Here is a 121,896-nt window from a genome sequence, read left to right as displayed (position 1 = left end):
CTCATTCTGATTGCTGGTAACTTCACCCAGGTAACTGTGGGTGGAACAGACTTCTAACGGTATGTTTGTTCTGTGGACACAGCAAGCTGGTCCTGCTGTATTCACGTGTTAATGCCTTTAAATGTAAACCTGTAGCACATCAGGACAGGCCTGACCATCTTACTGCCACCTACAAGTCTGTTACCAACAACAGCAGCTCTTAATTTTTTACATATATAGTCATTTTCTTTTCTTGAACTTCTTTAAGTGTATCTAAATAATACAGAGGTACTCCATTTGAGCCCTTGAATATAAATGTGACAGGCGGGAGGTTGGCATTTGTGCTTTTTTCTTTATGGATTTTTTGATACTGTTTGCCATTGTCCAATACTGCTCACCCTTGACTTGCAGTATATTGTATTAGAAACTTTTGTGTCTCCATTTTGCATAAAAAGAAGAGATTGATAATTCATAATGCCATCGCTACAGACTACTTGGGGTAAGAAACATAATATACTATTTTTGGATGCAGAAATCCTTCAACAAAAGAAAAATTATCACAAGCCATTAAAGTGCACATCTGAATCCTAGACTTGGGCATAAAGATCTTCTACATAAATCAGTGTCATGGTTTTGTAATAATAAAATTGAGTCTTTTTAACTGCATGTTTTGTTGTGTTTATTCAAACATTGCTCAACTCAAGTGCTACAGTTTACACCCGTTTTATATTCATTAGCCTTCTACAACTCAGATTGTGTTTTTGTGTCCTCTTAAAAGAAAGAAAAAGAATCGTCAAAGTGAAATAGCGCCAGAGCCTCTTCAGCTGTATCAGCCCATTCTAAGCACACAGTGTGAAATACACGTTTCTAGGAGGTCTTCTGTGAGGTTTTCTTTGTGAACAAATTTGCCATCGACAAAGCACGCTTCTTTGGTCCTGTTAAGAAAAAGAAAAAAAAGTGTTAGAATATGAAATGTTAAGAGTTTCAAAAAAACAGCTCAGCTTTTACACGTTAGGCTTAATGGGCAGCCTCACTTTTTAAAATAGCTATATCAGAATAGAGCTACCTACAGCAGTCCTTTGTGTCCTTACGTTCCGATTGGGTTCCTTAAGAGGGCCAAGTCTGCAGTTTAGGCTATCTGACCACATCAAACAGCGATAAGGTCACTGCTGTCCCATCTCCCACCATTTAATGCACTTTCTCTATTTCCTTCCCACTCTGGTGGTCTTAAAAACACTTTTCTAGCCCTTTGTGGTCTCATTTTGACCCAAAAAATGTTTCAGTCATCTTTAGCGCCCGGATGGAGTGGTGGCTCCGAGGCTATAGATCTACGCCGGTAATTGGAAGGTTGCCAGTTGCTGTAAATGCCAGAAGTGATTCCACTCTGTTGGGCCCTTGAGTACAGGCCCTTAACCTGTAATTGCTGCATTCTGGGTATGACGTTAACCAACCTGTAGAAAGAACTTGGAGGGGGGTTGGTGGTAGGATTGGCACTCCAGCCACTGTAAAAAAAAAACCTTGCACTGTTCCATTCAAACTAGTGTGGTGCTGAATGAAGTATCACCCATTGCATTGCTGTACTCGGGTCCTAATCTGGGATCCTGAGGTGGTTCGTCATTTATTGAGTGTGACAACACGCTGTATCAGTGCCTGCTCCCAGCCTCTCTCTTTAGCCTTCTTCCTTGAGCACAAGTATGATAATCGGCTGCTCCTACTAGCACATTTTCTCTTTCTACTAAGAACTTGTTCCACTCTTTTCTACCATTCAGTTTGCAAGCTTGTAATGCAGAGATTTCTGACAACCTTTAAAAGGTCTGACTTGGTGGTAGATCGGACTTTAGTGCTGTTACTAAAACTGTTCCAAAGCAAATGACAGATAACTCCAGCCTCCCTGGTGTGCCATGCGTTTATGTCGCATCACTTCCCTATCGATAGCCATGAAGTCCAGGTCCTGGGGGAGAGGAATGGGAGGTTGGACAGTTTTATGCCCTGTAAATTCCCGATTGTGTTAAAGCATGTAGCTTTATTTTGTGACATCTAAGAAAGTTTTTTCACAACCGCAATAGCGAGCGTTTGGTTCAGGGAAGAGGGGCAGTGGATTGAAAGGAAAGCTGAGATTTACTTCTGGTACCAAAATTCCAGTACTGTGCAGTTTTAACATTTCCGTTTTTTTTTTGGTACTTTTCCAGCCCCGGGGTTTGTTTCCTGCCTTGTGCCCTGTGTTAGCTGGGATTGGCTCCAGCAGACCCCTGTGACCCTGTAGTTAGGATATACCGGGTTGGATAATTGATAGATGGGTACTTTTCCAGCACTGGTATACCACGCAAGACTAATTTGAATACTTTAGTACTGTACAGGAAAATGTTCATAATATTTATTATACTGACAAAACTGCAAAAGACTGGCAAATAAGCTGCCCCTTCCTTTCTTGCTCATTGAACTCATGCACAATACAAATGTACTGTACATCAAAACACAAAACAGTACATTATGCTGACATTTTATCCAGATTTTAACTATTTAATCTTTCTTCATAATAGAAAATTCAGAAATCTTTAAATCACTCAAGGCTCTGAAAACATTCATTAAGACTTATTTTAATTGATGTAACACAATAGGTCCAGGCACATACATGTCCAATCTAGAAAATACCCTGTTTTACATACCCTTTAAACAATTCTCTCCAGATTTGCTGCTGGTTGCAGACCTGCGACTATACGCTGCTTTCATTTTCTGGATATTTTTTTTGCTTACAGTATCGTGATCCACAATGGGTTTTGGGTAATCCTTCCCAATAATGCAGCCTGCTCGCTCTTGAATGCTCTTGGGTGCCTTCCATGGCTCGTAAATATAATCCGCGGGGAATTTCCTCAGAATTGGGATGTACTTCCTTTTCAAAAAGTCAAGAATAAATATGCAAGGTTAAAAAATACAATTTATACAAAAAGAGGACAGTAATTCTTACACAAAGAGATGTAAATCTATAAATCCAACTGCATAACAGTCTAATTTAGTGTAACATTTTTAAACCTTAGCTTGATTTTTTTTTAAAACAATATATGTTATGATTTAGGGTAACTGATTTATATAATAATAACACATTCTGACACCTCATTAATCCAATCCAGGGTCACAGAGGACAGAACTTATCTTGGGGGGCAACAAGTGCACTGTGTAGACAGCGTGTTTCTGTAGACTTCAGCGGCCAATCTAACGCTACAACCACAACTTTTATCATCTGTAAAAGGTGAATAAGCCCGTTCCTGAAGTGCCCGTACACATACCCAATCTGTGCTACTACTTTCACAAAGTGGTATGTTTTGAAACATTAGTGGTTTGCTACTTTCTCCATTGTTTCACCAGGGCATTAGATTCATGTCTCATTTTTAAACCTCTTATCTCAGATCAAAATGTATTTTAAAAAGGTACAGAGATGAGCAAGCAGAGTTCTGTTTTAGTGCTCCTGAATCATAAAGTTGTTGCAGAAACCTTAACAACAATAAAGATGTATTTGTAGGAATTATTGGGGCAGCTTAGCTACTTATTAGCCAAACAACTCAGCTTGATGGACTGCATTTGTCAAATTTCTTGTGTTCTTATGTATTTTGCAAGGTGCTGTTAATCTGCCGCCAAAATATTCTTCAAACACATTGTAATTTTTCTTCCCTGAACAGTGCAATTTATTGGAAATTATAACAAAAAAAGTGTTTCAAAGTTATTCTTCACATTTGTTTTTGGAATCAACAGCTATAACATGTTTCCTCTTGGCCAGATTTTTGATTAGCAAATTGTATGTACACCACTGTTAGTTTAGTTTGTTTTTCCAGGATATTCCATGTTATTGATTTTGGGGACATGTAAACAATTGTAAGTTGCCCTTACAATAATCCGGGTCACGGGGGGTGTCTGCTGAAGCCAATCCCAGCCAACACAGGGCACAAGGCAGGAAACAAACCCCGGGCAGGACACCAGCCCACTGCAGGGTGTGCGCACACACACACCAAGCACACACTGGGGACAATTTAGAATCGCCAATCCACCTAACCTGCATGTGGGAGGAAACCCACACAGACACGGGGAGAACATGCAAACTCCACGCAGGGAGGACCTGGGAAGCGAACCCAGGTCTCGTAACTGTGAGGCAGCAGCGCTTCCTTACAATAATACCTAAACAAAGCATATTGCCATGCAATGTTGCAGAAATTGCCAAGTGAAATAGGGTTAAAAAAAAATATATAGACATCAAAGACAATGTACAGTACATGAAACAGAACACAGAACTGTTCCGCTCTGACGTCACCTTTAACGAACTGCGTGTGCTATCAAGCTACAACCTGGGCCAGGCACCTATTGTGTATCTTCTATAGTGGATGCAACATCCTTTTATTTACAGACACTGGTGTGCACAGATAATTTATTTCTAAAATTTACTGAAATGCCAAAGAAGTTTGGTAAATCTTTTGAATCCTTTCCACATAATTCTGAGCTTAGTTCAGTTTTGAATTTTAGAACAAGAAGATGGAGATGTGAATGAAGAGTGAAACTTTATAACTAAACAAATATTCTTCCATTGCAGAAGCTCCAATGCTTAAAACCAGTATTTCACAATTAGTTATCTTTCACTTTCATTTCAGTTTTCTCTGATCTGCATTACCTATTACATATTGCTCTTTTCTCCAGCCTACGCCCATATTCATTTATATCTGCACCATCATACAACATCTTTACTTTCACCCACCTGCCTCTATTTCCGTTACAGATCTTTACATTAAAAGCATGCGATGTGATTTCGTTACTGTTTTAGATGCTCTGTTTTTTACTTGTGGTGGCCCTTTTCATACTACATTTCCTCTTGCTCTCTGTTTATTCTCTATATTATTCTCAACACAGACTATTGTATACTGTTCATGCCCTTATTACTTAATTCATTACTTTTTCCTAGCAGTTAGTGTTGTATCCTTCCATTGCTATATCAGACAATTCCACAGTTTGTCTTTTTTAACTTTCATTTTTTTTTTTTACTGTTTTTCCTGACTTTTTATGTCTAGAATTTCCTTTTACACTACACTAAAATCCTATGCTGTGCTAATACAGGTAACCGCTTCTTGCTGCCCTCACTCCTTTGCTTACACTTTGCAGTCTTTGCAAATTTGGCTTTGTGCTTGGTTAGGTGTATAGCAAAAACACTTCCTGCACACCCAACCATCTTTATGTTTATCACATAACACGTCTTCGATACCGGTCTCCATATCCTATCAAGAGTTCCCCCTGTTATAATACTAATACTAATTACTGCTACTAATTCACAACATTGGTATGTGTTCCTGTACAGATTTTATTACATTTTTCAGTTTGCTTGTATTTCTTTCTTATGATCTCCCCATCTGTACATTTTGTAACCTACTTAAAATACTCCTGGCACTTAAAATAGCATTTGTATAATATTTTTGTTCACAGACTAATCAATGTGTATCTCACCATAATTGCTGCCTTTCCATCTTCGCTAATCATCAAATTTTAATACAACTTAAATACTAATATCTGATACAAATGTATCATTTTTTGCAACCATATTCTTTCATTTTCATTATCACATTCCACCCAGCTATATCAGATTTAAAACCTTTTCTTGAGATCTTTCTTGACAACTGCTCCACTGCTGCAAACAACATTGCCAGTGGAAATATATTAGCAATACAGTATTACCATTGCATTGTATCCATTAGTTCCCGATTTGCCACATTCTAATGTTTTGCCTAATCTCCTTCAGCGGTTTTCAGGACAGCAGCTGGGTGTATACCATGAAGTAGAACAAGCCATGTTATACTCATATAAACCATTTCCTTAACAGTGCCCTAAAATTATGAAAAAAATGCCAATTGTGTTTTAAAAATTCATTCAGTAATTATATGGAGGTTCAATACCTGATATAATCACCATTCTTGTCAGTTTTCTTTCCAAAGGCAACTGGAGAGTAGATTCTGTAAAACTGGTAGAAGAATGCACTGGCAGACAACCACTGCCAATTTCCAGCATTTAAAGACCAATCAGCATCTAAGAGAAATTCCTCAAATACCTGTACAAAACAATTGTTAACAAGTTGTAGTAGAGATATTTGAATACTTTCAGGATATCGAAACCACTGACCTTTTTTTCTCTCCCTATGCAGTGTTCAATTTTATCTAAAACAGTGGACTTCTTTTCAAGCCATCTTAATTGTGAATAGGTAGCCGACTCTGGCTCAGAACAAAACTATGTATAAGCCTGGTACAGTATTTGTGTATCTGACCTTCTGACCCTCTTCCCAGCTGATCCAAAGATCTCCTCGAGTCAAAAAGCAGGCCACTGCATGCCGGGCAAGATGATGTATCCATCCCTCTGTGCGTAACTGTGTCATGATAGCATCGATAAAAGGATATCCAGTACGACCCTACCGAAAGTAAAAGGCATAAATACGAGCTCACAGTTCATTTACATGGGTGCTTCCTATTTCTTACATGAATTACCTCTCTCCAGGCAGCCAGGTATTCCTCATTTGAATCCCAATCAACCTGCAGACAGACAGAATTCCCTTCCATGTGATCAAAATTTGGAATTCCTACTCCTGCAGTGTAAAAGAATTCTCTCCACAGTAGCTGTCCATGTAGAGAGACTGGGGGTGAAGAGTGTTTTTTCTGAAACCAATAAATTGAACAATACAATTTGTAAGGAGGGCCTGTTCTCAGTAAAATTGCTACAAAGCAGCAGGTCAATGCTGCACCTACATCACTGAAAAAGTATTTTATAAAAGGAAACTGGTTATCATAAGGAGATACTGCTTAAGGTTAAATTACTTATACAAAGTATATTATATAAATACTATAACATAAAAAACAAAAAAAAAACTCCAAAATCTTAAAAATGCATTGATGGACTTGATTGAAATTTGGTGATTTATAGAAAAAAGTAAATTAGTTGACACATTTTTTTTTTTATTTCTCTAGATTTGTCTTTAATAAAGTTGTAGTGAGTAGGAAGTTCTTAGGCAACACATTTTTTTTGCCTCAATTGTGATGACGTAGAAAAATGAGGCATACAGTTTATTCAAATGAATGCAGCACACAGAACGGTGTCGCAATGCATGCTGTGGCTATAATTCTGCAGAGAAATGAGGCTAGCGGAGGGCAAGGAAAGGCAGCTGCCCTACACAGGGAAAAACAGACAAGGTAGCGAGCTCATTGGAAAATGAAATGTGCAACGGATGAAGAAGATCAGGTTAACAATGGCCTCCTCAGGTACACATAGCACTCCCTATTCTGCTGGCTTCTTCTTACTCCATATGATGCCATAAACAGACATAAAACCAATCCAGCTTGAATTTACGAGTGCTGTTATACAAATACATTTTAAAAGACCAGAAACTGGGTGGGCTGCATGGTTTTGGTTGTTAACTACATAGAATATTGTGGGTAACTAAACATGTACCAGTACCAGTATGCTGGGAGCGAAGCATGCTTTGGTCAGTTTAAACATTTGAACAGCTCAGTAAAGTGGTCTGCCAGGGACAGAATATAAAGGAGGTGGACATTCTGCATAGTCCATCCATCCATTATCCAACCCGCTATATCCTAACTACAGGGTCACGGGAGTCTGCTGGAGCCAATCCCAGCCAACACAGGGCGCAAGGCAGGAAATAAACCCTAAGCAGGGCACCAATGCAACGCAGGGTGCCCACACGCACACACACACACACTAAGGATAATTTAGAATCACCAATGCACCTAACCTGCATGTCTTTGGACTGTGGGAGGAAACCCACGCAGACGCGGGGAGAACATGCAAACTCCACGCAGGGAGGACCTGGGAAGCTAACCCGGGTCTCCTTACTGCGAGGCAGCAGCGCTACCCACTACACCACCGTGCCGCCCATTCTACATAGTTCATGATATTATTTCTTTTCACATGTTCTTTACTGTACTATACTTAAAACATTCAGTTCATTACATGGGCCAAGTACATATTCAGTCTGTAAATTTTCAACGTGTTTGTGATAGTTTAAAGTGTATATCGCTTTTGATTTAAAACCCCCAGTATGAGATTACAGATGAAAATGTTTAATTCAAATATGACTGAAGTTACCTTTTCACAGCGTCTGTTACAGAATGAAGTTATATTTACAGGTATACTTAAAATTCCCAATATTTCTATAAATTACCTTTTCAATTTCCTCTAAAATTGTGGTTTACAAGTACCAGCAAGAAAAGCCAAGTGACTAGGAAAAGCAAGAATGAATTGATCTACAGTAGGAATATTTTACTCATGTACAAATTGTATGTAGCATGTTCAAGAGTAAGGATCTCCAGTGAACTAATGTTAATAAGCCCTGGGTGAAAAAAAAAAAACAAAAACGCAACAAATATTGTATACAGAAAAGTACCCATTTACTTGCACAGGATGTCTGATGCATCCAATAACCCGTTGGCACTATAACTGAGGCAGATTGTCTTAGGAGATTTCCCAGGTAACACAGCTAATTATTTATAAATGATTTTTGAAAAAGATTTACTGGTTTCCACAATGTAACATCTTTTCAAATAAGTACCAAAACATTCATGAAACCGTGAAAATATAATGTCATACACCTCCTTTTTAAGTGGCGTAGATAAAAACCTGTATTTTTCAGAATCTGAATTATACTGATGGTGAAAACAGCCTTCATCAGCTCTTACATACTGTAACTGAAATGAATGCACAAGAAAACGGTTCACTCTTGGAATGTGCTCAAAGTACAGTTCTTCCTCCATGGATTACAAAACATGACAACAATCGTAGGTTTTAAAAAACAGCACTTTGGTGTTATTTTAAATACTGGTGAAAATCGACTGAAGGTAATATTTAACATTTATTTGATTAAATAAACTTTATTAATTCCAAATGGAAATTTAGATACATACAATATCTCCATTTAAAAAAAAAAGCAAATGTTTAACAAGATTCATGAGAGCACAATTCACAGATTATATCCAAATTATAAGATTTCTAACTTTTCATCCCCTGACTGTAGCAAGATTTAAGAGTGATGAACTGCTCATGTATTTTTCAAATGCATGTCCTTTATAAATACTGTAATTCATATTAACAACCTTTCTTTCAGGAATCCATATTCCAGTCAGTTGACTTTAAGCAAACAATATTCCGGACACCACAGTGTTGCTGGTTTGACTCCAATCAGTTTATTAATGAGATGTTCATTACTGGACTTACAGTACGGTGTGTCAATCTTACAGTTTTCATTCATGTTTATTGTTTTTAGATTTATAACATCAAACCAGAAATACCCTTTTCATTTTAATTTTCTAAGAAATTCAGTAAATAGTTAAATGAGGCATACACTGAGATTTTATATTTACTAAATAAGTAATATTTCTCTTATTTGAAATATAAATCCCTTCCTTGTAGTTATTTAAAGTGGATATAACAAAGATCATTGCTTATAGACCAAATATTATCAGCTTTACATGGTAAGGAAAAGGAATTACTCATATAAAAGTCAGTAGTGAAAAATGAATTGGACTGCTATATTTGCACAAGATGGTGGCATTAATTTCTGCTCTATGAACACTAGAACAATAACGCCCGTTAAATGAGCCCATGCATTTAACTACAAACTAGGAGCGCCACCCTATCTGACATCAATGTACAACTACTACAAACAAGGCAAATGTTCTTTGTTGAATCTGTTTGCAGAGGCACGCTACTAATACAAAATGTATTCAAGTCAGTTTTACATAGTACACTGCCCATGAACAAACTCGGCCAGTGTGCGACACTTTGACATAAATGTTAATTATGCAGCACAGACCTAAAACAAAATAGCAGTAAATAAACAAATACATTTGTGTTTTTCGGGTAAGAAAATGCTCTTAATTGAAATTTTAAAGCACTTTTCATTCAGTTGTCAACCAATCAAATGTATTTTAACCAAATTGAAAAATGACAGAGATGCTTTGTCATATATAAGTTGTCAATAAAGTGGAAGATATTCTCTGTATCAGACAAATAGCAGCAAAGTTGAGGAAATCTACTTTAATATAAAATATAGTAAATTACACTTTATAAAATGATTCAGACCAACAAAAAGCATAAAACAAATATAATTCCACAACAAGTTTAAAATTAAAACCAGCACTTTACTGAAGCTTTCTCAGGTAAACTATCTGAAATAGTAAGAGGACCCATGTTAATGGTGATAAAATATGACCTGAAAACCAAATACTTTGAGAAGAGCTGCAGTATGCTGCTTTAATAAAGCAAGATTTAACGTATAGGCTTCAATAAATGGCCATTCTGTTACCGACCAGAATTTCTATTTGAAATATTTCTATACTGGGTCCAGACAAGTGCTCTTTCTTAGAATGGTTTGATGCGATTGTATTGTCGTCCGAGTTTACCATTAAGAAAGAGTAAAAAAACAAACAGCGAGGAGGCACAAAAATTAATTCAAAAAAGACCCGATACGTTTTTAAATTTGGGTGAAACAATTTAAAAATGTTGCTTAAAGATAACTGCCTCACACAGGTAAACTGAGGAAGAATTAAAATTATATGATGGGTGACACAGTTCTACAGGCATTTACATTGACACAACATTCTCATTGTCTAGACAATGAACAGAAAAAGAATGAAAAAGTCAAATAAACTGCTGTGAATCAAAGAATGTTCCGTGTCTCAATTACTGTAAAGACATACAGCAGCAGCTATAGAGGCACTGCAGATAAGAGCAGCCTAGTATGTCTTCAAAATACTAAAAGCACTGGTAAACCCGGGACGATAGAATTTTTACAGGTAAACATGTGCTTGAGAACACTATTAGAAATTACGAGGAACTGCTTTAATCCTGGAAGCTAGGGCATAAAGAGTTGTGGGAATCTGTAACAAAATACCAAGTCATATAAATTAAATAAGAAACTTTAATAACAGAAGAAAAAGTTATCTGAATGAGATGGCGAGGCAGCTTAGCTTTTTGCCAACCAAACAAACTTTAAGATCAAATAGCATCATACTTTTTTGATTAAAAAAAGGGTAAAAGTACAGTATATCTTACCCCATGATAAACCTCTGCAATTTTCCACCAGAAGGTCCGTACTGAAAGGCAGCCAAACTTGACATAGGGACTTAGCACAGTAGTACTAGGAGTCAGAGAATTTGGTTCAGTTTCTGGCTTTTTGAAGTTGCACACCCAGACCTTTGGAGAGTTTTATGTTAAAATGTAAATGACAGAAAACCTTTTTAACTTATATATCTTAATGGAGATTAACATAAACAAAATATTCTGAGTCTAAGAATAACTAACATTATTAATTCTGTATGTATTATACTGCAAAAAGTACCCACCCACATGGGAAGTGAATTGCATTTAACAACGCGGAATAACAGTATTGGCTTTTCTTACATTGATCAGTAAAAAAAAAAAAAAGACTCTTTGTTGTCAATGCAAAAACAGGTCTCTACAAAGTGGTCTAAATTAATTACAGATACAAAATACAAAACGGCAAGCAATAGAGCAACTCGCCCTATAATTTAAATCAGTACTCATAGTTGAAAGGACACTGAAAAACACGAGAAACTGCAGAATATTTTCACTGTTTCTTGAATAAGACAATTTTAGTTGTCTATTCTAATAGATGACAGCAATGTGTTCTTGTTAGATTCCTACAAAAATTTCAAAATATTTTTTCTGATCATGACATTACACACCTTGAAGTATTCATTGTGTTTTAAATTACTGCAGAGACCATAGTTTTTATTTTCTCCATTTTCAGCAAAATACTATACTTACAGATTTCTGCATATATTCATCCAATCTACGAATAGCCTCAGTTTCTCCCCCTGGGTACAAATGGGGTCCAGCAGCTGCAGGGTCTAATCCTAGTTCTTCCAGAGTAGGTATTCCAAATTCTGTATCATGATAATCCGTGTAAGGTGTATGAATGCCTGTAGGTGAAGAAATACTTCATTAAATTCATCCCAAACTTATATAATTTTTACTAATACCATTGATTCAATTAGAATGAGAAACATATTACCAGTTTTATCAATATTTCAGCCTATCACTGTAAGATATCTATTATTATAATCCTTGGGATTCAATAAAACTAATTTAGAAACAAGAGTATCATAGTTGTAGAATGGCTATAACTGCTGCTTCACAGCCCTTGAGATCTGATCCTCAGCTGATTACTGCTTATGTGGAGTTTGTCTGGAGAGGTTTCCTCTAGATGCACTTGCCTGTTCCCATATTCCAAAGGTATGTATAGAAGGTTAATTGCAGAGCCCAAATATGCCCAATATAATGGATGGAACTGCCTCTCCAATACACCAAATGCTGCTAAAACAGGCTGGTGCTCCCCACAATACACTGGTAAAAATGGTAGTTGGCATGGAATAATGTACCCATAGCTTGTCTTATAAACAAATATGAATTATTTCTAACCTTACATGTTCAGATTCTTTTTTGTCATGCGTGAATCCATTTAGATTCAAATGACAAAAACAAAATGCTATGGTCCACTGAATGATGCATTTTTTGTCATGCTTCTCCTCTTAGCTAATGGGCTTGTTAAAATAATTATTAAAACTCTTAGAATATACATCTTTGAAGGACATAAATAAATTGGTCCAGGGAAACTTACAAAGAAAAAGTTATTACAACAACTTTTTATAAGGGATAAGAAAAGTATAGTATACAGTGCAGGTAATACAATAACACATATTGACAGGAGGAATAACCCAATAAAAGATGCCTTAGCACAGAAAAACACAAGGGATGAATGCTGCGAGGCAGTTATACTGCTCATCTTGTATTAGCTGGCCTTTCATAGACAAAGCATGGTACATATCATTCATAATATGATTCATATACAGTGGGATGCAAAAGTTTGGGCAACCTTGTTAATAGTCATTATTTTCCTGTATAAATCGTTGGTTGTTACGATAAAAAATGTCAGTTAAATATATCATATAGGAGACACACACAGTGATATTTGAGAAGTGAAATGAAGTTTATTGGATTTACAGAAAGTGTGCAATAATTGTTCAAACAAAATCAGGCAGGTGCACAAATTTGAGCACCGTTGTCATTTTATTGATTCCAAAACTTTTAGAACTAATTATTGGAACTGAAATTGGCTTGGTAAGCTCAGTGACCCCTGACCTACATACACAGGTGAATCCTATAATGAGAAAGAGTATTTAAGGGGGTCAATTGTAAGTTTAATTTTCTCTGAAGAGTAGCAACATGGGGGTCACAAAACAACTCTCAAATGACCTGAAGACAAAGATTGTTCACCATCATGGTTTAGGGAAGGATACAGAAAGCTGTCCCAGAGATTTAAGCTGTCTGTTTCCACAGTTAGGAACATATTGAGGAAATGGAAGACCACAGGCTCAGTTCAAGTTAAGGCTCGAAGTGGCAGACCAAGAAAGACTTCGGATAGACAGAAGCGACGGATGGTGAGAACAGTCAGTCAACCCACAGACCAGCACCAAAGACCTACAACATCATCTTGCAGCAGATGGAGTCACTGTGCATCGTTCAACCATTCGGCGCACTTTACACAAGGAGATGCTGTATGCGAGAGTGATGCAGAGGAAGCCTTTTCTCCACCCACAGCACAAACAAAGCCGCTAGAGGTCTGCTCAAGCACATTTGGACAAGCCAGCTTCATTTTGGAATAAGGTGCTGTGGACTGATGAAACTAAAATTGAGTTATTTGGGCATAAGGGGTGTTATGCATGGAGGAAAAAAGAACACAGCATTCCAAGAAAAACACCTGCTACCTACAGTAAAATATGGTGGTGGTTCCATCATGCTGTGTGGCCAGTGCAGGGACTGGGAATCTTGTCAAAGTTGAGGAAGGCATGGATTCCACTCAGTATCAGCAGATTCTGGAGACCAATGTCCAGGAATCGGTGACAAAGCTGAAGCTGCGCCAGGGCTGGATCTTTCAACAAGACAACGACCCGAAACACTGCTCAAAATCCACTAAGGCATTCATGCAGAGGAACAAGTACAACGTTCTGGAATGGCCATCTCAGTCCCCAGACCTGAATATAATTGAAAATCTGTGGTGTGAGTTAAAGAGAGCTGTCCATGCTCGGAAGCCATCAAACCTGAATGAACTAGAGATGTTTTGTAAAGAGGAATGGTCCAAAATACCTTCAACCACAATCCAGACTCTCATTGGAACCTACAGGAAGCGTTTAGAGGCTGTAACTTCTGCAAAAGGCGGATCTACTAAATATTGATTTTATTTCTTTTTTTGTGGTGCCCAAATTTATGCACCTGCCTGATTTTGTTTGAAAAATTATTGCACACTTTCTGTAAATCCAATAAACTTCATTTCACTTCTCAAATATCACTGTGTGTGTCTCCTATATGATATATTTAACTGACATTTTTTATCGTAACAACCAACGATTTATACAGGAAAATAATGACTATTAACAAGGTTGCCCAAACTTTTGCATCCCACTGTATATATATATATATATATATATATATATTTAGAGTTGCACCGATACTAGAAGAACATCCACCCTAATGGCAAAAACTGTACTTGCAATCTCCTCACATTACCATTCAGATTAAGTATTTGCTAAAAGAGGTGTGTTTATTACAAACTTCTAATTTTTGAGCTAAGATTGAAGAAAAAACTATACACTTTTTTGTATAATGGATCCATCCCTGATTTTTTGGTTATGCCAGCTTAATATTTTAACATGCAGATGAAAGCAAGTTAGCCCAATGGAAACGCTCAAAGGTAAAAAAATTAAAGATATATAGTGGTCCAGTCATATGTATACTACTAAGTGATATATACAGTATCTTGAGCCCAATTACATGTGATACTACATAGTCATTCAATTCAATTCCAACATCTTACCTTTGAGATCTTCACCTTTAAGAGAAGGTGCAGGCTTCTTAGGAGGACCTAATCTAGATAAGAGGCCCTGAAGCTTCACATAGGTAAGTGGAGGCTTTCCATTGTTCTCCAGAATAATCCTGATGAAAATAAAAAGGTATCAGCTAGAAATGTTTGTCAGCATAAAACACTATTTAAAAATATATACTTAGGGAGCACACAAAGTGTAGTATAAATGGATATAAGCTATTCAGAAAACAGAGACAATATGAAAAACCTTGGATACCACCAAATACAACAGAGAGAATTTAAATATCTGACTACTTCATATGGATGATAACTAATATTTCTACATATTTAGGTTTGAAAAGAAAGACGCTAGTATAGAGGCAAAACGTTAAATGTGTGTTATATAACTTCATAAACATCAAAATAAGTAATATTTTACTTTAACCAAAAAGCAGTTTTAGATATAAATAATAATCAATTTTAATACATAAAAATTGTTTAGAATGTAGCACACAACAGCAACAGCAGGCACGCGTAATCGTTGTAAATTGTAGCATTTAGCTTAGTTTATCAAGGTAGAATTGGTTGCTGATGGCTATCTTGACTTAATAATCAGAACAGAATTCAGAAGTTGTAGAATCATGGCTATTTACTTGGAGTGGAGATGGCTGAGCAGAGGAATTGGATATTGCAATGCTTTTCATTGATTTACTGTATAATGAGGAAAAATGTTGATATGTTTGTGCCATGTTCAGGCATTTTACCAAGGCTATATAGTGCCTTCTGTGGGAATGAAGAAGTGGTGTATTTCATTCATAATAGCACAAAAAATACATACTCCACATTTCCTATAACCAAGTATTAAACTCATTGAACCTTTCATGGTGTTACAGATAAAGTGTTCAGTACAATCTGCAAGAACTGTCATATTAAAAAAAATATAAAAAACAAAAACACACACACACCATACTGCAGCACAATACAAACCAGAAAGTTCTCATCAGTTCTTAATGATAGAAGTGCTCAAAGGCTGAATTACACTAATTTTAAGCAAGAACCTTCAGCTGAAAGTGCATGTTATATCTGGCTACAGTGCTACAGTCCTAACCAGCCAAATTTTCTTTCTGCCCGAGTTACATGAAAGCTGAACAAGTTGAAGAAAAAGAGTCTAATGTTCATATAATAAACAAGTGTTGCAAAAATCAGAGTATGTTTTTATTTTTACCCATGATTAATTAATATGTTTAATCAGCATTTGTGTATTACAGTTTAACAAATTATTGTTGTACATTTACCTCATAATCCAAATATATTTATGTAGCCCCAAAATAAAAAACAAAAAAAAGATTTTCATCCATGTGTATATTTACTATGTACCATAACAGAGTGTTTTTTCTTTCTTAAGATTTTAAGATTAAGTGGGGTGAATTGAGTCAAAGAGTTCGTGTTATTAGGTGTAATGGACTGACACATTTTTGCTTTGAAAAAATTTGATTTCAAATGTAATTTATTCAAAATAGAAAAGTAAACATCAACTGTAATTTATTACAAAATGGGGTCACAATATTATTTTAAAATATAAAAATAAACTAGGTGGCATGGTGGCGCAGTGGGTAGCGCTGCTGCCTCGCTGTTAGGAGACCCGGGTCCTCCCTGCGTGGAGTTTGCATGTTCTCCCCGTGTCTGCGTGGGTTTCCTCCCACAGTTCAAAGACATGCAGGTTAGGTGGATTGGCGATCCTAAATTGTCCCTAGTGTGTGCTTGGTGTGTGAGTGTGTGTGCCCTGCGGTGGGCTGGCGCCCTGCCCGGGGTTTGTTTCTGTGTTGGCTGGGATTGGCTCCAGCAGACCCCCCGTGACCCTGTAGTTAGGATATAACGGGTTCGATAATGGATGGATGGAAAATAAACTATTGTGATATTACTGTAAAGTGACACAAGTCTGCTTTGTCATTATCAACAACCAGTCAGTGTAAAAAGCCATTAAAAGGCTACTGATTTTTTTTTTTTTTTTATATCAGCTCCTTAACAAAAACAAAAAATAAACAAACACACACACAGTACAAATGGTAGCTGGTTAATGGTAATTTTTCAGAAGGGTTATAAAGTGTTCCCCTTCCTAGTGTTTGAATGCCTTGGGGGCCTTAAAATCTTAACTCTGTGATATTCTGGAGACATTGACTAAATAGGCTAAATGACCTGTTCTGAACAAATATTATATAATTTAACTTACTGATGAAAAAGTAACTATATAACATTTCATTGCAAAAAAAAAAAAAAATTACAAGCATACAATATGGTCAAAGATGCATTGTTCATAGTAAGTCCCCTACCTTTCTGTGTCATAAAGTGTATTGGAGACTTTTTGGATAACCTCGACACCGTGTTCTTTTGCAATCTCCACAACCTGAGAATCCCTCAGCTGGGCATAGGGTTCAGTGTCAATTTCAAATGTTAGCCTAGTCACTCTCCATTCTTTAAACAGGCGTGGGAATACTTCCACAGGCTTACCACGCACAAGGAAAAGTCTAGAAAAAAAGAATTACACATAAAACTTAAAGATCCAAAGATGTAAAGTATTCATTCTTTTTTCTATAGGTGATATGGATGCCCGAGTGTTCCCCGTGAGACGGATGTCATTGGTTTCAAAGTCGATTTCTATCTTGAGCTCACTGCTGCCAGGATAGGTTCTTGTTAGCTGAGGCTGAAAAATCGAGTTTAAAAAAAAAAAAATGAAAGGGTGGATGGTTAGTCCATTGATAATATAGACACTAGTCAAGAAAGCTTCCAAAGCATCAGACAGACTCCAGAGTTTAATAAAGTGAACAGCTGAAACTATTTCATAGCAACCGACTTGCTAGGGATACCTAAGAAAACTATCTTGGCATGAGGTTCACTTTTCACAGAGAGCGGATTCTAATCAACGGATGTCCTATTATTAGTTATTGTTTGTGGAGGATCTGTGTTTAACTGTTGTTCAAATGTTTTAATTATGTAATATTTTTGAAAGAAGAACTGAATGGAAAGTTAAAATCTCTGTTGAAAGCTCAAGGTAAAATTGATGGTTGCTTCAGTGCACAATGGAGAGCAGGACTGGAGCTTTACTGATTAATTATAGTGCAAGAGAACTATTAAATCATTACAGTGTGCAGAAAATGTAACCGAGAGGTTGTCTTTATTGTAATGGAAATAAGTTTGTTCACTCTGTGCACACAGATTAAGCCTTACATAATTCCTTTCCTTTTACAGTCAGTCACTGTCCAACCCGCTATATCCTAACTACAGGGTCACGGGGGTCTGCTGGAGCCAATCCCAGCCAACACAGGGCGCAAGGCAGGAACAAACCCCGGGCAGGTTGCCAGCCCACTGCAGGGCACACACACACACCAAGTACACACTAGAGACAATTTAGGATCATCAATGCACCTAACCTGCATGTCTTTGGACTGTGGGAGGAAACCCACGCAGACACGGGGAGAACCTGCAAACTCCCCGCAGGGAGGACCTGGGAAGTGAACCCACGTTTCATTACTGTGAGGCAGCAGCGCTACCACTGCACCAACGTGCTGCCTTCCTTTTACATTCATTATTTCTATATTAGAGATATTTTGCTTTTTTAACCTTTATGGTTAATTTACCCCAAGCAGCAGGAGAAGCGAGTTGGTGGAGCATCGGCTTGCACACGGATGCCTCCCCTGGCTTTTGGCTTAACTTGTATTGGGGATCCACTTTGCTATCAGGAGCGGTTGTTGGATGAGCAAAAGTGGAAAATATACAACATATTCAAGTAGAAGTAACCTCCCTCAATGAAAACATGAAACAGTAAACTAATCTGTAACTGAAGATTCTACAAATGTTTCTCTGTTTTTAAGACAGATGAGTTTGCAAATTCGCCAGCGATATCCAATGGGAGATTTTAAAATTTCAGACATTTGTGCAGTATGGTCTATTTGAAATACCTCGATGAAAATTGTACTTCTCAACGCAATTCCTTAAAGAATAAGTTTAGTAAATGTCAATACCAATACACATACACTGGTTTATATATCTCAAAGAAAAAAACAAAGACAATCACTAGTTATCTGTCACTGCGGTGGGCTGGCACCCTGCCCGGAGTTTGTTTCCTGCCTTGCGCCCTGTGTTGGCTGGGTTTGGCTCCAGCAGACCCCCGTGACCCTGTGGTTAGGATATAGCAGGTTGGATGATGGATGGATGGATAGTTATCTGTCAAATGAGGTGACTTTACTTTCTCATTTTCCAAAACAAAATAACGCACTATATGTTTCAATATCTTTAGCATCCTACTTAACCTACCAGTGAGTCTTCACCTCCAAGTCTATACCCTATCTTATCTGATAGGAGGAGATTGTTTTACCCAGAGTTCACTTTTGTCAATGTCTTTTTCTCATTCTGTCAGGGTTGAATTTTCCATGTCTCAGAACCTTCAGTTCAGGTGGATTTCTGTCAGTTCCCAACACACAACCATTAAGTAATACAGTGTATAGATTAGAGGGTTAAAAGAGTAAATTATAAAATGAAAGGCCTCAGAGGAAGCCAACAAGGAAATGTTTTTACATTGTAATTTTAAAAAAATTGTTTTAGGTTAGCTTGTGATTCAAAATTAGAAAGGTATGAATGAGTTCAGGTGTGTGTTACGGTGCATTGTGATTTAACAGCATCCCATCAATGATCACTTCCTCTCATATGTTGGATGCTTCCAGGATTTACTGTAGCACCCCTCAGTCCCTCAACGAATGAAATGGATAGACAGCACCTATTTTCCTGTGCCTCACATCTCACTGCCTACTAGGAATCCTGTAACAGAATGTACTGTACGTTGTGCGATACTCACCTAGAGTTCATCTTTCTCAAGCTGCAATCCAAATCTTTGAGAGACTCGATCAAAAACCTCCAGCGGTTAATGCCCACCTTCATGTTTTTTGGAAACCAGGGATCCAGGATGAAGATTGGTCTTATCTCTGCACAATCTTTAAGTGCTGCCAGCAATGCGGGGTTGTCATGAAGACGAAGCCCTTTGCGGAACCAGTGTATTGAGTTATGCTTCATGACTGTAATGATTCAATAAGAGAAAAATGAAGTACACAAAACTCAACTCAACTTGCTGTTTTAATTATTACTTCAAGTTAGTACTCTTACAGTTACACTGCTATCTGCAGACCTTTGATCCGTAAATTATTTGAAATAAAGGCTTCTACTAGATAAATAGAAGAAAAACTGTACGGTTTGCAGTTTTAATCATGACGTGCTTCCGTGTGTTACTCAATCCTGCTCCAGGGCAGATTCGGGTTTTTTGGTTTTTTTTTTGCATCAAAGGAGGCACGTTCATAAAAAAAACAGCGAATTCTACGTCTCCAGAAACGGTGGGTTGATGCTTACTTACCTCACTTAGCTGATTTGTTTTTTCTTTTTCAAAAAAGAATTCGTGAGCGTATACAACAACAGTGAGAAGTTAAAATTATTCACGTCGCATTGCCAGTTTCTGTTATGAAAGATGTGAACTCCGACATCTAGCCAATTAAAAGAACGCATTTGGGTGAGCTCACGATCCAGCCAATTGGTAGATCGCTACGTCGGGTGGTGTTAATTACGCGAAGCAGGGAAGGAAAAGCAAAATTTAGCATTAAGATGTTTTTTAACATGCGGTTACGTTTAGATTATGATTTGATGGAAAGTTATGGATTACATATATTTTAATTTTTTTTTAGCTTTTCATAGCAACAGCATTTTTAAGTAACGATTTTGATTTTAGCCCACGTTGCATTATTTTCAAATTTGCATCATCGCTCTCGCTTGCGTGACAATTGGGAGATGTGGTGAAAGTTTTTAAAGTATTTTCTAATAGCTTGATTTTAGAAAAAATTGAGTAAAAAATGTGTGCAAGAAAAAACACAAGAACCGGGGAACCTAACTGCTGTGGAGTTGTGTTTGAACAAGTTACCTAACAGGTCAGTGGGAAGGAAATTCCGTACCAAGGGACAGAGAAGAAGTTTTTGCAATATGTGGCACCCGCGTCAGTAGTCAATTTAAGACTTGCTGCGCCTGCTCGCCTGGCACTGAAGAGGATCTGCAATACAACGGCATAAAAAGAAAAAAGAAATCAGAATTCAACCAAACTCAGCAACGCCGCCTGATTCGCAGATTGGGCGCATTTCCGAAAAAGTAATAGCTTCAACTTTTGTTCGCGAGCATACATTTTGTGTGGAATGTAAAAGTTTTCTGTGTATTTCGGTGAGTCCAAAACAAGTAGTTAAATTCTCAGGTGGGTTATGGTCACATTGTTGTTCTTGTGCCACTATATTGTTACTTCAGGGTTTGATTATTATTAAGTACAGTATTTGTTTTCGGACTGGAGAAAGCCACATTATAGCATTTCCTAGGAATATATCCCTCACAACTTTCTTTCAGCCCTTTAATCTCTACAGCATAATTAGGACAGTATCGTATATAATAATTTGAAATTTAAGCATTAATCTCAGTTTTACCATCTTCTGACTTCTTTTTTTCAAAAACGTAACTGGTCCAAAATGATGATTTCAGGTAGTCTCCGGACTGAACGAAAAATAGTTGGTTGATAGGTGTCTGGGTGATCCTGTTGAGTTTTAATTTTTTATCTAGATTCCACTTTACTAATTGTTACTGTTTTACAGGATCAGATATAAATGAGCTTCCATCCCTTAATCTGAATTCTCCATGACCACTGCGTAATAAGTAAAATGATATCGACCACAGTATTAGCCTCCTAAAGGTCCTAGAATAAAGCTACTGTATATTGTGTACACTGTGATAGTATATCTATCTATCTATCTATCTATCTATCTATCTATCTATCTATCTATCTATCTAATAAATTGCTACTGGTTGTTTGTGTGTGTGCATGTGTGTAGTCCCTCCAATCTGATTGATCAGTTTGGCTTTTTGTGGCTCAGTGGTAGGGATGATGATTTCAGGTGAAGTTCAATTTTTGATTTGACAATTTTAATTAATTTTTTTTTTTTTTTGACAGTGCGCCGTTAAATACTAATGAGGTGCAACCTGAGTTGCCTTCAAAAGCAGAAAGTATTCACAAGAATACCAATGATGTTTTCACAGCAGGTAATGGGGGGCCTTCTACAGTTATTAGTAGTCAAAAAGCAGATAGGAAGTGAGAAAAGTGTCTTGAAATGACACTCTGAGAAGCAGGCTTTACTGGAAAGTGATTGAGGAAAGAAGCAACAGGTAAGAGAGGTTGAGGCATTCAAGGAAACGAAGGGCAGGTGCATGAGGAACACTGGGGGTACACGTAAGGCAAGAGGTATCAGGTATCAGATTTTTAAAACGTATTCAGTTACCTTCTTTAACAGGTAAGCGTAGCTAGTATAAAGTAAAGGGTGGCTTTATTTCAATGGTTCTGAGCATGTGCACAGTTGTGAGGTGTTAACATAAATTTGAAAGCAGGGAACCAGAAAGATACATGCATTATGGTGTATTCAAAAATGTTATCCATTGATCCATTTCATAACCTATTTATCCAGTTCAGAGTTGCAATAAGGCAGTGTTTATCCTGGCAGTGCTGGGTGCAAGATGAGCGCAAGCTGTCAGTCCATTGCAAATGTTGTTTAGTTTCTGGGTATAACCTGCTTATTTTGTTAGTGCACAGAAATATTCTTGTTTTTGTATTCTTAAACTGAATGAAAATTAAAAAAAAAATGTTACTAATTAAATTTTTATTTTTCTGTACTTTCTATATTGTGTCCAGGTCCATTTTTGAAATCTGAAATGTCTCTTCAAAAATATGGCTGGTAAGTTTGAAAGTTATAAATTAATTCCTGTGCTGCTCGAAGCTGTGCCAGCTGTTTTATTAACATCTGCTTGCCTAAAAAATTGTTACAAACATTTTAAGTGGTTTATTCTTATGCAGAGCCCAACAGATTTGAAGTAGGTTTTTAAAATCTAGCAGTGTTATGAGTATGAATTTTTACTGACATTTTATTTTTTTCCTAATGATTTTTAGGCATTTATATTCAAATTTTACAAAAGCAAAGGTTCTGTAACAGGAAACTGGTAAAATAAAATCAATTGAACTGAGTGAAGCCTTAGGGACAGATTTATTTATTTATTTTATTTTATTGAAATTACACAACATTCCATACAAATATAGGGTGGTCCAGATCTAATTGTGCAATTTTCATTATGCTATAACTTATTAAGTTTAATACATAGACAAACACCCGAAAAATCCCGGACTATCGAGAAGTGTGCGAACTGACAACATGAAGAATCGTCTTTGCGCCGAAATGGAATCGTCCCCGCATAAATCAAAGTCATCCAGACGATCTGCATAATTTAAATCTGGACCACCCTGTAGATCAATTTTACAAGAATAGGATTGAAAGCAAATCAACCCCCACCCCTGAGAAAGAGAGCATGGGCAGCAGAATAAAACTTAAATCTAGTAAAAATAAGTAAATAGATAAATTAATAAGTGAATATAGATGCATGGAGAAGAAAAAGAAAAAAAGGAATAGGGAGAGAATCTGCTTCCTCCGTGCTTTAAAAGCTTATTCTAAAATGTTATTGATTAGATCCTGCCAGGTTTTGAAAAATTTCTGCACAGATCCTCTAAGCCAGAATTTGATTTCTTCCAGTTTCAAATAGTATAAAACATCAGTTACCCACTGGCTTAAAAGGGGAGAGTTAGGATTCTTCCAGTTGAGCAAGATAAGTCTACGTGCCAATAGTGTAGTGAAGGCAATCACAGTTTGTTTCTCCGTCTCCACTTTAAGCCCATCTGGGAGTCCACCAAACACGGCTATTAATGGGTTAGGAGGGTTTGTGACACCAAGGCTGTCAGAAAGGCATTTAAAAATTTTGGTCCAAAATGATGTTAATTTGGCGCAGGCCCAAAACATGTGACCCAGTGAGGCTGGAACTTGATTGCAGCGTTCGCAGGTTGGATTTTGCCCTGGAAACAGTTTGGACAAGTGAGACAGATGTGCTGGATATATAATTTTGAGTTGAATAATTGAATACTTTGTGCATATGGCGCTCGAGTGAATTCTCTGCATTGCTACCTTCCACTCCTTTTCTGATATGGTGAGTGAGAGATCCTTTTCCCATTGTCCTCTTGAATTTTTGAAAGGGAGGGACTGTAAAATGGTTTTATATATTGCAGAAATGCTGTCTAAGTCCTTGACACTGATCAGTATATTTTCTAGCATAGAGGGAGGTGAGGAAAATCAGGCAGGTTCTGTTTAACAAAGTTTCTGATTTGAAGACAGTGAAAGAAATGTGTTGCTGGAAAGTTAAATTTAGAATGTAATTGTTTGTAGGATGCAAAGATGTTGTCTATGTACAGATCTCTAAGTAATTTTAATCCCAAATCTTTTCCAGATATTAAAAACTGCATATGTATGCGAGGGTTGAAAAAGGTGGTTCTCATGCTGAGGGGCCACCAATAAAAGATTCTCCATCTTAAAATGCTTCCTACATTGGTCCCATATTCTGAGTGAGCCTTGGGGATAGATTTAAATTTACTGGGTAAATTCGTATATTGCTTCATTTAGCAGAAAGTGACTTACAAATAGGGTCAACAAAACCGAGTGAACATTAGTTAAGAATCTTTTATGAAAATTTGTTAAGACTGGAGTCTAGACCTTAAAAATAAGCAAAGGTTCAACCAGTTAAAGCAGAAGACTAAGAACCTTACCTTAACTACAAAAACAGCCAAGTATCAAAAGAAACCATTAGCAATTAGGCAAACATTCACAAGATAGGAAAGTATTCAAATGATTCTTAAACACACTGAGGGAGTTTGGATGGATATGGGCAGCTCATATTACCAGCAAGGATCCACACGTAAAAAGAAATGTAAAGTCTAGATTCAAATTTTAATTCTCTCTTATAGCAAGAACACACAAATCCACCCACTTTTATTTTAAGACAGTGTTTGATCTGCATTAAATTTATCTTGAAATTAAATAATTAAGATTTATTTATTGTAACTTCTGTAATTCCAAGCACCATCCAGTGTTGCTAATATATTAGACAGAGCATTAGTTTAGTATGATGGGGACTGCTGGTTGAATGACATATTTACAGTATAAGGTATAAGGTCATTATGAACCTGCGGTGAGACTGAAATTGTGATCATTTGTTTTCAGGCCCAAACTACTTGGACACTAAACTACATACATCAGAACGGTTGTTGTTTAATATGACTTATTATGTTGAGTGTAACTTGAACTTCATTTTGATCTTTTTCTCCCAGTCTTACTATTGATAATAAATTAGGACAACACTGCCTAAACAAACTCTTTAAAACAACTGTACTGTCTGATTCTATCTGTACTGTATATTGGTGTTTTCTACACAAATAACTTTTTCTGCTTTAATTTATTTTGTCAGGTTGGTTTCGGAGAATTCGGGAAAAGTTCCACAAGGATGTAAAGTCAAGTTCCAAACCTACTGGATTTGCATCTTCCTCTTTGTCCTCAGGCAATAATGAATCTTTTTCTGCCACCCATGGTGTTTCCATACCACCAATCTGCTCTCCGCAAAAGCCGAAGCTGACTTGCGCGGCCCGCTGGCAGCGGGATTATGACTTGGGTGTATTTCACAGTGAGGATGATCTCCCTGAGGTTCAGCGCCTTGTGTCATATCTTGAAGGACAGCCTGAAGGCATTCGTTGTTTTTTGTATCTAAGGGACTCTATTCCAGGTGGGGCCATCCCGAGCGAATTATGCCAGGCTGTGGGGAGTAGCCACTGCTGGGCACTTTTTATCACTAACAGCTTCTTACAGGACCCTTGGTGTAGATACCAAATGAATCAGGTGTTGGCCGAAGCACCGATGCCCGATGGCAGAATCATCCCCATTCTTCTACGACTGCCACGTTCAGAGTATCCTCGGGAGCTTCGCTTTTTCTACCATATCAACATTACTAGAGACCAGGAGAATGGCTACCACAAAATTTATATGGCAGTGTTACAATGTGAGTATATTATTTTTGGCAGAGTAGCTGATGATGTTATCAGAGTGATAGGGTGGGGTCGACCTTTGGAATTCCAGTGTATATCACACTAGATAGTTTTATAAGTTCACTCTCTCCTCCAAACCATATTTCACTCGAGATACCCACAGCAAAAATAATAAATGCTGATAAATATTTTACCATCAGTTGGTTTTTAGCTTGTCCATATGCAGTTTCCAAAGATTTTGCCAAATTTTAATACATCTGCTTTGATATGCATTATGGTGTTTTCAATGGAGCCTCTGATCGGGGCTCTTGAGAGACTGAGCGAGGAGTCTGAGTGTCTGGGCTTGTGAGTGTCCTGGATAAAAACCAAGATCCAGGCCTTTAATAACCTCTTGGGCACAGCCATCAACAGGGTGTCTGTTTGCGGAGAGAGTGTTGACCTTGTTGAGAGGTTTACATACCTTGGTCACTGGTGACTCTTCGTATGAAGTCGGTAGATGGATTGGCAGAGCATTGGGGGTCATGAGGTCACTGGAAAGGGGTGTGTGGAGCTACCGATATCTATGCAAAGGGACGAAGGTCCAAGTCTTAAGAGTCCTGGTGCTTCCTGTCTTGCTATATGGTTGTGAGACATGGACGCTATCCAGTGACCTGACATAAAGACCTGGACTCCTTTTGTTACTGTGTCTCTTTGGGGAATCCTTAGGTACTGCTGGTTTGACTTTGTGTCGAATGAGCGGTTACTCATGGAGTCCCAAATGAACCACATTACCTACATTGTGAGGGAGCATCAGTTTCATCACTACAGCCATGTGGCACAATTCCCCGAGGGTGATCCGGATCGCAGGATCCTCCTCATTGTTGCGGACCCGAGTGGCTGGAGCAGGCCAAGGGTAACGCCTGGCTGCGGCAGATAGAGGGTCATTTCCAGAGTGTGGGACTGGACAGAGTGTCTGCCTGGGGGGTTGCCAGCCAGGATCCCGAGCTGTTTTTGTCATGTGTTGTGTGCGGCAACTCTCTGTACCAGTGCATGCTCCCTGACCTGACCTGATAAAAGCAAAATCAGTCCATAAAAAAAATCTGAATTTCATATAAGCCACGGTAATTCGAGATGTTCATAAGAAATGCAATGATTTACTTCACAAGGAAGAAGTACATAATAAACAAGAAGAGCTGTATCAAATATTTGAAATATTAAAATGTGTGCTTCAATTTAAACAAAATTTAAATATTCTCGATTCTAATAGAAATGTATGATTTCTTACCATCTGAAAGTTCTCCATAAAGGCCTAGATCCCTACTAAATAATCAAAAATAACATCTTATTTGTAATCACTGACCTTGAAATAGTCTAAAGTGATACCCAGAATATTATGGTTGAAATTTTGTTGTTAACGTTCTAGGAGGGACTCTTAAATGTCTAGAACCACCATTAAAGAATCAAATATCAAAAATATTATCATATTCATAATCAACAAAATAAAAAAAGCATAAAGCGACACTTCACGTGCCTATATTAATGATCCTCATTTTTTACAAGTTTTATGAAACTGTCACTCCTCACATCCCATTAGGAGCTGAACCCTGGCGTCTGTTAATGTGGCATGCAGAAATTCAAGTCCTTCTGATTAGTTTACCCTTTCACAAAAGTGTAATATCCTGCACAAAATATGGTCCAAAAATGGCCTATACATGAGAGGGATTTTCAGGTGAAGTGGGCAAAAAAATGGGGGGGTTCCCCAAAAAGTTCAACATCTTACATAACTAGACATCAGGATGCATTAAAAAGTAGATCATATTGGGGGTTTTCTTGTACCTGTGTTTACACCAGACAAAAAATACACGATTTCAAAGTGTTCAAAAGTATTTTTCAAGAATAGAAATAAAATAGAATTTCTGACAGTCATGGATTTAGGTGCAATTTGACACACAGCTCGCCTCAGTCTGCTAATAAAGTGTGTTGTGTAAGTGCCTCTTTTTGATAAAGGCAGAAAAACATTTTTGCGTGGTCACATACTTTGTACATTCCTTTTATTCTTTATCAAATTTTTTTTTTTTTTTCTTTTCAGTTTTGGAACAACTCTGCAAAGAGGACCACCCTACAGAAACAATTCGTACAAGCAGTCAGATGTGTGGCTCTAGACTGGTTCAAAGCCAGACGACTGCAGCAGAAATCACAGAGTCAGAATGTAGATTAGTGAACCTCGATGATCCAGTCACTGTGTGTCTTTCAGACATGACAGCCACTGTTATTGAAGATGAGAACTGGGTGTCAGAGTCAGTCCAGGCCAGTGAAAAAGTACAGAATTCCATTTAAGGACAAGAGTTTCCCTACTACATCTTCTGTGATCACAGGTTAGAAGTTCAGCTACTATCAGAAAAGGAATAATGGAAGTAAATCATCAAGTGGTCTTGTTTAAGTTTTCTTTGCTTGTTTCCTGATGATTTCTTTTTATTCAACTCAGTTTTATTTCTCCTTGTATGCTGTGCCACATAGTAATCTGAACTAATTTGGAATGTTTACTCATTGTAGCTATGCCATAATATGTGCTGGTGCTTCATCCAGGGTTGGTTTTGGCCTAACCGTGTGTCTGATATGGCCTGCCATGCATGCCCTTTAGCGGACTGGCATCCAGTTCTGAATTAGATCCTGCATTATGCAGCCTAGAAGTGTCCTATGAAAGATACATGGCAAAAGTTGATTTAAAATAGATGGATGGTTTTGCACATATGCAACTTGGCAGACACTCTTCCTCAATTCCTAAATGTTAACTGTTTACTTTTTTTAGAAAATAAATATATATTTGAAGTTCAACATGCAGAGGGTCTCATAAATTACTTTTTCTAAATACTGGCATAGTCTGTCTCCTAAATTAAATGTTTTCTTTAATAATTTTCTTGTGCCCATGTCATATCCTGCCGTGTCTTACCTAAACAAGATGCCTTTACAAATATAATTCTAGCAAAATGATTTGCATTCAGTATTTTTGATACTCTTTGGAGCGGCACCATTACTTCTTTTTTAATACATGTGCTCATTTTTCCATCCAGTAACATTGCTTACCCACTTAAGGATCATGGGTGGCTAAAACCTTTCCATTGTTATTTATAATGCTGATAACTTCTAAATTTCAGGCATAAATGTTCAAGGTTTAATGTGTTGAAAATCAACGGCTAATATGATTTGACGACTTTCTGCAATTATTACTGCATTCACATCAAATTGAATTAACAAAAAAACAGACTTTAACTTGGAAAAAAATATTCACATCAGTCTCCTGAAATATTAGAAATTTGAGCTGGTCCAAATTTTTGCTGGATGCAGACCTTTACAATCATATGGCAAAAATGGCCTTCATGGCAACTATTAAAGAAAATAATTCCACAATTTAAAGACAATGTATCATGTTTATAAAATAATCTATTGCCTGAAATTCATCTTCTTTAGATTAAAGGAATTGGCATGTTTTATCATACTTATGGAACCACCCACTGAGTTTTGGAAATAGGCTAACAAGCAGTACAAATAAAGTTGTGTACAGTTTCCTGTTAAATTCTTAAGTGTCATTTGAAACCCTGTATCCCTCTCCCAGCTAAAGTGCCACAGTATTGCAGCAGTTGGTGCTGCCTCATGGATCTGGCATCCTGGATTCATATCTAATGTTCCATTGTTGTCCATATGGCATTTATATGTTCTCTCTCTGTATTTGTATGAATTTTCCTCCTGCATCCCCAGATATTCAGGTTTGGTTAGCTGGTAAGTAAACTGGCCCTGTGTGTGTGGGCCTCCTGAATGACTGGCACACTGTCTAGAGTTGGTTCCTATCTAGTGCCCAGTGTAAATATTAAAATTGATTTTTTTTTCATCCACGGATAATGGTTCACTGAGGGGTTAGATCCCTAGTAAAAGATCAAAAGTAATACCATATTCTCAATCCCTGACCTTGAAATAGACTAAAACGATACCCACGTGATAATGTTTGAAATTTGTTATTGTAACACTGTCAGAGTGGCTCTTAAAGGGCTAGGACAGTGGCGTGGGGGATGTATGGCATCAGAGGCTTTAGCCCCTAAAATACTGCATCCAGCCCCTGAACTTTTTGTCTATCCTATTTAAATAAGCTCCTGATCACTGCGCGAAAGGCTGTCTCCGATTTTATACATTGTATATATAAATCGCGTAACAAGTTAGAACCCCTCTCTTTTTCGATTTCATACTCCATGTTCAATAAAAAATCGCGAAATGGTCATTAGGGACAAAGACCCCACCGCACTTCATTTTTTTTTTAAAATCCGAGTAATTCGAGTAAGTCTGTAAAATCACAGAGACCTCTGCAAATCCTAACGATGCACCAGAATAAGGACCACCGGTAAAAGAATCAAATATCATATTCTTGTTTGGCAACCTTGAAATGACGTGAAACGGAACTCCGCTGCCTACATTGCCAATCCGGGTTGCTACTTGGGGCATGCATGTCCTGATCGTTTTTGCAGAAATGCATATTAACTCATCATCATAAGGGTGTAATTTCCTACACAACTTATAATACAATAATGATTTTTGCGGTTCTAGAGGGGCGGGGGTCACGAAAAGCTAGTCGCTAGTTGAATGGTGTATCATATGTGCGGTTTTCTCTTTAGGATGAGTCAAGAGGTGCGGGACACGCAATTTCAAAGTGGTAATCAGCAATTCTTATGAACATAATTTTTTTTTTAATCGGTCGCATTTAGCAGTAGAAATCACTTATCCTTTTTGAATGTGTAATGCGAATTACAGCTACAGTTCAGTTCGAAACGGCTCCAAAAGAAAAAGTGAAGCCTGTGACCAAGCAAAGGCTTCCATCCAGCGGAGGCGCTATAACGAGATTGTATATCTTTTGAAACTTTACGTCATTCATACGTGGGCGATTTGAATGGACACAAAGAAAGAAACGAACTATCTGGAAATGGCAGAGATGGGGAAACGTGATAGAGAAGAAGATAACAACAGAAATGAAGCAGAGAAACGATCCAAAGTGGGGGTCGATGATCAGGTGGAAGGGGTTACAGCTGAGCAATCAGGCCTAACACTGGATGGCTTTTGCACCCAAACCGTCCTGCGCGAATCGGCTCGCGAGAAAACCATCTTCATTCACGGCAAGGTGCGGCTCAACAAAGGGCTTCGGTTTGGAGCACATAGAATAAATTACTCTTGTGTGTGGCTTGAGACGATGGCGTAATAGTGGTCCTACTGCTGCTACCGCAGCCTCACAGCTCCAGAGTTTCAATCCCCACCTTTTTCATTTTTGAGCATTGAATGTTCAGGTTTATTTCTCCTCTGGTTATTCTCCGACGTTCAGAAAACATTCAGGATGGTACGGTTCGCAGCTCTAATCCTGGTTTTAACTGGCTTCAATATCCGGATCACTTCTGTTTAATTTGTACTGCGTTTACTTGAATGCTCCTGGAAGCATCCATAAAATTACGCGGGGACCGTGCGTCGGTCAGTGTGTCTAATGTGTCACCAATAGAAACACGTTCCAGTACGGCCATGATGACGTTTCAATCTCTGATTGGATTCTGTACGTCACCACGTTGATGTCAACGCTGTAGTTAAATCTTTTCCCGTCTGGAGAGAACTGGAAATAATTTTAAAACAGGCGTTTAAGTAGTACAGTTCAATTTTAAAACAGGCGTTTAAGTAGTACAGTTTTATTTTGTACAAAATGGTGTTAAAATGCACAGCATTGCAAGTGAATTTCAAGCAAATTCGATTGATAAAACTGGCTGGAGCGACCTGTAAGAGGATGGGAGAAGTTCGCGTTGTTCGCTGAGCCGTGCAGCTAGTTGATCTGTCCTGATCTGAAAAGTGTTCTTTGATCGAAAGGACGAATGAATAACTGGTAGTTTTTTTACGTTAAAGCAGGTATGCAAAGAAATATTAGCATGGTGGAATTCCTTAAATTCACTGTGCATTTAAAATCGAATTTGTTTGACATTGAAACACACATTTTCTTCTTCGTTCGTTCGATACCTTTATAATACAGTGAATTCAGAGGCAGTTTTTATCAGCAGGTCAATCAACAGCTATTCGTACTGACCAAATCTAAATGTTGATAGCATATTATATATGTATATATGCTGAATTCAATGCATGGTATTAATTTTTGTCCCGTTAGAATGCCGTCTTGGAGCTTATGGAGGGCACCGTCTATACCATCTGCTTGATTTTAAGTACAATTTACGCATAAACAAAATCTATACAGTATTGAGATTAGACTAAGACCTCTGTTTCTTTAAACAGCCGCTTTTGGAGTAGTAATCAAAATAGTGGACACTACTGTATATTAAAAATAGCGATATTTGAAAGAACCATAACAGCAGAACACATCAGGCTGAAACAAAGGTGAAGTCAGTTGGGTCTAAAGAAATACTTGAATATCAGTAAAAATGAGAACAATGGAAGGAGAAAGCAGGTGGTTGAGGGTTTAGACCTTAAACCCTGAGGTTATGGGTTCATATCCCGCTATTGGCAGTGGGTGACCATGAGCAAGTCATGTCACCTGCTTGTGCTCCAACTGGAAAACCAAAACAAAGTTACCAATTGTACTTCAAATGGTTTAAGGCATCTTTAATAAAGGTGTAAGCCATATAAGTAAATGGAAGTGTAAATTGTAATGAACTCCTCGCAATAAAAGGGTTGTAAAGTTTGACATCTACATCTGTAACACCCTAAATGGATCATATGAAAACATGGTGATTGTTCCCTGCAATGTTTACATTGTTTATGGCTCCCTGTTGTAAAGATAAAGGAAATGTGTTAATAACAAAATTTAGAGAAGTTTATACCAAAATTCTTGCAAGCATTATCAAATGTCAGTAACCTATACGTTGGTCTGTCAAACAAATGTGCTTATTTAGAATTATTATTAGACCGGTGAGTGAAGGTAAGACATTTACTGTTTTTTTAATTTACTTTTTAGTTTATGTAATACTAAGAGTATTTTGGACTTTATGGATTTAAAATCGTAGAATAGCAGATATGCAATAAATAACTGAATACTGTATAATGAATAATCCAATAACCCTGTTTATCAGTTTTCTGAATTTGTTTAAATTGATTAGGATGATGGAAGGCTGGGGCCAGTTTTTTTTTTATTTTTAATTTTATTTGATATACTTTGTTAATCCCTGCGGTTCATTTCAGATACCAAACAATATGCCCTAAACCATAATAATTTCAAGAAAGCTGAAAAATTAATGTCAACCAGCAAACACACCAGATATCTGTAGTTATAATGCATATCTAGTAAAATATATATTTATTGTGTCATTAGTTTCCTGAACCCTGTCGAGAGAACAAGGTAACTTGGCGCCATTAGCAGAAGCTTAGCCAAAGAGCTGATTTTGGTCAGCTGGCAACACTCAAGGCCTAAAAATCAAATATTAAACTGTAATCTTTTGACAGTTCAGTTTGCCAGTTTTGATGAGCTCAGCTCCTTCCACATTGTCTAAGTCCTAACTAAAGCTCTCTTCTCTAAAATATTGAATTAAACAATAAATTGGTTTGTTTTACAAAAGTTTTAAAGTAAGCTAAAGTTAAGCAGTAGTCTTTTGACTGATCTTAAGTACAATTAGGATTAGTGACATGGTAATATAATTAAAACATTTAGTCATGTAAAGAAATGTGTATTTTAACATTTATCTATTTTATATATATATATATATATATATATATATATATATATATATATATACACACACACACTAAATGTTACTAATTTTACTATATAAAGAAAACACAAGTGCTAAAAATAATTACAGAATCACCGTAATTCCCTTTCATGACTAAAGATAGTTAGAAAAAATTAAATTTTCCATTTTTTGTTCTGAAGAATTACAATTATGAATAATGTGGAGAATCGATTGAGTCGGGTATTCAATTTTAAAGAATGAAGGGAAGAACAGAATCTCTGTATTAATGCAACTGGTTTCTAAGACCTGTTTAATTATCGACAATTGTTCTATAGAGGCTATTATACATTAGAAAGGAAAGAAGCTCATGTATTGTATTTGGTATTACTCTCATATCAACTTCTTTTATTGTATTTTGCTCTGTTCTTTAATAAATAAGATAAAAAATAACCTTAATTTTCCTCTGACTCTTGTGTGATGTCTTGTCGGGGGGTGCTGTTAAAGCAGATTAAGGGTGTGAACTACATGATCACAGTTGCTCCAGCCTATAACAGGTAACCAAAGCCCCATCTCTGGTGGTAGACCCAGAGGTCTAGAAGTGCTCGGTGATCTTTAAGGGTCCTAAGAACTGGTCATCATTGTGGAGAAATGGGTATAATGGATGTCCCCAAAGTCCTGTCTGTAGGCATCCTGTGCAGTTTAAATTGGTTGCAGGTGATGACGGGGCCCATTTGATTTAAAAGAAGGGTCACATCGGTAGGCATAAACAGATAAAGGGCAAAAATTAATTTCACATTATTTAGAAACATAATGTTTCAGCTATAGTAATTTGTAAGGACTTGACAGATGAAACAGACGTATGTTTCTAGGTTTAAAGTTGTGTAGTAAGATTGCACCACAGACCCCTTTGGCACTGTATCTTCCAAAATCATGTTTGTCACTCAGATGGTTTAAATACTTTTAATATTGTGGAAATGTCACCTTAGGGAGTAGGATGGCACATGTTTACGGCTCGGTGGCTCAGATCAGTGGAGTTGTAACTTCACATGTTGACCCCTGAGCAGAGTTTTAATTTCATCTTCTCTGTTGTCAGCTAGATGTATTTCAGTTCGTTCAGTTAGTAGTTTTAAAAGTTTGTCAGTGTTAAACAAATTGTAATAGCACTGTTTCTGTGTGTTCAAGGTCATTTGTGTAAATGATGTGTCGTTTAAATATTCTGTTATTTTATGATAGCAGGGCTCCTTGGTGGTGGTGTGGTCGTGTTGCTACCTTGCAGTAACGAGACTGCGGGTTCACATCCTGGATGCTCACAGTGTGGAATTCACACGTTCTCCCTGTGCCTGTGTGGGTTTCCTCTCAGTGCTCCAGTCCGGTCCCACAGACATGCAGCTTAGGTGAAGTGGCATTGCCCGTGTGTGTACAGTAAATGTGTCTGTGATGGACTGGCTCCTTGTCCGGGTGGTGTTCTCACCTTTGACCCCCAGTTGCCCTGTAACCCTGCCCTGATAGGTGGGGAAGGAAGACGGATGAATGGGTGGATTATTGCTGTAAACCTAATGTGCGTCCCTATTTGGTGGAAAGCTCTATACAAAAATAAACTTAGTTGAAAATGTGCATTTACTGCAGTTACTATTAGCCCAGCCAGTTGGATTGTAAGCTGTAAGGATTTGATTTTGTTTCTTCCTTGTGATGTATAAGTAGACACAATCAGCAATGTTTTTAAAAGGGTGGCCATTAATTGTTAATTTTTTTTTTTGCTAAGGTGAAATCGATTTGATATTAATCTTTCTGCATTTTAATCTCGCTTAAATGTCAGTGGTAGCTCTCTGGTGATACCAAAAATTAATTTAAGGCTAAAGTAAAATATTGAATAAAATGTCTTTGCGTGTGCAGTTTCTGATATGATAAAAGGTAACTTCCTCAGAAGTACAGTGTTTATTTTGAGTTTATTCCATAACTGCTTGTTGATCTTTAGTTTCCTTTAGTGTATTGTTTTGGGCGCATACACTTCACACTCAGTGTCCCTTTCTGTTTCTTAGATGGGTGGAAGCACACATGAGGGACAAGAAGCAGTGCTAATCCTGGAGAAAACCCCCTTCCGGGAAGAAACCCTCGGTGAACTGCTTAAGACGTCTGATCTGAAGTTGCAAATGAGGAATGACATCTACAGCACCTACCATTTACTCCCACATGCTCACCTAAATGGTAAGTCTAGGTCTGAATATCCTGGAATTGGAAATGGAGTTGATTGTCAAGTATTCAGATACTTTTTAAATCCATACTTGAGCAAAAAAAAAAAAAAAAGTAAAAACAGAATTAATGTATCTAAAACAGCATTTTTTTGTGTCCTGCAGCACAGATGCAAGTTTTGTAAATAGATAGATAGATACTTTATTAATCCCAAGGGGAAATTCACATAATCCAGCAGCAGTATACTGATACAAAGAAACAATATTAAATTAAATAGTAAAAAAAAAATGAAAAAAAATTAAAATAAAATGAATGTTCGCATTTACTCCCCCGGGTGGAATTGAAGAGCCGCATAGTGTGAGGGAGGAACGATCTCCTCAGTCTGTCAGTGGAGCAGGACAGTGACAAAAGTCTGTCACTGAAGCTACTCCTCTGCCTGGAGATGACACTGTTCAGTGGATGCAGTGGATTCTTCATGATTGACAGGAGTTTGCTTAGTGCCTGTCGCTCTACCACAGATGTTAAACTGTCCAACTTTACTCCTACAATAGAGCCTGCCTTCTTAACAAGTTTGTCCAGGCGTGAGGCGTCTTTCATCTTTATGCTGCCACACCAGCACACCACCGCGTAGAAGAGGGCACTCGCCACAACCGTCTGGTAAAACATCTGCAGCATCTTACTGCAGATATTGAAGGATGCCAACCTTCTCAGAAAGTATAGTCTGCTCTGACCTTTCTTACATAGAGCATCAGTATTGGCAGTCCAGTCCAATTTGTCATCCAGCTGCACTCCCAGATATTTATAGGTCTGCACACAGTCACCTCTGATGATCACAGGGTCCATGAGGGGCCTGGGCCTCCTAAAATCCACCACCAGCTCCTTGGTCTTGCTGGTGTTAAGGTGTAAGTGGTTTGAGTCGCACCATTTAACAAAGTCTTTGATTAACTTTCTGTACTCCTCCTCCTGCCCACTCCTGATGCAGCCCATAATAGCAGTGTCATCAGCGAACTTTTGCACGTGGCAGGACTCCGAGTCATATTGGAAGTCTGATGTATATAGATTGAACAGGACCGGAGAAAGTACAGTCCCCTGCGGCGCCCCTGTATTGCTGAACACAATGTCAGACCTGCAGTTCCCCAGACGCACATATTGAGGTCCGTCTGTAAGATAGTCCACAATCCAGGCCACCAGGTGTGAGTCTACTCCCATCTCAGTCAGCTTGTCTCTAAGGAGCAGAGGTTGGATGGTAAGCATACCACACATCTCTTAGCACATCACGGTATTAAAAGGTAGCCCATGAAAATTATGGTGGCAATCATTGAGGTTTAGATGTACCAGCAAAGCGAGTGTCTGTGAAGTTCAGGATGCTATGGCTTCAGTTAGGAGGTGTGTGTGTGCTTTTTTTTTTATTTGTATCTTCCAGAATTACATCACTCCTTCAGTTTAAGTGATCTTTTACCTCCTTTTGCAACAAGGATGTTACATCTTCATAAGTTTTACATAACTTCCTAACTTAAAAAGAAAAATACTTATCCAGAATACCTACATGGCATGTCATTTACTGGTATTAATCTGACATCCTATTATCATGAACATTAAAGAAGGGATTGCATGGGTACACCTAAAACCAAATGTGAACACCACTCAATAATTAACACAGCGTCGCCAAAATATAGAAGAACTGAATCACAGGCTACATTTATACTACAAGGTCTTGATGCCTGAACTGAAACCTGATCTGGTGTCTGAAGTAAGGGGTGAGTCAAAACTATGTTAATACTAACGGTACTGCTATGTACATACTTGTATATAATGTTTGTGTACAATTTATGTACCACATATGGTACATGAGTTGTACATGATGGCGGACAGGTTGAGACATTCCTGTAAATCACCTTTCACATATGAAGTCTGTTTTGTGAATAAATTATTTCCTTCATTCAAATGTTAATTTTGACTCCCCCTGTAATTTATATTACACAGTCTAAATGTGGCGTCAGCACTTATGTACACATACACATTCAGTTGATGTGCAATGTGTGAGCGGCCCATGTGGTGTTATTTAGGTATGGCATCAAATTTGATCCCAGCAGGATTCTTGCTCAGCTGATGCTCTTCAATTTTTTTTATGTTTTAGAAGTCGAGATCATTTTCTAATTATTTTAACTCCGCACAGCACTGAAATTGTAATAAAAGTTTTGTACTCTTGCTGCACCTTGCGCTGTTGGATTTATCCACCATGATTGAGCCCATATGAGTAAGAGTGCATGTATACAAGTGTGGTGCCCCATACAAGGCTGGTTACCACCTCATGCCCATTGCTGTTGAACTGGATATGCTTGTTAGAAAGTGAATGAATGGTTGGACGAACAGCTGTCACAATATCAGTTACAGATGGAGGATTCCTCTATCGTGTCTATAAATGGCGCTGTATTAAAAATATGAAAACTCTCACAATTATTTCTGTCTTTAGTTCATATGTGAGATACTTCAGGTTAAATTGACGTCAACTTAAGGCTGATTGGTCACCCCATCTGGCTTAATAATCATGCATAAGTATTGTATTTTTATATTTTCTGAATAAATTCTGTAATGGGACAAAAAGTAAAACTAACAATAATGAAAGTGTTTGTTTTTTTGTTTTTTTTTGTTTTTATTATGATGATTTTGTTTTTGATTAGCAGTTGGGTGTTTCCTGCTTTATTTAATTAAACCAGTCTGTTTTATAAATAGGTACAATTCCCACAAACTAATATTCAAGCCCTGTAATTTAGAAGATTGTAGAAATAAATTACATCTTTATCTCTTCATGCTTTCAAACTTTCCTTAGTTTTAAAGATTTTCTACAAATTTTGTATTTATAGATGTGGATGTGAGAGTATGAAAAAAACATGAAACATGGGTTTTCCAAAAGGTTGTGTACAGTATAAAGGTTTGTGAAGCTGGTCACATTCTGTAACCTTCCTCTTTGACATGTATATAAATCCTTTTAATATTTCTTGAGCATCCTTTTGGTGCCATCAGCAGCTTTTATTGATCAAGTGCTACAACTACTGTTGGTACACTCTGTGTCTAGTCAAGACACATCCTTTAGGTTTGCAAAAAAATCAGTATTTACAAATGTAAGACATGTTTTGTAATTAAATATATCAGACTGTAATACTCCTGTTTCACCTAAGAGGTATACTTGCATTATCTCTCATGGAAAAGACCACCTGTACAATTCCTAAAATTACATTCCTCTGTGCTCTGTGAATAGATCTCATCTGCAAATTGAAATTGAAAGGGTCTCTACTGTCCTCTTGGACTTAACCAAATGCGGAAGTGTTTGTTTCTTACACAGAGCGAGACAGAGCAATAGTGATGTATAGTATATTAAATACTACCTGAGATACCTGCCGTCGCCCAGGAGGAAAATAAAGTGTTTTTTTTTTTTTTTATTTAATTGTTTGAGAAAAATATAATAAAAAAAACACAACTTTAAATATAAAAAAAACAAACAATGAAAACTCGATAATGTGCTTGTCTTGCGATCTTGTATGTATGTTATCATCCAGTTGACACTTGGAACCGGCCAACTCGATTTAATTTCAGAAGCAACAGGGGCGCGGTGGTGCTCAAGCATAAAGAATGCTAGCAGTCACCACCAGTTCGCCCTCTGGTGGTCGTTCCCAGTGTCAACTGGATGATAACATGAATACAAGACTACAGCCCGGACACAGACAGGTAGACATGATTTTTTTACCCAGCACACGTTTATTATTCACTATTTACAATTATGAAACACACCCCAGTGCCGCAGCACTAATCCCCCACAGTCCAGGTCCTCAAGCAAATGCCTCCACTCCTTTCCTCCGAGCTCTCGGCCCCTTTTATAGTCCCTCGGATGTGTTCCAGGTGCCTCCTGGCAATCTTCCACTCCTCCGTGTTGCGGAAGTACCGACTGCACAACCGGAAGCTCTCCGGGTGTCCCCGATCGTCTTCCCCCCAGCATTTATGGGTGTGCCGGAAGTGCTGAGTTCCAGGGCTCCAAAGGCATTGGGGCACCCCCTGGTGGTGACCACGGGCCCCTACAGTGCTGATCTTCAAAACTCTGTACCCGTGGTCCCCATAGCCACCAGGGCGGTTGCCCCCTTGTGGTCTGGAGGAGGGGCAAGCCCTCCTCCGGTCCTCCTGGGCGTCCCGGCTGAGTACCACCCCCAGCTGCGTGCCACAATATATATAGATTATGGATCAGCATCATCTTCTGATGCACTCTATAAGATGAATATTTCACTCAGTTTTATTCCTTTGTGATTGTAATGTTTACACAGATTACTTACAAATATAGTATGGTATCCATAAACTTCATAACTTTACTACATCTGTGTATAAAGTCCAACATCATAAAGGCAAAATCGGTAAAAGAGAAGTCTAACTAATTAGTGATGTCAAGCTTAATATAAATTCCCAATAGTATAAAATATAAGATGTTGAATAAGAAGGAGCTAAAAACAAAAACTTCAGTGGGAATTGTTTTCTGTTGTGCAAAATCGATTTTTCTAGCCTTGGCTGACTGCTTGCTTTTCTATTTTGGGTGGTCTACAATTTTTTTATTCACATGTTGAGTTTACTACTGTATAAAATATTAAGATATATTCCTAGACAGTATAGATATAGACAGAAGCAATTTCTTCTTTAAACAAATAACTAATGAACATAGTTGAAATATGCAGTTCTGTAATCTGAACAAAATAAAGTCATTGGCCCCTATATACACATTTTTTGTTTTATTGGCATCTTATTATTTCAGTCATTAGGTGGCACTATAGCATCAGGGTTTTTCAAATCTGCTTGTCATTGTACAACTCTCCAAGTGTGGCGGGGGAACTTTTAATTTTCTCATGTAAAAAACACAAGACAATTGGAATTAGGTATTGCCTGGTGAGATCGTAATTTTCTGATCTCTTGCTAGGTGTGTTTTTCTTTCAATTACAGTATTCTGTGCTCTCTACTGAAAGACTAGGTCTGTTTATATTGGATTTATCATAGACTGAAAAGTTTCACCTTGCGATGGATTAAATAATTGTGTAACCTTAATTCCAAATATTAATCTGGTCTTGGTTTGTTGTTATTTAATCGTACAATTTGAAAAATTGGTGTCAGAAAAGTAAGCATCAGTGACATATCTGCAAATACTAATAAAGCAGTTAAATTGTTAAACTTATGGAGCATGACATTTCTGGTTGATGTGAGCAACCTTGCTCATATACAAAAGATGTACATGCTAAGTTAATTGGTGATGTTAATTGAAGCATTGAGTAATAGGTATGCATGTTTGTGTCTGAGAGTACTCTGCAATTGTAATTTTGTCTTTTTAAGGTAGTAGTTGTTTCTGTGTTGTGTATGTTGCCGCTAGGTTAGGCTGTGGCTACCTGCTATTGAAAAGGGATAATGAAATGTATACATCTTTAAAAATCAAACGGCTTTCTTTTTATTTGTATGCTTTATTAAGAGAATGCAAACAATACATACAATTTAGTCTTGTGTCTGTGGCACTGAAATCTAACCTGCAAGGTTGCTAATTCATTAGCCACTTTAATCCCATTGTGTAACTCTCTGATCAAGTTGCTTAAGCTGCCGGTGTTTCAGCTATACAACATGGATGTAAAGTGCCTTGAGACAGTGTTTGCTGCAGACAGGCATTATTAAAATAAGTGTAAACGTTGATGCTGTATGTTGGTAGTCCTTGTAGTATAGTACCCCAGGTCAAATAGGCAGGCAACAAAAATTAAAGTGAGGCTTTTATTCAGACATGCTTAGAGTTCAAACAAGTTCATTAAAGTTTAAGAAAGTAAAACCAGTCAGACAGCAAAAAGTAAACCAGTCGTAATTCAGTTTTCTGTTATTTGTTAATACAGGGTGGTCCAGATCTAATTATGCAGATCCAGATCGTCTGGATGACTTAGATTTATGCAGGAACGATTCCAGTTCGGCGCAGAGACGATTCTTCATGTCGTCAGTTCACGCACTTCTCGATGGTCCGGGATTTTTTCGGGTGATTTTCTATGTAATAAACTTAATAAGTTATAGCGTAATTAAAATTGCATAATTAGATCTGGACCACCTTATATTTAACTAATATTTATTAATTATGGTGGTGTACCTATAAAATAAAAATAATTTTTACTTTAAAACCCTCTCTATCGGCCGCCCTACACATGCACACAAAAATTACATCATGAATGCACGTTGCTCAGCAAATTCAGTTCACATCTTTGAAGTAGCCCGTTCTCGCTGTATGGACTGTTTTGATTTATTCATTTTTTTATTTTTGAAGTTCAAACAAGATAAAAAATTGTGGATGTTCTTTCAATTATTTTTGGATTTGGTAATGGCAGAAGGGTGAGTCTCTTCATTGCAGATATCTGTTTAATTTTGTAGTTACATGACCCACATTTTCAGTACCTTTTTGCCTTTTGCGTAGCCAACAGGTTACAGTTATGCCCTGATCAAAGGCCATTCGTACCTGTCAGTTCTCTCTGTCTGAAAGTGTTTCTTCCTCCCTTTTATATTAAATATGAGATCTTTTGAAAATGAGTGTGAGGCATTTTGTTGCAATATGCCCACTGTAAACATTGTCCATCTAGGCATTTACACCGGTAAAAAAACTCACTCTATTGGCTGGGAAACAGATGTCAAAGTGTTCAAGAGAGAGAAGTTGGGAGCATGCACTGATAGCATGTTGCTGCACTCGCCACACAATGAATCTCCTGGATCGGGACCCGAGTGCAGCAGGTGACACCTCTCCACCACACTGGAACAGTGTGAAGTTTTTTTCCAGTGGCTGGAGTGCGAATCCTGCCACCAAACCCCAAGTTTTCCCTATAAGTTGGAGGACCTGCTGGATGCAGGTTAACGTCACATCCAGGAGAAAGCAATTGCAGGTTAAGGGCTTTGCTCAAGGGCCCAGTGGACTAGAGTCATTTCTGCCGTTTATGGGATTCGAACCGGCAACCTTCTTGTGCAGATCCCTAGCCTCAGAACCACCACTCCACCCAAATTGCTCAAACACAATAAAGATTAAAACAAAAACCTTGATATTACTAGTTGTTAGAAAATGATCAGAAAGAAAAGTAAAGGCCTGTGCTTATAGCTGAATTTTTGAAATTGAAAGATTATTGCCTGATTATTCCTTAGCACAAAATGAATAAATCGGGATTGGTGCCATATTTTATTTACTAATCTAGTATCACGCTGAGCTCAATCTATATTTAATTTGGAATGGATAATGTAGCCTTGGGATGTTGGCATTTAGCCCGTCTTCTTGGCATTTTTTGCTTTAATTGCATTGTATGCAATTTACGAAGCTACTTTATGCACTGTTTTATTTAACATGAGTTGTGAGAATTTCCTGAAATTACATTTTTGAAGAATGGTCCTTGTTATTTTATCAACTTAGGCACCAATAGTGTGAAAGTAATAAATCCTGAATAGTGAATGAGGTGGAAATATCCTTACAAAGACAAAACTTGGAGGTTTGAATTTGGACTGGAGTATTCATTGTAAGTGTCTACTTTTGGGCTTGTTAGATACCACCAATGCTTTAACCTTAATCGGACAACCTTTCTGTATTTTGTACTTGATAGATTTCTATTATGCTTTTGTACCAAATGTGCCAGTTCTTCTCCATGTTTGTAATTTTTGTCTTTTATACCCCCTGATTAGTTACAAATTTATTAAACATTCATTTTTACCTTTGTGAACACCCAAAGGAACCAGAGTCTATTCTGGAGGCACCAGGCATAAGGCAGGAAGAAATGAACCCTGAATGGAATGTCCTATTGCCTCTTTATTGAGCTGGAAAGCTGCAATTAAATCGGACCACTGCAGAGTCTCTGAGTAACCTAAAATGCATAAATCATGCGGTACAGATTACATAATGGTTTTTATAATGCATGTCTGTCTTGTAGGAGTTTTTCAGCAAGGTAGAGTAAAGTCAATCTCCATAACTTGAAATTAGATTAGGAATCTATACTGGTAAACTGGCAATTCCATTAACCCCAGTGTGGGAAGGCAAGGGCTGCTAGGCAAAACGTTTTGTCAAACCTAGTGTCCTGGGGATAGTTCTCAACACTTGAACAGATTGAGTGGATAACACTGGCCTTCTATACATATGGGTCAGAGTAGGCATTCTTTCTGAGGAGGCTTGAGGCCATTAACGTGTATGACAACCTTCTGGACATATTGTACCATTCTATAGTGGCCAGAGTATTGCTTAAAAGATGGGTTGGTATTTCACTGTCAAAGTTACTTCTTCATGACCATGATACATATTGACGTACCTCATAAAGCTGTGTTTTAAAGTGAATTTACTTCTTTATGACCATGATACATATTGACGTACCTCAAGCTGTGTTTTAAAGTGTGTTTTTTTTTTTTTAAATAATAAACTTTAAAAAATACCTAGCTTGTTTGTGTCTTTTAAAATAGAGGTTAATAGTGTCTGGGTTCAAACATGTAAATGAAAGCTTTTAAACTTCCCAAATGCTGCATGTCCATTTTTCAAGCCAAGAGTGTTCTTGAGTATTGATCTGCATCTTGAGGTTGCATACTGTACATATTGTAAAATTGTACATCCATGTCATTTTAGTTAGGGGGGGAAAAAGCTAAATATTATCGTGAGATTCGGCCATTTTAAAAAGAGATCATCTGTGTGCCTCACCTCTCTGGTCATCTTCGGCAACCTGTGAGACTCGGGGAGCGTAGTTTCAAAAAGTCATTTTTCCAGTACTCTTATTGACATTATTGTATGTTGATGCCCAGATGTGATTTGCTGTCTCTGTTCCATAGGCAGTTAGCCAGTAGTAATCTCTAGAAAAGCGTTGCATTTGTAATCACTTGTAGTTTTCACTACATGTAGTAGTAGTATTATTAATTAAAAATTAACATAACCTGTGTATTCTTTCAAAAACATCGTTCGTTTATTACCTATTCCTCAATCTGAGTGATTCAGCATTCCCTATGAAATTTATCAATTGGTTTATGGCACTTTGTTCTGTTTCATTGGAGTTTACCTGGATTGCATACTCTGACTTTGATTTTCACAGCTTTTTTTTTTTTAATCATTCATGCCATTACATGACATACTGAGTATCGATTTGAACTTAGCATTGTCGTGCAAATGGTCTCAGCTCAATCAAAACGTCTAAGGCTTTTACAAAAATGCATTGTAATCAATTGTTATGTGTACAAAGTACAACAAAATGTTTGTACATGCTTTACCAACATGCCCCACTTTGTTACTCGATTTGTATCTTGTTCCGTAGGCTGTGTAGAATAACAGCACAGAATGTAGTGGGGGAAAAATAGATGCCATTTACGAAAACATGATAATATAATTTGAGTGTGACTCTGTCATTAAACTACAGTGTCTGTATGTGATTCATTATGTGTATCAGTATGGTTTAAGTACACATGGCATAAGAAAAAAATATGATTTGAGTATGCATGTGCCACAACGCTGGTGCACATTTGAATTATGGCAAGCACATACACAATCTGATGAGTTCAGGGCATACCAACAACTCTGTTCATACATTAGACACTCGTCACACTTTTTATCCAGAGCGTTATTTGTTAAAAACCATGTCAGAACATTACCATTGAAGAAAGAGAATTGCAGAGATAAGACTAGGATAGTATGCAGCCTGAAGTGTTGTAAATTTGGCAAATTTTGAGTGTACATGAGGAAAATGCCAGAACTCCATCATTGATGGCTGCTGCAAGCAGACAGGTGAACAGGAAATGTATCCTTACTTCAAGAAAATAGTACCAAGAATCTGTGATAAAATGTATTACTTTGGGCTTTCTTTCATTGTCATAAGCATGCCTCAGAAATGTAAAGGGAAGTTTCTTTTTTTATTTATCTATTTTTCTCAATCAAAACCTTTTGCTTCTTCATAGTGGATGTGTTCTGCGAGTTTTATATTTCCCTTTTCGTTCATTTCATGTTCATTTTGTCACATCAGTCACTATACCATGATTGTAAAGAAATAACTTCTACCTTAGAAATACCCAAATTATTCTTTAAATACTCCTTGATTTTCTGAGGAAGTGTATGTGATACTGAATTTGAGGAAAGCAGTGGCAGAAATGATGGCAAAATTTGGGCCATTTATGATTAAAGGTGTCTAATTTTCATGATACAATGTCCAGGAAGATCTGTAGCTACACTTATTCCACCACAGTGTTTTAAGAGCTTCTGCTGAGGACCTTTAAAGTCTCTTTGGACTGTATGATGCTTTCCATTGTACCTGATGCCATCCTAGCCAGTTATAATAGACACACTGGCATCAGAGCGATTTTTTTCAGATATGTCATTATATTATAACAGCAGTAGTAGTATATGGTGAAATTCTTGTGTTGTGTATATTTCTGTGTCTACCACTTTGATCATTTTTGCTGTTTTGCACTGGGTTTGTATTTTCAATGTTGCTACTGAAGCAAGTTCCTTTCCTTTTAAAGATTAAAATATTTCTGTTCATCTACCCATGTTGGAGTTTAAGAGCAACAGAGAAGGTATTTCCCTTGATACGTGCCTGGCAGTTAGGTGGCGAGACGATGTCCATAACTATAGAAGTTGAGGGCAGATGATCCATATAATGATGGTTTCAGTCAGGGTTGTCAGTTGGCAACTGCTGTTGCTCCAAGCATGTAGATGCCAACATACAGCTCCACATGTAGAGAAGTGACATGTTGTTGTTTTTTCTGATTTATGAAGGGGTTGCCTGGCTGCATTTGAAGGGTTGGAAAATGGATGGATATTTCTCTTAGGTGTGAGGAAAAATTCAGTTAGCTTGAAAGTTCTCCTTGACATAAAATATTAAGATTAAGTTAGTTTGTGATTCCACATTAAATTTTATGTGTGCGTCAGTGTGGGTTTTTGCATGTGGCAAAGTGAAGATTTGGCACCCAGTCGAGGGCTATTTCCTTCTTTGTACCCAGTGCTGCTGCGTAAGATCCAATTTGCAATCCCAAATTTTAAATTTAGCTGGCTTGTACATGACATGAATTGAGAGGAGCCATATTAATGTGTTGTGCAGATTTACCTTTATGGGAAGGCTGAATCATTATCTTTATTACACCTAGTAAATTTCATACATTTATAGATACAACAAAAATTGTTACTATTAACTGCACAGTATACAACATATATAAATAGATAACACCATTATGTACAGCTGTAGTGACTGAAAAAATATTGCACAGAAACACAAATATATATAAAACAATATGACAATGAAGAATTGCAGTTCATGTCCAGGAACAGTTTAATATTCATGGGTGGCTACAACCTTAGTCTACCACCAGACACCCTAATCCATTTGTGTTCACAGTGGGCTAGTATAGTGTCTCTAATTAACCTAATGTTTAGATACTTGTGAAGTGGAAAGGAGCAGACTTGCCTGGAGAAAGACAAATGCAAACACAAGGAGAAATTCCAAATATTACACATGCAGAAAGCCATCAAGGATATAAGCCCAGGTACTAGGAACTGTCGAACAGCACCCGTATGAGCACAACAGTCTTTTGTAATCTGGTTTGGAATTTTAGCAAATTTGAATAATGCGCGAATGCCTTTTTAAGATAATCCCCCTTTCACTGCAATTTACTTCCCCAGTTTATTTACTGATGCTGTTTCACAGTTATTTAAGTACTTATCTGTAGTTTAGCAATATTGGAAAAGCAATAAAACTAAGAGCAAACATCTTGGCAAACTTTCTCTTTGATGTTTATTTTCCATCAAGAGAATTATGAGAATGTAGTCCTTGTAAAACCTGACTAAAGCTGATGTTGAGTTATGCAACTTCTGGTCATTGGGTGTGACAGATTTGCCCACCGCAGTTGCTGATCTTCTATCACACCATGTCAGTTTAAAATCAATGAGCATGCCACCTTTAGTGATCACATACTGTCCTGCACAGTCGACAGTCAATACTGTGCCTCCTTGAGAGCACTAGTACTGTATGAATGATTAACTGCTATGGTGAATTCAGCTGTAACGTCTGCCTTATCTTTTTTCCAGTCTTTTGTGGTATGTAAAACACAAGACTTCAGGCAGGCTAGCTTCTGTTCGGTTTATGAGAAGTCTCTGCTCATTGTATTTCCAGCTTAGCATTCACTGGTTGTCGGCTCTGATGTACTCAAGCCTGCCCCTGTGACTGAAAGTGATTTTATTTAAGTGAGTGGCAAACTATTTGGAGTGAACTGCTGGACATACGATTATGTATATAAAGGTTATGACTGAAAATTTCTGGTAAAAGTCACATAATATGACTTAGCCTTGCCCGGGAGGAAAATACTGTTTTTTTGTTTGTTTTTTTTTTTTTTAATTATTTGAGATAAATATAATTTTAAAAAAAAGCACAACTTTAAAAATCAAAATAGCAAACAATGATGACTCACTGATGATGCTCAGAACCGACCAGCTCTATTTAATTTCAAAAGTAGCAGTGGTGCTCAAACATAAAGAATGCTGGCAGTCGCCTCCAGTTCACCCTCTGGTGGTCGTTCAGAGTGTCAACTGCATGATAACATGCATACAAGACCGTAAGATCAAGAGAAGGGGATGGGTTAGGGTTGATTTCACCCTATAGTACTCTTAGTCGACCAATGAGAAATATGTGTACCAAGTTTCATGAAAATCACTCCAGCTGTTCGGAAGTGATGCTGGAACATACATATATACACGCAAACACATACATTGGCTTATAGATCTAGTTATAGATGTTGGTGCTACTGAACTTTAAAGGAAAGTGCAGATCCTCAAGTTTCTGCTGATAAATTTCCACATTTCTGTTTAAAAAATGGTGTTGCATGCAATTAATGCATTTGTGTATGGTTGGAAAATCATAACCGTGCCCTGATTTAATCGTAACACAAAGTATAACCAGTAAAAAGCCACGTGAAGTATAGAGCAAAGTTTTCAGAAAACAGAAATATTATGACAGCAGCAGCTTTATGCACAGCATTTTCTTGATTGTAAGCTTGCGGCTGAATAAATCTTTCTTTACTTGGCTTTTCCACACCACGGTATGATTTATAGTCTGCTGTTGCCCAGTTGCTGGCTTTCTCCTCTGGGCTACTCCCTGCGTTAGCTGGAAATGAGCAGCTGTTACACATGTATGATCAGCTTTTTCCTTGCTGCTTAACTTTGTGACATTAACTCCAACATCATACCTTTACAAAAACATCTGTCCCTTTTTTCCATCCCATTTTCAGGCCAGTCACAACAGCAATACTGCTGCTCCACTGCACTGTTTACAGACTTCTGGTTACACCCCAGATTGTACTATGTAAGTCTGTAATTTTGTCTGAAGCATACTGTCAAATACAAAATAGGACAAACATCAGAATCTTAAAATGTGATTTTAGGTTCCTACTTCTTTATTTAATTTGGACTAAAATGATTTATTATAGTGTGGCACGGTAGTGCATTGGTAACACTGCTGCCTCCCAAAAAGGAGACTGGAGATAATACCCAGGTGCTCCCTGTGTATAATTTGCATGTTCTGTCCATGTATGTTTAGGTTTTCTTCATCTCTCTGGTTTCAACTTGTAGCCCAGAGACTTGCAGGTTAGGAGAACTCTTTGTGCTACATTAGCCTTTGTATGGGTGTGTTGGCGTGTTCACCATGTGATGGTCTGGACCTGTCTGGGTGATGTTCCTGCCTTGCTTCCCAATGCTTGCTGGGATAGGCTCCAGCTGCCCTGCAGCACTACCCTCCATTATCAGGTTAGGAAAATGAATGTATAGGTAGATGATTTAATTATACAATGAAATTATTTTGTATTTATTTTTATAAATTTTTCATATTTTCAGTTGTTGTCAGTGCCTTGTAAATAATAAAATTCAGTCTAAACAATGGCTCATATCACTGTACACCAAGTCCTGAAATATAAATCTATTATAATAAAATAGTTTTGCGACGAGAGACTTTTTGGAAATTTTTTTTCAAGTCCTTGAGACCTTGGCTATGAGATTTTTTCAAGTCATGCCCTCCTCCCAATCATTTGCAAGAAACATAGTAATCTCACGTCATTCGTCTGAATGCTTTTGACAGACACTTTTTCTGCTCTCTCAGCTCTTATAAATGTTAATGTTTTCCTCACTTTAAGTTCCCAATTAAAGAAAACATATTATGTTGAAATTGAATTTCATCGTGAAGAGTTATCAACAGAAAAAATAAGTACACGGGCAATCCTAACAGCGAGAAATGATGAAGACAAATGAATTAAAGGCAAAAATGTCGATCGGTTACATGGCCATTTGGTTAAATGTGTATGAATAGACTGGTGGTGATTGTGCGGAAGATGAAAATATCAACTTACAATATCCCGAAGAATAACTTCAACCGTTAACACCGTCCGGTCTTCCACCACATGAATTACTGTAGAAAGAAGGATGTATCCAAGAAAGGTAATGTAGTACCTCTTCCGTTTATAACATTACATAACAAAGGAGATCTTGATATGCCATTCGTGTTAAAACGTTAAAAGTTTCCCATTAGAATAGCTTTTGCAAAGACAATTAAACAGAGCCAAACATTAAAAAAGTCGTTTTATTTAGTAGAGAGAAAGAAACTCAATCACGAGCAGTTATATGTTGTGTCTCGATGAAAGTCCAAACACAGAATCAAAATTCAATACAATATTGATGAAAATTAAATTAAAAAAATTGTTTTTAGTGAAGTTTTGCAGTAAAAGTGTAAGTTTAAAATGTATTTGCGTGTTAATTTCATAGCTAAATAGAACAAAATTGTATTATCAACAAATAACTAATGCAACATGAAACATAATTTACTTTAAAATTATTATGTTTTACTCTTTTTTTTTTTTTAATATGGTTAATTATTCGTTGTAATGTAAAATACTTCTATTATTCATATGTAACAATTCTCATGAAAATAAAAATCTGTTTAAATTGTACTGCATCCCCATACGCGAGCGACAGAACTGCAAAGAGACTAGCGCGTTACTCAGCCCCAGGGGGTTGGCAAGCGAAGCGAGCAGGGGTCCTGCTTCTTATAATTTTTAACTGGGGAAGGTATGTAATCATACATTGCTTTATTCTAAAATTTAATGGTCAGTAATTAAACTTTGATGGTGCATAATGGGGCAAAAATTTAATATAGCACTTCCTCAGTATGGAACTTGAACATAAAAAAGATGTTTATGAATGTGTGCTGCAAGCAAATGGAAGTTGTATTACAGATTACTTTTTGGACATATGATTATTCAAAGTAATTAGAAGGTGACATGAAATGTATAACCTTAATAGATTAGTCTTTTTTTGCTTCAATGCAATTTCATCTTCTAATTCCAATATATGTTAGCTATATTTTTCTTTATTATAATTCAGTCTTATTTAAATATTTAAGGTGAATGAGTGTTTTCCCTTGGTGAGAGATCACTAGAAAAGTTCTAAGGCAGAGTTCGATAAGACATGCATGCTTTTCCTGTAGGTCATTTCTCACTCTTAGTAGGTTAAAGGAACTGTTTTGATAACCTTTGGAGACCCCCCTTTTACCCTGTTGACGTTTACTGTTTATTTGTATTATTGAGTGACGTTTTTTGCATGAGAAATTGGAACATAATGAGAACATTCTAAGGGGTTTAAGGGAGCAGAGCAATGAGAGAATGGCACATTTTGTTAAATACCTTTTTGAATATACCAGTTAGTTTTAGCAATTTTACTACTTTTTTTTTTTTTTATAACACTCCGTATGCTTAACTTGAGTTTTACAAAAAGAAGAAAAAGAAAAAGGTTCGCATCAATTCAACCCCCACCCCAATTTTATTTTTGAGTTCATCTGCTAAGGCCATCGTGAACTGCAATTTACCATGTCTACCTGAGATATTTTTAATTTGAAATGGAATGGAAGTATTTAACTGCTAACTACAGTGCTACGTGTATAGTGTTGTACACTACCTTGCTGAATACAACTCAGAAAATTGCCAGTATTCTTGAGCATATTGTAAAGATATGCTTTTCAGTGTTAAGCCTGAACAACTCTCAGGATAGTATTCTGCTGCCATGTAGTGGATAAAATAACATTTTGCAAAAATAAAAAAATAAAATGTAAAAAGAATGATTCTATGATTTTTGCCATTTCATAAGATAAACTCATCAGTATCCATGAGTGGTGCAGAGCTTCCAACGAAAAACACAATGACAAATAAAGAAATTGTAAGGATAGTTTTAGAATTAACTGAAACTTAACTATTGCTTGAATCGAGTGATAGTGATGATGATGATGTGAATTAGTCATCAGACGTTAACGCAGGACGGTGAAACTGATGCATGATAACGGTACTGTATGGCCATTCTTCCATGATATGTCTGGTGAATTTGGTCATATGAATCTTCAGCATGTTGCGACAATAGCTACAAGACAAAAAGGCAAAATAACAGCAACTGAATTCAAGGACAGGCATGACATGAGCAGTTTATGGCGTTTCGTTTACAGTACGGCAAGTGTCAGTGTTCACGTAAGGGTCAATGTGGAAGTTGGTAAGCCTTGTGCTGTGGTAGGCTGCTATAATAACATGAGTGGGGGTGTCAATCGAGCAGACCAGACACTGACATTCTACCCTAAAATTGTGAAAGCAACACAGAAAATATTGTAAGCAAAATGTACTAAGAAATACGCTTCTACTGTCCTCATTGCAACATTGTGCTGTGCTTTGGTGACTGTCCCAAAATGTATCTTACAAAGGACGTATACTAAATATGCATCAATACAGTAGACATTTTCCACTGTATTTATGTTGATGGTTTCATATTGGTATTTATAGGTTTCTATTGGGCATCATAACATTTTTTTCTTGTTGATAAATGTTCAATGCTTTTGGCTTGTTTTTCCAGGATGTCAATATTTAGTTTATTTTTTAAAAACAAAAAAAAAAGCTGTTTTTTTGTTTTTGTTTTTTTAAAAGTAGTATAACTGTATTTCAAATTATAGCAATTGCATAGCACTTTCAATAAAGACTTATATACCTAGAGTCTTTAGAGTCCCGGCATGTATTTATAAATAACAAAAGCCATAAATAACCGTAAACCGACCCAAACTTTATTTGAAGCCAGGTTTTTTTTTTTTTTTGTTTTTGTTTTTAACTTAATTTTTAATATTCATTAATAAGTTCTAGTCATAGTCTGCTTCTCAGTGCAAGAATCCCAAACCATTGTTACATTTTTGTGGTTATTGCAGTGTGGCTTCTGACACGTTCTGCAGTGCTCATCTGTTTTGCAGTCCAGTCGTACTGAGCATACAGTAATACAGTATGTGGCACCGTCTGTGATGTTTGTCCAATTGTGTCTTCGTAAGAAGTTGTTTCAGCAGATGTGACTTGTGGTGTTTCTCTCTGTGCATCTGCTAAAGATACCTGCCTCATTCACTTTCAATTGTGTAATCCTCACCTGAGCTCTCGCCCCCTTCCTATTCCCTGCCCAGATAATTCAGGATTTGATGGTATTAGAAGTATCACTCTGCACTATCTTTCTGTTATATAGGTGCATTGTTTGTCTTACTGCTGCATGCCTCTCAGTTTCTCTCTGCCTCCTCATATGCATCAGTGAGGTGGGCTCTTTCAAGGACTTCCTTTGCTGCTAAGTGTCCGTGACACTTTTTTTCTTATCTTAATGTAAAAAGCAGCAAAAGAGAAACAGAGCTGTACTATAAGGACAGCTTCTGTGTTTTTTTTTTTCTCCTCCACTTTTGCCTCAGTAAGAAGCTGTTTCAGGTGATACAACCTATGCAGTTTCACTCTGTGTAGCTTCTGTAGCTGCTTGCCCCTTCACCTTAGTTATCATCCTCTTTGAGCTCTGCCTCTTTACAATTAGCTGCCCACAACATTCATGATCTGATGGCCTCAGAACTATTAACTGTGCCCTGCTTCTCTCTCTGACTCATAATCTGCTATCAACAACAGGGTTTATTTTTAGGACTTGTTTGCTGGTAATTGTCACAGCATTTCCTTTTTTTTTTTTCTTTCTCTATAAACTTATAAATGCCTGATAGATACAACATTTACCACCAAGTTTTAGGTGAATAGATGATCATACTAAACTAATTTTAAACTATTTTGCCATGTTTTTGGTAGTAAATTGTGGCATACCTGGGGAACTATGTCCACACTGTATTATTTACCCTGTGAGAGCTGTAGACATGATGTCCCAGGTCACTAGTGACCCATGGTATGTATACAAGGATCAAGTGGTTATTGTCAACTGTATGTTTAATTCTTTTTGTATCCTGTTTCTGGAAAATGCGTCATGTGAAAATGTTAAGTTGTCTGCCCTTGTAGGTGTGTGTATTTGTGCATATATATTTTGTAATCACACATGATCCATAACACTATCAAAGCCATGTAGTCAAGTTCAGCTTTACAGGGACCCAAGTGTATAATGGAAAGTGGATTACCTCGAGAAAACCCCTTATTTGAAACATACAGCTTCATACAGGCAGCCATTGGGTGCTGCATTTAAATCCAATACTCTGAATCCGTGTACAGTGGCAAAAGAAAATTTTATTCACGGCAGTTTAATTTGTCTTGATGGTGTCCACTGTTAGAGGTGCTAGATTAAACAGGGTCTCACTTTATTTAACTTCTGTATAAGTGTATACAAAGAATGATGCTTTCATTCTTTCAGGTGCTCAGAGTGATTCGCCATTTTATAGCAGTGAAGTTCTTCCTTTTAAGATTCTACAATAATGTCAACAACTTATTAAGTCTTTCTGTTTGTGGTAACATTTATGTGTATTTATCCATCATTTAAGAGTCACTTTCTAAATATTCCCAGTGTACTTTATTTGTTTTGTTAGGTTAAATATTTAAAATATATATTTTTTTATTCTAAAGAGAAATATGCCACTTGTAAAAGAGTAAGTCTGAAATGTACAACAAAAATACCAATGTAGCATAAATCCTTTTAGATGACCTTCAATCACCTCTCTGCCTCCCTTTCCCCTTCCCAATGCACTTGTCCATATTTTGATGGTTTATAAATGAGAATACAATACTCCCGCTGATAAATGCATGTGCAAATGTTTGTGTGCACTTCTCCTCCCAAACTAACCAAATATGAGATTTTCCATCTTGGATCCTCCCAAGAATTTGTTTCTCTCTTTAATATTCAAATTTATTGTGAGTTTTGGTGCACCGTGAAGTGACATTTTGGATGAGCAGAGATCAGAATCCATTTGCATTCTCAGATTAACTAGTAAGGGACCTGTCAGTTGTGGTTTTTTTGTGTGCTAAAGCAACATACATCTGACGTGTTGATCTAAATAAGGTGTGTTTTCTCTTGTCTTGTTCAAACAGAAATTAAAATGACAGCCATCTGCCCGGCAACTGAGAAGCACATCAATAAGTATCTGCGACAGGAGATCTTTTTGATTCAAGAAAACAGCAAAGACTATAAAAGTATTACCCTCCCCTACATTCAAGCTGGAAGTTTCAGTGTGCAGGTAACAAAAAAATTAGTATCTAGTGGCCTCAAATGTTAATTTTTTCCAGGAGGTCTTCAGTTGTTCTTTTTTCCCCCTTTCCATGCCAAGCTTTTAATGAAAAGCCAGCCATACCTTTTTTTAAAAGAAAAAAAATATGTTTACTTATTTACTTCTATCATAAATTGTATTTATCCCCAAAATATGTTATAATTAACAATAAACACAAATTGCTTTGAAAAAGTGTCAGTCCAGTCAGAAATACAATCAGTTTCATGTTTTACAGAAAGAGTTAAGATTTACAGTAATCCCTCCTCGATCGCAGGGGTTGCGTTCCAGAACCCCACGCGATAGATGAAAATCCGCAAAGTAGAAACCATATGTTTGTATGGTTATTTTTATATATTTTAAGCCCTTATAAACTCTCCCACACTGTTAACATTATTAGAGCCCCCTAGACATGAAATAACACCCATTAGTCAAAAGTTTCAACTGTGCTCCATGACAAGACAGAGATGACATTTCTTTCTCACAATTAAAAGAATGCAAACATATCTTCCTCTTCAAAGAAGTAAATGTCGGGGGCAGAGAATGTCAGAGAGAGAGCGAGCGAGAGTAAAGCAAACAATCAAAAAATCAATACATGCTTTTAAGTATGACGAAGCACCGCGATAAAGCGGCATTTTGTAGAGGAGCGTCCGTATTCTCTAGGCAAACAGCCTCTGTGCAAACAGCCCCTCTGAGAGAGTGAGAGAGACAGAAAAAAGCAAACAATCAAGCACCGCGCGGGAAGCACATCATATATCATTGAGGAGTTTTATTAAATATGTAAAACATGCTCTGATTGGGTAGCTTCTAAGTCATCCGCCAATAGCGTCCCTTGTATGAAATCAACTGGGCAAACAAACTGAGGAAGCATGTACCATACATTAAAAGACATAATGTCCGCAGAAATCTGCGAACCAGCGAAAAATCCGTGATATAGATTTAGATATGCTTACATTTAAAATCCGCGATGGAGTGAAGCTGCGAAAGTCGAAGTGCGATATAGCGAGGGATCACTGTATTATTCTTACCCAGAACAGAGAGGTAATTGGTATTAAATGTTTTCTGCATCCTCATGTAAAACAATAGGTGTTTTGCAGAAATGTTGGCAACAGACAGTACACTTAACTTGGAAAAAGCATTTACCAGTTCTTGCCAAACTCTAAAGAAGCTATGCATAGTTCAATAGAAACAAAATAAGATTTTCATCTAGTTTAGGCTTATTGATTTATAGAGCCATAGTTTTACATAATTTACTATGTTAAAGCACAGTTTAAAATTAATATGGTTAAGATTTCATTATTTCCTTTTTAATGTACAAAACTGTTACTCCAAAGATGGAGCTTGCTTCACAGAATTAAAATTATAATATCAGTACAGAAATGACTTAATAGAATTATAATTCAAAGTGCATGCTTTTTAATTCATTTTTGTGCATATTTGCTAATCTTTTTGGGGTTTAGCTTGTTCAGTGTACTGTTGTTTCCTTCCCTGGTAACAATAATCCATGTTTATCTTTTATTTTAATGTCATGGGTAACTTTGAGAAGAGTTAGTTCAAAAAAAGATTAAAGTGTGTTTTAATGGTGCAATTATTTATCAAACAGATGTGAGTTACAATTGTGTTAAGGTGATTTAATGTAGCCATCATTTTGACACTACAAGTCAAACGGTGTCTGACATGGCCCCAAATAAAGAACTGAGGTTTTTACATTCATTCTCTGATTGTTTGTCCATAGAAGTCTGCCCTGCAAGTACCCATCTGTTTTCTAACTGGCATATAGAAAACGGGCTAAATTACATACTCCATGGCTGAATTTAAGTTTGCAAATAGCAAATTTGTGTCATTTGTTTTTTCAAGGCAAATTAATGTTCATTAGTATAACCCCTAAAATCGCAGTGAAAGACAACGTATGTGCTTTATTATTATCGGTAACTGTTTCAGTAGCAGCCTTAGCAAGAACAAACGGAAATAGCAACAAAAAAAAAGAATCCTAGTATCTGCATCATTTTTTTTTCTTTCAGTGTAGTGCTGATGGCTGGTCCTTCTTGGAGCAGCAGTTCAGAAAAGCAGCCACTAAAAGGAGCTGAAATCCATACAAGCCATACACACTGTCATTGCTGTTGTTACATTATTATTTCATATTTTTTTCTTTTTATTACTCATGCATCTGCAAATCACAAAGCACCTATGACACTGTAGCTTGGTTCCTGCTTGCAGCACTCAGATGGAGTCCTGTGGTGCAAATGCATGACGTGTTTTGGTGCCAAAGAAATACAGGGAGAGCAATTTTAGATCAGGAGAAATGCTGGTTAGTTAGTAAGACAGTGACAGGGCAAGAATTGTGAGCAATGTAGAAAGGCAGGCAAAAGCGTCAGGGTTTCATATCACGGTATCTATACTAATAAAAGGCAAAGCCCTCACTGACTGACTGTCTCACTCATCACTAATTCTCCAACTTCCCGTGTAGGTAGAAGGCTGAAATTTGTCAGGCTCATTCCTTACAGCTTACTTATAAAGGTTAAGCAGTTTTCATTTCGAAATTCTACACGTAACGGTCATAACCGAATCCTATTTACGTACATATATACATCCATAGCCTGCAGCTCGGTTGCTGTGTGAGGCGGAGTGCGTCCCCCATCACCACGCCTCCCACGTAGTTGGCTGCCTACCTATATTGCGTCCCCCCCATCCCCACGCCTCCCACGTAATTGACTGCCTGCCCATATAAGGCCGTCCGTCAGCAGCAATCCAAGCTGTGAGAAAACAGTAAAAAGGAGGCATGTCAGATGTTGTGGTACATTTTCTGATGCAGCTAGACGGAAACAACTTTGTGACGCTGCCACCAAATACTCACAGAAAAATCCACAAGTTAATAGACACGCTGTAGCTTAATACTCTCAGGCAATTCCACAAGTTCATACACACGCTGCCACTAAATATTTGCAGGCAAATCCACAAGTTAATACCGGGAATGCCTGTTAAACATCTTAGATTCACGAGTACGAATTTGGGTAGTGAAAACTTCGATGAATGAAACATGTTATCTTTACAACAGTTGACAAACACAGAATGTAACTTGAACACTACACATCCTCCAAATATGAACCTGATTGAAAGAAATAATGATAATCAAATCCTTGATGACAGCAACACTCATAACAGTCACAAAACAATTACATTGACAATCATGTTACGTTATTTTTAAAATGTTTCCTTTTCTTTTTCATAACTTCTTTAACACAGTACTTCTCCGCTGCAAAGCGCGAGTATTTTGCTAGTTCAGAATAAAAAGCAATTTGGCATCTTTGTGTTTGCCCAGGGGATTGGGATTGTCATGGTATCAAGTCAAGGTCCAGACAATCTGGCTACTTTTTTCGTGCAGCATTATTTTAATAAAAGTAGTCTATATTTTTAAAGACACCTCATCATATTACATCATGTGTCAAACCAGAAGCTACATAAGACGGAGACAAGGTATGTTGGGTGACAAAGCTCTTTATAGTTGACTTTTTAAAGCGGCGTAATAAGGGGTAAAATAAGAATTATGGGGTGTTTTCCATTAGCTTTAATAAGAAGGTCTTAGGATTAAACAACAATAAGGGATCTAAGGTTTAAGAGTGAACGGGACAGAATCAGATACAAAACGAAACATTTGGGGCACTTGGAGAAGCGTTTAGTTAAACTGCTTGGTACGCTTATAGATCAAAGTGCAGAGTGATGGGATACCAAAAAAAAATGTTGTGAAGATAGAACTTTGTCTTTTTACAGAAACTCTTTAAATGAATAAATACATAAATAAATAATAACAATAAGTTAACCGTTCAAAATTATATAAAGGTTGATCATGAAAGTGAAACACAAAAACAGTTCAGTAAAATACTGCTGCTTTGCATAGCACATCTTGAGTAACATGATGCCAAAATTAGTGCAGGTGAAACAAACAACTATTTTTAATCAATCAAGGTACAGCTTTTACTTTCGATCTTATATGAATTTGAATTATATTTAAATACCAATTTTCCATCTGACAGCCCTAGTAGTCCCTAATGATACCACCCTTTATAAACCCTGTACTAGTTGTTACACTGTGAAATGCTCATGCCTATCACAAATTCAGTTCAAGCCCTGTATTTTATTTTGATATTGATTAATGCCAATACTATTGTAAAAATGCTGTTGCTATTTGTATTTATATATTTTATATTCTATTACAGAAAAATGCCTTATATTGTTCACTTGAATGGTGGAGATACATGTAATAAAACAAATGGAGTTTCTGTTTTTAACATGGTATCATGTAAGTTATCAAGTATCATGGTATTGAATATAAAAATTTTGGCATTGTGAGAATCCCTACTTAGAAGAATTTGGACACAAAGATCATGCAGGTTTTCATCCTTATTGCCTGGTGTATGTTCACTTTCTTGATGAAGCATATAAAAGCTAGATTTATATAATTTCTGAAAAACTTTGTTGAGTCCCACCCCACAATTTTTAATAGCAGTCAACATCTAGTGAATGTAAGAAATTCAAGTTATATGTTAACAAATGGTTGTAGATATAAAGTAAACATTCAAATTAAGCTAAATGCTCCATACTGATGAAGAAGAAAAAATCAACAGAAATTCCACTCAACAGTAATCACACTTTTTTTTTTTTTTTTTGGATTATAGTGGGTTTACAACATTCTGGAGAAAAAGGCAGAAACAGAAAGAATTGTATTTGAAGATTCAGATCCTGAGACTGGCTTTATATTGCTGCCTGATTTTAAATGGGATCAGAAACAGGTGAGTTATGTGCCTGCTATTGTTCATTTCTTAGTAGAGTAAAACCTCGACTATCCGTCACTTGATTAACCGTCCATCTCCATTAACCGTCAGGGCAAAAAAAAAAAAGAATTGCACATGCCAGCATGTACCTATTACTACTGCCACATGATACATTTGGAGCTATGCACATTGGAACACCTCTCCCTTATGCTACCACGTAGTGTTTTTCCCCAGCATACCTTCAGCTTTAATAGTGTTTCGTAGCTTTTCTCTTCTATAATAAATAAATTGCCATACATTATTATGGCTGATAAACATATGTGTATGGTGTAGGAGTTGTCACAAAAAACTGAAATGTGAACTGTTTATGAAATGGCAAAAGCACTTCAAGTACTGCTTCAATTTATGGAGAAGGAAGAACAACAATGAACAATTTAAAGCGTGATGCTGATACAATTTAAAAAGTGATAATGGAAACCACTGATGGTAATGTTATTCTGTATTAATTTTCTTCTGCATTGTAATTTTCTTTTAAAATTCTGTTATATTATGTTTTGTTAATATACGAGGGGGACCCAAAAATGACCAGAAATATTTTTAAAACATGTTTAATTTAATTTTCTGTACAAACTACAATTAGTCTCCTTCAAAGTACTCTCCATTGGCGGAAATACACTTATCTAACTGTTCCATTGTTCGAAACATTTTTTAAATTCGTCTGAAGTAATGCCCATTAATGCTCTGGTCGTTTCTTGTTTTACCTCTTCGACGTCAGCAAAACGCCTTCCTTTCAAGTCTTTTTTCATCTGAGGGAACAAAAAGAAATCACACGGAGCTAAATCCGGTGAGTAGGGTGGGTGGTTCAGGGTAGTCATACCGTTTCAATAACAATAGTTTCTGCAACACTTTTTTCAAGTAGAAAACAAAATTTCACTGCCGCGCGGTGCTCACGATAATCGGCCATTGTAAAAAAAAACAACGCTTGCACAAAACTACTTTTACAAAATTCACTGAACACAAGCACAACCTTCCAGATTGATGGCACGTGGCAGACTGACTTGTGAGGAGTGTAACTAGATCGCTCTAGCAGCCCGACCACGTACTACAAGTACCAACCTAACAACAACAAAATTCCGGTTATTTTTGGGTCCCCCCTCGTATTGTGATGAGCAGGCAGCTTGTGATGCACTGTGCGGGAGCAGAAAAGGCGGAATGCTGTGTAAGTGATAGGACTGGGTGAAGGGCTTCTGTTCTGTGAGGGGTGGGCACACCTCTTAGGAGATGAGTGACAGGAGAAGGTAGGAGAAAAAGGATGGTGTTGTGAAAAGAAGTTTTGAATAGGGAGCCGGGAGACAATAAGCAGGAGTGTTTGTGGTATACAAAAAGACGGAACCTGAATGGCAGGAGAGAATTATTTGTAGGGAAAGCTTTCTTTTATTGTTTTGGTGATGTGTAACCCAAATAATGGTGTATAAGCCAGGGCACCGTTTGTTATGGAATGAAGACTCCAGGTAAAACATATAAAACTCCAGTATGTCTGAGTTGTATTTTCTTATTACGCTGGTGGGTACAATATTATATAAATTAATTAATTTTGTTAATACTATTTTATATTTTGTTAATATAGTTTTTTTTTTTGTAAATAAATGTGACTATTTGATAATCTACTGTATATCATTTTTAAAGTAGCTGTTCTGTTATCCATCTTGTCTTTTATCTGTCACGGCCTTGGCCCTGACCCCTGATGGATAATCAAGATTTACTATATTTTGAAAAAGTATGCAGTAGTATGCATTGCTTTTTCCTCCCCTTAAATACTTTTTTTTATTGTTATGGAAAATACTGTTACCTTGTTACCATTTGTAGGTTGTCATAAGTTGTTTTTTTCATATTCTCAATTTCCTACCAGCAAAGGGAGTGATGACTTAATGTGGTATCGAAAAATTAGTTGAACTAGCATCATACAACAATCGCCTGGTGGAAAATTAGTTTGGTTCAACTTTCAGGTTAATGGCTAATAGGATCTAATTTAAGCTCATTGCATGTTTGTATATGACTCTGCTGTTTTTCTAATCAATGCTCCACCTAATGTGAACAGTGTATCTTTGGGATTACATTGTGCAAAAAGAATAAATAGTATATAACAAGTGCATGTCTACAATATTGTAGTTCACCATCCAGTTATCCTTTAGACAAAAACAAAAAATATCTGACATCTGTGGTCATGGGCCTTTAGCAAACATATTGGGATTCCAGCTCTCTCCCCATGATTAGTGGGTCATTTGCAGTGTAAACCAACATATTCATGCTAGTGATTCCTGTGACTAGTGGATCATTTGCAGTATAAGACAACATGTGCACATTGGTGTTTCCAGTTGGAAATGTTAAATGTACAAAAATGGATAAGAAAATCACTGGATTCTAAAATTCTGTTATCGTTCCCCAGGTAATACTTGTGGGTTCATGTTGTTATTGCTGTGCAAATCATAGAATGAATTTTAGGAGTTTGGAGTTCATCACTGTGCAGTAAATACAAGTGTCATGAGTGAACAAGCTATGAAAATTGATATTTGTATCAGCATAAATAAGACATGCAGATGAGCATCAAATATGTCATTTATCTGGGCTAACTTGATAATTTAGTGGATTGCTAAATGATAATTAAATATTCTATTTGACTAGTCAACAGAAACTGGTAATCTGGCTTGACTGTGGTGATTTAACAACCACTTCCCCAACTGCCCTAAAAACATAGGTTCAACCAAACCATAATGTGAAAATAGTGTTTACTGATTACTGTCTTAACACATGTTCCCTGTAAGTCCTTTGTGATGTGTGCACTACACTTCTGTCCTGCTTATTATACCTGTCTTAGCTTAATTTTGTCTGGCTATTTAAGACAAAAAATTAGCAGCAGAAAATTTTTCATAGTTCTACTAGGTTAAGTTAAAACTAAAAATAAAACTGGTCATGTTTTTTTGGTATCTTCCATAAACATTTTTCTAGGTTAATATATTGATAGTTGTTAGTAGTAATCGGGTTGTTTTTATTGTTTTAAACATGCTCACTTGCTCTCCCCTTTTTTCATCATTAAAAATGGTAAGCTGTACAGGTTGATGAAGGTCCAAACTATGAAAAGGAATACAATTCTATTATGGAATGTCTAGCAATCTGAAACGAGCTATGATAGGTCACTGAATAAAATGTGACAGGAAGCCTTTTGCTGTTCCATGGGCTGTTCTTGTTTTGTTGCTACCTATTTTTAGGAAAGCGTTAAAATTGCACAGATTTTTATAGTTCTGTGTAAAAGTCTTGGACATCTTAGATTTTTTAAAAAAAATTGTCGTAGGTGTTGTTTCAGAAAGACCAAAGAAAGATTTCCAAATCTTCATTTTCCAAAAATAATGAACATTAGAGGTTTTTAAAAATTTTGTTAAAGTTAGTAACATTAGATAACTGATCACCTTTACAGTAAAACTTGATGACTTTCTAAGACTTTAGCCAAAAGATGACAAACAAGAGCTAATAATCAAGGATATAATGAGTTAATTGAAACTCTTTAACTGAAACAAACAGATGTTGAAGGAATAAAACTTGGGAGTAAGTCAACCAAAGTAAAAAGTGATGGTGTGTAAGATGTGATAATATGGCCTTCCAGTGATCAGTCTTTATACCATGACAAGAGTAAGCATTACAACAAGACACAAGGTGGAAATCTTGCATCAGCAAAGCCTTTCCCAAGCAGAAATATCGCCACAGACAGGAGTTTCAAGATGTACTGTCCAAGCTCTTCTGAAGAAGTAAAAAAAAAAAAATGGCAAGGCTGAAGACCAGAATCTGAGAGCAGCAGACAAGAGATGCATTAGCTTGATGTGCCTTCAAAATTGTAAGGAGTCCACCATAGCAGTCGGCTTTGAACACACACACACCCCACTGGAATCCAAGAGTACTTCTCCATAGACTGGAGTCATCTTGTCTTGTGTTGGTCTTTATAGAAGAGTTGCTACTGTAAATCCATTTTTCTGAAATGAAACCAGAAACCAAAAGACTTGCCTACACACAAAAATGCAAAATACTGGGGTGCTGAACAATAGCAGAAAATACCGTGGACTGATGAGTCACAATTTGAAATTTTTGGCTCAAATAATTTTCGGTTTGTACTTAAACATGATTGAGATCACTACTGTATATGGATAAGTTTCTATATCAAACAGTTAAGCATAGCAGATGTTCCCTGCAGATCTGGGGCTGCATTTCTGCAAATCTGACGTGGTCAGAATTAAAGGAACTGTCAATCCTGAGAAATACAATCAGATTCTCATAGATCACATTATATACCATCAGGAAGACATCAGTCCAAACTTCTTTCAGCAGCAGGATAATGACTGCAGACAAAATTGCCAATATCATAAAGATCTATCTTCAGCTAAAAGAAGAACAAGGAATTCTGCAACAGTTGGCAGAGTCTTGATCACCGTGTTATTTAAGCTGTCTGGAATGAGAGACAGAAGCAGGCAAGATAGCCATATTCTGCAGAAGCACTTGGCCAAGTTCTCCAAGATACTTGGAACAAACTTGCAGCCAGTTATCTTATAAAACTGCAAGATGGTGAACCTAAGTGAACTGATTCAGCTTTAAAGGCAAAGGGTGGTTATACCAAATATTGATTTAAATTAGTTTTTAAGTGTTTACTACGGTTGTTTTATAGTATTTTTAATCAATACTTAGAACCTTTTTCATTTTTTTTAAATAAAATCTTCCCTTTACAGAATTTGTGCCTGAGACTTTTGCATATTATGTGGATCAGAGAACCATTGTTCAGCACATTGGTTACAAACTGGGTATACCTACGTTAAGTGAAATTGTAACTGTACACTAGCTTCTCCAGTTTTTTTCCATTTGCAGTTAAGGTTCAGTATGAAAGGCTGCACATACTCACTGAAATTGTTTGCACATTATAAATATGGTACAAAAGGAAAGAGGATACTTTAAACAGTGTCATCAGTTTAGATAATAGTAACATGCTGCTTTAGTTATAGTCAGTTTTGTTTCTATATTCCAAAATATCATCATTATAACATTATTGAAAAATATGTGTAGCTACTTATGTTTTAAGTAAGTTTGAGTTTATTGTAAATAGTGTTTGAGTATTAATATATGTTCTATTTAAATAAGTGATATTAAAACTTAAGCAAGAATTCTATTGCTACTTAAAATGAGCTCAAGAATTAGAATTTGCCGATATTTTATATGAATTGGAATTGCAGGTAAATGCTAGTTGTCGTTAAGGAAAGATAAAACAATAATATCAGCATTTCACATAAACTTCTTGCAGTGCCTGACAAATTTAATTATGTGTATACAGTACATTATTTTATTATTGGCCTCTGTTAAGATTGGATACTGAACTTTTGCTATAGTTAGTCTCATGAAATCAAACTCCTTGTAAATAATAGCAATAACATTAGGAATTTTTGGAAAGGGTTTAAGTGTAGAATTTACTGCTGCTTTGCACTGCATTCTATAAATGGCCTTAGAGGAGGTACATTCTTTTTTGAGATTTTATGTAAATTAACTCAACGTTATGGTAATTTTTTCAATAAGATTAAAATCGTGCTTTTCACATACCTTAATGGATGAATGGGTCTTTATGAAATATGCATATGTATTTGTTGGACTGGGCAATTTAAGTAGCCTAATGAGATGCTGAAGGAAAAATGTGGCCATGATTGAAAAGAAGAAAACAACTGGCCAGGATTTGATTAAAATGTTTTTTTTTTTTTTTTGTTTTATGCAGATAACAACATTCCATACCTTTTCAAAATTGGAAAAATTTGGCAAAGTAAATGCAAATCTATGGCTGTGTTTGAGTGGACCCTGTGATAGACTGGCACCTTGCCCACAGTTTAATTTTTTACCTTAAGCTTCCAGATTAAGCCATGGCCCACATGACTCTGAATTGGATTCAGTTAGATAGAAAATGTTGTAATGTTCTTAAGAGGAGCTGAAAATAATCACTGACATTTCAGAGTGTGACCTGGATGTTGGCCTTAAAAACATAATAATCCTGTTAAACACTCTAGCTTCTGGGTTTCCAAAACTGTGAAATAGGACACTAAGTTAAAATCCATGTCTAAAATGTGACTGAAAAGACCATTTTAATTGGTGTGCTGTGAATGGTAGTATCATTTCCCGGATTTCCTTAAAACCATTCATTCAATTACCATTGCAGTTTAATCAGCACTAGTTCCCAGTTGGTGTCTGCTTAGCTATGACTCTTAATGGAGTGCAGACCTAAGGCTGTGTTTAAAAAATACGCATAAGGTTGCACAGGATGAAGGAACAGTTAAATTACCAGGAAGTTTGTTACACTAGGTTTCCAGGACTTTAAATATATGAATAATGCATTAAGAGTACACATGAAACATTGACCTCTTTACTCAACACACCTTCATGGGCATTGTTTTTGTAGTCAGAATGGCTGGGACCAGAATATTTATTAAAAAAAAAAAGCAGTGGTAGCGCTGCTGCCTCGCAGTTAGGAGAGCCGGGTTCGCTTCCCGGGTCCTTCCTGTGTGGAGTTTGCATGTTCTCCCCGTGTCTGCGTGGGTTTCCTCCGGGTACTCTGGTTTCCTCCCACAGTCCAAAGACATGCAGGTTAGGTGGATTGGCGATTCTAAATTGTCCCTTGTGAGTGTGTGTGTCCTGTGGTGGGTTGGCGCCCTGCCCAGGATTGGTCCCTGCCTTGTGCCTTGTGTTGGCTGGGATTGGCTCCAGCAGACCCCCATGACCCTGTGTTCGGATTCAACAGGTTGGAAGATGGATGGATGGATGGAAAAGGAATTTTTAATCAACTTTTTGTTGAAATACAAGAGCCAGCATTGTAAAGAAATACATAAGCCATTTTAACAAGAGTTAAAATGATGACCCATTTCTCAGCATGACTCAACAACACAAAGGCAAGGTGTTCCAAACAAACCACCAAGCAAAGGAACAGCAAACTATTGACCCCTTAAGAAGAAAAGTAAGTATTAGGGCTGTTGTCAGGACTATGGGACATACACCGTGTAGATACAGTATATCATAACTGTCTCATTTATTAGTGTAGGAGCCAAGTTGTCCAGCTGATCCTTACCAAAGGGAGAATAGGTGTAAAGGAATCATACACGCCAGACCAAAACCTGAGCATAGATGGGGAGTTCCAAAATATATGCATAAACATGCCTGGTGTGTTCAGGTAACAGAGGCGTGACAGAGATCAGGGTATATTCCCTGGGCATATTGTTTATGTTACTTGGAATATAATTGGTGAATAAATTTAATTTTGTGTTGTTGGTAATTTGCATTTTGTGATATAAAGGAGACATTTTTTAAAACTAAATTCCATGAAGTAGATGGAATAGAGGAAAGATCTCATTGCCAAAATGACTTAATTGTTAATTGGCAATGAGAAGGCTTTCAGAGCATTATGTATAAGGTTGTTACTGGTTTCTGGCATGGAGAAAATGTGAGTGAGAAATTATAAGTGGAATGGGAAGCGAAGGCACAAGAGCTTGGAATTTCACAAGCTTTAAAAACAGATGTAAATTTTAAGTAAAAGAAAAAGGAAAAGGATGGAATGAAAAAGGAAGATTTTAGAGACTGGAATGTCTGAAGGCCTGATTTATCAACTGTATTACACAGACTGCAAATACCTCTGCTAGTTCACCTCCAATGCTCAGAGCCAAGTAGTAAATAAAAAAATAGATACTTTGCGCCAGGCTGGGCAGGGGACCAAAATGCCATATTTCTTGTACATAGGTGAAAAGAGGACCTATCCTTGAAGATTGGGTGGTGGGGGGAGACTTTTATGGATCTTTAAATATGTAAAAATATGTATGTGCGTATGTATAACCTTATGTATCGTTTTCAGGAAGAGCTCTTATGTACCTCTTTGGCCATATTCTTAAAGGAAGAAGGTTTTGTATTTACAGCCTTCACCCATTTCCTTGTTCTCCTAGCTTTGGTAGTGGTGGGATGAGTTGGAACAGCTGTATTGGCTGTTGACGTGTATCATATGAAGCCAGCAGTTTAGCCCACATTTCTGGTGCTCTAATGCTGAGCACTTGTGGCAGGAGGAAAGAAAATGGAACTGAAGAGAAACAACAAATACGGAGTACATTTGTATAATGCATCTTATCTGTGCATTTATGAACTTTTGGAATTATTTTGTTTTCACAGCTCCCTCCAAACCACTCCCCATTCCCATTGGTCTTGCAAAACTTTGTATGGCTGCTCCTTAAGAGATAGAAAGATTAATACAAAATATACACAAGTGTCAATGCAGCAAACTTCTAGAATATTAACAGTTTCACAGTTGTCAAGTTCCAGTTGTATGAGATGCACTTCTGCTTCCTGAGACTCTCAAATATCAAATGGACAAAGGTTTGTTATTACAGTTGAATATGTACATTATGAAAGATTCAAAACCAAAGTTGTTCTAAAAAGGTTGTGCTTTGTTTTGTGTGGGGGAGTAGTAATGAGAAAAACACAATGAATCAACTTTTAAAACTCCTAACTGCTATATGTAGGCATGTTTACATAAATCTAAGAATATTGACTTTAGGTGACCCCTGACCACACACTCCCAAGCTTCCAACTGACATAATTTACAGTGAAAGACACCCACACTGTATTTATCCATGCACTGGATGAGTATTGCTTCTTAGTTCTATAGCCTCAAAGGGTGAAGAGGGAGAGGGAACCATGGATCTGTGTCAGGCATATTGTGGTCTGTCTAATGACCAATTATGGAGCTGTACTTTGTATTCATGGACATCACATTCCAAGTGTGATGCATATTTCTACTCTGGAAATTTGTTAAATATGTGGACTTATTTTTTCTACACCACACTTTTCAAGCAAGGCCTGGTTTAATGTATTTTGTTAATATTTATTTAAATATTCGCAGCATGAAAAAAAATAAGTAGTATATGCTACTTTAATTTCTGAAATATAAGAGAGAAAGGGAGTATTTACTGTTTTAAGTTCTGAAAAAGAGACCAGTACAGTGCAGATTTTAAAGTTGTATCCCAAGTGCAAAAATATACTGTGGTAATTTCTCAAAAGTTCAAATCTATTTAACCAATTTAGTATACAAGGTTAAAAAAATGAAGGCCCACCTTTTTGGATGTATGGCAGTGTCTTATTTTATCTGTCACAATGTACCTTGCCCAAAGATATAAATCAGAAATTCAACTCTAGCAGTTACAATTGATTTGTTGTCAGCCTTTCCCCATTTTGGTATGTCAATTAATCTGTGGAGTCTATGGTTATATATGTAGTATACACAAAAGATCTTCCTGATCTTATGTCATATTTCTTAATTTGAATTGCATATAAGAATTTTGTTTACAGTATAATATACTTCATGATTATTTTGATACTTGAATGTATGTTGTGCTGCTGTCTGAATGGGGAAAAAAGCCTCCTTTTCCCCAACACCAGCTGCCGTTTCAAAGTTTTTTGTAGTATGCAAGAAAGCCACATGGCAAAATTTTGAAAGAAACATATAACAAATTGCAGAGTGTACTTTTGTTTGCTGTACATACCCCAATATCTAAGATATGAACTAGTAAGTAGGCAGTAAATTCAGATTGGCTAACCAGCAGTTGCATACACACACCCACAAAAATTAAGCAAGAACATCAAGCTCAACCCTATTTTAAATAAAATAAAATATAAAGAGGACAGAGTAGCAATCTGAATTGAAGAAGTCCTGGAGAGCATATTTCATTTTTATTTTCTTCTGTGACAAAAAACTGTATACTGTTAGTAGTACAGCTTTAGAATGAAAAGAAGATGGCTATCTATTCTATACTGTGGCCTTGAAACACTACCACATAATGTGTCTTGAATAGTAGGTAAAAAGAAATAAGTTAAATAGACTGATAAATCAACCTATGGTTTATGTTTTGAATTCTAAACACTTAACTGAATAAAACATCAGCATGTACTATAGTTTTTTGGTTTTTTTTTGCATTTCATCATGCAAATGAGAGGTGGGTTATTGTGATTTGTCTAATCAGACATTGTGCCCTTATGAAATGCCTATCATAATTAGGAAGAAATCGTTTTTGATTTCTCAGTTTAATACTTGACCCTGTCAGCTGATCAGTTACCTTAAACTAAAGGTGAAGGTAGCAGCAGCTAAATCTTTATTGGACAAATGTGCTGCCTGGGCACATAGGGTTCTTGTCTGCTTTCAGATTTCTGCACTTTTTCTGTTTCTGAACAATTCTATTTTTTTATCTGTTAATAAAGTTTTGTTATTTGTAAATAAACTGCCATTTGATTTTTATTCAAGTATTTTAAACTTAAGTGTTACCTGTTACTGGTAAAATAAAGGTATAAAGTAAAGCTAGATTATACATCTTTTGTTTCTGTCCATTATTTGGTTGATTTGTTTTTTGGCACTGTTTTGATTTTGGATTTAAGTTTAAAATGCACTGACTAGTGAGAAGAGGGCGTTGATTTGTTGCACATATATTTTTTTAAGCTGTCATCATGTTGGCTGGATTTTCCATATCCACCCTTTAAATTTTTACAACAGATGGGCTGCTCAGAAACGATTCAGTGATCACTTCTGAGTCTTTTTTTGTTCTTTTTTTAATGCAGCTGCTTTGTATGTAAGTAAGACGTTAGTCTGCCTGTATTTATTTTGTGATCCTGATGAACCAGATGATAGGAAGTTGACATACTAGCTTCCTTGTTGCCTGTTAATTGCTACATTGCCCAGTTTCATATATTTCAACTGTTGTTCCTCTTTTAGCAGACTCAGTTTTTTAAAAATCCTTCCTAAAAAAGACAAGTAGTTCTCTTTATTCATCATTTTTAAATGGTACTAAAGTAATACTTCTTTTTTTCAGTCAGAAACCCTTCCTTTTTTCTTTGGTAAAGATGGGATACATTGTAGACATACATTTCAATCACTTCTGCTAAAGACATAGTTTTAACTTCTTAGACTTTTGTTTTTCAAATGTTTTAAAATACTGTGTTTTCATTCTGATTCAAGTGCATCAGTATTACTTTGAAATATTGCTAAGGAGTAACTTGAGGAAGAGGCTGTACATTGGCAGTGTCACGTGTGTGTGTTTTTGTTTTGTTTTTTTCCCCTTATTGGTAATTTTTAGTTACTTTTTATTCTCCTCTACATCATAAGGTGGATGACTTATACTTGATTGCAATCTGCCATCAGCGTGGGATCAAGAGCCTTAGAGATCTGACAGCTGACCACCTCCCCCTGCTACTGAATATCCAGCAACGTGGACAGGTGATTATAGTTGATGTGACCGAGATGGCCTTGGAAGATAGTCCTCAAGTGCATTAAATATTTAATATATTTAGTTTCAAATAATACAATTCAACTTAAAAGAGGTGGTTGGTTACTCATTATGTAAGAGAATGGTAGATTTGTGAAATGGCTAAAATGAGTAATGAAGCAAGGTTCTTTCCATTTGTTTTTCTAGTTCACCTGTTAAAAATACTTATGCAGCACTGATTTTAATATAATGCATTGTTTAATCATGTTAGTGTCCACGAAAGGCACTCTAGTCTCCTAAGGTTCTTTTTTATCGATGGACATGTTAATCATAGAAATGCAAAAATAATTTTCCTAAGCTTACTAACCTTGGTTTACATGTACACGCTGCAATATTTACCTTAAAAAGACTAGGTTGCATGCTCCTAAGACTAATCTTGTTCTGAGTTTTCCATTCTTGAAATGATTTAACACTGAATCTTTGAGTAACTTAGCAATAGTGTGCTGTATGCAGCTAGTACCATTCCAGTTTTCCATCTCTGCACAGACTGAAAGTCAAAATACCTTAAAAAGGGCAGATTGCATGCTGCTAGGACCAATCTTGCTCTCTGTTTTCCTCCACTGCAAGGGTCGAACCATTGCTGTCAGGTATTGGCTACCCTAAAAGAATTGCACTAAATAACAAAGACCAAGTGGCCTGCTTCTGCTGGATTTACAGACTATTGTTGTCTGCTCCCAATTTGCTACCTCTGAAAGGTTTTAACCTGAATGTTATGTTACTGAACCTTTTAGGACTTATGACATGGGTTACATTCCTACAGAAGCTGGAAAAGTATCACAGTCCTTCATCCTACTGAACCTCCAACCCACTGGTGATTGCTAGTGTCAGTAAACAAGACAGTTTCAGAGAGAACAACAAACTCAGCTTCAATCTAAAGTTATTTTTATTTGCAAAGAAGCCAGGCATATCAAACAATAGAAGTTAAAACCAGAAAAAAACACAACATATGTCTTAAACAGTTCAATTCCCTACAGTATGTTTCACTTCAGAGAGTTTGTTTCACTTTTTAGCTATTGCAGTCTTTATCTTCTAAATCTAGGTGAAGTCATCATCCAACCCACTATATCCTAACACAGGGTCACAGGGGTCTGCTGGAGCCAATCCCATCCATCACAGGGCGCAAGGCAGAAACAAATCCCGGGGAGGGCGCCAGCCCACCGCAGGGCACACGCACACCCACACACCAATCACACACGGGACAATTTAGGATCACCAATGCACCTAACCTGCATGTCTTTGGACCGTGGGAGGAAACCCACTCAGACACGGGGAGAACATGCAAACGCCACGCAGGGAGGACCCGGGAAGCGAACCCAGGTCTACTTACTGCAAAGCAGCAGCACTACCATTGCACCATCTAGGTAAAATATTCTTTTAAAATGCAGGGAATTGTACTGTTCTGTTTCGTCTTAGAATGGTTATGTTGCTTGTGAATGTTGGGATGCCACAGGTTGCTGACAGAGAATGTCCATGTTGGTGTCCTTCCTGACGTTTTGGATGTCTCAGAAAATGCTTCCAAATCTGTTTCTTTATAGATTGCTTTGGTGGCTGATCATGCAAGATTTATCCCTTAAACTGCCACATACTTGGAGGGTTAATGCACCCCTGGACGCCAAATACTTTTTGGCTGCATTTTTTAAGGAAACGTCACAGTTCACCAAGAAAAAGTGAAATTTTAATGGAACTCGTTTTTTTCATGCAAAGAACATCACAATTACTGCCACACTGATTATTTTACACACTGCTAATGAACTGTAAAAACTATAAACTACTGCAACAATCTATTCTTACATGTACAAGGTGTAACTGACGCCATTGAAGAAATTCAGTAAATCACCAACTGCGCTTGAACTGGCTACATGTAAGCATTCAGTGCCCAATGCCTATGCTTGCAGACTAGTCTAGTGCAGCGGCTGAATCCCAGGGGCAGTGATGCTGATTCGCTAGGGTGTGGCAGTGGTCATGAGCTGGCTGTTCAACAAGTGTACGGCACTGACTGATCAGGTCTGGCGTGCTGGCAAATTGCACTGGGAACCGACTATAGCCGGTTGCGGAGTTCAATGAATGTACGTTGCCGAATATACTCGGCTCTGGAGTGCTGGCAAATTGCATTGTAAACCGACTATAGCCAGTTCCGGTGGTTTAAAGTTAACAATAGTTGCATCAGCCAAAATTGGACATCAAATAATTTCCAGTGATCTTGTTACTTGTCAGTGAAGCTACCTTTAGATAAATACAATAATGCGTTGACTTACAAGGTCCTAAGTACCGATTTCATATTTTATTACAAACATATGCACACTGGTAAGTTTATGCGCTCTAATATCTTATACAATTTAGTAATTATTACACTATCATAGTGTTTGCTTTTACATTTATGTATCGTCCAATATTCTTTATTTGTATGTGATCCAATATCCTCTTTCTGGAAGAATATATTGTCATCCTGTGAGACACTGTCAAATGCTTTCTTCTTTAAACATTCTGTTTGGGAAGGCACTTGCCTGTTAAACTCCTGTTTAAATACACACAATCAAAAATAATGCTACTTTCAGAGCTTTACAGTACAGTCTTACTTGTACAGTCACTTTAAAAATGCATCTGAATAATTCTGTAATAATCCAAATATCCATACAAATTTAATTTTATGAGTCTTATTTAACAAACTGTAAAAAGCACCAGTATATGGGTATCTATCTATCTATCTATAGAAAAATATGAAGGAGAGGAGATTAATTTTATGAATGCATAGGCATTATTGAACCCTGCCATGTCATGGCTTGAAGTTTCTACCATATACACTGTTCTCTGATAAATTGGAGAAAGAAATGCAACACATTCCAAACATCATAATACTGTTTTACAATATTTTTATTACCTACCATAAATACAGTAGGTAGGTAAGTGGTACTTCATTTGTCCCTAGGGGAAATATAGATTTTTACAGAAGCTCAAGAAATAAATATTATAACAAACAATAACAACTCCCTCGGAAATACACAAATTACAAGGAAGAAGAAACTTCTGAATTGGCTAATTATAAGAGAGCCCTCACAGTGAAGCATTATTTGTATTGCTGTAGCTATACAGGAGCCCCTGTAGTGTTTTACCGACACATTTCTGTTGAATAATTCTGTTGAATAATTTGTTGGTTAACGGTACTTAAGTGGTGTGTCACAGAGAGAACGTGCAGTTAATAAAAAACAAAAGTATTTTTTTTCTTCATTCTCTTCCCCTACTATCTCCAATGGGTTGAGAGTGTGTCCCATAACTGAGCCTGCCTTAATTTGTTGATTCAGTGGGTCTCTCTTGACGTCATGTTACTGGCCCAGAACACCACAGCTTAGAAAATCTCATTCATAATTACAGAATTGTAGAACATGTAAAAGATATTAAAGGAACACCATTTTCTAAGAAAAAAGACTCGGCTCTGCCATTTCTTATGTATCATGTCAATGTTGCCTGTGTTACTAGACCCATCCAGCTTGTAATTAATGTGGAATCGTGACCTGGCGTAGTGCACTTTGATGTGGTGAAAATCAATAAGCAGGGTTTTGCTGATGGAGCTGAAGATAATTGTACCAATTCCACTGACCTTCTGATTAGGGATGCTACACACTAAGCTGGATCTAAAACCAAGTTTATTGTGATAAGTTGGAACTGGGATCCATTTTAAGTTGTTCTGATAAAAGCCTCTCCCACTCCATGCTGTAAGTAATATGATAAAAGACAAAATTAAGAAAATTTAAACCAATAATAAAAGAACAAAAAACAAAAATATATTAAGTAATTGTGTACTTAAACAACAGTGCCTTCCCCAATTACACTTGCAAACTTTCACATGCCTGTTTTACACTTTTATACAATATTCTCTTTTAGCATACTACTTAAATATACACATATACCACACTCACTTAATCTATGTAAGACACATGACACCAATGTCAGAGTTTAATCTGAGTGTTCTCTGAATGGAACCAAGGAGATTGTGGAATGCCAGCAGAAGGAGCAGTACATAAGTGGAAAAAGTAGAGTGGGGAAATGGTGCTATCCCAAAAAAGGTGGTATTAAAAACAGTTTGATCCCTTTCTCACTTCAGACAATCAGCTAGTCAGGGTATAATATTGTCTGTGAAGATGTGCAGGTGGCTACCTCAGTTCTTCAAAAATGGACTGAAGAAATGTTAATTCTCTTCTTGTTAGGTCTGGTAGGGGTCAACCTTTCTCCTCTTACATTTTCTGCACTAAAATGACTACAATCTTGGTACTTGAATTGGTCATTGAAAATGTTTTTTTACACAGTACAGTATATTCATGTGACAATGCTACACAATTCTACTTACATCAAGAAATAAAGTTCTCCTCCTGACTCCTATAGTCTGTCTTATTCTCCTTGTCAGTACACACTGTTGATTCAGTGTCATTTTAGGATTTTTGCAAGTGAAATGACTTGGGGTTACATTTATAGTGTGAGGTTGACAAGGTGAACTGAAAAGGTGACAGGTCTGTTCCTTGTGATACTCGACTGTTGGCTTATATCCATTTCTGAGACACAGTCCTTGACAGACTGCGGTCTGCCAGGCAAATAGTCCCTTATCCTGGACACCATTGGCACATCCAGCTGCTTATCCTTGAGTGTACCCTGTAACAGAGATGGCTGGATGGTATTTGAGGCACTGGAGAAATCACAACACATAATCCTTACAGTGCTGCCCGATGGGAATAAGATTTGTGGACAAGGTAGATAACGGCATCTTCCACTCTAATTTGTCTGATGTACCCAGTCTGCATTTTGCCTAAGTTGTCTTTCAAAAAAGAACTTGTATTGTTAAGTAAAGTCTCTTGAAGGCCTTCATGAAAGGGTTCTGAAATGGTCATTTCCCTCCATAAAGTAATCACTGTAATTATGGCATGTATGAGTGTAGCCGACTGCAATCTGTCTTTCTCTGCATTGTGTCAAGGACAGTCAAGTCACAGTCATGTAGGGGAAACGTAGAAGTTTTTTATTTTCTTTCCAGAAACAAACAAAAAAAAAAGAGCAGGGTGTCACACAACAGCTTTCTCCCCAATTCCTCCTTACAGCATCCACTGTGATTGTCCATTTTTCTTTAATAACAAGGTTAACTTATTACATATAAAACTATGTACAATATATTTTTCAGATTTTCCTGAAAAAACTATTTACAATATACTTAGACTTACACAATAAAAAGTACAACTTTATAATTTTGTATATTCTTAACAAAAAATAGAGTAGCATACTTTTCCAGAAACACAAAGAAGTGGGTGTCACACAATAGCTTCTCCTCTGTGCCTATTAAATAATAAGTCATTTATAAATTATAAACATGACGATTAATCTGAAATAAATAAAAGAAGTTTTAAAATAAAAATTAAATCCCAAAATATATACATGGTCATACTGTACACAATGCCAAATTACATTAACGCGCTGTTCACCACACTAAAAGGAATAACAATTAAGTTTTCCTGATTTCTAAAAGTAAACATACAAAAACTGCATGCAAGAGCTTGGAAAAGATACACATGACTAATATACACTTGAAAATTTCCAAATAATATACATGAAAAATAAAAGCTAGAAAAAGCTTGAGGAGAGCTGAAAACACCACCTACTCCTTATAGCATCCACCGTGCTTCTGGTGTCTGAGTCAAGAAAAGTGGGGCATGCAGGTTGTGAAGTGTAACATTAATTAACACCTGTAATATAATATACTGTACAGTCGGTATACTACTATTTACAAGAACAGTTGATTTTGGGGGAATTCATAATTTAAAACAAAACAAAATTTCAAATGATATATTTCGCTATATGAGCACTGATGCTATGGTTTGTATGCATACTATTTTTTCTAGTGATGGGTGTTTTACTTTGTAAATGAGCATGGCATTTTTGCATAGATTTATATGTATTTTGTATTCAGCATAAACTGTAGTTACTGGCCCTAATAGAACATCATGTCTATGCACCTTAGAAATGATTAAAAAAGAAGTGAATGGAAATTTTCTTTCTAAAGAATTCCTGCATTTATCTGTGCTGTAATAGAATTTGCTTAAGATAAGAGTGTGCTGTCTTAATTCTTTTAAAATGACTTGGTTACTGAAGCAATTACTTTTAATCACAAAAAGTGGAAATGAGACTGTCTGATGTTTTGACCACATTCAAAAGAGAAATTGCTGCACAGAAAAGGAAATGAAAAGGTTACTATAAAAAACATGTTTATATTCTAATAAGAAAGGATTGCATCAAAATGTAACAAATTAGTGCACAAATGTGCATTCTACAAGAACTCTAAAAGGAGCAACTACTTAAACATCTTTTCTAGTTTTGACTGTGATCATTCATTAGTAAGACACTTTGTAAATAATCAGAGCCTTTCAAAAGAAAATAAAACAGTAAAATTGTACCAAGCAAAAACATAGTCTTACTAATTAATTTTGATGTAAAGCTATTTAAAGCAATTTAAAAGTAGGATTTGTTTTAAATCTGCACTAACCAAGTTTAAGCAGCACTCGTATATCTCGTCCTAAATGATTCTGCCAAGTCCTTTAATTTCTCCTTCGACTAGTGTTCAAATTTTATGTCATCATTCACTGGTACATGTGTTATCTTACTTCCTTAGTCAGGGTGAATGAGAAAATAGGATAAAAAGAAAATGTTTGAATTGCGATTGCTTTGCAATTTAATCTTGAGCAGTTTCATTCAAGTTGAAGAGATACAGTTTAATTTGTTAAAATAACCCCGGAGATCACTGGAACTTTTTGCTAACATTTTCTAACTTCGGTTAAGAATGATTCTTTGTTTTATTTGAGATGTCGACAAAACGTTATAAACAGCACTTAATTAATGATGGTTAGGTGGCACAGTGTCCCTGATGTTTCACAAGACCAGGGTGCTGGTTTCAGACCCTCCATCTGGTCACTGTTCGTGTCATGTTCAAAAATTCTTTAAACTCCCATGAGTGTCTGTGTGAGGTTTCTTCCTGGTGCTCCAGTTTTTATCCTACTTTCCTTGATATGCGTGTTAGGCTGATTGGCAACTGTAAATTGGCCTAGTTTGTGTGCTTGTGTGTAAGAGTGATTGTATCCTGTGATGGACTGGCCTTGAACCTGGTATTATTGGGATATTCACTGGCTCCCCACCACCTAAACTTTGTGAGCTATGAAGACGATGGACAAATGATGCTTTACATTTAAAGTTATTTGAAACTTTGCTAACATTTTTGTCTGTAGAGACCCAAAATATTGTCTTTCCTGCATTGTTTGAATTAGGGCTTTCCCTTCAGATGTTATGTTCAGCACACAAATCAAATTTTCTGACTCTTCCTTCAATAAGATTCCTCTTGAAATTTCAGCTGCCTTTGCAATTTCACACATGGATGGAGAAACTAAAATGAAATGCATCCCGGCAGTTTAAACATCTAGCATTCTCAAGGAATTTAAATGTAATTAGCAATGCTTTTCATATGCTAGACATAGATAAGCTGTTATAAACACAAAAACAAGGAAATGTGTAAACAGACTAGAAGCTAAATTTGTTGGTAAAGAGAAATTGCTGCCCAGAAATAGAAATAAAAATAAAGTTACCATTATGTCTGTTTATATTCTAATGAGAAATTATTAGAGTAAAATTTTGTTGTTTGAAACCCCCCACCACCAAAAAAAAGAATCTATTGTAATGTAAGTTTTTTTGCCTTGCAATCTTATAAGTGGTAGTCCCTGAAGCTTACGAAAAACCTCCACCTTAAATTCCTTCACACCTCTTCATTAACGTCTTTTGTTTTGCAAATATGTCAAGCAGCACAGGCAGCAACCAGCCTTCACACTTTATACACCTAAGGTCAAAATTTTGTCATTAGTACTATAACATGAAAAAAGTTTCTGTTTTAGCTATGTGTTCAACATTTGTTGTCTCGCATTTCCTGTCATCCTACATTTACATAAATCATCGTAGACACGGAACACACATGAAATTCAGGTGTTCCAAATAACAATATATTATTTACCCTATACAACTCCAGGTACCTCACACCCAGATAAAGACTTGAGCTGAGAGAACTTTTTGTCTGGGTTGAGCTGCAGCGTTAGGTTGGATGTGGGGGGGGGTGGGATAGCAGGCTGCTTGTGCTGATCAACACATTTGCAAAACAAAAAACGCTAATGGAGAGGTGCGAAGTAATTTAAGGTGACCAGGGATTACGAGTTTTTTTCTGAAGCTTCAGGGATTCTAGTGTTAATACTGTTTTCTCACCACTCCAGAGCACTGGGTTCAAATCCTGGCCCAGACACTGCCTTTGTGAAATTTGACTTTTCTCCAGTGTTCTCCATAGTGAATTTTTCATTCCTCATTCTTAAGGCATTCAGTTTGTTTTAGATTGACTAGCAACTTTAAAGTGACCCATTGTGAATTTTGGTTTAAGCCCTATCCTGGCTCATTCCTGCCTTTTGGGCAATACTGCTGGAATAGGATCTACCATCTCTGATCCTGAAATGGATTATGCTAATTTGTAAATGTTGTGTTACTTCAAAGACATTCAAATTAATATTTATCTAATTTGGGCCTGTGTGAATGTGCCTTGTAATTGATTTGGCACCCTGTTTGGGATGGATTTTCCCAGTGCTTCGGGGTAAGCACTGGCTCACCACAATGCTTCAGTGAATAAGTAGATTACAACATTGATGGATGTGAAACGGAGATTAAGAAGAGATTTAACAATGCCAAAATCAAAGTGTTTAAAATGATGAAAGGAATTGGTGCAGTGAATTCCAGCTGTTACTTTAAAATAACTGCTTTCACAAGAATATGATTGGAAAGTTAAGAGCAGGATTCACACAAATGTTAGAAAGTTTTTCACACAGAGTCCTAGATACCCAGAATAAGTAGCAAGTAGAGTGGTGTGGAATATGACTTTAGGGACCTTTAAATCTCAACTTGATGTTATTTTGAATGTTCTAGAATATGATGAATAGCATGAACAAGCTTTTTGGGGTGAATGGCCTGTTCTCATCATGCTAATTTTCTAGTCTATGTGTTTGCAACCACCCATCCCTCTCTGGGTGCATTTGTCCAAATTTTAAAATGTGGATTCATGCACACACATAAAGAAAATACTTAAAACTTTTATTAATGATTTCCGTGCAGCACTGTCTTATAGTCATAAACTAGGACAAATCACTGGTCAGAATAGCTGCACAATCATCTGCACAGTTTTGGATTCCCTCTGGCTTTGTACATTTTCTTTGAAGAGTTTTTCTTATATTTGACCACATATTTGGGCAGCACTTGTTGCTAGGTTTACCAGAACAAGTGATTTAGGACCTTGTGTGCTTTGACATATGTTAGCAATCCTCAAACGTAGATTACATCCAATGTACAATCTGGACTGATATTGCCCAGCTCAAAAGAGTCATTTTGTTCTGAGTGAAGTCAAATCTGATTCCCAAATGATATTAGTGCTAGTTTCTCTCTCCAGTCAATTCTGAGTAATTATAAGCTCTTTATTTGGTCTCGGTGACCCACCCTTTCTACCTTGAGCACCAATATAACAACAGGGAACTGCATTAATTGGTGACAAATAGTAATTAACAAAACATCACAGCATTGATGCAAATCTGATATTGACATAATGGCTATTTGAGCAGAAGGAACATTTTGGATCACTTTGTGTTATGTAGACACTGTAAAATCTTTTTTTTTTTTTTCAATTTTAGGATGAAATTCAGAAGCGTTATGGCATTCCAGCAAACCAACTCCGGGTTTATCTTCATTATCAGCCATCGTATTATCACCTTCATGTTCACTTCACTGCCTTGGGCTATGACGCTCCTGGCTGTGGAGTGGAACGGGCACACCTTTTGTCTGATGTTATCCAAAACTTGCAGACAGATGCACAGTACTACCAGTCTCGAACCCTGACCTTTACTCTGAGAGCTGATGATGCTTTGCTCCAGAAATTCCGAGATGCTGGTCGTCTGTAGAGACGTTTTTGTTTTTAAACAATTTTTGAATTTCCATTAAGGACGTGTTTAAAATAATTTTCTGTATTACTTAACACAAAGAAAAAACATCTTTAAGGAATAAATTGTGGGTAAATAAACACAAATGGACAAAGCGAACCACTGAGCTGGATACCTCAAGTGGTCTGTGGTACAGACTATAGATTAAAGGAGCTCCCAAATGAATTTTATTTTAACATAGTTAATGTGCACTGAACCTTTAATTATGTATATTTTTAGGCTGTATATTTTTTCAGCAGTAGAAATGCAACACTTGTTATGTCTACATTATTAAAGGTACTTGAACAGTATCTTGTAATAAAATCCAAGAAATGAGCTGTCCATCAAACACTTGAATTGCTTGACTGCTGTCTGTCCAGGTAGTATTCAGAAAGACTGGATTATGGGTACAAATGGAAGCCTGGCTGCTGCTGCTTCTTGACAGTCTGAAGAGCTTAGAATGATGCATCTGTGGGTTACATTGAGTCAGTGGAGTCAGTTTGGTCTAGGCTTGTAGGAATTGACCTTTTTGACTGATATCACTAAAGCTGTTACAGAAGAAAAATCCCTAAGTTGATAATTTATTTCCCCACTGTCCTTAAAATGTGGGCATTTATTGTTGGAGAAAACTAAAGACTTGTTGGTGCCGTAATACTCATAGGTCAAGCCATTTTAAAATGATGATTGTTATTTGTGGAGTTCTGCTTCAACTATGGCGGTTCTATTTTATTGCACTGCTAATATTTTAACACACATCACCATCACTAATATACTACTGTGATTGTTTTGTTTATTCTCTTTATAATAAACCTTGTGTGTATTTGGGTAAATATGTGTGCTGTTGCTTTTTATCATGACGGTTATTCTTTATTTAGCAGTCATCTTATCCAGGGCTACTAGTAAAAATAAAAAGATTTACTGTACATATTAGTGATTACACTTATGAAAACAGACGACAGTAGTTTGTGTTTCAGCTCCAGGAAACCTGATCTGAATCCTGGCTATCTTGCTGTTTGTGTTGGGTTTGCAAATTCTCCTTATGATGTTCTAAGTGGCTGATAAGGCAGCACATGAAGAAAAATCAGAAAATTGCAGAGATTTGTTTATACTATGGAGTGTCACAGTGAGAGATGTTATGCCTTTGAGAAACAGACTAAGGTTGTTCAGACATGTGGAGCGAAACACAGAAGGGTGATTGGTGAAGACCAGTTGCACCAAGATGGAGGGGATGAGGCCAACATGGTTAGTGGTGAAGTTCGATGTTAAGAAAAGAGGAGGTCTCACCCTAAAGGACCAAAAAGAGTGGAGGAAAAAGATTTGGGAAGCAACTGGCTTATGTGGATAAACCCATAAACTAATGATAATGGTCACAAAAATATACAAATTAGGCTGGCATCATGGTTTAGTGGCAAAGGCCCTGGACCTTCAATAGTCTTCTGTGTCACTTTCAGTTTCCAATTTCCTTAACAACCTTGAACAAGTCATTAACCTGTTTGTGCCGAAATATAAAGAGAAAACTTTATGTATGTATGTATGTATGTGAATGATTGTAATGAATACCCATTTTGCAAGTCTCCATACGTAAAGGTGCCAGCCAGACATAGTTGGTGTTAAATCCATACACATTACAAGATAAGTAGAATTAAACAACACAGTATACAATACATGATGTCACCAGAGCATTATATACAGTATCAAAAGTATATATATACAGCCATCCCTTGTGATTCGTGTGGTTTAGGGGCACAGGACTACTAATACTGTATTGTTGACCACAAGCCTTACCAATAACATACAGTTGATAATTTAACACATACTAGAAAATACATTACAGTTCTATATATAGCACCAAAAAAGTAAAATATGTAATAACTGTACTTTATACTGTTCTTTACTACAACAATACCATAAAGAGTCTTCACGCCTGCTGGTGTAGATGAACCAACAGCTTCACAGATTTCCTGCCCTTTTCTTTATATACCTTACTGTTAACTGGTTAAAAGAATACCCCATCCAAAAACAATATTTTTAAATGTTAGTTACCTCAGTTTAGCTACCTAGTTTTTGTAGAAAACTTAATGTCACCTGACCATGACTAATTCTGGACAACAGCAAACGATGTGAAAAAAAGTCCATTGAAAAAATTCTTGCATAACTCGTGTTGCATAATCCATATGGCTGATATCCATTTGTATGGTCGAAATGTGAAAAACAACATGTGCATGGTTTTTGCTAAAGTACTACTTAAATATTAATTTGTAGACAGGCAGCATTCATAGTAAATAGGAAATCTGTCATTCTGACAATGCGTGCATTTAACTTGAAAATCTGCCTCTCACCCTCATTCATTGGTCGAGAAACCTGTCTTTAATTCAGACATGCACAGGATTGTGTGCATAACATTTTTCCATAATTACTGTTGACAAATCCACAAAAAGGCAGAATTGTGAATCATAAACATGTAAATCACAAGGGTCAACAGTATATATATATATATATATATATATATATATATATATATATATATATATATATATATATATATATATATATATATATATATATATTGCCCAAAACACTATGTAAAACAATATAGTTAGGAATTGCACTGCCGCCCAGTAAATATATTAAGTACAGTCCTACCTAAAATAAACTGTCCCTGATTTGGAATACATGGATCCGAAAACAAACAAATTTCTGATGTGCTTGACTGAGAAGCAATGGCTTGCAACCTTAATGCTGGAAAATATTGTATCCCTCTCTAGCTGACCACATGGTCCTTACTGCATTTTATGATATATTTTGTATACAAATTTCTATTTTTTTTTTTTTTTTCTTTCTAATTCTACATGGAAGCAACGTGACAAATGCAGGTTGTGTGACCCAGAATTGGGTTAAATGAATGTGAAAACGGATATTTCTTTTTCTACCTGAACGATCAGTAATTTTGATTGCTCATTATCTTGAATAATGCTGTGCCTGGTAGGTCATAAAAAAAAACAAAAAAACAGAGAAACTATGGAAGATCGCATCTTTAGTTTATTCTTTGAAATTGAAGAAGTTGGTTTTTAATTACTTTGAAGGAACTAAGTAAAAAAAGTTTTGCTGTTTTTGTATTAAGAAAAATGTTATTTTCATTGTCCACACTGTTGAAATTGATTTTGACCAATAAACGTTTTTTCTCACAAAACCAAGTGTAGTCTAAGCCTTATTTGCCATAAGCCATATATTGATTTTAAATTGCATTAATGCTTGCCCTTAGTTCTAAAAATAATTTAAAAATTAAAAAATGAATGGAAAATATAATGATGAAGGATGGCCCAATTCCAGAGTCACTTAGTTTTCTATTGTGGGCCTGGTTTCTGTCTTTGAGAACTCTTCTCCTTGTTTTTGCAGGTTGTTTATCAGATTAACCCCCATGATAGTCCGATATATTAATGCAGGAGTGGCGAATCTTTGGCTTGTGAGTCGCATACAGCTCTTTGGGCTATCAGTATTACAATTTGTATTTTGGTCATCGGCAGAACATGTAAGCAGAGTGGAGTGGGAGTGATAAGTCCAAATTCATTTGAATATTTGACAGTATTGCCAATAAGTTGACAATATTTGTAATATATAAAATCCAATGTCTGTAAGTCTGTCTGCTTTTCATGAGAGAACTACTTAACGGATTTAGATCAGGTTTTTTCTATAATTTGCTTGAACATTCCAGTTGATTTTGCGACTTCTCTCATTGAGCTATGTGTCTTTGTTCGCTTGCAGTACTGATTTATTTGCATGAATCTGATGGATACGCAGCTGACGGTGGGGGGATTGGGGGGGGGCGGGACCAGGACCTTGATCTTCCTCCTCGTCACTCACGCGTCAGCCTTAGCTAGCGAACGAGAGAACTACTTTACGGATTTAGATTGTGTTTTTTTCTATACTTTTCCTTGAACATTCTGGTTGATTTTGCGACTTCTCTCATTGCAGTAAGAATCATAGTGCTAATCTCAGACAGGCTGCAGGCTGAGGGGAGGGAGAAGCGTGATGTCAGGAGCACAGAGCTGGGCAGGGCCCTCCTTACCGTCCTGTTTCACTATTACGGTGGCAAAGCTGCGGGGCATGGCTAGTTTGTAATAAAAAATCATTTTGTCGTCATGAGACTGATTAAAAAAAAAGTCGCATGCAAACTTGCACATATGCAGAAGTTTGTTAGCCGATTTAGCTGACTGTTAGTTAGTTGACTGAATCACCAAGGCAGAGTCAGAAAAATGTAAAATTAAGCACAAATATGAAGTGGCACATAGGACCTTTTTACCTGAATAGGAGGAGTTATATTTTTTGTGACGATAAATTGAAACACAGTTACATATTGATCTTGAGAAATGAATGTGTTTTTGCATTGCTTTGGATGAGTACTGCAATGTTCAAGATAAGCCACAGTTGGCAGTTTTTGTACATGTCATATCAGAAGACGGCACAATTACTGAAGAGTTGCTTGACATTGTGCTTTTAAACGATAGGACTTGTAGCATTGACCTGAAAGAAACACTCATGACTGTAGTCGAGAAGTCAAATTTGCAGTGATCAAAACTAACAGCAGTAATCACAGACAGTGCACCAGCTACGTTGCAGATGACCATTTCCCAGATTTTTGGACATTTCACTGCATTATCTATCATCATCTATCAAGAGCACCTGGGGCCTCATATACAGTGGTGTGAAAAACTATTTGCCCCCTTCCTGATTTCTTATTCTTTTGCATATTTGTCACACAAAATGTTTCTGATCATCAAACACATTTAACCATTAGTCAAATATAACACAAGTAAACACAAAATGCAGTTTTTAAATGATGGGTTTTATTATTTAGGGAGAAAAAAAAAATCCAAACCTACATGGCCCTGTGTGAAAAAGTAATACTGCTAAATGTGTTTGATGATCAGAAACATTTTGTGTGACAAACATGCAAAAGAATAAGAAATCAGGAAGGGGGCAAATAGTTTTTCACACCACTGTATAAACAGTACGTACGCACATTTCCACAGTAGCTCATACCCTGGCGTACGCAAGGTCTCTGCTCTGTTTTGCAGACTGGCATCACCCAGCATTAAAGCAGTGCTACTGCTCCAGTGTGGTTTTCCTTTCTTTTTTAGATCCACATCCCTGACACAGCTTTATAAATACACTGAAATTAACCGCATATTGTTTATTAGTTTAATGCATCTGATTGTAATTAACCTGTAACAATATAATGGTCCACAGAATGGTCAAACTATTCTAAATACAATAGCTGCTTTAATGTTGTTACTCTCACTGCACCTTCTTCTTTCAGCTGCTTCCGTTAGGAGCTGCCACAGCAGATCATCTTTTTCCATATTACTCTCACTGCACCACTCGGACTTTTTATATCACTGCATCTGAGTGGGGAGTCAAAGCTGTACACCAGCCGATTGGAAAGAGAATTATCGGGTTACAGCATCAAGCACACGTTGCCTCAGCCATTCTGTCTGTTGAACTGCTGTCATACGGCAAATGCTTCAGAGCCTTTCCTGTACGGACCTCGCGGTTCAGAAACAGTTTCATCCCAAGAACTATAAACGCACTCAATCAATTGCTCCTTGTAGAACTGTTTGTACTTATAAGTACAATTACCTCACTTCAAACTTGCACAAAATTTATAATATTGCACAACCTGAGCCACTTTATAAAGCGTGTATTTACATATGATGATGATGATATCATTTTTAAGATGAAATGCAGCAAAATATGTTTATTATACAGATAAAACTTTGTAACTTAATTTAAATAATAATATATATTGTTAATAAATAAACATGTGAGGACACGGTGTTGCAGCACTAGCAAAGAACTGGTGCTCCGTTCACGTATTGTTCCTGTCTCGCTCTGTATTCTTGCTGGGACTGGCGCGACACTGGATGGACAGATTAATTTAACATGTACTACAAAGATATTTCAATGTTCCTTAAAAGTTTTGATGAATCTGCGTTCTAAGCTTACAGATGGCTTAACGTCTATTACAGAGCTGATTGTGTGGTGATTGGGTATTTGGAGTAAGAAAAGTAAGGACAGGAATTAGGGGTTAGTATGTTTGAAAGAGACAGTACAGCTGCAATAAATTATTTCATCGAAAGTCGCGGACGGTGCAGTAAGCGTCCTGTGTGAGACACGAATAATCACTGCACCTCAGTGTTCCCATGTTTAATAACATGCTTTAACTCCTGTCATCATGAAAATGATATCAAGTATACATCTCAGTATTTTACTTATTCAGAGAGCTGTTATATCACGAATGTAATCGATCCTGTGTCCTGTCGGAGGAAGAAAAAGTTTAAGAACCACGTAGTGATTCACACACACAGAGCACATAGAAGATCAAATGCAAAACTAAGCATTTAACGTGCTACTTTAGTTATAATGGTGTTGTGATGTGAGATTTTAACATATAACTTGATAAATGTTTTGTATGTCTTTATTTATAATTTAGGCAAACCAATGTAAATTCGTGGTACCTTGGTGAGAGGCATTCTTGTTTATCCCCCCCATGTTTACGACTTTTCTTTGTAATTTTACGACAGGATTTGGGGGATGTGTCTTAAACCAGTTTGATGAGCATTTCTTTGCTAAAGTCTTTTCCCCCATCCCCCATACAAAGCCAGGTTAGTGTAATATATGGTCTTCGGGGGGCAGGAGATAAGATGTTCTATTTCACCCATTGGTCTGAGATATGGCTGTTTGGAATTGGCTTGTCTCAGAGGCCTTCAAGTACCATGATGTCCTATTGGTTCTAGGAATTGGAGAGAACTTATAAATTTGCTTGCTCAACTACATTCTCTCTCTCTAACTGACATGTGATGAAGAAGCATCTCTCTTGCTAACCTGTGATGATGAAGACAACACAATGAAGAGCACAGCTCAGCAGCCATATTGAACAGACATGTGGCTGAAAGCTGAGCACCAACGATGCCTTAACTAGAGACATTTTAAGTAACTGCAAGTCTGTGTGCCACCTGAATTACACATCACCATTTTATCAAGTTGTATGGTTGCCAATATTCAAATGTACTTTGCATTTTGTTATTATTTATGAATATTATCAGTAATACATTATTTTATGTGTAACTTAACTCCTGCTTGTCTTTTTACTACATCTAATTGCCTGAGGTTATAGATATAGAAGGGAAGGTGGGGATAAGTTATATACAGTGTTAAGTCTGTGAGATTAGGTATTCTAAGGCTACATATTAATAATACAATAGGGGACAGTAGAGCAATATATATTACTCTACCAAGATAAAACAAATGGGATTTGAGAAACTAGTAAATTAAATGATTTTAAGATGAAGTTTATGATGTTCTACTTTAATGACAAAATGAATTTCCCCTTGGGATTCTATCTATCTATCTATCTATCTATCTAAACTACGTGATTAAAGTGGAAATTTCAAGATTAAAGTTGACATTTCTTGCTTTTTTCCCCACTGTGTGCCTATTTTTTTTCTCTGTACCCTAATAAGCTTTCATATGACACTCAGACAGTGGGCTACGACTCGCATTTTCACTGTGATTTTGATATCTAACAACTTCTTTTTTTACTTCGGGCACAGTGCAACTTTGTGAACTTGAGCTTTCGAGTTTCTCCGACACTCTATGTCACTCAATCAATTTCCTTTTTTTTTATTAAACCAACAAATAGTACATTTTTCTTTGCCTCCACTTGGCATTTGTTGAAATTTTTCTATTTCTCCTCGTGCTTTTGCATATTCAATGAGGCATAATTCTGGGAGAGACTGGGCAGGACAGCAGGCACGTGCACGTGCGTTACTTTTCATGCTGACCAGGATTTATGTAGCGGAAGAACGTGGAAGTTGACGTTTGCACAGATTTATGCATCTGGATTTTTTTGTGCATAAGCACATTTCCGCTTTTGTCCGTACGTCATGTTATAGTGTGAATTCTTTGCACAGCGTTATGCATGAGGCCCCGGTGTCTAAAAAGCTGAACTTGGACCACATCATGTAACCTGTGCTAGAAATTGTTAATCTTATTTAGACTCATTCGCTCAATCACAGACAATTCAAAAACCCGATAGCCGAACTTAACAAAGGTTTTCCCAGTGACTTGCTTTTCCACTGCACATTGAGATGGCTTTCAATAGGTAACATGCTTTCCCATTTTTTTTAAACTTTTGAACCCAGTAAAGCTGTTTCTGGAAGAGAAAATGAAGAACAATCTCAGATTTGGTTTTTTTGATTGACACGCTGCATCATCTGAACAAGCTGAATGTAGATCTGCAAGGGAAGTTAAAAATGTTGCCTGACCCGGTGCAAGGTTTTTTGCATTTATCAACAAACCCAGACTCTTGTAGACCCATCTTCTAAAGGGTGAGCTCAAACATTTTCCTTGTTAAAGGCAAGTGGAGGAGCAGCAGGGGCCTCAAAAAGGAGAATTGCTTGTTATGCACCACTGGCTGAAAATCTGCAACAGAGTTTGAAGGACAGATTCTGCAACCTAAAGCAAAAACGGCCACAGATCACATTCCTCATCGACCCTTTCACTGCTGAGTCAGATTGTTTGAAAGCCCCTTTAGTTGCTGATGAAGCAGCGTCCCAGTTGGAGACGATTGAACTTTATGAAGATGACAGACTTAAATATGTTTTGAGAGAAGGAACCACGTAGAGTTTTAGAAAATTGTGCCCACAGACACATATCCCAATGTCTAGCAAGCTACACTGAAGCTAATGTCAATGTTTGGATGAATTTATGCCTATGATTCAGTTTTTTAATAAATCATATCAAAATATCTATCTATCTATCTATCTATCAATCATATCACTCAGGACTTACTGACACACATGTGAAAGACTTGCTTTGAGTAGCCACAACTGAGTCAAACCTGAGAAGGACTGTGAAAAAGAAAGACTGCCAGATGTCCCACTGAGTAAACAGAGGTAAGAGAAGACCTGTGAAAGCTGTTAGGCTATGCAGTGCCATTAGGCATGTGTTGCTGCATCCATCTGTTGAGGGGCTCTTTGCAATAGTTTAGGTTTTTGTTGGATCTTAATACTTGACTGGTTGACTAACCCCTTTATTTGTGGTAAGTGAATTAAGTACATCCTGTTGGTGTCACTCCTAAAAACTGAAATTTGGGTAGGGTAATCATGTCTGCGTTCAAAAACATGGTCACACACAAAAGGCGATAGCAATGTGGTTTTTTTGGTACTTTGAGTGTCACGTGCTGCAAAATGCTTACTTTAAGTTTGGGTGTAGCCTCCCTATGCTGCAGTGCAGACCTGCAACTAATCATACAGATGATGAATCTTCACCCAATAATGTCAGCCTATGCCATTTTACACTAAAGGTACAACTGGTCAAGGTTCAGCGGTGGTGAATATGTGCAGGAGACATAACATCCAATCTAGCCCAATACATGCTCGATTGGGGTAGAGGGAGAGGTCGGGTGAGCATATTGACTGGGGGAGTTGACGAACGGCATCTTGGGCATGTTGGCACAATGTGAGCAGGCTTCTTGAAGAAGATATCTCCCATTTCACACTAGAAAGGGATTGGGACCTTCTGGATCATTAGAAAATATTTGATAAGAAATCACCAATCTCTGAGGTAAGGAATCTGCACTGTCAATCGGAAGGTTGCCGGTTCGAATCCCGTAAATGCCAAAAGGGACTGCTCTGTTTGACCCTTGAGCAAGGCCCTTAACCTGCAATTGCTGAGCTCTTTGAATAGTGAGAAAAAGCACTATATTAATGCAAAGAATTATTATTTTTATCCCCATAACTCCTCCAAAATGACATTGAGTCGAGTTTTGAACGTTCCTAAAGTCCTGCTGTCTACGACCACTACTTGGTAACTTATTCCACGTATCTGTGGTTCTCTGTTTAAAGAAAAACTTTATAATTTTTGTGTGAAATTTCCCCTTAACAAGTTTCCAACAGTGTCTTTGTTTTCTTGTTGAGCTGATTTTAAAGTAATAGCCTAGATCCGATGTACTCAATCCTTCTTACCTCTTGGTAGCGGCATTTGTCACCTTCAACATGTGATTCTTCACTATGGTACCGGATTGAGAGGAAAAGTCCATTTTAATCTTGCCTGTAATAAAACATTTGGTATTGATTTTATGCATTTTTTAATATCTATAGTGTATTTTTTTAAAATAGTGCTGTTTGCTATGTAATTATTCACAGTTAATGTAGACTGTTCATAAACACACATCTTCCTGGCAAGCTTAATGCTGTGTTTCTGCTTGAGCCAAATAACCAATGTGGGCATGAAATGTAGTCATATTTGCTAGAATTGTGTCTTTGATTCAAAGAAGAAAAAGAATAGTCTATTTAATTGTTTGTAAATTCACAAGTATACTGTACACATATATACACACTTGCGAATTTACAACCAACCATATATATATATATAAAATAATATATATATACAGTATATATATATATATATATATATATATATATATATAAAAAATAATATATAGTAAGTGCCCTGTACGACTGGAGATACGACCCAGCAACAACATCCTATAATCCTCATCCAGGCTGGGTTCGGTCTGTACTGAGTAATGGACTGGCTGAATGTAAACTCTGACAATAGTTCAACACCCCAATGAAAGGCGGCAGTGTTCCTCGAGGCTGATCCCCAATCAGGACACCGGCAGGACTGCATGGGAATTGGAGTACGTAAGTGGAGCCCTGTTGGGGTTCTTGGGTGCTGCCACAGTGTGCTGTTGGGGAAGGACAATACGGGTTTCTGCATGACCCAGAAGCACTCCCAACATGCAATGCGGTGACACCAGAAGCAGTCCTGAGTTTTGCTCAAAAAGAAGCCGCTGCCTAACATCGGGGAGTCAGAGTTGGGAGTCAGCAGGCAAAACTCTTGGAGGAAGGAAGGAGGAAGAATTGACAGAATTTGTGTATTGATTATTCATCTTTTGATGAGTGATTGTTTATCAAGGTAGCAGAGAAATAAATATCCTTTATTTAAATCCAGAATTGTGTTGGACATTACTGTCTTCAGTTTAGGGCTCAGGAGTGCCCTCTATTGGTTACTATATATGAGTGTGTATATATAAAGTGTGTGTATGTTTGTGTGTGTGTATGTGTGTATATATATATATATATATATATATATATATTTATAGTGGAATATGGCCGGCAACGTATCCTGGCCAATACCCCTAAGCCGCCAGATGGAGCCATCCCTGCAACATGAAGGGGCCCCGAATTCCAGTAGGGCATGGATAATGTGCGGGGCCACCAGGGGCTGCTGCAGTGAGGCCCAGGAACAAGTATTTTCCTTATAGCCCGGAAGTACTTCCTAGTTGAGGGAATGGAAAAAACAATGTACTTACGGACTAAAGAAAAGTAGTTTGCACCCGACTCGTAAGTGTTATAAAGTCACATGGACTGAGGGACAGAAACACTTCCGGGTCAAAGACTTTAAAAGGACTGTGGGAGATCCCAGCAGTGGGCCAAATTGGGAGCAAGGGTGACTGAGCTGCTGGGAGGTGTGGAGGATTGATTATTGTTGTGATTGTATTATTGATTTGTTATTGAAGTATAGTGGAGGTGCTTTGTGTACTATTTAAAATATTAAAATTAATTATTCTGGACTTTGGTGTCTGTCACATTTTCTGAGGGTTCAGGGGACGATAGCACCCCCTATCTGGTACTATATATATATATATATATATATATATATATATATATATATACATACAGGTTAAGGCCATTGACATTTTGTCCCTGCTCATCTTTTCTGACTGTTGATTCACTAGTATTGCATTTGGCTATGGTCAGTGTCACCACTGGTAGCATGAGGCGATACCTGGACCCTGCAGAGGTTGAACAGGTAGTCCAACTTCTCCAGGATGGCACATCAACACGTGCCGTTCCCAGAAGGCTTGCTGTGTCTCCCAGCACAGTCTCAAGGGCATGGAGGAGATTCCAGGAGACAGGCAGTTACTCTAGGAGATCTGGGCAGGGCCATAGAAGGTCCTTAACCCATCAGCAGGACCGGTATCTGCTCCTTTGGGCAAAGAGGAACAGGATGAGCACTGCCAGAGCCCTACAAAATGACCTCCAGCAGGCCACTGGTGTGAATGTCTCTGACCAAACAATCAGATACAGACTTCATGAAGGTGGCCTGAGGGTTAGATGTCCTCTATTGGGCCCTGTGCTTGCTGCCCTGCACCGTGGAGCTCGATTGGCATTTGCCATAGAATACCAAAATTAGCAGGCTCACCACTGGCGCCCTATGCTTTTCACAGATGAAAGCAGGTTCGCCCTGAGCACATGTGACAGACGTGAAAGATTCTGGAGAAGCCGTGAAATACGTTATGCTGCCTGTAACATTGTTTAGCAAGACCAGTTTGGTGGTGAGTCAGTGATGGCTTGGGAAGGCATATCCATGGTGGGACGCACAGACCTCTACAGGCTAGACAACAGCACCTTGACTGCCATTAAGTATCGGGATGAAATACTTGGACCCATTGTCAGACCCTGTGCTGGTGCAGTGGGTCCTGGGTTCCTCTTGTTGCATGACAATGCCCGGCCTCATGTGGGGAGAGAATATGGAGGCAGTGTCTGGAGGATGAAGGAATTGATACCATTGCAGCTTGATTGGCATTTGCTGTAGAATACCAGCACCATGTTATTGGTGCTTTTCTCAGATGAGAGCAGGTGCACCCTGAGCACATGTGACAGACGTGAAAGGGTCTTGAAAAGTTGTGGAGAAGGTTATGCTGCCTGTAACATCATTCAGCGTGATCAGTTTGGTGGTGGGTCAGTGATGGTCTGGGGAGGCATATCCATGGAAGGATGCACAGACCTCTACAGGCTAGACCATGGCATCTTGACTGCCATTAGGTATTGGGATAAAATCCTTAGGCCCATTTGCTGGTGCAGTAAGTCCTGGGTACCTTCTGGTGCACGACAATGCCCTGCCTCACTCATGTGGTGAGAGTATGCAGGCAGTTCCTGGAGGATGAAGGAATTGATACCATTGACTGGCTCCATCACTTGCCTGACCTAAATCCAATAGAACACCTCAGACTGTCCAGGAGCTCAGTGTTGCCCTAGTCCATATCTGGGAAGAGATCCCCCAGGACACCATACATAATCTCATTAGAAACATGCCCAAACCCCCCCCCCTCCCCAGCTGACATTGTCAGGCATGCATACAAGCATGTGGGGGCCATACAAACTACTAAGTACGATTTGGAGTTGCTGCAATGAAATTTCAGCAAAATGGACTACTAACCTGCCGCGTCATGTTTTCACTTTGATTTTCGAGGTGCCTTTGAATTCAGCCCTCTGTAGGTTGATCATTTTCATTTCCATCAAACTGTGTGGCATCCTTTCGTTCCTAACACATCACCCAGTCCATATCAGTATAGATATCCAGCAGGATTTTTTTCCCATTTAGATCTCATGTATTTTCAAAGTGTTCCTTTAATTTTTTTGAGCAGTTCATAATGTCAGTCTTTTTATGGGTATATTTTAAGATTTTTAAAATACAAAACAGATAAAAAAATCATTAATGGGTTGGTCTTGCAGTCTGATATATATTAGGTCTGTTATATAAAAGCATATATATATATATATATATATATATAGAGAGAGAGAGAGAGAGAGGGAGGGGGATTAGGAGCATGTGCTGATACAGCACATTGCTGCACCCACCACATGACAAACCAACTCAGGATCCAGATAAGGACCTGAGTAGGTATACAAAAAAAAATTACAAAAAGTGCTTAAAAGTGTCAGTTTTACTTTAAGATAAACTTCACTTCAGTGGCAGAAATAAAGGGGTATTGTCACTTTTTCATGTTATTTATCAAGGAAAAACAAAAAAAGTATACTAGATGATGAAGTGCGATTGGCACATGATGAGTTATTTAAATCAGTGCTGTTTATGCAAGACAAGGCCTATCTGCATGCATCACAGCCCATTCTTTTCAAACTTTTGTTCTGTCTCAACTAGTAAAAGTAACCTGTTACTGCCAGAATGGCTCCTACTCTGTTGGGCCCTTGAGCAAGGCCCTTAATCTGAATATTGCTCCAGGAGTGTGCAGTACAATGGCTGACCCTACACTTTGACTCCCAAAGGTCATGCAAAAAGACAAATTTCCCTCCTCAAATGTACAAAATACCAAGAAATGAACCTGAATCTCCAACTTCCTCAATACTTAATGTGTGTTAAGTTGCTGAATATTTTCACTTTCCACTTTTAAGACTTTGACATTTTTGTTAATTTTTTTTTGTTCTGTGATCTGTTGACAGACTTGTTCAAATAGGAAACTGTAAATAAGGCAATTTCATATTACATGACCTCTAGTGGAGTGAATGTCAAACTTGATGACTACTGTTTCTGATCTTGTCACCTGAGTCAAAATAAATAATTTTATAATGACTTTTCAAAACGTTTCCAAAGTTTTATGAAGTCGTCCCTTTTTCTGAGAAACAGTGACGTGCTGTCTGACAGAGCTGGTGCCTGTGGAAATATAGAATTTAGGTGAATTCAGCAGCAATCAAGGCTGTTTTTTCCCCATTCCTTCATGGTAAATAAAACAGGAGACATTAGACAGACAAACTTCTCTTTTGTTTGTGAGGTCTAAAATACCTATATTCCTTATTCCCCATAGCTACATTATATGGGCTGTACTTCCAGCTGGGTGCTCATTGAGTCATGTAATGTGACATGCTAACTTCATGCTAACTTCAGCCTTGTGCAAAATCAGGCTAATGAAACACACAGTTGGCTGACAAGCAATGAGAGATCATCAAAACACCAGCAAATGGGGTCCATCCTCAGACCTTCATTGAATTTCTAGCATACTGAACCCAAACAATCACACGTGGCCTGCTCGGGCAGCATGAGACACAGAGCAGGCATGTCCACTTTAAATACAAAGACTTCGTCTCCAAAAGCACTTACCGTATTTCTCCTCTGTAAACTCAAACTCTTTAAAGCAGACAAGGACCTGTTGTCCATGTTGTTCATTTTATCACAGTATCTTTCAGCCTGTCATCACTTTCAGCTTCATTGCCTGGTTTTGTCCGACAAACCAAATTTTAAAAAAGCTCCAGTAGATTACCAAACATGTAGCTAAAGTGATTGGGGCTGCTATAGACGGTTTGGTAAGCGTTTGCCAAAGGGTAATGCTGAAGAAGCTGGATATTTTATCAATTGATGACTGACATCCATTACACACAGAACTTAAGTTCAGTAAATCATTGAGGAGAGAGAGAGAGAGAGGTTGGGAGCATGTGCTGATTATAGCGCATTGCTGCACCGACTTCACGACCAACCCCCTGGATTGGGAATCGAGTACAGCGGGTGACCCCTCAGCACCACACTGGAACAGCATGAGGTTTTTTACAGTGGCTGGAGTGCCGGTGTTTGAAAATCCACACAAATTAATCCAGCAATTCCTTTCTTCCAAGTGTAATGTGTCTTTTAATAAGGAATATCAGAGTAAATAAAAAAAAAAAAAAAAGTTCCAGAAGTATCGAATTTTCATTCTGTATCATGCACCCATTTTAGGTAAAATGTACTATCAAACTGCTAGAAGAAGGGTTAACAAAAAATCTGTTTTCAACATCACTAACTAAGGTTTTGTTTGTTGTTTTTCATTTCTATCTGTTATTGGATGCAACTGAGATATCAAATTTCATGTTTTCGTTTGTAAACATAACCAAATATAAACCTTGAACCTTGTACTAGATTTCTTAAATTCAAATGTGCCCATGATTTTAAAAGAAGAGTAACACAGGCTAAGTTTGGGTTTTCTTGATCTTTCTGTATCCTAGATTGCCTACTAGGCATTAAAGATTTCTGTTTTATCCACATATTAGGAACCTTTTCAAAGCCCAAAGAACCCTCCCCAGAATGAAATGGTTCTTTGTCAAGTGAAACTTCCAAATAACCAGTATGATAAAGAGTGTGGAACTCCAAGTAGGTGGCGTTGACTCCAAAGGGTGCCAGTAGAGACCAGCTGTCGACCTCCAGAGGTTGGCTGGGTCGCACTGTGGTTAAGGTAAGGGATGTGGGAGGTTTATCTGATTTAAATAATAATTGTCCATTAACTCTTTCAGGGCTGATGTCGACTTTTGTCAAAAGGAGGAGCTGACAATAGTAATCAACTGTAAACTGTGACAAAACCAACCGTTATGTTTTAGTTGGACTCTCGTTTTTAGAAGGAAAGTTAGCTTCATTGATTTGACTCAGATTTCCTGCGCTTGTGTGAGTAGCAAGGCGCAAATAACGGCAAAAATGGCCCCGACACCTGGCGAGACCAAAGCGGATGTGTAAAGCAAAATACTCTATGGACGACATTTTGCCTATTATCTCTGACCTGGACTATGACTTGTCGACCTCCGATTTTGAACAAGTGACGGAAAACGAATCAAGCTACATTCATACTGCAGTTAAAAGTGTTGCAATTCTGTTTTTCAAGTGATTCAAATTCGATATGACTCTTTTGTGATGTCTATCCTGAGTCTGCAAAACCGATGTGACCTAATAAGCAAGCATGAATACTAGCTACAGTGGTGTGAAAAACTATTTGCCCCCTTCCTGATTTCTTATTCTTTTGCATGTTTGTCACACAAAATGTTTCTGATCATCAAACACATTTAACCATTAGTCAAATATAACACAAGTAAACACAAAATGCAGTTTTTAAATGACGTTTTTTATTATTTAGGGAGAAAAAAAATTTCAAACCTACATGGCCCTGTGTGAAAAAGTAATTGCCCCCTTGTTCAAAAATAACCTAACTGTGGTGTATCACACCTGAGTTCAATTTCCGTAGCCACCCCCAGGCCTGATTACTGCCACACCTGTTTCAATCAAGAAATCACTTAAATAGGAGCTGCCTGACACAGAGTAGACCAAAAGCACCTCAAAAGCTAGACATCATGCCAAGATCCAAAGAAATTCAGGAACAAATGAGAACAGAAGTAATTGAGATCTATCAGTCTGGTAAAGGTTATAAAGCCATTTCTAAAGCTTTGGGACTCCAGTGAACCACAGTGAGAGCCATTATCCACAAATGGCAAAAACATGGAACAGTGGTGAACCTTCCCAGGAGTGGCTGGCCGACCAAAATTACCCCAAGAGCGCAGAGACGACTCATCCGAGAGGTCACAAAAGACCCCAGGACAACGTCTAAAGAACTGCAGGCCTCACTTGCCTCAATTAAGGTCAGTGTTCACGACTCCACCATAAGAAAGAGACTGGGCAAAAACGGCCTGCATGGCAGATTTCCAAGACGCAAACCACTGTTAAGCAAAAAGAACACTAGGACTTGTCTCAATTTTGCTAAGAAACATCTCAATGATTGCCAAGACTTTTGGGAAAATACCTTGTGGACTGATGAGACAAAAGTTGAACTTTTTGGAAGGCAAATGTCCCGTGACATCTGGCGTAAAAGGAACACAGCATTTCAGAAAAAGAACATCATACCAACAGTAAAATATGGTGGTGGTAGTGTGATGGTCTGGGGTTGTTTTGCTGCTTCAGGACCTGGGGGGTATTGCACAAAACCAAGATAAGGAATTAAGCTGGGATTTTCTGGTTATCCGGGCTGAATTTAGCCCTGACTCGGTTGCATGAAGGGAGGCTAAATTAATCTACATTAAGTTACTATGGAGATTTACACTTTGCAGCTAGCCTGCTCCAGAGCAGGCTAACAACCAGGCTAAGATTAATCTTAGTGATTTATCGGCTAGTTCCTCCCTAAATCCTACTAGATATTAATGTGTTTTAGTCATTTCATGGTCCTGCATTAAAAAACTAGATATACTGTCATTCATCTATTTATGCGTACTGTTATTTTAGTTATTATTGAAAACTGCTGTTCATTTCACTGTCAGAGGTTTGATGAATATATATATTATTCGAGATTTAAAGAGATTTAAAACACCCAGTGAGGAAAGCACATTTTCCTGAGCAATTATTACTTTGCTGTCCACAATGAATGCCAACACAGTGCAAAAGAACTATACTATACAATATGAGAAATAGAATATAGACTATGTATATCTATATATGCAAGTATACAGTAGAAATGTATTGTTGAATGATAAAAAATATCAATATATTATATTTTATTGCAGTTGATGAGATAATAAGAAATGGCTCCTCAATTTGCAAATGTGGTTTCAATTAAGTCCGTAACGAGGTCAATACGTAGTATATATAGACTAAAGATTTGTGTGTTTCCTATCCACAATGGCTTGCCCTTTGTTGAATGATGTAGTTGATGAGGAAGTTTTAATACTCAGACGAGCATTCAGGCATGAAAGAGTCTTCCGAGATAGGGCAGACCCATTGGCCTTTTCAGACGAATATCTGACTGAGAGGTACAGATTCTCAAGTGATGGCATCAGATATTTGTGTAGGCTGCTGGGTCCAAACATACAGCACAGGACCGCACGGAGCCATGCTCTCACTGTCCCACAGATGGTCTGCATAGCACTGTGATTCTTTGCAAGTGGCATGTTTCTGTATTCTGTCGGTGATGCAGAAAACCTCAATAAAGCCACTATTTGCCGCACAATAAGAAAAGTAAGTCTGGCATTGAAATCTCTTGTGCACATATTTATCACCTTCCTGGCCACAGAAGATTCATCCACATCAAGGAGGAGTTCTACAAGATTGCAGGTAACATGAATAATAACAGATTACTACAAAATGTTACATTAGCACAGTCACAGTATGACAGTCATTGTTTTGTGTTATAGCTTTTCCTAATGTAATTGGTACAGTGGATTGCACCCATATTCAGTATCCAACGCCCTCAGGGGCACATGAGGGAGATTATGTGAACAGGAAATCCTTCCACAGTGTCAATGTTCAGGTAAGAATAAGTAATGGTTACTGTCAGCTACATAATTATTCTGTGCATTAAATTACCTTAATAGGCTATATATTGTTACAGATGATCTGTGATGCTGACTGCCTTATCACAAATTTAGAGGCAAAGTGGCCTGGCTCAGTCCACGACTCCAGAATCTTTCGGCCAGTAGAATTTACCAGAGACTCTCTCTAGGTAAACCACCCCATTTTTTAAGCACCTTGAACAGCAAGAGTACAGTACTTGTAAGAATTATGTTTTGTATTCACAGGTGAGTTCTCTGGTGTGCTGCTGGGGACAAAGGTTATGCCTGTGAGACATTTCTGATGACTCCCCTTACAGACCCCCAAACCCCAGCACAGCAAGCTTACAACCATGCCCATGCCAAAACCAGGGCTCGAATTGAAATGACCTTCGCCTCCTGAAATCCCGATTTCAGTGCCTGCACCACCTGAGGGTCTTCCCAGACAGAGCATGCGACGTGACTGTTGCCTGCACAGTGCTGCACAATATTGCCAGCCTAAGAAAAGAAAGGGCTCCCAGAGTTGCTTTGGATGTTGATTGGGACAATGCTGCCATATTCCCAGATAACAGAAATGGTAGACTTGTTAGAGAACAATACATTGCAAATTATTTCAGTTAATTTAGTTTTGATTTAGCCCATCCCTTAATAAAGGATAATGTAGGCTATATAACTTTTCATGTGTACATGCATTTTATTTGGCATCAGTAGCACACACTGTGGTTATCTTCCCAAATTCTAGTTCCACTTCACTGGATCGATCACTATAAAGTGTACCTGACAGTCATAAAAAAATTGTAGAAGACCACAATGGTTTTGGAATATTTTTCTTTTATTATTTTGCTGTTATCACTTGTCAGCTTGGAGCTGTGGACAGAACAAATTATGATGATTAATACATTGGGTTACAGTCATGGTTACAGTATGAACTGAAGTCACTTACTTCTGTTTGTAGTTTCTGGATTTCCAGTTCTAGTTTCCTCAGTGTCTTGCGTTTAATTTGCATGTCAAGGTCCATGTCCTGCAGCTTTCTTTTGTTCACATCAATCTTGACTTCTGAAAGCTCGATCTGTCTCTTAAGATGTGTTGTGTAGAGATGTCTGACAGTTTGTGAATTCTGTGAACACCTTTTGTTAGCATAGCACAATTTTTGCATAATGTAAATTTACTTTAGGCAATACTCACTATGTTACCAGGCTGCTTATCAGACTGCCCAATGTCAGGATCCTTTAACAAATGATATTTTCTATTAGTACCACTTCCCTGACTTCTTATCTATTATAAACTTAAAAAATGTGTCCATTTCCACAAAATTGACATGATACCTCGAGCCTTCTAGAGTCCAACGACACGGTCTCATCATCGGCAGAAGTGCACTCCACTGCTGTAGATGTGGCTTCCTCTGCCATATTCATTACTGGTATTGATATTTTTGACAGAACACGCAAAGCCAATGATTTAATAAAGAATACTCACCGCAAATCATAGTCTGGGGATCCAAAAGTGTAAGAGTGTTACCAGCCACTGCAAGGTAAAGCAAAGTCACACAGTCCACATAACAAAATATAAATGGATTTTAATATTTTCCATGCGCAGTAGTATGGCAATAATGTACATTGTATGAAGAGGCCAGTATCCCTTGCTGGGCCAGAGTCAGTGGCTGTCCCTCCCTGGATCCCTTCAATCACTGGCTTCCCTTTATTTAAGTCCAGGGCCAGCTCCTCTGCTGGGGTGAAGTCTTGGGTTGGAGGGCCACCCCGTACCAGTAATATGACTTTTCTTTTTATGGCTAAAATCAGCACAGATAATAAAATGTCAGCAAACATGTCACCTATGTTCTCAGCAAACAAGTCACTTACCAGCCTGCAAAATATTCTTGTATTTAATCTTGACTTGCTGCCAAGTCCTTTTTTGGCCAGACATGTTTGTTCTTTAAGAGGAATAGAAAGATACAAATGATAAAATAGATTAGATGGATAAAAATAGAGCAAATTATCTGATTATAGATTACATCAAATTAATTAGAAACAAAACCTACATACAAATAGATAAGAGTAAAAGGATTAAACACATTAGAGACATAAAATAAACTAAATATATCAAATAGATGCATATAGTGGGTAAGTGTTTGCAATTATTCTTCATGTTAAATGCATGTCCACTGGACACATTTAAGGCAAAGTATACAATTATTTTTGAAAATGACAAGTAACTCCTTGAATTGTAATTATGAGGGTTTCAGTGGAGCACTGGTTATTTGGACTACTTACGCATTCAATCGGTCCGCTATTGTTTGCCAGGCATTCTCTCTTTGCTTTATTACAGCAGCTGTATTGCCTTTTTTACATATTATATGTTTCACTTCTTCATACGTTTCCATAAGAAGCTGTTGCTCATTAGGCGAAAAGTATGCCGCACGGGTTTTGTCCATTTTTGCATCGGTGATTCTGTGATCGATTTCGTGATCTTTTTAAGAATACCATGAACGCGCATTTATCCAAACTATATACACCTGGCTTAACATATCCGCGCGTTCTCATCCTGGCTCAGCAAACGTGCAACGGATTAAGCCAGGATGCACTGATTAAACTAGGTCAAGCCGCGACTGTTCTGTTATCCTGGCTTTCTTAATTCTACTTTTGTGCAATACCCCACTGGAAGGCTTGCTGTGATAGATGGAACCATGAATTCTACTGTCTACCAAAAAATCCTGAAGGAGAATGTCCGGCCATCTGTTTGTCAACTCAAGCTGAAACGATCTTAAATGCTGCAACAGGACAATGGCCCAAAACACACCAGCAAATCCACCTCTGAATGGCTGAAAAAAAACCAAAATGAAGAGTTTGGAGTGGTCTAGTCAAAGTCCTGACCTGAATCCAATTGAGATGCTATGGCATGACCTTAAAAAGGCGGTTCATACTAGAAAACCCTCAAATAAAGCTGAATTACAACAATTCTGCAAAGATGAGTGGGCCAAAATTCCTCCAGAGCGCTGTAAAAGACTCATTGCAAGTTATCGCAACGCTTGATTGCAGTTATTGCTGCTAAGGGTGGCCCAACCAGTTATTAGGTTCAGGGGGCAATTACTTTTTCACACAGGGCCATGTAGGTTTGGATTTTTTTTTCTCCCTAAATAATAAAAACCATCATTTAAAAACTGCATTTTGTGTTTACTTGTGTTATATTTGACTAATGGTTAAATGTGTTTGATGATCAGAAACATTTTGTGTGACAAACATGCAAAAGAATAAGAAATCAGGAAGGGGGCAAATAGTTTTTCACACCACTGTACATGATGACTTCAGCTTCTTTACAGTGCAGGACATCTGTGAATTGGTCAGGACACAATGGCAAGTTCTTAAAGATGCTTTTAATGTAATCGTCTCTGCTAATCTGTCTGCAAGACTCAAAAAAACACATCTGAGGTGTGACATTGCAGAGAAAAACGTGGAAAATAGGCTGTATCGACAGGCTTTCTTTCTTTTTGTGTTTCACATTTCTGTAAAAAGATTTGTTAAATGAGCAAAGAAAGCTGTCTTTGATTGTCAGTATAAACAAATTCTAACTGTGTAGTTATCTAGTTGAACTACCAGCCTGTCACGTTGCTTACAGTGATGGTGACAGAACCCTAGTAGATTTACTATGTAGCCCAATCAACTGTAGTAACTATATAAATTATATTTAGGCCCTTGATCACATTGAATAGCATAATATATTTACAAAATTAAATGAAATCAAAGTATAATGATTATCAGTAAACATTTACCCATGATTCCCGATTCCGATATCTAAATAATGCAATTTCACCATATGGTCATTGTGTGGAGTCTTTTTTTCTATATAGGCAGAATTTTTTTAGCGTGCAAGGAGCAGGAGCAAATGTGAAGGGTAGAATCAATCATCAAGTTCTTGATGGCGGTAAACAACTGAGGACGATATTTGTGGAATTTTCATGCAAGTATTAATATAATCACATTATAATGATTAGGCCATCTTGTATAAAATTTACACCGCACATGTTTTGTTAAAAGGGCAGGCGTCTTTTACCTTGCGGGGCTGTTGAAATGGATCCAGCTGCAGAGCTGCACAGCCATATATAACCAGTTTTGCAACTTAGTTTTGTGGCGGAAGTCACGTGACCTAAATAACATCAGGGGTGTTTTGAAACAGTCAGGTTATTTAGAGTAGTGTGCAGTAAGAGCAGCACAGCTTAGCTTCATTTTGCATTCAGTTTCATATTATACATTTGTATTTTTTTAGTGCCTTATTGTTTTAAAGCTAATCCAAATGGATATTGTATTTTTTGACCGATATTCAGAGAATACACTGTATTGAGAAGACTGTGCAAGACTTCATATCGACACAAAGGTTAGATGATATATGGATGTCATGACTAATGATAAACTGTGTAAACCAACAATGTAGCCTTGTGTAATTTTAATTATATGCACAGTATGTCTTTGAAGTGAAAACATCCATCACTATTCCAGTATCATTTTTAAACCACATCTCTTAACCCTGTTAACCACACTTTAATTTCCCCTTCATAAATTACCTTCAGTGTATATGGAGTCTGCTTTTCTGGCTTGATCACTTTCTGTGTTGCAGTTATTGCAGAAGACATCAAATAGAAGTTCGTCCCTGGTGAATTTTTGTAAAGTGGGAGAGACAGTTGCCGGAATTCCAGCTGCAGCACCATTTCTCACGCGTTAATCTCACTGGATTAATTCTTGCCTTGGATGCAAAGCTAAAGACATGAAATCAGTGGGTGGGTGCAGCTCACTTGTCTTTTTTCTGGTAAAAAATGAGGAGGGTGGCTATTTTGTCTGGTGGAAAATATCCTTAACCACATTCAGTGTTTCTAAACATTGTCCTGCCATTCTTCTGGTAGTTTAACATCTTTAGTGACGCTAGAGGCATTCTTTTACAGCTTGATTATTTTTGGCAGTGTATGGAAATTATTTTTTTTTTGGTTAATCAGTCGCCTGTAAATCAGTGTTAACTTAAGGTCAGATTGCATTGCACGAGTTCATTTGCAGACTTCATTTACATCTTCTTAATGAGTCAGAGGTAGGCGCAATCCACTCCTGTGGCTGTCAGTTGTATAGTGTGACATCACCAGTGATTCAGTCCAACCAATCTGAGACTCACCCTGACAAAATCAAACTGCATTTCAATGTAGATATATTAGAAAGTGTTAACTGAAAAAAGAAATAGTTCAGAAGTGTACACTTTCCAAAAAATCTGATTTAAGTGTTCAAACTCAGGCCACCAGATATGAAAGTAGTAGAAATTTGTACTGCAAAATTCTGATTCTGTTAGGTTTTTGCCATTCGCACTTCTCTATAAAGATGTTTTATATGTACTGTATATAAAAAATAATCTAACTGAGCGGCCTTGTGAACTCAGCCTAAGTTTTGGTGGCCTCAACTTAATGCTGAACTTTGGTTAACTCTAGTTTGGCATCTCACCACAAGGTCTACTATCTTGTTGATGGCTGCTGGGGTGTAGGATGTCTACTCATAGGGGCACTGCTCTGTGTTAGGAATCATCTTCTCAATTTAGGGCATGAATAACTAGTAAGTCCACATCACTGCTGTTTATTTAATTTATATTATGTTAGTTAGTCATGTTCATGTGTATTCTGACCATAGTGCTTGTGTATAAATATTTATCTGTCTATTATGTATTTATTTATTTAAAGATCTTCTCTTTAAAGCCGAATTTCCCCTGGGGACAAAAAGATCTGTCTGTATGTGTGTCTGTCTGTCCATCCGTCCTTGGTATCAAGATATTATATTCGAGATTCATATTGACTAGTGGCCACCAATTGAAATACAGTTGCCTGATTTAAAGTTTAGTTTGGGCTAACTGTCTGCTTTGAGGTTAGTGATCAATGTGCAAAAGACCCCTCAAAATCAGTGAGTCTCATTAACCCCAACATCACACTACATAAGTTTTCTAGTAATTTTCAGTTGTAGCTTCAATTTACGTAATCGTAGTCAGCGAACGTCTTGGCGCGTTCCTGTGACCGACAGTTGTGTATTTTGACATCCCAAGAGACTCAACCAGTCTGGTCTGCCACACACACCAACACAATCCACCAGGTTTTAATTTTTTCTTAGATTTTAGGGATGGGCAGTAGTGGGTCAGAGAGCCGACAACCTATGAGCGCACACCTAGAAGTAGATATAGTGCATACAGGTGGAAGGATTATTTAGGAGGAGCTCCCATATTTTGCAGGTTGCTTAAAGGTCATTTTATAAAAGTAATGCTATCAGTAGAATGATAGAAATGGAATTTCAAAAAATGATGTGTATTATTTTTTTTTTTGGCACCAGCTACTTCATGTTTCTTATACAAAAAATGACAAGACTATGACAGTGGCTTGCTTTCAATGAAAACATAGTATATGAATAAAAATACATCAGTTTTACTGAGTAACAGTGTAAACAGATTACTCAATGAGGATATCCTTGAAGTTGTGCTTTAAGCAATAAAACAGGCTGACTGGATGAGATACTATTTTGCAATCAAAGGCTTCTTCCCTAACTTGTCTCCATGCTCAGCTCGGCTGCTTTTTTTTTTTTTAAACATTATTTAATAAATTTATAGCATTTTCATTTCCAAGACAAAAATAGAAATGATTTCGTAGGCAATATCAGTCACAAGGTCACTTACTTAAGAAATCTGTCTCAACATTTCTGATCGTCTTTGTATTGTTTGTTCCTTTAGGCACCTTGGCTGCCAAACGTCTGATCATCTCTAAATGGAAACTTCCTCATCAGGTTTCCATTCAGCAATGCATGTTTTTCTTTTTAAACGTAATACACATAGAGTCAATGGCAGTGAAAATCAACCAAACCACTCTTCTGTTGTATTATGGGAGATGAATGATCAAGAACACAGTAAACAGCATATCACAGTCTTTTTAAGTACAGTAATCCCTCCTCGATCGCGAGGGTTGCGTTCCAGAACCCCCCGCGATAGATGAAAATCCGCAAAGTAGAAACCATATGTTTGTATGGTTCTTTTTATATTTTTTAAGCCCTTATAAACTCTCCCACACTGTTAACATTATTAAAGCCCTCTAGACATGAAATAACACCCTTTAGTCAAAAGTTTAAACTGTGCTCCATGACAAGACAGAGATGACAGTTCTTTCTTACAATTAAAAGAATGCAAACATATTTTCTTCTCTTCAGGAGCAGAGAATTTCAGAGAGAGAAAGAGAGCTCGCAAAGAAAAGCAAACAATCAAAAAATCAATACGTGTGCTTTTAAGTATTCCAAAGCACCGCAATAAAGCGGCATTTTTTAGAGGAGCGTCAGTATCTTCTAAGCAAACAGCCCCTCTGCTCACACCCCCTCCGTCAGGCGCAGAGAACGTCAGAGAGAGAGAGAGGGAGATTAAAGCAAACAATCAAAAAATCAATAAGTGTGTTTTTGGAAGCACTGCGATAAAGCGGCCGGCATTTCTTAGAGGAGCGTCCGTATCCTCTTCACAAACAGCCCCTCTGCTCACACCCCCTCCGTCAGGGGCAGAGAATGTCAGAGAGGGTGAGAGAGAGGCAGAGACAAGCAAATAGTGATGGGTCGTTCTTGAACGATTCGTTCATTTTGAACGAGTCTTTAATGTGACTCGGGAAGAACGAGTCATCTCGTGAGTGATTCGTTCAGTCGCGCATGCGCATTTGCGCAACTTTCTATAGTTTCAGTATTGGAATTGATTCACCTGTTTCGAGTCTTCGGGTTCGAGTCGTATGTTCATCACGTGACAGCCCCATAAGCTTAACCTATGCAATCTGAGCCGGAAAGAGAGTTGAATGAAATGACTCGAAAAATGATTCGTTCATTTTGCTGAATGAGACTCAAAGATCCGAGTCAGTAAAATGATCCGAACTTCCCATCACTAATCTTATATCATTGAGGAGTTTTAGTTAATATGTAATACATGCTCTGATTGGGTAGCTTCTAAGCCATCCGCCAATAGCGTCCCTTGTATGAAATCAACTGGGCAAACAAACTGAGGAAGCGTGCAGCATAAATTAAAAGACCAATTGTCTGCAGAAATCCGCGAACCAGCGAAAAATCCGTGATATATATTTAGATGTGCTTACATTTGAAATCCGCGATGGAGTGAAGCCGCGAAAGTCGAAGCGCGATATAGCGAGGGATTACTGTATTATGAAAATACATGAGGTTAAGTCAACATTTATCTGCAGTTTTGTGATCATTTTTCTTGGTTTGGCTATACAGTTTTCCCCATGGACATGTTGAAACGTGGTGTGTCTGTGGTATGGAAGAAAAATTAGACTTAGGGGTCACATAGTCATTTAGGATAAAGTATTTTGATATGCTTTCCTTATTAAAATATAGCATTCATCTTTAGGAAATAGCATAAAGGATTAATACATGTCAGAAACCTGTTCAGGCATATCAGGAAACCAGATAAAGGTCAAGTGAACAAAAAAACAAAGATGTCATGCGCAAAGTGTGCTGAGGAATGTCTAAGAGATGACTAAGAAATCAGCAGATGCCCCGTAAACACCAAGAAGGAAGTTGTTACAGGTATGGGAATTTCAAGGGTGGTGGCTCAACTCAAAAGGTGTAAGTAGAACATAATAAAATAAACTTTTATTTTATACCATTTGGTCCCTGTGGCTCCGCCTGCACAGTAGTGAAACAGGAGAAACTTTTACAAAAATCAAGAAAAAAATAGTAATAATTTATATTGAAAAGAATTTATATATATGTAGCTTTCATATCCGAGAGCCTCTTCATATACAATATTTTTGTTTTTTCTATCGGGGTGAGAATGCAACTGTAATTAGGGAATCCATTCCTGGATGGGTTTATCCATTCCCGGGAATTCGGGAATCCCGCATGTCATTCCCGGGTATCCCGGGCTCCCGGGGATGACACAGTGCACGGGCATCTCACATGTGAACGGTTTTAGAACGACCGACACTTATTTTTAATCAAACTACTCCAATATGTTGACACCAATAAAAGACTAACCTTATCTACAAGCAGTTCATGCTGTCATATAAGTACATGTATCTAGTTCAGGGGTGCCCACACTTTTTCGACTTATAGCTACTTTTAAAATAACCAGGTCAAGTGATCTACCTACATTATATATATATATATATATATATATATATATATATATATATATATATATATATATATATATATATATATATATAGCATAGTTTTACTGTCAAATAATGAAGAGTATGTGACACGTGTTTCGCCCTTTACATTGTGCCACGGCATGTGGTTTGTTTATTTGACAGCATGTAGAGCGGGGTAATTACATTCATGGCATTCGTAGTCTGAATCACAATCTGATTGTATGGATGGTTACCTACCAGGTAACACTTGTGTCGGCAAACATCCGCCCACGGTGCCCTCTTTAGTTGCGAGAAGCAGATCATAGAATGTTTCAAAGTTTTACTGTCACATAATGCAAAGAGTGGGCGGCACGGTGGCGCAGTGGTAGCGCTGCTGCCTCGCAGTTAGGAGACCGGGGTCGCTTGCCGGGTCCTCCCTGCGTGGAGTTTGCATGTTCTCCCGTGTCTGCGTGGGTTTCCTCCGGGCGCTCCGGTTTCCTCCCACAATCCAAAGACATGCAGGTTAGGTGGATTGGCGATTCTAAATTGGCCCTAGTGTGTGCTTGGTGTGTGGGTATGTTTGTGTGTGTCCTGCGGTGGGTTGGCACCCTGCCCAGGATTGGTTCCTGCCTTGTGCCCTGTGTTGGCTGGGCTTGGCTCCAGCAGACCCCCGTGACCCTGTATTTGGATTCAGCGGGTTAGAGAATGGATGAATGGATGGATGGATAATGCAAAGAGTACACGACACGTGTTTCGCCCTACTTCTGGGTTCATCATGCGTACACACTCACTGCATGTCAGCGTCAGAGGCGAAGCCACGGCGTGTGATTTGTTTATTTGACAGCATGTAGATCGGTGTAATTACATTCATGGCATTCGTAGTCTGAATCACAATCTGATTGTATGGGTGCATGTGGGATGACCAGTGTGTTAAAAGGAAACTGCTGCAAATGCCATAAGGAGGATATATGATAGACTAACGTTTAAAAAAATTTATTTTTTGAATGCAGCACGATCTACCTGATCCAATGCTGATACATTTGTTCTAAACAACGCCTGCGCTTGCCTTTGCTCTGAAACACCGCCATTTCAGCTTTTACTGATGCATCCAGATTCTTGTCATCATTCTGTGATGGCAAGTTTCTTGGCACAGATAATACGGATGCAACAGACTGACACATTGCAATTTCTAGTTGCTGTTCAAAGCTGTTGTCTGACAGACGTCAATGAAGTCTGCCCTGTCCCGGCATTTGTGAGCTGCCGAGTGCAGACTCCTCCCAGTCCACTATACTCAGTCTTAGTCAGAGCCGGGAGACTGACAACTGCTGCTGGTTGACTGAATAAATCTGCAAAACACTACACCGTGGGTGAACAAAACGCTGTAATCTCTTTACAAAAAATGTAAAAAAGGTGTCTCTAGCCAAGCAGCAGGTAGGTGGTACGCTCCAAAGTCAAACATTGCCACTGTATCTGATTGTGTTCACCTCTTAAGGGAGAACGTCCCCATGTGGGGAGAAAAGTATGTGCCCATGATATCTCTGCCAATGAGCAGATACCCTCACATGCTCCACTTGTAGCAGTGATCTCTCTCTCAAAAACGTCAAACGTTACTCTTTAACAATCTCTAGATAATAATGTCTGCTGAACAAACAGGTATCACTAGCTAAGCAGAGGCAAAGTATGCTCCAACACGTGGCGAGAGGTAAACTGACCTGAACGAAGGATGGCGCATGAGTGAGGAGGGCCCTGCCCATCTCCTTACTCCTGAGGTCCTGCCTCCCTGTCCCCTCCGCTTTGTGTGGTGAGAGAAGTCGCAAAATCAACTGGAATGTTCAAGCAAATTATAGAAAAAAAATCTCAATCCGTTAAATAGTTCTCTCAAGTAAAGTGGACAGACTGACAGACAGGTGTTGGATTTTATATAAACTGCTCGAAAAAATAAAGGAATATTTTGAAAACACATCAGATCTCAATGGGGGAAAAAAAATCCTGCTGGCAATCTCTATTGATATGGACTGGGTGATGTGTTAGGAACGAAAGGATGCCACATCGAAATGAAAATTATCAACCTACAGAGGGCTGAATTCAAAGACACCCTGAAAATCAAAGTGAAAAAATGATGCAGCAGGCTAGTCCATTTTGCCGAAATTTCATTGCAGCAACTCCAAATCGTACTCAAGAGTTTGTATGGCCCGCACGTGCTTGTATGCATGCCTGACAACGTCGGGGTGGGGGATGGATTGCATGCTCCTAATGAGACGACGGATGGTGTCCTAGGGGATCTCCTCCCAGATCTGGACCAGGGCATCACTAAGCTCCTGCACAGTTTGAGGTGCAATGTGGCGGCATTAGATGTACCGAAACATAACGTCCCAGAGGTTTTCTATTAGACTTGGGGCAGGCGAGCATGGGGGCCAGTCAATGGTATCAATTCCTTCATCCTCCAGACACTGCCTCCATATTCTCTCCCCACATGAGGCCGGGCATTGTCATGCAACAAGAGGAACCCAGGACCCCCTGCACCAGCACAGGGTCTGACAATGGGTCCAAGTATTTCATCCCGATACTTAATGGCAGTCAAGGTGCTGTTGTCTAGCCTGTAGAGGTCTGTGCGTCCCACCATGGATATGCCTTCCCAAGCCATCACTGACTCACCACCAAACTGGTCTTGCTAAACAATGTTACAGGCAGCATAACGTATTTCACGGCTTCTCCAGAATCTTTCACGTCTGTCACGTGCTCAGGGCGAACCTGCTTTCATCTGTGAAAAGCATAGGGCGCCAGTGGTGAGCCTGCTAATTTTGGTATTCTATGGCAAATGCCAATCGAGCTCCACGGTGCAGGGCAGCGAGCACAGGGCCCAATAGAGGACATCTAACCCTCAGGCCACCTTCATGAAGTCTGTATCTGATTGTTTGGTCAGAGACATTCACACCAGTGGCCTGCTGGAGGTCATTTTGTAGGGCTCTGGCAGTGCTCATCCTGTTCCTCTTTGCCCAAAGGAGCAGATACCGGTCCTGCTGATGGGTTAAGGATGTTCTATGGCCATCCAGCTCTCCTAGAGTAGCTGCTAGTCTCCTGGAATCTTCTTCATGCCCATTGAGACTGCGCTGGAGGACACAGCAAACCTTCTGGCAATGGCACGTTTTGATGTCCCATCCTGGAGAAGTTGGACTGCCTGTGCACCCTCTGTAGAGTCCAGGGGCCTCGTGTATAAACGGTGCGTATGCACATAAATGTTGCGTAAGAACTTTTCCACGTTCAAATCGCGATTTATAAAGCCTACACTTGGCGTAATGCCACGCACTTTTCCATGGTACCTCATACCTTGTCGTACTCAAGTTCTCCACTCTGTTTTGCAGACTGGCGGCACCCAGCGTCAAAGCAATGCTACTGTTTCTGTGTGGTTACACGTTATTTTCCTGACACGGCTTTATAAATACACTGAAACTTAACCGCATATTGTTTATTAGTGTAACGCATCTGATTGTAATTAACTTGTAACAATATAATGGTCCAGGGAATAGCCATAGTATTCCAAATACCATAACTGCTTTAGCGTTGTTACTCTCACTACACCTTCTTCTTCTTCTTCTTTCAGCTCCTCCCGTTAGGAGTTGCCACAGCGGATCATCTTTTTCCATATTACTCTCACTGTACCACTCGGAGTATTTATATCACTGTATCTGAATGTGAATCACAGCAGCAGCTGATCGGAAAGAGAATTATTAGTATACAGCTTCAAGCACACACTACCTCAGCCATGGCAAAACGTTTCAAAGCCTTTCCTGTACGAACCTCGCGGTTCAGAAACAGTTTCATCCCATAAACGCACTCAATCAGTTGCTCCTTGTAGAACTGTTTGTACTTATAAGTACAATCACCCCACTGTAAACTTGCACTACAGTTATAATATTGCACAACCTGTGCCACTTTATAAAGCGCGAATTTACATATGATGACGATATAATTTTTAAGGTGAAATGCAGCAAAATATGTTTATTATACAGATAAAACTTTAACTTCAATTAAATAATCTATATTCTTCACTGGGAGTGTCGTGAGTAATTAAACATGTCCTACGAAGATATTTCAATGTTCCTTAAACGTTTTGAAGAATCGGCACTCTAAGATTACAGATAGCTTAACTTCTATTACAGAGCTGATTGTGTGGTGATTGGGTAATTGGGGAAAGAAAAGCAAGGACTGCAGTGGCGGCCACGCCAATATATATTGAATATAAAACAGAAAGAGAAAATAACAACACAGCTAAAAACGCAGTGACAAATTTCGGCAAAAGTTAAATGCTTGTGTCATGAGCACGAGGCGGCAATGCAGTGTCTGCAACGGACGTGACCATCCACCATGCATAAGCTACCTTACTGACATTGGCGGGCGAAGGAGCCTCTGCCCAGTGCTACCACAAGCCTAGAGCTGCCCCTGAGTACTGCTGCAATAAATTATTTCATCGAAGGTCGCACACAATCACTGCACCGTGAAAGTCATGTTTAATAACGTGCTTTAAATCCTATCATCATAAAAATGATATCACGTATACATCTCAGTATTTTAGTTATTCAGAGAGCTGTAATATCACGAATGTAATGGATTCTGTGTCCAGTTGGAGGAAGAGAGATGGTTTAAAAAGCAAGTAGTGATTCACACACATAGAGCACATACGAGTAGAAGATCAAATACAAAACAAAGCATTTAACGTGCTACTTTAATTACGATGTGATTTGAGAAACTGGTTAATTAAATGATTTTAAGATGAAGTTTATGATGTTCTACTTTAATGACAAAATAAACTACGTGATTAAAGTGGAAATGTCGAGATTGAAGTTGACATTTCTTGCTTTTTCCCCACTGTGTGCCTTTTTTTCTCTGTACTCTAATAAGCTTTCATATGACACTCAGAAAGTGGGCTACAACTCGCCTTTTCACGGCGATTTTGATATGTGACTTCTTTTTTGTTTCCGGCACTTTGCGATTTTGTGAACGTGAGCTTTCAAGTTTCTCCAACACGCTGTGTCACTCGATCAACTTCCTTTTGTTGATTATACTATGGTTTATTTGAACAAATAGTATGTTTTTCCTTTGCCTCCACTTGGTATTCGCTGAAATTCTTATATTTTCCCCGTGCTTTTCCCATTGTCTTTTCACAGAAGGCTGAGCTTAAGGGCGATTTATATTCATTTGCATATTCAAAGAGGCGTAATTCTGGGAGGAATTGGGGCGTTACATAAAGCGCGTGCACGAGCGTTACTTTTCACGCTGATCGGGATTTATGTAGCGGAAGAACGTGGAAGTTGGAGTACGCACAGATTCCTGCATGTGGATTTTTCTGTGCGTAAGCACATTTCGGCTTTTGTGCTTACGCCATGTTATAGTGCGAGTTCTACGCACAGCATTATACATGAGGCCCCAGATATCGCCTCATGCTACCACTAGTGACACTGACCATAGCCAAATGCAAAACTAGTGAAAAAATGGTCAGAAAAGATGAGGAGGGAAAAATGTCAGTGGCCTCCACCTGTTAAGCCACCCCTGTTTTGGGGATCATCTCATTGTTGCCCCTCTAGTGCACCTGTTATTCATTTCATTAACACCAAAGCAGCTGAAACTGATTAACAACCCCCTCTGCTACTTAACTGACCAGATCAATAGCCAAGAAGTTTCATTGACTTGATGCTATACTTTGATTTTAATTTTTTGAGTAGTATATATAGCGGTAAGTAATTTCGGTGTAAACCAACAAACCAACCAGAGTACAAATGTATGCAATGATTGATGCTATATGTAAATGTAACAGTTTATAAAATGAACCTCCATGCTTTGTTTCTCTGAACTTTCTTATCATGCAGTAACAGACTGCTGTAAAGAACCTCAGCTTGGTGCTGCAGGTGCAATAAATGATGCAGATGGACAAGCTTTTCACTTGCTTAATTTCTCATTCAAAGTTTTTATCAGATTTGTCCTGTTAGAGTTTCTTTCTTTAATTAAGATGTTGATTTCTACCACAGTGGTAAGGTTTTGAAGAGTTTATCTTGCTGTTTTCTAGGAGTAAACATGGCCTCTCTGTTCACACCACAGAAGAGCAGTGATTAGTAATCCGGTTTTTATGGGCTGAAGGTGTACCTGGGACTGATATCCTTCTTAGTTTGTCATAATCATGGTACAGTCTTGATTGATGTTGTCATTGGTAGTGAACGTGGACAGGTGTCCCGCTTCTTCTTTGTGACGTTTTTGAACTTTTCATTTAATTTGTAAACACTCCACCGTGGCAGAATGTGCCGAGAGCCTTCTATTATGACAGCTGCAAAATTCACTTGACACACAAGCTCTCATTCAGATGTGGTTACAAGACTGTTCAGTCTTTCTTGGTGGACCATTGTTCATAAATAAGTACTTTCTCATTGATTTCAGACTGTTAAATGTGTTCAGCTTCTGTGAAATAAATTTTGTCTGGCAGAGGTGGTAGACTGCTTTTGTACTGGGTCGTGCAGTGGGGCACTAGAAGCAGGGTGCTGAATTGCTTAATGGCCCACTCTGCTCAAGTCATTACGTATTCCTGCCTTCTCTAGGCCCATGCCATTGTTCCTAATATTCTTATTTCTAAATTAATTTTAGCACAGACTGTCCTGGGACCCCACAAGCCTAGAGAGAAGTAATCCTGTGCTATCCAAAGTTGAGTTTATATCTCAATGATTGGGTTCTTTTTGAGCTTCATTCCTTATTCATGAGTAGCATAACATCGCATTTTCTAGCTCATTTAATCCAGTTCTTGCCCATGGGGTGCCACTTCCTATCCTAGTTGCATTGGGTAAAATGCAGGAGCCAACCCCAGTTATGGCAGGGAAGATTGTAATAACTGGCGGAAATTTAGTTTTACATTTCTGACAAGTGTAGCGTTACTTTGTTAAAAGTGTTCAATCCTATTCAGGGTCGTGCTGGAGCTGGAGGGAAGAACCAGCCATGAAGGGATGCCACTCACAAACCCCCCACGACACTCACAAGGGGACCATTTAACTTAACCTGCATGTCATTTAAATTGTGCGTGAATACTTCACAGAGACCAAGAAATTATTTAATTTATTAAGTGTTACTGGAAAAGAGCCTACATGGATGCACCATTACACCCCAATGGTATGGAAACATTGATCCAAAATCGGAGATATCCTGAATTTTGTTCAGTGTTTCTTACATTAACTGGAATGGAAGTGCACTAATATTATGTGATTTTGGAGTAGGGGATTCCCTTCCATTCTTCTGGCAGTTGAAATGCCATTACACAGCAGAACAGGCTTTCTTTCATAGCTTATTTATAACACTGTATGGAAATGTAATTTTCAATTTTATCTTTTTGCTTGTCACCAAATAAGGGCCTACATGCAGTAGATATATCATGACATCCCAAAGGTATGGACAACATACCTGAACTTCACCTTTTCACGTGATTCAGGATGTAGATCTGTAACCACATAATGGTGGAAACTTTAGACCTGAGTAACATTAGTTTAAAAATGACATCAGACCCCAGAGTACTTTGTCAATGCCCCTAATCACCAATGTTACCCTATATCACCTATCATGTGTCACTTCTCATTCATTCCTCTTATTTGTCAGTCTTCATGTTGCTCCTCAAGCTAGAAAATGGACAATGCCTTTAAAAAGTTTTCACCCCCTTGGAAGTTTTCACATTTTATTGTTGTATATCATTGAAGCACAGTGCATTTAATTTTGCTTTTTGAAACTGAGCAACAGTCAGAAGTGAAAATAGATCTCTGCAAAGTTGTCTGAATTAATAACAAATATGAAACACAAGTTCATCAGTCACATGAGTATTTAGTTGATGCACCAATGCCAGCCATGACAGCTTTGAGTCTGTGTGTTGGGTCTCTCTCTATCAGCTTTCCTTAACATTTTTCCCCAATTCTTCTTTTCAAAACTGCTCAACCTCTGTCAGACTGCATGGCGATTGTGTGTGAACAGACTTTATCAGGTCCAGCCACAAATTCTCAATTGAACTGAGATCTGGACTCTGACTTGGCCACTACTGGACATTAGCATTGCTACTTTAAGCCATTCCCCCCTTTTCTATTACAGTCAAGTCCATAAGTATTCAGACAGTGATACAATTTTCATACACCACCACAAAATATTTGAAACAAAGCAATCAAGATGTGTTTGAAGTATTGACTTTCAGCTTTAATTCAAGGGGTTTAACAAAACTACTGTATACACTGTTTAGAAAAGACAGACATTTTTATACTATTTTCAGCAGCTCAAAAGTATTTGGACAGACTACCATAATCATGAATATAACAATCTTTTCAATACTTGGTTGAAAATCATTTGCATTCGAGGACTGCCTGAAGTCTGGAGCCCATGGCCAACTCCAAGTGCTGGGTTTTCACCCTAGTGATGCTTTGCCAGGCCTTTTATTGCAGCTGGCTTCAGTTATTGCTTGTTTGCTGAGCTTTCTGCCATCAGTTTTGTCTTCAGTAAGTTTAATGCATGTCCAGTTGGACTGAGGTCAGTTGATTGACTTGGCCATTAATGAATATTCCACTACTTCTCGTTAAAGAGCACTTGGTTTGCTGTCACAGTATGTTTTGGCTCATTATACATCTGTACTGTGAAGCGTCTTCCAATCAGTTCTGTAGCATTTATCTAAATCTAAGCAGACAGTATATGAGCCGTATACACTTCAGAAACCATCCTGCTACTTTTGCCAGCAGTTATGTCATCAGTAAAAACGAGTGACTAACTGACTTCCATTCACAGCCTTAAAAAGTCTCCACCGTGTTTCACAGATAATGTGATATTCATCTGATCATGAGCCATTTCTTCTCTTCTCCATAGTCTTCTCTTTCCAACATTCTGGTATATATAGATCTTAGTTTCCATTGTACAAAGAAAATTGTTCCAGAACTGGACAGGCTTTGCGAAAATGTTTTCTTACAAAGTGTAATCTGTCCTTCCTATGCTTGCGGTTTACCAGTGGTTTACACTTTGTGTTGAATCATCTGTCTTTATTTTCATGAAGTCTTCTATCTATCTATCTATCTATCTATCTATCTATCTATCTATCTATCTATCTATCTATCTATCTCTCTTCTTCTCTATCTATCTATCTATCTATCTATCTATCTATCTATCTATCTCTCTCTTTCTCTCTGTAAGTGTAATAAGAATGACCAAATATCTATCTATCTAATTGTAATAAGAATAACCAAATATCTATTTATCTAATTGTAATAAGAATAAGAATGACCAAATATCTATCTAATTGTAATAAGAATGACCAAGAGACATTGGGAAGGTTAATAAGAGTGACCAAAAGACATTGGGAAGGTTTGGGGCAGTCACCCTTATGATATTTCTCGGCTGCAAAATCTATCAAAAAGAACAGACATGTTCACACGACCGAGTCCAAAACAGAACTGACTATTGTCTTAAGATGGCAGCTTTAAAATGCTCACAAAGGATGTGATGTCATCAGAACCGGAACAGGAATTGACATCGTTGGTTGCCTCAGAACCGGGCGGGATTTCCCGAGAATGATTTATAAGGAATTGAGAGAGAGAGAATTAGTGCACTTTGACACCCCCGGTCCAGCGTGGAATTACATATATTCAGGCGTTTTAGTTGTCCTATCTATCTATCTATCTATCTATCTATCTATCTATCTATCTATCTATCTATCACTCTCTAACAGTGTTCTTTTGCTGTCCTTCTGGAAACCTCTGGGTGGATACACTCACTCAGGGTAAAATCAAATTGGAATTTTATAAAATTTCAGATAACATAGTGTAGAAAATGTTCCTGCTACATGTTTTTAAATAATTTTATTGTAACTGCATTTGCTTTTTTGAAATGGAGAATGAATGCCTTTATGTTAAAGCTGTCTAATAACAGCTTGCTGCTCCTACATGCTCTCTTCACTAAACTGAATGCACAAACACCAAAACATGTAAATTGTTCCCAGACTACAAAGCTGCACTGCCTTTTGTGTGTGTGTGATCACTCAGTTCTCATCTGTACATATTTAAGGTCTGTTATATTAATCTACAGCAGATGTGATTATTTAAAAAAACATAAAGGGTACGTGTTTTCTGAAGTCCAGAAATTACTTAATGTACAAGAAAGCATTAATTTGCTGCTACCCCCAACTGGTAAGTAATGGTTTTGGAAGCTACTAATAACTAGATGTAGTTCTGTGTCTCTGTGACATTAAATTGCTTTAATTCCATTATAATTTTAGGGTGCAGAACAGTAGGTTAGATAACACAAGCTTAATGTTGTGTTTTTATGCTATCGTTTGCAAAAATTTTAATATACTATTCTAAGCGTTTAAGCTAACAAATACTAAAGGGAATGTTGATTGGTGTTATGAATGGGGACGTTTGGACCCGTTAATGCCAGCCTGTCTGCTGAGTCTGAGAACATGCAGAGTCTGTCATTAGCTTTCTTTGAATATCATACAATGCTTACTACTTGCTTGCTTACTTACATATATTGAGTCTGCCGACTTTGCGACAGCAATGTTGTCTTTCCACTCCTCTATGATATAAGTTAATTTGGCTGACCAGGCAGATTTTACTGGCACACATTTCCGGACAATGGTGATGCTGAAAGGTCAGGATTAATAGAGGATTCGGCTGCTGCTAAATACATTATGCCATTATTGCAGATTGTTTTCCAGATTTTATGATCATCTGCATGTTACTCACGTTCTTGTGGTGAGATGTTACATAACCTCAATATTTTCTTCAGATAATCTTTGAACCACTTTTTGCTGTCCTCTGGATGGTCCGATTCCAGTTCTCCATAAAAAACAATACGAGGGAGACGAGATTGAGGCATCTATATGGCATGTCCAACCCACCTGAGCAGCCAACGGGATGATCATTGACTTCATACTCTGAAATCTTGTTCATCTGAGAATCTCGGTATGGGGGACTTTGTCTGGAAGCAACAACTATTGAAGTCCTCAAGACATTTTACGCGACAGTGATAAAGATTAAGTTTTGGAGGCATGCATCAAGGTGGAGACATGCACAGGGTGGTGGACAAACTTGGTGGACAAACAAACATCTCAATTTTAAAACACTGGCTGTCTAAAATGTCTGAAGTAGGATTAAAACGACTTTGAATCTCATCATCCAGGCACATGGTGCTACACTCATTCTGCTGTACCCAAAGATTTTTATCTTATAAAGGTTGACGGCTGTCAAATGGCTTTCTTGTTGAAAGTATTTTACTGTCATTAGCCCGATTGCAGTAGCTGAGGTCCCAAATACAATACAATACGATACAATTTATTTTTGTATAGCCCAAAATCACACAGGGAGTGTTGCAATGGATTTTAACAGACCCTGCCTCTTGACAGCCCCCCAGCCTCGACTCCCAAAAAAAACCCTTGTAGGGAAAAAAATGGAAGAAACCTTAGGAAAGGTAATTCAAAGAGAGACCCTTGTCCAGGTAGGTGGGTGTCAAAGAGAAGGGTGTCAATACAGTACAATACACAGAACAAATCCTCAATACAGTATAAAAAATAAAAAATTTACTAGTATGGAGCAGAATTCAACACTAGATGATATCACATAATATGATTTGGATTTGTTTAGAGTCCTAGAGACCTCGGCCATCAAGCTGCCTCCACCTATTGGCCATTCCACAGCTGAGTCAGGGCTGGGCCAGCCAATCCAATGAAAGGACTCCTCTACCCGATGATTCCTGCAATCCTCATTCAGAGGGGACTTTACTTTAGGCAGGAAAAATAACTTGGCAGCAGGGCCGTGGCACCGAGTGCCACATTTGAGTACAGAGAAGAGAAACAGAATAGGTGAGGGTTAGTATCAAATTATAACTATCATGTTACTTATGTTTTAGTGCTAATGACTAACAACAGAGATGCAGTCTGTACAGTTAATCAGCAGCTCTAGTCAGGGTGCGCTAAACTGAAGTAGTGAGTCTTCAGCTGGGATTTGAAAGCTGAGACCGAAGGGCATCTCTTATAGTAGCAGGCAGACCAGTCCACAGTTTAGGGGCCCTGTAACTTAAAGCTCGACTTCCCATTGTTATTTTATTAATCCTTGGAATCCTAAGAAGACCGTCATCTTAAGATGTTAATTTACATTCTGGTTTGTAATTCATGATAAGTTCAGATGAGTAAGCCGGACCTTGGCTATTTATGGCTTTATATGTTAAAAGGAAGATTTTGAAATCTGCCCTAAACTTAACTGGGAGCCAGTGTAAGGATTTAAGAACTGGAGTTATGTGTTTGTATTTTCCACAATTCTTGCAGCAGTATTTTGGATTAACTGGAAGCTGCATAAAGAACAGTTTATAGTAGAGCTTCTTGTTTTTCTTCTGTAAGTAATGCCACTTATGACCAAGTTAGTATATCTGGGATTGTACATATTTCAGATAAGAGTAAAGCAACTGGTGGTT

At 37.7% G+C, this 121,896-nt stretch overlaps 3 protein-coding genes across 10 annotated transcripts; 2 read left to right on the top strand and 1 right to left on the bottom strand.

Moving 5' to 3' along the window:
• Nucleotides 1-633: 633 nt before the first annotated feature.
• Nucleotides 634-20,398, bottom strand: cry5 (cryptochrome circadian regulator 5). Of its 2 annotated transcripts, none has more exons than XM_039764074.1 (11): nucleotides 20,289-20,398; nucleotides 19,740-19,956; nucleotides 17,221-17,415; nucleotides 14,903-15,021; nucleotides 11,797-11,951; nucleotides 11,062-11,202; nucleotides 6,486-6,653; nucleotides 6,269-6,409; nucleotides 5,904-6,055; nucleotides 2,646-2,869; nucleotides 634-914 (listed from the first exon to the last, which is right to left on the bottom strand). In XM_039764074.1, the coding sequence occupies exons 2-11, from the start codon at nucleotides 19,952-19,954 to the stop codon at nucleotides 847-849; spliced, it is 1,578 nt and encodes a 525-aa protein (XP_039620008.1). In that variant the 5' UTR covers nucleotides 19,955-19,956; nucleotides 20,289-20,398; the 3' UTR covers nucleotides 634-846. The 2 variants fall into 2 exon arrangements, with proteins under 2 accessions (XP_039620008.1, XP_039620009.1); XM_039764075.1 differs by lacking the exon at nucleotides 20,289-20,398 and adding an exon at nucleotides 20,045-20,142.
• Nucleotides 20,235-35,653, top strand: LOC120535904 (toll-interleukin 1 receptor (TIR) domain containing adaptor protein). Of its 7 annotated transcripts, none has more exons than XM_039764080.1 (5): nucleotides 20,252-20,268; nucleotides 21,912-22,000; nucleotides 22,644-22,686; nucleotides 25,292-25,876; nucleotides 27,931-28,682. In XM_039764080.1, the coding sequence occupies exons 3-5, from the start codon at nucleotides 22,680-22,682 to the stop codon at nucleotides 28,176-28,178; spliced, it is 840 nt and encodes a 279-aa protein (XP_039620014.1). In that variant the 5' UTR covers nucleotides 20,252-20,268; nucleotides 21,912-22,000; nucleotides 22,644-22,679; the 3' UTR covers nucleotides 28,179-28,682. The 7 variants fall into 7 exon arrangements, with proteins under 7 accessions (XP_039620018.1, XP_039620014.1, XP_039620016.1 ...); XM_039764082.1 differs by lacking the exons at nucleotides 20,252-20,268; nucleotides 21,912-22,000 and adding exons at nucleotides 20,500-21,136; nucleotides 35,575-35,653 and having other exon boundaries at nucleotides 27,931-28,216; XM_039764079.1 differs by lacking the exon at nucleotides 20,252-20,268 and adding an exon at nucleotides 20,501-21,136.
• dcps (decapping enzyme, scavenger) lies at nucleotides 30,734-82,692 on the top strand. Its single transcript, XM_039764076.1, has 6 exons — nucleotides 30,734-31,002; nucleotides 35,575-35,740; nucleotides 55,091-55,236; nucleotides 59,937-60,050; nucleotides 71,233-71,343; nucleotides 81,124-82,692. Exons 1-6 carry the CDS (start codon nucleotides 30,775-30,777, stop codon nucleotides 81,388-81,390), a joined length of 1,032 nt encoding a protein of 343 aa, XP_039620010.1. The 5' UTR covers nucleotides 30,734-30,774; the 3' UTR covers nucleotides 81,391-82,692.
• Nucleotides 82,693-121,896: the final 39,204 nt, after the last annotated feature.

This window comes from Polypterus senegalus, chromosome 9 (genome assembly GCF_016835505.1).
Source record: "Polypterus senegalus isolate Bchr_013 chromosome 9, ASM1683550v1, whole genome shotgun sequence".
NCBI classification, from domain to species: Eukaryota; Metazoa; Chordata; class Cladistia; order Polypteriformes; family Polypteridae; genus Polypterus; species Polypterus senegalus.
Note: the sequence above shows the minus strand (reverse complement) of the source record. Positions and strands in the feature narration are given on the sequence as shown.

Excerpts from the sequence above, each read along its gene's own strand:
- cry5 (XM_039764074.1), bottom strand. The coding sequence starts at position 19,954 with ATGAAGCATAACTCAATACACTGGTTCCGCAAAGGGCTTCGTCTTCAT. Across the intron at positions 15,022-17,220 it reads ACACTTTATGACACAGAAAG|GATTATTCTGGAGAACAATG; the intron begins GTAGGGGACTTA and ends TATTTTCATCAG. Across the intron at positions 6,654-11,061 it reads TTGCAGAGGTTTATCATGGG|AAAAAACACTCTTCACCCCC; the intron begins GTAAGATATACT and ends TATTGGTTTCAG.
- LOC120535904 (XM_039764082.1), top strand. Across the intron at positions 25,877-27,930 it reads TTATATGGCAGTGTTACAAT|TTTTGGAACAACTCTGCAAA; the intron begins GTGAGTATATTA and ends TTTTCTTTTCAG.
- dcps (XM_039764076.1), top strand. The coding sequence starts at position 30,775 with ATGGACACAAAGAAAGAAACGAACTATCTGGAAATGGCAGAGATGGGG. Across the intron at positions 55,237-59,936 it reads CTGGAAGTTTCAGTGTGCAG|TGGGTTTACAACATTCTGGA; the intron begins GTAACAAAAAAA and ends TTTGGATTATAG. Across the intron at positions 60,051-71,232 it reads TTAAATGGGATCAGAAACAG|GTGGATGACTTATACTTGAT; the intron begins GTGAGTTATGTG and ends CTACATCATAAG.